Raw genomic sequence first — 144,179 nt, 5'->3', positions numbered from 1 at the left:
TTGTGGAAACATTTAAGGCCTGCCTAATTCCATCAAAAGTGGGAATGTGAATGGAAGAATGTCTGAATCAGAACATAGGTGTTGCTCTTCCTTGCCCTGGATTCAGACCTGTGTGAATCTACACATACAATTGTCTATCCTGTGCTGGCCAGCCAACCATGCTGTGCTGCTGTCCTCTTGTATGTGAGGCATTTTTGGGTGCCAGAAGGGCTGGGGACAGAAACTGAAGGAAGAAAAGGCATAGCTGAACGGAGTAAAAAGTGGGAAGCAATGCTGATTGATTGCAGACACACCTATGGTAGAGAAGAGATCTATATGTAGGGCTGCCAAGAGCCACAATGGATCTTCAGACAAAAATTCTCACTTGCCACCTAGGGATGATGGTGAGAAGAGGAAAGGAGGCACGGTGACAAACTCAAACCACAACAGTAACTGGGTTTAAAACAGGCCACAACTTTATGGATTACAGCAGAAAAAGGAGCATTGGCAATGCATATGGATCGGATCTCCAGAACACATTGGCTGACCCACCTGCTAGCCAATGACCCTCACCCCCCCAGACCCCAGCTGAGGGGGGAAACCAAGGAGTGACATTAAGGGGGAGATCACATAGGTGTACACCCCTTTGAGATTCCCCTGCCACCTGGGAATGAGCATGCCCTGGCAGCCCTTAAGCTGGCCATGCACCTCCATAACTCACTCCCAAGATTCCTTATGGGAATCCCCTTACCAGGGAGACTGGGCCCGCAAGTCCCATCTCCCCCAAAAGGGGGATGTGATCCAATGCAACAAACCGCAAAAGTATGACAAAGTTGTGACAGACTATACTGAGAAGACAAGAAAAAATGAGGGAGAGTTGGGTCGGCTTCGCTTCCGAGAGCCAAAGTGAAGAGCAGAAAGGCCGGCATCTAGTTAAATACCTAGCTGCCGGACCTGAGTGAAAACTGCTCTACTCATGTCTGGAGCCAGGCCCAGCCTCCTCCCAGAGCCGCACCTGATTGGGTGGCCAGGGATTTGAAATTATTGGTCCTCTAGGCGACCCCAGCAGCTCTGATAGGGCAGCTGGGAAAACAATTCTGAAAAGGCACAGCTATCCCGGGGAAGACCGTACAGGCCCTCCAACATGGCAGCCACCATGCTCCGTCCCTCTCCCCCTCCCAGTGTGGCAACCTGGGCCCCAGGTAAGTCTGATGCCCCTCAATTCCTCCCCTCTTTCAGACTGGCCAGCCCCAACCCAAACATGCTAAGAAAACTTGCCCAGCTCCATAGGTCCATGTGACTTTAAAAGGAATACATTTTTAAATTACTACAAAATTTCCTGCCCTTTCATTTAGATTGCCTAAAACATCTGTGAAATAAAACAATGAGGCTGAGTTCTGCCAAAGACACTAAACGAACATCCAGAAGCCTGATGGTTTAACTTGGTGCTTGCCACATTCAGACTGTGACAATAACGGCAGTGATAGTTACAGGCGCCAGTGGCTGGGACAGATGGGAACAGGGTAGATGCTCTCATTTTAAGTGCAACAACTCAATTCCTGCTGTTCGGAAGCCAGGGGGTTCCCGGTTCTGGCAGATGGAAGACTCAAGGAGGTCCCCTGTTTTGTGGTAGGAAAGTATTGGGAAGGGTGGCTTTTAAAGTAGGAAAGTTCACAGATCAGAACACCACTGGTCTAGATAGGACAGTGTAATTGCAAACACCTCAAATCTCTGTATTCATGATGGATTTGACTGTTAGTCATTGGCTGATTCCGCACACGTTGGATAATGCACTTTCAATGCACTTCATCAATCGTCTCGAGGTGGATTTTTTGTTCCGCGCACAACAAAATCCGTTCCAAATGATCTATAAAGAGGATTGGAAGTGCGTTATCCAACATGTGCGGAATCACTCATTGTCACATATGGAGACCAGGTGGGGAAAAGATGTGATTAACACGCTGGGAATTGGAAAAGACATTTGGTGATTTGGATGGGTTTGTGGTAACACACATTCTTTAAATGCAGGAGCTCCCATGTTCAAACCTTCAGCAACTACACTTTAACACAGGCGCTGGGAAATACCTATATTTGCTTTTAGAAATATGAGGAATAGCAAAGCATGCATTCTGCTATTGAGCCATAGGCCCTCCCCCCAATACAGACAGGGGCTGCAAATTGTAGACACATTGCAAGTATGATGGTAGTTGCAAAACACAATACAACGTATAACACCTTGCAAAACACAATACAACGTATAACATGATCCAGGCATACTTAAGTACTTCTTAAGTAGTACTGGTCTAAATGGAACCATTAAGCCCATGTTTAATTACTTTCCATTCAAACCAATAGACAAGTGCTTATCAGTGGTGGGATGTGATAAAATTGAATTGTGCAGGGGGCACTTTCTATAAAGGAAACTAGGTAGTCATTTTAATAGTGTGTGTAAATTTTAGACATGAAATGCAGTTAAGACAACGTATTATACAGTTTTTATTTCACATTTCTCCAGTTACATGTTCCAGTTTAATGCACGGTGTATGTGTATGTATATATGTGCGCGCGTGCACACACACACACACACAGAGTATACTGGCCTTTATTGCTTTGAGTCCCCATGAGACAGATGATAAATGAAATAATTCAATGTGTTTTTCCTAGAGTTGGTCACTAGTCCCATTGATTTCAATGGGATTTAAGTATACATAGCCATCAGTGTTGTGATGAGATAATGATGGAGGTCAGATTACATTAACAAAAGGACTATGTTTCACTCTGTAAATAATCTGAATAATAATAATAATAGTAATAACATTTGATTTATATACCGCCCTTCAGGATAACTTAATACCCACTCCGAGCAGTTTACAAAGTATATTATTATTATCCCCACAACAACAATCACCCTGTGAGGTGGGTGGGGCTGAGAGAGCTCTGGAAGAGCTGTGAGTGACCCAAGGTCACCTGGCTGGCTTCAAGTGGAGGAGTGAGGAATCAAACCTGGCTTTCCAGATGACAGTCCTGCCACTCTTAAGCACTACACCAAATTGGCTCTCGAAATGATATTGGCAGCAGGTATATTTTTAAAATTTTATTTACTTCATTTATACCCTGCCTTCTCAGTAGGGACCCAAAACATTCTCCTCAGTTTTATCCTCACAACCCTGCAAGGTAGGTTAGATTGAGGTTGTATGGCTAGCCCAAGGTCATCCAGCAAGTTTCCATGGCATAGCGAGGATTTAAATTTTGGTATCCCAGATCCTAGTTTCACACTGCAATCACGATACCACACTGGCTCTCATTCATATTTCCTTTGCCTTTGACACACTGATCCAATACGAATCAAATTGTATAGGTAAAAGTCGCAGTTTTTTGTCATATCATAATATGATTTATAAGATAAGGATATTACAGAGCTGTTACGCTTCCATGTTGCCAGGTATTAAAAGGAAAATCTAGTTTTTCAAAGCCTCTTCTATTTCAAGAATTAATGTAGCACATTAGATGGACAGGAACACAAACAGGGAAAGAGCAGTTTTTGTAGGTGCAATCACAAAATGTATAATTTATTTAATTATGTTTCTATTTTACCCATCTCTGTCATTTCAAGCAGCTTAATAATGATAAATCAAATGACCAAAGAACAATAGCAAATAACAATGTTCCAAAATATGTCTGGTACATATTCTTCCAATCTGTCTGGTACATATTCCTCCATAACCCCCTTCATGGTTCTTCCATCTTCCATTTTATCCTCAGAAGAACCCTGTCTAGCTGAAGGCCATCCAGTGAAATTCACAACAGAATAAAGGTCTGAACTCAGGCCTTCCCTGTCCTAATTCAACACAATCACCATTATTAGGAATTGTTGTGTATTCTGGATATACTAATGAAAAAGAAGAGTTGCACCCTAACAGCAAAAGGCAACTTTAATATATTATAATTAAAATGCATCCAACACATTACCAAGATATCTTCTAGTAACACACAAGACATCATTTTCTTAATGGGCTTACTTCTAAGTAAATATGCACAAGTGACATGTATGTAACTGATAAGAAATTAAAATGGTTTACTTAATGCTTTTAAGTAAATGAAAAACCCTCACTCCCTAGTCAGTAACAAAAATCTGCAGGTTGCATTTGGGAAGCAAGAGTGTCAACTTTTTACCAGCCACTGCTTCTGGACTAGGGATCCCATTCTACTGGTAGGGGTGGGGGATCCCCCTCTCCCAGCTGCTGCCCCCCCCACTTACCTGGGCAGTGGGGGGTAGGGAAGTTGTGGGAAATGGGCCTGGGAGGCAAGGAACTTCTGGGCAAGCACTAAGCGGGTGTTCTCCCAGCAGGGTCAAAAACATCACTTCCTCAAGTGATATCATTGCACCCAATGGTGGGCATGTGCCCACACTTCACAGTGGCAAATTTTACCCCCCACCCCATGAGCTATATTGGTCCCATGTGAAGTACAGGAGCAGGTCCGCTACTGACATGACATCACTTCCTGGAAGTGATGTCACGTCGGCGCTGGGAGTGTGTGAAAGGTTTGTGTGTGCAGGGGATTTAGCCTCCAGGCAAGTGCTAGGTCCCGATGCGCATGAACTGCAATACAAACAAAAAAAAGCCACAAACAGCCCAATCTGCTGTTCGCAAACAAGCTGTTCGTGAAGTCCCATTCTAAATGAACAGGTGGTCATTGCAAGCCTCGTTTGTTGCTGTTTGTTGCTGTTTGTCAAGCCAGACAGTCTGGCACCTGCAATCAATTCCCTTGGCAACTTAGGCAGGGATTGTCTGAACTCTGTCTGAACTCCTGCTGTTGCCCTGGAAAGCCCAATCTAAGCCCAATTTAGCTTGATAGGCAGGCCTTCCTTTCAAGTGTGGAGCTCCAAATTTGTTACAACAAGGGAGCAAAGACCAGGGGGGAGAGGGGCTCCCAGCTCTGGCTTTGCAGACAGTGGAGGAGAGAAAGCTACTGTTGGCATTTTGATAGAGAGAGTGCATTGGAGCTTGAATTTTCTTTGTGTGTGGTGGGATAGGGATCTACCCCTTCAAGTTCCAGGGCTGCTGCCAGGCTCTGGGCCAAGCTATTATTTATTACTGGTACCTTTCCTCCTGCCTGCTCAGGTTAGCTTTCTGGGAGTGGTGCGGTAGGGATGTTGACTTGGATGATGGCTGGAGGAGAGCCTGCTGGCCCTCACGAAGAGCCAACCACGAACATGTTCATGAACAGGTCATGCTTGTAAGTGTTCATGAGTCCCTGTTCATGGATGGCAACGAACATCATGTTCCTTTTTTTCTGTTCATGCTCATCTCTAATCTGGCTGGACCTTTAAGAGTGACCATCTGTAGGAACTAGCACTTGATGAAGCTGTTGCAAAACACTTCAGCAAATGATTTCTCCAAATCAACCTGCTGTTAGAAATGCAAGAGCGGGCCATTGTTTGTTTGCTTGTTTGTTTTATTGACCAGAATTTTTTTTACCTTCACAAACTTTGTGGTCCAAATCTTGGTTGCTAGGAGATAGCCAGTGAGGTGTGATGGGCAGTGTGTTGGACTAAAATTCAGAAAACTTGGGTTCAAATCCTTCGGTCTGCCATGAAGCTCACTGGGTGACCTTGGGCCAACCTACCTCTCAGGGTTATTGTGAGGATAAAATATTTAAATATTTATATTGTATTTATTGTGCTTTAACTGAAATTTTAATGTGTATAAATGTAATCTGCCCTGAGTCTGCCAATGTGGGGAGGGCGGAATAGAAATCAACAGGTCTTTTTTTCAGCGGGACTGTGGTGAAACAGAGTTTCGGCACCTCTTGAAAATGGACACATGTCCGGTGGCCCTGCCCCCTGATGTCCAGACAGAGGGGAGTTTAGATTGCCCTCTGTGCTGCTGGAGCGGTGCAGAGGGCAATCTAAACTCTCCTCTGTCTGGACATCAGGGGGCGGGGCCACCGGCTATGTGACCATTTTCGCTGAGGGCAATTTAAACTTTAAAAAACTTCATCCTTGACCCAGCTGACCCAAAGTGATGTCATTGTACGGACCTGAGTTCCACCACCTCTTTTCCCAGAAAAAAAAGCCCTGGAAAGTGAAACAAACAAACAAACAAACAAACAAACAAACAAGCCCATTCAGGCTCTCTCAGAGATTCAGGAACTCCTGGGCTCCTTCCTATTTTTGAATGCCCTCACTATAATAAAAATAAAAAATGATGTGAATAAAAAGTTGTGAATCTCATCAAATGTTTTTTTTAAAAAACCACCTTACCAAGTGGCTAAATTTGATGCCTCTCTTGAGTTTCAGACCTAAGCCAAATGGTGTGTTTCGTTTTCCCACAATTTACATTAGAACAAATGCCCAAACAGTTCCAAGGTCACAAATTCATATACTTAACTGTAGTTAAATGCTTAACAAACCCATCTGTTTGAAGACAAATGTTTCCTTATGGCCAACGCACAAGGAAGTTGATGTTACATGAAAAGTTTCTTTTTTAAAAATCCCTTTTCCTGTTGCATTGCTGCTTTAGAATGAAGGGGTGAGATACAGTTGAAAAGTTAACCCTTATTGAAAGGTGAAGGGCCGTTTGCCTCCTTACAGTAACTGATTCTGTAACTTATCTACACCTCGGCACATATAAGCACTATACTGACTGTATTAAAAATTTAAAATGCATTTTTTATTTTTTCCAGCTGCTTTTGCTTTGGAATTCCTTGTTTCATTTATTGTGTGAGAACAACCCACTTTCAGTTATTGTAAATATAACAGCTGCCATAAATAGGGATTATTTTGTCCTCTATTAATTATTTCCCCAATTAATATTCTAATGCCATTGAATTTTAAAAAAACAAAAGAACAGCTGTAATGGATGTAAATATATAATTAATACAAAAATATGCACCCATTGTTTATTTCCTTCTTGGACTGATTTATTATTTGCTTCCTTAAATACCCGGGCACCAAGTTTTCCTCGAAGGAAGATGGTAGTAATAATGTCTTACAATACAAAATACTTGGGCTTTAAAATTGTAGTAAAAATCATTGCAATAAAGTCTTTGTTACTTCAAGTTGCAAGTATTTGCAGTTTCCTTAAGGAATTCCAGGGTTTGCTCCAAGCCGTTTTGTCACTGGAGAAAACTGAAATGCCCCCTGCAAGAGAAAATGCAATATTTAATAAACTGACCGTTTGGTACTTTATAATGATGCCTTACACCTGTCGTCTGAGGCATCCATCTTAACAAGGCCAACTCTAAACATTTTTTTCAGGGACACAGTCAATATGTTCATAGATTCAGAGGAGTTAGCCACGTTAGTCTATAGTAGCAGATAGAGATGAGCATGAACTGGAAAAAACCCGAACCATGTGGTTCGTGGTTCATCAAATTTCACGAACCACGAGCCACGAACTTTCATGAACCTGCTCCTGGTTCGCGAACCGGTTAATTAGGTTCATGAAAATGCCACATCCAGGTCAGAAAATCATCACCTCTGGGTCAGCAAAAGGTCACTTCCGGGTCAGCAGAAGGTCTGCAGGAAGTCCATCCCCTGTTGCCTAGGAAACTGATTGATTGGCACCAGGCTGTCTGCAGTCACGAACCAAAAAGCGAACCAAACGAACCCGCCTAAAGTTTGTGGCAGTTCATCAGAAATGGGATCTGACTAACAACGGTTCCCAACCACGAAACGGCCTGGTTCATGCTTAATTTTGGTTCATATTTCAGTTCATGCCCATCTCTAGTAGCAAAACAGTAACGAGTCCAGTAGCACCTTTAAGACTAACCAACTTTATTGTAGCATAAGCTTTCGAGAGCCACAGCTCTCTCCGTCAGATCTGATGAAGAAAGCTGTGGCTCTCGAAAGCTTATGCTACAATAAAGTTGGTTAGTCTTCAAGGTGCTACCGGACACTACTATTTTAGTCAATATGTTGATACTGTGTTGATCTGGCTGCAATATCAGTACTTGGGGTGAACAGGAGCAGTCATAGTGCACTCGTGAAGGGAAGAAACTTTGTTTTATCCAAAGAGACAGGTGCAGATTAATGTTATTATCACTAGCTATATTTTACCTGTGATCCTACACATACGTTAGGCAGACATTCACAGTGGGAAACCCATTTGCTTATATTGGCTTCATTCTTTCTTACCTCCTCCACGCACATTTATGTTTTCTTGCAACTCAGTATGCCTGGGTTTGACAGGAGAGCTGCTTTTGATAGCATTATCTAAGATATAGTAAGAGAAATGTACTGAAGAAGGTTTTTCCTGGCACGGAGATTGCTGATGAGGAAGTGTCATCCATCTAAGTTCTGTGATTTGCTTTAGACCGAATGGAAAACCACAGGGACGAAGGGAGCTTGAACGCTCATACCCTGGAAAATCCTGTTGGTCTTTAAGGTGCTACTGGACTCAAATCTTGCTCTTCAATTTGCCAAAATGTGAGTGAACCTCAGAGATGCTTTGCCTTTCCCCCTCCCCCCGCACAACAGTCCTACAGCAAATCATAGTTTATTGCTATGTTCAAAACACAAACTGCAGTTTGCATTCTCTCCAAACCAGGATTCCAAAATGTGGTTCGTAATTTTCGTTTGCAGGGGAAAAACAGCCATAGTTGTTCACATATATATGCTGTGATATGAAAGTGGAAGGCTTAGTTAGATCACCACATGTGAGATGAGGGAGAGAACACATCAGTTTGAGGATACAGATTCCCCCCGCCCCCCGCTGATTCACGTAGCAGCAAACCATAGTTTGCCATTCTAACTGAAGCAGCATTGCCTCTGTGTCTGATATTCTAAAAAGAGCATGAGAACAACAAAGACAGTAGAAAGTGGTGCCTTACTGGAAGGGTGACTTCCATCTTTAGCATGTAACTGTTGCTTCAATGATTTGGATAGACAGAATATCTAGATGGCTGCTAAACACTTTCTGTTTCAGTGAAAAAGCACATCCTTTGACTCTTCTCTAGACTAGACTTGTTAAAGTCAATGGCAACTATATTTTTTAATGAAAGGGAATGATTTTTCCCCATTTTAAGAATGTACCAAGGGAAACAAAATTAATGGTTAATAAAACTGTCTGGAATGATGGGAGCATCGCCCCTCCCCCATAGCTTACAATTCTTGGAAGGAAAAGGGTTAAGAACCAGCAATTTACACAGAGTAAAGAGTCCAGTAGCACCTTTAAGACTAACCAACTTCATTGTAGCATAAGCTTTCGAGAACCACAGCTCTCTTCGTCACATACATCTGACAAAGAGAGCTGTGGTTCTCGAAAGCTTATGCTTTATTAAAGTTGGTTACCTACCTTGCAGGGTTATTGTGGTGATGATAAAACAGAGGTGGAGAAAGTGATACTGTAAGTCTCTTGGGTTTACAGGTAAGAAAGGGGAGGCTTAACTACCTAAAGAAATAAATAGATATTAATTCAATATATTCCTTCCTTAAGTCTCACCCAATAGGCAAGCACCACATTCTAGAACGTAGTTGGCATTGCAGTGAGAGTCCAGACCTTGCATTTTCCTAAGCATATCAGCTTTGAAGAAGAGGTTTCATTTCTCAAACTGATACAATGGTTGTGCAGAGTTACACACATGCACTATAGTATCCATTTTAGGGATTATTTTTTCCTCTGCTGCTGAGAATCATCCCCTCAACTGTGCCCAGCAGGCATTAGCCAACTATTACTTTATAATCATCTTAATACTTGAAAAGGCAGCTTTGATTGTCTCATATTATTCGTGCTAATGCTCAAATCCTATTAGCATGCATTTTGGTAAATGCGAGAAGGGAAAGGATTATGACATATTCTTATAAAATATTCAGATAAAGACGATGAAGACAGTTCTTAGAAACTGCAGTCACACGCATGCGGCTCACGACGAAGATGCCAAGCATCTATCACCAAACTTTGGACCCAGAGTCATAAAAGTGGTGTGTAACTGCCCCATATTTCCTCTTCCTGCTGTATCATGGCAGCAAGGTTAATGATCCTGATAAAAAATGCCCTCTCTTCTGTTTTAAGAGAGTCTTTTTTATTAATTTACTTGTCACAGAAAATTGCTCTCCAAATAATTTTTGCAAATATTGCCAGCGTTTTGTGTTGTTCCCTGTTGAAAGGTTGGTCAGTGCTGAAATGGACAAATAGAAATAGCATAGAAGTACTGAAACTTTATTTTTGTCTGTGGTACCACTGACCTTTTGCAATCAGAATTCTGAAGAGGTTTTTTTTGAGAATTTTAGTTAGATCTGCATTCTCAACCACTTGAAGTTTGTTTCCCAATTGATTAGAAATATCATAATACTTATATGATACTTTTTGCTGTCCTAACAACTGCCCTTTAGGTAGATTAATATCATAATCCCTGTCTCGAAAATAGATGTCTGAGATGGATTGGCTTGCCAAAGTCAACCTAGCGAGTTCTTGGAAGAGGATAAATTGGAACCAGAGTCCTTAGTTCCAAGTAAAGATGAGTTGTTAATCTCACAATATGTTGACACTTTAATGCAAGGTGAGAACTCATCTTATCTTCCCAGCGTGCCAAAATACAGAATCTATCTCCTAAACGCTCTGTCTAAAGTGGGTAAAATGTATCTGAAATGATCTGAAAATGGATTGCATCATAAAAGTCTTCTGGTTTAGTTTTTATAAGTCAAAGTCCACTTCATCACAGGCAAGCTGCGCTGTGCTCTGGCTCACAAGTAGAGATGGGCACGGACAGCAATAGGAACTAAAAAAAGCCACGAATAGCCCAATCTGCTGTTTGCGAACAAGCTGTTCGGGAGGCCCCATTCTAAATGAACAGGTGGTCGTTTCAAGCCTCGTTTGTTGCTGTTCGTCAAGCCAGACAGTCTGGCACCTGCAATCAATTTCCTTGGCAACTTAGGCAGGGATTGTCTGAACTCTGTCTGAACTCCTGCTGTTGCCCTGGAAAGCCCAATCTAAGCCCAATTTAGTTTGATAGGTCTTCCTTCCCAAGTGTGGACTGGAGCTCCAAATTTGTTACAAGAAGAAAAGACCAGGGGGGGAGGGGGCTCCCAGCGCTGGCTTTCAGGGAGAGACAGCTGCTGTTAGAGAGACAGGGAGAGTGCATTGGAGCTTGAATTTTCTTTGCGTGTGGTGGAATAGGGATCTACCTCTTCAGGTTCCAGGGCTACTGCCAGGCTCTGGGCCAAGCTATTATTTATTATTGGTACATTTCCTGCTACCTGCTCAGGTTGGGTTTCTGGGAGTGGTGTGTTAGGGATCTTGATGGCTGGAGGAGAGCCTGCTGGCCCCCACGAACAATGAACATGTTCGTGAACAGGATCATGTTCATCAATGTTTGTTGTTTGTTGTTCGTTGTTCGTAGATGACAACGCACACCATGTTTATTTTTTTCTGTTCATGCCCATGTCTACTCACAAGTACCCTATGCCACAAGAGACATGCTCCACTTTAAAATGTTAAAAGATTTCTTATTGCTTTCGTTGCAGTTACATATTCACACAGATACCCCTCTGGAATTCAGAAGTTACATTTTCTGTTTTAGTCAACATGTGAGTACCAAAGGGAATCTTACTTTGTGAGTTGCCTCATGTAAATCAAAGGAATTGTTGCACGTTTGTTAGAACTTGGCTTTACAGAGAATGAGGTTATAGGTGGATGTGAGAAATATCCTAACAGTTTGGTAGTAGAGGTTTCAACAGTCACACACTTACTTATCAACATATTTTCTGTATGAGTTTTTGAATGCAGAAAACAGGCCTTGTGGATATCATACCTCTGGGCCAGCAGTACTGTGTGTAAGTTCTTCAGAGACAAACTTCACTAGAACCACAATAGAAACTCGCTACTAGTATTTAATTTCCAAAAGATTGCAGAGCGGCCTTTAAACTAACTGGGATGGAGGGAATGACAAGCTGGGAAGCATCTAGTTCAGAATGAGTTCTTCCTAAGGGACGATGGCAGGGCTTTTTTTCTGGGAAAAGAGGTTGTGGAACTCAGTGGTTTGCCCACACATGGGCAACTCTTGGTGGGAGGTGGTGCCCCCCGTACCATATGTGCGCGCGCAAAGGGCACACATGCTCCCAGGACGAATGATGTCACTTTGGGTCAGCTGGAACAAGGGGGGAGTTTTTTAAAGTTTAAATCGCCCTCGGCAAAAATGGTCACATGGCTGGTGGCCCCGCCCCCTGATCTCCAGACAGAGGGGAGTTTAGACTGCGCCAAGCAGCGTGGAGGGCAATCTAAACTCTCCTTTGTCTGGAGATCAGGGGGCGGGGCCACCCGCCATGTGACCATTTTCAAGAGGTTCTGGAACTCCGTTCCACCATGTTCCAGCTGATAAAAAGCCTTGGACGATGGTATAAATGTTGCAGCTTCTATGGAGAACTGACTTCTAAAAAGCTTTTGCCAAAGCCCATTTCCAAATGCTTGTAAGTAAACTTAGCTCACTTGACATAAGTGGTTGGCTCTGTTAAATTTAAGATTAGGAAATAGAGGACAGGAATAAATGTACAGTTCTCGTAATGGCAAAGGGATTCCCACTGTACTAGCAACTGTTTTCAAGGCCAGTCTAGGGATTTTTGGTGCCCTAAGTGTCAAATAACTTCCCTGCCACCTCTCATGCTATGGGGAAGTCACTCCTTGCCCCCCACACAGCGAGGAGAGGAGAGAAAATGCTACCCACCTTCTCCCCACATTGCCCGGGTAGGAAGGAGGAAGACAGCCCACCTTTGAACCCTAACAGAAGGAAGGGAAGGAACAGACTCCCAACAGGTGCCCAGAGGAGCCAGAGTGACTCCTGGGGCGGACCCAGATACCATAGAGAGGTGGTATCATGACCCCCTCTGAATAGCCCAGTGCCTCTGATTCAGAGTGTCCAGTGGAAGAGCTCAAGGACAAGGAGAACCAGAGGGACCAAGGAGGGCTTGACATTGCAGAAGCACCTGTTGGCCATGTTCCAACAATGCCAGAGGCCATACTGCTGGACCCTGCAAAAGAGACCCTATAGTCCCTCAGGACATCCTCCAGGACCCAGCCACATAGTCCCTCAGGACCTCCTCCAACGCTATAAGAATGATGTCAGCAGGCGGTCCGTTCCAAGGTAGCATAAAGGAGCTGAAATGTCAGACTGGCAGCCTACAGTACCAGCCTGGATCCAGAACAGGGCTGAGAGCCATGTGTCTTTGCAGCTGTGGTGCTCCAACGCCTTGCCTCCAGCTCCAGTTTATGCTCCCAAGTCTTCCTAGCCAGCCCTGCGGCCCTACTCCGGGGGCAACTTGACCAAGCCTGCCTTCAGATCACAGGACAGGTAGGGCAGTAACAGGGCTTGTTGGTGTTTCTTCTTCTCTGGCACCTTAGGCAATCACCTACATATGCCTAGTCATTCAGCTGGCCCGGACTGTTTTTCATAAATTTCGGTGTGAACAGTAAATTGGGCCAGTCTGCAGATGACACCCAATAATTCAAGATGATGAAAACCCAGGCGGACCTCTTCAAACTGGGTAATGGAATGGTAGATATTCAAGAGTTATTGGGCAAAAAACTGCCTGTGGGCTATCTGAGGGCAGCTGGTTGGCTTTGGGAAACAGGAGGGAGGAACTTTGACAGATCAGGCTGGGCTCTGCTTAGGAAGCCTCTGTAAATCTATTATCTCTCATGCTGTATTTTGTCTTCTTCTAGTTCAGAGATACTCAGTGGTTGGGAAACTCTTCTGCTCGCCATTCCCCAGGGCACCTACCCCATGTTCAAGGGAAGTGGGTGTTTCTTTAGAAAACGGAATAGTTTCATCATTACTATACAATATACATCATTACTATACAATAGTAATGAAAAATAATTACTATTATTTTTAAGACAAAATACACGTTGGCTATGATGATTATATTAAGGTTGTAGGGGCTCTATATATGAGGCCCAGTCAACATATGCAACTCAACGATGTGGTAGAACGGGACATACGAATGTGGAGAGGTATTCTGTTAATTTAACAGTGCTGTATGATTGTTTCTGTGTGTTTGGGGCAATGTGCAGGGTGGTGTGTGCAGGTCATGTGGCTCTTTTGATTGATGGGAGTTGTGAATGTGGCTCTCTGCAATCTGCAGAGTGATTACAGCTGCTCAAACAATCTTTCACACCCATTACAAAAATCTTCGAGCCAACTGACGTGTCATATTTTGCTCCTCCTCGTTGACTGTGATGCCAAAAGGTTTAAGCACCCTGAGCTCTGTGCTGGGTTATGGCCAATATCTGTTTTCAAACATGAAAAATGCAGGTATAGTACACAGGTGTGTGCCAAATGCGCTCAACACACACATTTTCTGTGGATCGTGGTAAGGTAAGCAAAGAGGAGGAACTTCCCCGTTTATCTGTGAGCTTGGCATCTCTAGCGTGGAGCTGAAAATAACTTGACTGGGCTTGTTAAGAGGGTTCCTTAAAAAGTACTGAAACGTCAACCCTCTTTTGCAAATGAAAGAGAACTGGCAGCATTCGTTTTCTTGTAATGGATATCCCCTCCATGCGAATGTGTTGTGCCACAAATAGACTGTTGCTGTCTTTGAGATGTTCCTTCCCGAGTGCAACCCATTTTAACTTGCTAGATATATTTGGTCCAGCCAAGTAAACAACTCCTTCACTCCCCCACCTCCCCCCACCCAAGCTCTTGCTTCTCTGTATATAGTGGGGATGATATCGTATCAATCAGAGGAATTCTACATAGGGTGGACTTGATTATTCATAGCATCACCTACTTAACTAAGTTTAATCATGTCAGTGTAGGCAGCGGGCAGAATACAAAGCTTCGAATCAAACTTGTTTTAGGTATTTTCCCCATCGCAATTCCATTTCTTTCAGATTGCAGAACACCCCGCCATTGTTGTCAGTTTAATAACAGTGCACTCCATTGCTATAAATGTTTACTGGAGGCAACTTCTTTCAGAAGTCAGCAATCGTTTGAACATAAACCGCCCCAGTTAATATTATGAAATGCCTGACTTAATACTAAGCAAAATAAGTTTATACCGGCAGTCTGATGTGCTATCACATTGTGAGTGTGAATGGATTTATTTAGCCCAGTGGGCTGTATCATGATGAAACCGCAGGCAGTAAACCAACATTAATCTTAAAAAGATACACAATCTGATGTCCCGAATTCCCAAGGGGCATCCTGCAGGTCAAATGGAGCAGGTTCGTTTTCTGTTGCCCGCCCCTTGAAATGTGTCTAATCCTACCTTCAATACTGTGACGCCCTTTGAAATTTTTACAGTTGTTTCATTTCTATGATGTCTTCCAGCTCATGTTGATGTGATGTTCCGTGCATGCTTACAGATGTGTGACACATCCATCCCCAAGAAAATGTGCACATTTTATTAAACAGTTTTAATTTCCTTTTAAAAAGCCAATAGATCTTTTGCACGGACAGAACACTCTCGATCCAGACTGAATTTCATATTAGGCGAAATGTGGTATGTTAGGCTGTGCAGACGTAACCCTAGGTTGGCCTTTAGTATGAGATTGAATGAGAACACATGGCTGAACCTTGCCTCTACACCCTGCTGTATTCACGTTCCCTTTCGGCCTTTTTCTTTCCATGTTGCATATAAAAAACACTATTTTCACCACATCTGGTCTCAGCGGCTGTTACAAGTTCAAAGTCAGCATCTCTGTGGCAGAAGCATGGGCATTTGGTTAAAATGAGATGAGAGAGAAAGAGGCTTTTAAAAAGAGTGGCCGCTTCCACATTATCCATTTTTTTCAGGTTTTCCCTGTCCCAAAGCTGCAACTTCCCGATCTGCTTTGAGACTTCATCTTTCACATGTATTGTCCTCATGCGCGTTTTGCTGGTGTTTGTCATGGGAAAAAAGGTCCCCAAACAGAAAATGTGTTCTTTATCTGCGCCGCATCACAAATGACATTGGCATATTCCCACCCAACTTTTTTTTTTTTGAGCACATGCGGGATTGCGCTATCCCATTGTCCTGTCGTTCAGCTTCTGTAGAAACTGCGCATACGTAGTACTCTGTTCTCTACTGTTGATTTACCACGCCAAGTTTTAAATGCAGAAGTGCTCGATAAATATGCGGAAAGTAGAGTAGCGTGATTGCACAATTTCATATTTAAGATAAAATCAGAAATGGCATTCCATTCTCAATCTTGTTCCTAGAATGATAGTCTGATTGCTGAGTGATCCAAGGTAGCAAACACTGCAGTATGATTCCCTTTGTATATGTAGATATCATAATAGCACCAGGACCATTTAAAAAAGTTTAGAAGGGAGGGGGCTATATTGTTGTAAGATTACATGGAGGTTCCCATTATCCACCATGGTTAGTAGCTATTAGTGGACCTCTCCATTCCCTCTTAAATCCAGCTATGCTTATGGCCACTACTAAGATCGTGGGCAGCAGTGACTCCCACAATTTAATTTCTTGTTATGTATTTGCTGCTGTAGCACAGTGGTTAAGTGGTTCGGCTGTGAATCAGCAGTCTACTGGTTTGAATCCCACTACTTCCATGACCTCAGCAGGTGGCCTTGGGTAAGCCACTCCTCTCAGCCCCAGCTCCCCAGCTGTATTGTGGGGATAATAATAATACTAACTTGTTCATCGCTCTGGGCGAGGCACTAATCTGTCTAGATGAGCAGTATATAAATGCTATTATTATTATTATTATTATTATTATTACCATTTGTCTGTCCTGAACCTACATTACCCATCAACCTTATTGGGTGTCCCTAGGTTCTAGTATTATAGAAGTAGCAAAAGCTCTATCTACTTTTTCCATCCCATGCATAATTTTATAAACTTTTATCATGTCCTTCCCCCCGCCCAGCTGTTTTTTTTTCTAAACTGAAAAGTCCGAAGTCTTTAGCCTTTCTTTGTAGGAAATGTGCTCCAATCCATTAATCATTTTGATCGCCATCTTCTGAATTTTTTCCAGCTCTGCAATATCCTTTTTGAGATAATGGTAACCAGAAGTGTACATATTATTCCAAATTAGGTTGCACCATAGCTCTATACAAGGGCATTACGACGTTGACTGTTTAATACGAGGTAGAAGTGTGCTTCTCTTGATATTGATGGCTGTTGGGGTGCCTAACTCTGTAAGGGACTGAGGTCACCCATTTTTTTTTTTATTTACAAGATTTATATCCCACCTTTCAATCCAACCAAGATGGTCCCCAAGGCAGCTCCAGTAGGCTAAATGGATTTCACACTCACTCATGCATACACACTTCTGTTGTACTATTGTTCCATGATTTTCTTGTGCCTTGGCTTCTGTTCTGGCTATCTCTTGACAAGAAAGGAAGATTTACAGCAGGCAACAACAAAAACGCGAACATGTTTGCCCAAAGAAGGGGGCATATTTGAGCTATTTTTAAAATATTGCCTTTCCTTGAGATGTACAAGAACCATTAATTCTGACATTCATTATGCCACACAGGCAAAAATGTCCAGTAATTTGGAATCCCAAAAGGTGGGAGAAATCTGATAGGGGAGAATTTAATAGGCATCCTTATTTTAAGCAACACAACTAGATGTTTAAGGAAATACTGGTCCCGCCCCTCCTCTCTAACACACATATGCACACACTCTTGAATGAGGACTTGGCGATTGCTTGGCCTTTTTCTCTGAGTTCTGTTGTCTTCAATATCCTCCGATCTCAGAAAGCAAAATGCCCAGATAAAGAGGCAATTGACACGATACACTTTCTCTAGGATGAGAGGCAAGTATTTCAGTGCGCCATTTTGGCAAATGCCTCCCAGAAACACAAGAATCACGTATGCATAACTTTACCGATGGGCAGCCATTTTTAGTCTGTTGCAGCAATTTAAAACAGGAATACAGAGGCACCTTGAAGAGGAACAACATGAATTTCACCACCAGCTTTGATGAACTGGAGCTCACTTCATCAGACGCTTGTTTTACTTTGAGGCACCAGTTCATTGATTGTCGACGCCTGTTTTTTATGGCCACCAGGTGGCGGCCTGATGACCCAAAATGTTCCACCATAAGTGGCTGTATGGCACAGCTCACATTAGAATGCTTTATGTGTTTGTGTGTATGGTGCCCTTTGGCTTGGTAGAGCACCGATGTGAAAGAGGGTGTACAGGAGATTAATGTTTCATGTAAATGTAAGCATTTAACTTTAAAAAAAAAACACAACCACAACAATTCAAGGGGCAATGGGGAAATGAAGCCTGCGGTTAATTGTTCAAATCCAGTAAAATCAGCCGGATTGCCTTGTACACATTGAAGGCCTATGCATTTCTTGGTCTCTTTCAAAGAGCCCCAATGTTTTTTAAACAGTAGAACTTGCAAAAGTGTTTTTTTTTTTAAAGGAAGCTTAGTTTCAGTGTGGATTATGTGCAAATTCAAGATTAGCTCACAAAGACGTAAAATGTTCCGAAAATATAAAATGTTCTGAAAATATCAAATTATAATGCTCAGTCTTTCGATTGTATGTGTTACGCCATTTTCAACTTGCCTTCAATGGCTATCGATGCCTGGGGGGGGGGGAGAGAATTGCATAACTCCATGACATCAAGACATAGGCAAGTAGCCTTAGATATTACAGGAGACAAAGGGGACTTAAATATGGATTGCCACTTGCCGTGATCGCTGCACATTTAATTTAATATATATTTCCAGCCTTAGTGACCTAGTTTGCTTGATCTAGGATTTTGTTTTTGTGATGATGTGAGATATTGAGCTGAATGCAAAACTGACCTGATTAATTTCAAGTGTCCGTTTCTTCACACACATAACATTTCTTGCCGTCCACCTTGTTCATACTTACTTGACATACTTATTGCAAGTTAAAATGGATTGAAGACTACAAAAGAATACAATGCTCATATGCGTAGGCTCTGGTATATCTTAGGGCTGATCTTGAGTCAGATTAAGGAGAGAAGGAAGGGAGTTTATTCAGGAACTACAACTTTGACAGAAAGGAGAGAAACGGAATAGATACTAACTACCTCAGTAAAAAGAGAGGAGGGACTTCCGGGAAGAAGCAGGAAGCAGCCTAAGAATATCAATCTGGAGACATGCAAGAAGGACAGAAGAATAGAAGAAAGAAGGATTCCACTCTGCCATCTCTCTGTCAGACCCGCTTCCCCTTGCAAGTATTCTCTGTCTTCTACCTTCTCTGTACACAAGACATTGCATTTCCAACAATGTTCAGCTAATTGATCCTCTTTTTGACTTTGCCACTGATCAATTGAAAGATCTTGGGCACGTCACCTGTGAACCAGCATTCTTAGCTACCATTTGCCTGCATTGCCTGTTTAGGATATGTTGTTAAGTTTGGAGTAGAGATGGGCACGAACAGGGAAAAGAATGAAATGATGTTCGTTGTTCGTTGCCATCCATGAACAGGGACTCACGAACAACCACGAACATGGCCCTGTTCACGAACATGTTCGTGGTTGGCTGTTCATGGGGGCCAGCAGGCTCTCCTCCATCCATCATCCAAGTTTGGTCAAGATCCCTACTGCACCACTTCCAGAATCCTGACCTGAGCAGGCACCAGGAAAGGTACCAATAATAAAATAACAGCTTGGCCCCAGAGCCTGGCAGCAGTCCTGGGACTTGAAGGGGTAGATCCCTATCCCACCACACACAAAAGGAAATTCAAGTTCCAATGCACTCTCTCTATCAAAATGCCCACAGCAACTGTCTCTCCCTCTCCACTGTCTGGAAAGTCAGAGCTGGGAGCCCCTCTCCCCCCTGGTCTTTGCTCCCTTGTTGTAACAAATTTGGAGCTCCACACTTGAAAGGAAGACCTGCCTCTCAAGCTAAATTGGGCTTAGATTGGGGTTTCCAGGGCAACAGCAGGAGTTCAGACAGAGTTCAGACAATCTCTACCTACGATGCCAAGGGAATTGATTGCAGGTGCCAGACAGTCTGGCTTGATGAACAGCAAGACGAACAGCAATGAACGAGGCTTGCAACGACCACCTGTTCGTTTAGAATGGGGCCTCACAAACAGCTTGTTCGTGAACAGCAGATTGGGCTGTTTGTGGCTTTTTTTTATTCATATTGCTGTTCGTGCCCATCTCTAGTTTGAAGTCAGCCATTATTTTTTCCTGTATGAAGATCTGCAGGCACATTAACAATTCCAGGTTCTGTTAGGTCCTGCATCTGTTAATGAAGACTTTACTGTAAAATTCTTTACATTGGGGTTTCCTTCTTCAACCCAAGATGCTGGCATTTCCACTTGAAGCCCTGCCTAGCCTGGGACCCATAAAACTTGAAGGACTGCCTCTCTATATGCAAAACCAGCAAGTCAATGTTATTCAGCCCCTTATTCAATGTTATTCAGTCCCTTATTGTGCTCGTGTCACTGCAGATGGTACTTTCTCCTGTTGGCTCTTGAAAGCATTTTCCATCAACACTCCAATCTTGTGAAATGGGTTTGCAGAAGCCATCCCCAAAATCCTGTTTTTCTCAGCATTTTAGAAGGCTGTGCTTGTTGGGCTTTTTGTCGGGGCCTTCTACTTGTAGCCAAGTATACAACTTTTTATTGTCCACTGTTTTTGTATTTATTTATTGGAAATCTGTTAAAATGTTGAACATTTTTTAAGTTGGGTTGCTGTGTAATCCTGTTCTACTTTTTCCCTGCTCTTTTGTTAAGAAAGAAAAAGCCAAAGAGGTGCAACAAAAATTATTTTTATATGAAAAGTCGTTTGTTGTCAAAAACATGTAAGACAAATCCCTAGAGCATTTCAACAGTCTCCCTTGGGGGAATTTTTTGCGATCAGACACAAATGAATTTTCCTTCTATTTGTACAACATTCTCTGTGTTGGAAGGAGAAGCTGAATGCGTGTGATCTCAAAAATTCCCCTGCGGAAAATTGTTGAAATGCATTGGAGATTTATTTTACATGTTTTCGATGAGAAAAGAATTTTTATATTAAAAACTTTTGGCTTTGCCTTTGTCTTCTCTGGTGTTTCGTGTGGCCCAGTTTTGCTTGTTTGGTTGTTCTGCCGCAAGCCCCTGAGCTTGATCAATGAGTGGGATAGAAATCTTTCAATCAATCAATGATGTACCCCACCTCCCATGAGGCTGGGGGCTGGCAGAGCTTTGCTCGATGGAAATTGGCATATCCCAGGTGAGAAAATTGGCATATCCCAGGAAATTGGCATATCCCAGGTCACCACAGCAATGGATTCAATGGAGAGGCATGGATTTCAGGGTATGCAGCTTGAAATCCAGGAGGAGTGGCAGCCTCTTGCATGAGTCTGAAACCCTGGGTTTGCCTTTGAAACTGCAGCATCTCACGCTGGCTCCAGTGAGGTTGGCAGGACTCCCACTGGAGCTGGTTGAAACTCTGCCATTGCAAAAGCGATCACAGTGCTTTGGGCTCACCTGAGAGAAATTGGTGCCATTCAGCGAAGTCTGAAGCTCTACAATTGCCATAGTAACTGCAGCACCTCAGTCATACTTGGGAGGCACCCATGTCTATCAGGTTGAAGTGCCCTTCTCCCCCAGCATGCGATGGGGAGCCTAGGAGCAAATTCCTGTTCAAAATAAAGTACATCTAAAGTACAAGAAGAGTACATCTATTTAAGATATTTATTTTGAACAGGAACGAGGGTACCTCACAGTTTCTCTGGTCTGTTCGTCATCTCTGTTGTGACCTCGTTAGCACCACCGTTGAAACAAGGATTTTTCCATATTGGCCATTCTTGAGCCGTTTGATTGTATTGTCCTTGAACTTCACTTGACTTTATTGTATTCTATGTATATATACAATTACATTGGCTGCTGTTAATATATGCACTGTGCCACTTTATATCAGTAAAAAAATTCATAAGAGTTTTGACAGTTTTTTGTTTTGGTCCCTTAGTTGTGGTTTTCCACTCTAGTTTACACCAGGAGACCGGCAAGCCTAATGTGGAGAGAGAGAGAGAAGCTCAAATAAAAAGCAAAAGGGTATATGTGTTTTAAAAATACGACTGTATGAGGTTGGACCTGATGACGTCACAGGGCAGCTTATTTGTTCACCCGTTTTATTTATTTATTTATCTGTTTATTTTGACTTATATCCTGCCCTCCCCACGAATGGGCTCAGGGCGGCTCACTTCGTAATAAAACACAATACATTAATAGTCAACTTTAAAAACAGATTTAAAAACGTATATTAAAATACTCCGGCGCCATTATATATAGGCTACTTTGGATACTAATAAAAGACCTGCATAGGTCATAGCTGTGGGTAAAATGCGTAGCTGAGGGCAGTCATAGAAGAGGTAGCGATCTTAGATAGGATAAGGGGGGACACCCGCTGGTCCTCAACCAAAGGCCTGGTGGAACATCTCCATTTTACAGGCCCTGCGGAACTGTAATAGGTCCCGCAGGGCCCGGATCTCCAGCGGGAGAGCGTTCCACCAGGCTGGGGCCAGGGCAGAAAAAGCCCTGGCCCTGGTGGAGGCCAGCCAGATGTCCCTCGGGCCGGGGACCACCAGGAGTTGTTTATCTGCAGAGCATAGATTATAATGTGATCTGTGGTTATAATGGTAACATAGCTGCAATATGTGAGATAAATATCTGTAATTTTGTAATTCCTCACCATGTTTACACGTTACAAATCACTGGAGATATTCTGGAATTCCATGGTGGTGTACCATGAACTGCAAATTTTTGCTGTCTTCATATTAATCAGCACAGTGAAGTACAAAAATAAATCCCAGTGTGTACTTGTAGTCTTACTTCTTATCCTTCTTCTCAGTTTAAAAAGATAACGCCTTCTTTTAGAGACGAATGCTCATAATATATGCTCATGATGCTTACAACAGCATTTTCTCCTATAAATCTCCAGCAACTAGCATCACACGTGCTACTTGTTTTATTTTTTCCAAAAAAACCTTTAAAGTGTAGCATAATAAGTTGATTGCCGAAGTCAAAGTTCCTGGGCAGTGTTTAAGAAATAAAGAGGCATACACAAAAGGATTATATGTTCTGTTCTGCAAATAGCTATAAACATTGCAAGGAATTATATATTGCAAGTGGAGGACCCGCAGTGACTTTTGGGAAGCATCTCATTTTCCCTTCCCCCACAGCCCCCAGTTCCTCGCCTTTCTCTTCTTCCCTTTCTCCTTCCTGTCTCTCAGCTGACCAACCTTTTATCTGAAGATCTAATGTAGTAACTTCTTGTCTTTGAAGAATTTTGAAAGCATTGGTTTTAAGACAAAGGCCATAGACAGTACAATTGCCACATGGAAAATTACCGTTTGGAATTTCACTCACCCGTCAGGATATTATCTAAAGTATGTTCCTTCGGTGTACTCCTGTCCAATAAATCCTAAATATTTTTTCCTCTCTTAAAACTAAATTAAGGGTTGGATTTGCATCTGGGAATGTCAGTCAAAAGGTACCAATGTCATCAAAAGGTACCAATGTTTTTCTATTACATTTCTCACACCAGTGAGAAATATAATAATAAAAATTGGCACCTTTTGACAAACATTCCCAGATATGAGTCCAACCTTTTATCTGCCCCCATCTTCAGCTATATTTATTATATATTTACTTCATGTATACCCAGGGCTTTTTTTTCTGGGAAAAGAGGTGGTGGAACTCAGTGATGGAACTCAGGACTGCACAATGATATCACTTCGGGTCCGCTGGAATGAGGGCGGAGTTTTTTAAAGTTTAAATCACCCTTGGCGAAAATGGTCACATAGTCAGTGGCCCCACCCCCTGCTCTCCAGACAGAGGGGAGTTTAGATTGCTCTCCGCGCCGCGGAGGGCAATCTAAACTCCCTGTCTGGAGATCAGGGGGCGGGTCCACTGGCCATGTGAGCATTTTCAAGAGGTGCCGGAACTCCGTTCCACCGCGTTCCTGCTGAAAAAAAGCCCTGTGTATACCCTGACTTTCTGTACAATATGGACCCAAAGCAGCTCCTCTCTTCCATTTTATCTTCACCGCAACCCTGTGAGGTAGGTAAAGGAGGCTACGTAATTGGCTCACGGTCACCCAGCAAACTATCGTTGCAGAATGGGGATTTGAACTTGGGTCTCTCACCACACCAGACTGGCTTTCTTTGGGTGGCTGCTATTGAACAATAGCAAGCAGCCACACCTGGGTGAGTCATGTATGTCACCTGGTATCAAGCCACCCTGGTGGTTGCTGCTGGGCCTGCGCTTGATGAAATCTTTTTCAAAGGGCAAAACAGCCCTGGAAAGGGCCCTGTCCCCTCTCCTTACATGTTACTGACAGAAACCAAAGCTGGAAAATTGGTGATTCTGTTGTGGTTGACTAACAATGGCCACTAAGGGCATCTGTTTCTTACATCTCCAAGTACGGCTTCTATCATTTTGGAGAGTTTTAACTCCCTATTTTCTTTTAAGTCAGGTTTTTCTGCAAACCTGGGGTTTTTCTCAGGTTTATAAAAAGATCTGTCTTGTCTATCCATGGCTCCAATCTCTGGATGTAAGTATTCACAGATCTGGCCATGCTGACAATTAGATATATTGAGGAAGAGGAGGAGGAAGAAGGACCTAATAATTGGTGAAATGAACAGTGACTGGTAGATCCAGGCAAATAATATTTATGCTTTTTCTGTTTTTGTGTGTGTTGTGTGTGTCACTTCCAACTTACAATGCCTTTACGAATTAAGGACTTCCAAAACATCCTATCAACAACCTTACTCGCTTCAGCAGCCCATGTGCTGATATTGCTAATATTCTATTCTATACCATAAACTGAACTTGATTTTATTTTACAGAGATGTACAATATTAAGACTAAATGAGAGCATAGAGAATGTTATAATTTCATCTATTCGTTCGTGCTTTAGTAGGGGTGCCACCTTTTCTTTAGTGGCCCTGATCTGGGTCTTTAACAGCAGCCAGCCAATTATTTCAAAAGTGAGCAAGTGATGGGGAAAGCTTCTAAGTTCATTAATATATTTAGATATTTATACCCTGCTTTTCTCCCCAAGGGGGATCCAAAGGAGCTTTTCAACATCTATCTCTCTGTCTCCCCTTTATCCTCGCAACAAACCTGTGACTGTCCCAAGGTGACCAAATGAGCCTCTAGGGCAGAGTGAAGATCTGAATACAGATCTCCCAGATCTTAGTCTGACATAATAACTGCTACAATGTGCAGGCTGAATTTCAAATTTTAGGTCTAGCTGCTGCATTTCTGAGTGCTGGGTTTAGGGTTGCAGCCGACAGGAGGGCTCAGGGTGGGGACAAGGGTGTATGTGTGCGACATCAGCAATGTTGCCATGTCACTTCCAGTTACAACCTAGAAGTGAAGAAGGGTAGTTCTAGGAACTGCTGGAAATCCTATGATAAAACCATCGAGTTTCCAGCAAATCTTAGAGCTATCCTTTGTCACTTCCAGGTTGTACCTTGGTTTTTTTTTGTTCATTCATGGTTCATGGTTGTACCTGGAAGTGACTAGAGATGGGCATGAACCAAAATACGAACCAAAATTCAGCACAAACCAGGCTGGTTCGTGGTTCATGGACCAGCGGTTGGTTAGAGCCCATTTCTGAACCACCACGAACTTTAGGCTGGTTTGTTTGGTTCATTTTTTGGTTTGTCACTGCAGACAGCCTGGCGCCGATCAATCAGTTTCCTAGGCAACAGGGGATGGACTTCCTGCAGACCTTCTGCTGACCCAGGAGTGGCCTTCTGCTTGGCCCAGAAGTGGTGATTTACTGGCCTGGAAGTCACATTTTCACAAAACAAAACAAACCAATTCGTAAACCTGGGCAGGTTCATGAAAGTTCATGGTTCATGAAATGTGACAAACCACGAACCACACGGTTCTTTTTTTTCCGGTTCGTGCCCATCTCTAGAAGTGACATAGCAATGTCACTTTTTAAATTTTATTTCCCCCATTGCTGCTCTAAGCAATGGCAGACAATGAGACTTGCTGGTTAGAAGCTTCATGCTATAGTGGGAATGCTGGCAAGCCTAGCTAAGTTTCTGTGGGATGGACAAGAACAGGGCTTTCTAAATCAAGATGGGTAGCCATGTTAGTCTGCCTGTAGCAGTAGAAAAGAGCAAGAGTCCAGTAGCACCTATAAGACTAACATTTGTGGTAGGGTAGGAGCTTTTGTGAAGACGTTGGTGTCTGAAGAAGTGAGCTCAGCTCATGAAAGCTCATACCCTACCACAAATCTGAGCTTTCGTTGGTATCTGAAGAAGAGAGCTTGGCTCACAAAAGCTCCTACCCTACCACTAGGGATGTGCGTTTCGGCATTCAGAATGCCGAAAGAATGCCGAAACAAAAGTGTTTCGGCTTCTTTCGGGGAATGCCGAAACGTTTCGGGGAATGCCGAAACGTTTCGGGTAGCCGAAAGAAAAAAACCGAAACGTTTCGGGATTCTTTCGGCTTTCTTTCGGCTTTTCAATGGGAAAATGCCTCCGTCTTCCCGGACGTCTGGGGGAGGCATTTTCCCACAGAATAAGCCCAAAATTGGTGGGGACCTTCCTCTAACCCTTCTCTAACAACCACCCAAGTTTCAGACAGATTGGACTTTGGGGGGCCATGTTATGGCCCCCCAAAGCAGGTCCCCCCATCCTCCCATAAGAAAGCGAAGGAGCAGCATATTGTTAGCATGCTGCTGCTCATCTTTCTTCATTATTTCCTATGGGGAAAAAATGAAGAGGCAGGCTTCCTTTGCCAGGGGTGGCATTTTGCATGCAAAATGCCCCCCAGCCCTCAGGGGCCCTTCTCCCACCCCTCCTCCCACCCCCCACCAAGGCTCAGCCTGCTCCCACTTGGGGGGGGGCATTTCATGGCCTCCCCAAGTAGGTGCTCTAATCTCTACCACTGACAGCTGGGGGAGGCTTGTGTTGCCAGGGGTGGCATTTTGCATGCAAAATGCCCCCCAGCCCTCTGGGGCCCTTCTCCCACCCTTCCTCCCACCCCCCACCAAGGCTCAGCCTGCTCCCACTTGGGGGGGCATTTCATGGCCTCCCCAAGTAGGTCTTCTCAGCCCCTAAAGTCCACCCCTTACAGCCCCACACAAACCCAATTCCCCCCTAGCTGCCACACACAGACCCAAATCCCCACATTAGCCCCTCACAGACCCAAATCCACCCCCACCTGCCCCACACCCATAACCCCAGGAACAGGCTGGCAAAGGCCAGCCCTCTCCCTTTGTTCCCTATGCTGGGAACTTCTAAACTCTCTTTCCCTGGGCAATTCTGCACAGCCCAGGGGTGCCACAATGGTGGGCACACTTCTGAGTGCCAGCTGGTCCCTGTGAAAGAGCACCTGAACCACAGACACCCTCCCTCAAATTCCCCCACCACCTACAGAGATGGCTGGCCAGCCAGCCCCATTGTTCCCTATGATGGGAACCAACTGCACAACAAAGAATAAAACAAGAACAACACAAAATAAAGTTTTAAATTTTTAAAGCTGTTATTTCTTGAACAGCTTTAGGTTACACAGTAGGAGGGCACAACAGGACATGATAGCAATGTACTACAAAAAATAATACAACCCACTTCACCGTTTTTGACAGCAATTGTGTTTGTGTGATTCTCTGATGTGAAGTGAGTTGTGTTATTTTTGTGTAGTACACTGCTTTCCTTCTCTGTGGTGCCTTCCTACTGTGTAACCTAAAGCAGTTACAGAAATAAAGTGCTTTTGACAGCAATTTTTTGGGGTGATTCTTTAATGTGAAGTGAGTTGTGTTATTTTTGTGTAAGATACTGCTTCCATGCCCTTTGGTGTTCCCCCCCTGCTGTGTAGCCTAAAGCTGTTCAAGAAATAAAGTGTTTTTGACAGGAATTGTGCTTTTGTGATTCTCTGATGTTAAGTGAGTTGTGTTATTTTTGTGTAAGATAGTGCTGCCATGCCCTTTGGTGTTCCCCCGTGCTGTGTAACCTAAAGCTGTTCAAGAAATAAAGTGTTTTTGACAGGAATCGTGTTTTGTGATTCTCTGATGTTAAGTGAGTTTTGTTTTAATTTTTCTGTGTGGGGGACTGCTGGTGTAATGTGTCATAATGCTTTGCCTACTTGTACTTTGGAAGGGAGAAAATAATTTTTTTAAAACTTTATTTTGTGTTGTTCTTGTTTTATTCTTTGTTGTGCAGTTGGTTCCCATCATAGGGAACAATGGGGCTGGCTGGCCAGCCATCTCTGTAGGTGGTGGGGGAATTTGAGGGAGGGTGTCTGTGGTTCAGGTGCTCTTTCACAGGGACCAGCTGGCACTCAGAAGTGTGCCCACCATTGTGGCACCCCTGGGCTGTGCAGAATTGCCCAGGGAAAGAGAGTTTAGAAGTTCCCAGCATAGGGAACAAAGGGAGAGGGCTGGCCTTTGCCAGCCTGTTCCTGGGGTTATGGGTGTGGGGCAGGTGGGGGTGGATTTGGGTCTGTGAGGGGCTAATGTGGGGATTTGGGTCTGTGTGTGGCAGCTGGGGGGGAATTGGGTTTGTGTGGGGCTGTAAGGGGTGGACTTTAGGGGCTGAGAGGACCTACTTGGGGAGGCCATGAAATGGCCCCCCCAAGTGGGAGCAGTCTGAGCCTTGGTGGGGGGTGGGAGGAAGGGTGGGAGAAGGGCCCCAGAGGGCTGGGGGGCATTTTGCATGCAAAATGCCACCCCTGGCAAGACAAGCCTCCCCCAGCTGTCAGTGGTAGAGATGAGAGCAGAGCACCTACTTGGGGAGGCCATGAAATGCCCCCCCAAGTGGGAGCAGGCTGAGCCTTGGTGGGGGGTGGGAGGAGGGGTGGGAGAAGGGCGCCAGAGGGTTGGGGGGCATTTTGCATGCAAAATGCCACCCCTGGCAACACAAGCCTCCCCCAGCTGTCAGTGGTAGAGATTAGAGCACCTACTTGGGGAGGCCATGAAATGGCCCCCCCAAGTGGGAGCAGGCTGAGCCTTGGTGGGGGGTGGGAGGAGGGGTGGGAAAAGGGCCCCTGAGGGTAAGGGGGCATTTTGCATGCAAAATGCCACCCCTGGCAAAGGAAGCCTGCCTCTTCATTTTTCCCCATAGGAAATAATGAAGAAAGATGAGCAGCAGCATGCTAACAATATGCTGCTCCTTCGCTTTCTTATGGGGAGGATGGGGGGACCTGCTTTGGGGGGCCATAACATGGCCCCCCAAAGTCCAATCTGTCTGAAACTTGGGTGGTTGTTAGAGAAGGGTTAGAGGAAGGTCCCCACCAATTTTGGGCTTATTCGGTGGGAAAATGCCTCCTCCAGGCGTCCTGGAAGACGGAGGCATTTTCCCATAGAAAAAAGCCGAAAGAATGCCGAAATAATGCCGAAAGAATCCCGAAAGTCGAAAGCCGAAAGAGATTCTTGTTTCGGCTTTCGGCTTTAACAATAGAGAATCTTCTTTCGGCTTTCTACTTTCGGCTATAGCCGAAAATTTTTGGCTTGCACACCCCTACCTACCACTAATTTTGTTAATCTTATAGGTGCTACTGGACTCTTGCTCTTTTCTAGGGCTTTTTAAAAAACCTTGAGTCCCTTTCAGAGAAAAGGAGGCAAGACATTTCATAAACAAAAGAAATATAAATGCACCAACCTAGTTACAAATGTCATATTGCATATGTTTAAAAACTTACATAGTAAGTAGTTCTGACAAAATCAGCAAGCATTTTGTAACTAGACAGTGATAACATTATAATTCCAAATTACTGAGAAAGGGCCAATATTTGTACAGTAAATTACCGAGTCCCTGAAAAGCTGTACCTCTCAGAGAAGACAACACTGAACCAGATGATGTAAGATAGATTACTTAGAACTCGGTGAACTCTGTTGCCATGAATTCCTATCTTAAAGCTGTACTCTTGCAGCATTTTTAATATGTCCTGAAATACACCCCAGGCTGTGCTCTGATGCTGCAATAGCTAGAGATGAAATCATGACAGCCCTGTATCAGAAGATGGGTTAACATTTCAAGTTGTCTGCTCATACATCTGGCTAGGGAATACAGTGAGCTCTGAAACACCACTAAAATCTATGCAAAACGATCAGTTGCAAGCAGAAGAAGAAGTAGGACACCCCTCAAAAATGTAAGGATTATGCAAGAAAATAGACAGTGGCAAGGCAAGAAGTTTACCCAGGTTAGAGTTGCTGAATTACATTGCTGGACAGGCCAATTCTTCACCTAGCCTGCAGCTGTCTGCCTGTCACACGTCTCTTAGAGTCAAGCTACAAGTGACGCCTGACACAGGTTGGAAACTTGTCAGCTTCCCTCAAGTTTTGATGGGAAATGTAGGTGTCCTGGTCTTACAGCTTGGCTCTCCATTTAATTGAAGTTTACAACCCCCTCCCGCCCCCACACACACCCAGCAGAGGGGAAGAGGGGGTCCCAGCAAGAGCCCGATGCCTGAACTCCCATCCCAACCACATGTTCTCCCTCCCATAGACTGCCGCTCTGTAAACTTCAATTAAATGGAGAGCCAAGCTGCTAGACCAGAACGCCTACATTTCCCACCAAAACTCGAGGGAAGCTAACAAAGTGTCCAACCTGTGTCAGGCATCACTTGTAGTTTGGCTCTTAGTCTTCTACTGTTATTCTTAGTGGTCTCTATCCCAGAGTGTTGTTTTTTTCCTTATGTTGTGAGGTGGATGAGAGATAAGTGGGTAGTAGAAGGTTGGTGAGCCTGGGAAAGTGTGGTTGTGAAATGGTTTATGGGCTCCAAACATTCTTGTTCCTCAAGCCAGGGATTCATGAACTTATTTAGGCAGAACAAACATCACCAAAAGCTAGGTTGAAGATGTTAAATGAAAGGCAACCAAGATTCATTGACCAGCTAGACTCATCCATATATTAAGGATTGACATTCCAGAACTGTGGAAGAGAAGCAGGCAGGGAAGAACAAATAAGCCCATTTCATCTGAAAGGAGATGCAAAATAGTAGGAGGAAATGGCTTTACATATCAGTTTTTAATATAACACCAGCTTTTACGGCATTGCCTCCGAATCCTTTCTCAGGCTTGCAAAATGCATTTAAAAACTATTTTACTCTGAATGAGCAGTGATTGGTTTTTCATTATTACAACAAATGTAGCAATTAAATCACCAATCAACACAAAGTGCAAGCAAATCAGGCGATTGGAATCACTTTGGCAAATACAGGTGCATTTTAAAATTTTGGGGAAATAATATTATTATTTCATGATTGGGACTTACCCCAAAGTATTTTATTTGAAACTGCAAAACAATGCAATCAATCTACTCCCAACCAAAAAAACACACAAAATGCACCCAACTTTTTTTTTAAAATGAGTTTGGAAATATTTTGGGATGTAGAGGTGCCTAAATTAACTGTGCTGAAATGCAGAAAGAAGTTACTTTGAAAATGTGTGTTTTTTAAAATTAAATTAAATTATCTATATTCAATACTCGGACACAGACAATTTAAATTGATCCAAAACACATTTACCTGAAACAATATTGCTGTATCTAAAACATAGGCTTAAATAGGACGAAGCCAGTTTCAACTTAAATCCAGTGGCAAAGCAACTTCAACATTCCTATCAAATAAAACATTCTTCAATGATGCAATTGATGATCAGGTGTTTTTCAAATAATGTTAACTAGTAGGCACAATTTTAAAAGAGATGAGTAATATTAAGATATCTGTAGAAAATGAGTGCAAGTTAGGGCTAACCTGGAGTGATTCCGCACACGTTGGATAATGCACTTCCAATCCTCTTTATAGATCATTTGGAACGGATTTTTTTGTGTGCGGAACAAAAAATCCACCTCAAACGACTGATAAAGTGCATTGAAAGTGCATTATCCAAGGTGCGCAGAATCAGCCCTAGATGTGATATTATTCTCATGTCCATCACAGGGATGCTGCTACCATTTTAAAGTGTTTTTAAAATGCTGTGAGGGCTCATGGGAGGGGGCGGCTGTTTCAGCACTTACCAGAGCAGGTGGAGGGGGGGGGAACAAGACTTCTTCAGCCTCCCATGCTGTAGCCCAATCATGACCGGGCCTTTGCAGCATTTTAAAATCCCTTTAAAATGGCAGCAGCATGCCTGTGGCAGACGTGAGGACACCTCCACGTCTAGCACGGCCCTTAGAGCGAAGTCCAACCGAAGTGAAAGAATTTCTTGTTCGTTTTGTGATCTGAGGATCAGGTCAAGTACTTAGTTCAAACTTGTGCGTTGAAAACTGTCAAAATGAGCAGCAGCCATTTCAATGGATTTCTAGATCTGGGATTCCATTGAGATTCTGCGTAAAGTCACAAGAGCTTTTTCATAGGGTAGCTCCGCTGCATTAGCTTGCTTAGTTGTTTGGGCTGACTCTTCCAACATTTCGGAATGAGCGATGAAAGCATCCGCGCTAAATGATCGGATTCTGACTCCTGAAGATGACGTTCCAGGTTCTCCGTCTTTCACTTTTTCAAAAGTTGTGTATTCTTGCTCCTTCTTGTCTAGGTGCTTGGCACTGCAATAGGGTGCATAAACCTCAGTGGTTTCTTCAAACTGGAGGCAATTGACTTTGTAGTATTTCTTCTTCATCTGCAAGACATCATTGAATCTGTGCCCCCAAAGGATTTCTCGAGGTACATAGGAACTCCTCGACTGATGTGAGGTTCCCGTTGAATCTCCAGTGTAGACAAACGTAACCAGAATCTCAAAGTTGTCTTTAGCCAGAGTTTTTCTATCCAGATCATACAATGGACTGTCCTGGTTAATTTCATGTACGATTGTCACTGGAGTAGCAACGATGATCTGGTCATTGAACAGTTTCAAGTCCTTGTATTCCATTGTCATCCTCCCTACTCTGTCTTCCACATATCGCAAGAGCTGGGCTCTCACTGTGCCTTCTACCATATGATTCGGTCTGAAATCACCGACACGCCACATCAAGCAGAGTTTGCCATCTCTTAAACCTATCGTGGCATAGTAGCTGAAGCGGATTGTCTGAGCTCGCTTTCGGGCCGTGGCCATTTTTGCCAAGGCGGCTCCAATGATGAAAGTGTCAATGATACAGCTTAAGACGGACTGTAGGACAACTGTCAAAATTGCTGCAGAGCATTCTTCGGTGACGCAACGGGATCCATAGCCGATGGTTGTTTGGGTTTCTAGGGAAAATAAGAAAGCCCCAGTAAAACTGTGGACATTATCAACACAAGGGGTTATTTCATCATCAGATGATAAGTCTCCATGCTGGAGAGCAATCAGCCAAAATACTAAGCCAAAGAACAACCAGGAAAGGATGTAAGACAAAGAGAAGATCACAAACATATGGCGCCATTTGATGTCCACTAAGGTGGTGAAAATATCAGTCACATAGCTCTCCCACTCCCCAAAGATGTGTTTGAAGTACACATTGCAGGTTCCATCTTTCTGGAGAAATCGTTTTTGCATTCTTTTTATTTCTGCTGAAGAGGTCTCTTGGTAACTCTGTGAATGTCTGAGCTTATTTCCTTCCATGTTTATAAGCCTGTAGTTATCACTGGCTTCAGCCATGCTTCCTGAATTGGCAATGTGGAATTAGTTTAGAAGACACCACGTTTGCTCTCTCTTCATTTATAACCTGTTGAAAACATGAAAAGGCATAAGGTTGATTTTTGGATTGTATAGAAGGCTAACTTAAGCAGAAGGAAGACACAAATATCATTTATTACAAACTCCACTTTTCCTCCAAAGAGCTTAGGTGACATACATGATTCCCTTTGTTCTCCCTCTCAGGTAAGCCTGACCCAAGGTGACCCAAAGAGCTTCAGAGAAGAATGGCAAATTGAACTTTGATCTCCCCAATTCTACTCCAACACTCTGCCTACAGGTTCTCTAACACTTTATATTGTCGAAGGCTTTCACAGCCGGAGAACGATGGTTGTTGTGGATTTTCCGGGCTGTATAGCCGTGGTCTTGGCATTGTAGTTCCTGACATTTCGCCAGCAGCTGTGGCTGGCATCTTCAGAGGTGTGACACTGAGAGATCTCTGTCTTTTGGTGCTACACCTCTGAAGATGCCAGTCACAGCTGCTGGCGAAACATCAGGAACTACAATGCCAAGGCCATGGCTATACAACCCAGAAAATCCACAACAACCATCTCTAACACTTTATTCTCTTGTATTTATTCTGTAAGTTATTTTGGCTGTTAGTTAGCCCAATTGAATAACATTGTACTTATGTCTGAGTAGACCTGCTTGGGATTGGCCCTTTGGTGAGCTTCAATTGGAAACTGGTTTTATGTGTTTTATTCGTAATTTCCCTGCCCATCCCAGTTTTATTTTGAAAATATTTGTTGCACTGTCTCTAAACAGACATAGGGCAATAATTCAGTGATTCTATGCACAATTCTACAAAGATTCTATTCAGCCTTTGAATTCCCCATTAAAAATCTCTGGCATGAGGGACTAGAAACCCCCAAAATCTGTCAAATTCTCTGCTGGGAATGGATCTTGCTTTCCTTTCAACTTTTGTCAAAGTTCAAAGTACAAAGTACAAAGTAGACCGTGCAAGATGGGTATGTGAGCCGCACTTTCTCCATGAGGAAATTAATCATTTAAACCATGCACTTCAAGCAAATGACTACTCCAGAAATGAAATCAGAAGAGCAATTAAACCCAGGATAAATCAAACAACTAAGGAAAAATAGTCTCCTACAGGAAAAGTGTTTTTGCCATATATCAAAGGAATCACGGATCAGATGGGAAAGTTTATGAAAAAGCACAACCTACAAACTGCATTCCAACCCACCAGAAAAATACAACAGATGCTACGATCAGCAAAAGACAGTAGAGACCCCCTCACCTCTGCAGGAATATACCGCATACCCTGCAGCTGTGGACAAGTTTACATCGGGACCCCACAGCGCAGCATCCAGACAAGAATAAAAGAACATGAAAGACACTGCAGACTTGGACAACCTGAAAAATCAGCAGTGGCTGAACATAACCTAACTCAAACAGGACACAGTATCTTATTCCAGGACAGCAAAATACTGGACAACACATCCAACTACTTTGTCAGATTGCACAGGGAAGCCATTGAAATTCACAAGCATAAGCAAAACTTCAACAGGAAAGAAGAGACTTTAAGAATGAATAGAGCATGGTTTCCAGTTCTGAAAAACACCAGGCTAACAAAAGACTCTACAACCCACAATAGCCCTGCAGAGAAGATTAGCATATCAAGCACCCATCCATATGCAAAAGAACCTCCTCAGGATACAGTGAAGCATTAGCACTCTATTAGCATTCCACACCCTGGGAAACCCTTACAGGATGACACAACCCAACCCACCTTTCTGAGTAGATACAAATCACCTGCAAACATCTCCTCCACAGTTTGACACTGAGAGATCCCTGTCTTTCGGTGCTACACCTCTAAAGATGCCAGTCACAGCTGCTGGCGAAACGTCAGGAACTACAATGCCAAGACCACGGCAATACAGCCCGGAAAATCCACAACAACCATACATTTGGTCCCTCACTATCTTCTTTCTGCCTCCCAGGAACTAATTACCTTTTCTCTTTTCTGGCCTTCTCCACACCTGTCATTACTTTGATACTTAATAACATAATAACATTCGATTTATATACCACCCTTCAAGACAACAATGCCCACTCAGAGCGGTTTACAAAGTATGCCATTATTATCCCCACAACAAAACACCCTGTGAGGTGGGTGACGTTGCGAGAGCTCCAAAGAGTGACTAGCCCAAGGTCACCCAACTGGATTCAAGTGGAGGAGTGGGGAATCAAACTGGTTCTCCAGATTAGAGTCCCACCACTCTTAACCACTACACCAAACTAGCTCTCTTTGCTGGCCCCTCTTAGGACAAGCAAGCTTTCACCAGGATTTCCCCTTGTAAACAGACAATCTGCCCCAGGGGGCTACCTTCTCCCATATGAATGTACCCAGGCTGTTAGGTCTTCAGAGAGGCCCTTCTCTCTCTCTCTCTCTCTCTCTCTCTGTGTGTGTGTGTGTGTGTGTGTATGTGTGTGTGGTGAAGGGATTAGACAGAAATGGTCCTCTCTGTTGCAGGACAATGTTTATAGACTATGGCCCCTTCCCGGCGTACAGAGGTGCTGCTAAAGCCAGGGGCCATTAATTGCCACCCTGGAAGGAGGGAGACAGCACCCCCCTTCCATTCAAGGGTTGGCTGGGAGGGTGGAGACAAGGGATTTAGGAGGCTGCTCCACCCTGCCCAGCCACATTTTCAGAAAGTCTTTCAGCCCACCCTCCTCACCCTGTATTGGTGCAGGATTAGCCGGTTGCCTTATCATTAAATAATAATAATAATAATATTTGATTTATATACTGCCCTTCAGGACAACTTAACACCCACTCAGAACAGTTTATAAAGTATGTTATCATTATCCCCACAACAAAACACCCTGTGAGGTGGGTGAGGCTGAGAGAGCTCCAGAGAGCCATGACTAGCCCAAGGTCACCCAGCTGGCTTCAAGTGGAGGAGTGGGGGATCAAACCTGGCTCTCCAGCTTAAAGTCCTGCACTCTTAACCACTACACCAAACTGGCTTTCCTGACTTGTAAATCTGGCCTCATTATCTTTTCCCCAGGACCTGGATCCCAATAGTGGGGGAAAAATCCTGCAACATTTAATGTTGTAATGATTATAATGATGAAACAGTGGGAGTGAAAAATTGTTTGGAGATAACATCACATGATCAAATCACAGACTGAGAATAACAGCAAGTCACAAATCCATGAATGGAACAACAATTTTGTAATTGTAAACTGTCTGTTTTTTAATCTTTCCCTGACATGTAGGATCCAATCTGCTCAGCCAATGAACACTTGTATATTCAACCATGATCAAACATTTATATACATTTCACAATTTATTTATCAAAATGTTCATATCCCATCTTTCCGTGTGGTTCAAGGTGATAATAGTTGAAAAAACTTCATTTAAAACCGAAATAACAATCATACAAGAAGAATATGAATTTTAACTGTATTTTAATTGTATTTTAATATGTTGTTATCCACCCTGAGCCCGCTTGCGGGAAGGGTGGAATACAAATTTGAAATAAATAAATAAAAATTCTCACTTATGTGCTATGTCAGGCTGCGTAGAGGCTAAGAATCACACCAGACACTTGCTTGGGTTAGAAATGGCCACAACGTTAGGCTTGCAATTAGGTTTGTTCACCTCCAGGGGGTGGCTGGATATCTCCCGGAATTACAACTGATCTCCAGGCAACAGAGACCAGTTCTGGAGAAAATGGCTGCTTTAAGAAGGGTGAACTCTATGGAATTATACCTCACCGAGGTCCCTCCCCTCTTCAGGCTCTGCCCCCCAAATCTCTAGGAAATTTTCAACCTGGACCTGGCAACCCTAGTCACAATGTTAGCTGGAAAGTTGAGTTTTAAAAGAGATTGGAAGGCTTTGTCAATTTTGCCTCTCTACAGAGCCAGGGAGATGGCTGCTCAGAGGGTTTGTTAATTTCCTCGTTGCCTCCCGAAGGCTCTGTCAGTTTCACCTCCCCTTGTAGGAGGCAAAGAGGAAATTAGCAAACCCTCTGAGGAGCTATCTTTGCTGGCTCTATAGAGTGGGGTCAAAGCCTTTTGATCTCTTTTAAAACTCAGCTTTCCAGCTAACATTGCGACTACCTCCATGTGCATGTCCTGGAGTAATTCTTGTAGCTTAGCTCTTAGACCGGAGTTGACCTGCTTAGGACCGTTACCTTACATTTCAAGAGCTGATGAACCATAGCAGTTGCATTTGATTTCTTCTCAAAGTGTAGAATCTGTAAAGGATCATCCCTATGGCGTGTAGTACATAACATTTGGGCAATGCTTAAAGACCAAGATTCCCCAGCCACTCAAAGAATAATGTCAACCCTGCAAAGACACTTTTCCAAAACACTTAAAAGCCCAACATACTTTCCTTTTCCTTTTCGGTACAAGAATGAATGTGACATATGGTGCCGTATCCTCAGAATGTGGCCTTCGTTAAAAAACACAACATTCACGCTTCCAAAAATACTTCTTGGGACACAGCTTTTGGAAATACTCGTACTCCACAATGGGAGGTGTGAAAAGGAAGTTTGCTGCAACCCAAGGCCAGCGATCACCCATTAAAAACATACTTGGGTTATAATTGTTTTTTTTTTTCCCTTGTTGACTGGATCAAACAAGAGTTCATGCAAGAACTACAAATAAAAGTCATGTGGGTGTGAGCGACTCCAAAAAGGAAGGAAAGCCTTACAAGGGAGGAGGCTCCAAGGCAGGGCAGGCAATATAATGGAAAGGAGACCTTAGAACAAATATTTATTATGGAGGTGGTTGGTGGAAATGAAGAGACCTAAGCTGTGATCAGGAGCTTTCCTCTCCACAAAATCCTAAAGCCTTGGGCTGCAGAATGGACTAGCAATGTCTAATGGTTGCCGTATAGAATAAGGATACACAACATCAGCCTCACTGACTGGCAAGTGATATGATTCTTCTAGATTGTTCAGGCCTAGTATATCAATACAGACTTTCTGGACAACTGAACAAGACCTTCTGTCTGCTGCTCTTCAAGCCCCAGCTTCTCGTTCCAGCAACTGACTTCAGGGCTACTGAGCAGGAGAACATGACCCTCTGTCTTTAAATTCACTAAGACTTTCCATGAACAGCCTGCCTGAGACATATATAAACAGAGGCAGTTTGTCAAACTTCAGAAATGCCCCTTTCATTGCAAAAGCAAGAACCATGTATATACTGTGAGCAATTTCCAATGTTCCTCGAGACATGTGCCATCTGTTTTCTTCCTGGAAGTGACATCATGCCATCATTTATGGCCACCCCCCATGACACTGCCTCCTGGTTAGACATGGGCATGAATTGAAGAAAAAACGAACCATGCGGTATGTGGTTTGTCAAATTTCATGAACCACAAACTTTCACAAGCCTGACCCCTGGTTTGCGAACTGGTTCATTTGGTTCATGAAAACGTCACATCCAGGTCAGCAAATTGTCACTTCCAGGCCAGCAGAAGGTCACTTTTGAGTTAGCAGAAGGTCTGCAGGAAGTCCATACCCTGTTGCCTAGGAAACTGATTGATCGGCACTAGGCTGTCTGCAGTGATGAACCAAAAAATGAACCAAACGAACCAGCCTAAAGTTCGTGGCGGTTCGTCAGAAATGGGCTCTGATGAACCACTGGTTTGTGAACCACAAACCGGCCTGGTTCGTCACGAATTTTGGTTCATATTTTGGTTCATGCCCATCTCTACTCCTGGTCTCCCACTGGTTGCTCACATCCCTACTCACCTTCCATCTATACCCAATGCTTTTCTCCTAAAAACCGAAGTGCCAGTACTCATTATGTTCTCCCCTTTCAGCAAAGGTCCCAAATGCCCAAGAAATGCCAGTAGTCCATAAAGAGGTGCCAGTACTCTGTATTGCTGTGTACCCCCTGAAAAAAAAGTCTTGTCTATACCTATTTATCTGTTACAATCCTGCTGCTGGATTGGGAATTTGTTCGAATCTGAATGTATGAAGCGCAAGGAAAGGGGTAAAACACAGGGAGTAAGGCCGTAACCACTAGTAACAACTCCCCCACAGGATAATTCCAAACAGTCAAACAATATTTAGTGCAAACAGCACTCCACTTATTAATACTAATACACAATATTTAATTCAGTCAAACAAGTAAGTCAAACGAGTAATGAAAGTCATTAATTTAACAGTCCATATAGGTACAGTGAATTAACCCACAATGGTTCATCAGTCCATACAACAAGTCTCAATCCAGAAACACTTGATAAATCTCTTCCCTGGAAGTGGAGATGATGCCAGTTCTAAAATCACGTAGGAATTATCCAGTGAGAGTATTTCTTCAATGGAAGTATGAATTCAGAATCTAGACAGAAAATGCACAACCAAACCATAGTGTTGTTATGAAAACTGAAAGGCATTGGCCATGACAGTAGCATCATTAAAAGTCCCTTGACACAGCCCAATTGTGATGCCATTTCACAGACATCATGGAAACTAGCAGGATTGAATGTTAACCAAATGATACTTGCTTCAAGAGTCCAGTCATATCATATGAAGAAAACAACATGAAAGCCTGTGTTTCAAAATAATTCCTTTCTGGGAATCTGCTTAAATCAAAAAGAAAACAACCTGAGACTTTGCTTTAAAATTGGGGGCTTTCCCTTTATAATATTCCAAAGCATGCTGTGAATTCCACTCAAGCTTTGGTTTGGTAGTCATGTCAGAGTTTCCCATTAACCGTCATCAAGGGCTTGGAAAAAGCTTCAGTTTTTTAATCTCCAAGAAGTTGTGTAACTTTGGGAGGCTTTCTGTTTTAAAAAAAATGTGGAACATTTTGAGCTGTTTGGGAATTGGTTTGTCCACCAGTTACTTTATTGTTGTTTCTTATGAAGGAAAAAAAAGAAGGCAAACGTTCGTTTCAACAGACAGAACCTTAATATGAATCCTTTCTTCTCATTGGCTGTCAGTGCAATTTTGACTGTATTGGATGAAGGACTCTGTGGTGCCAAAGGATCACATGAGGTACACTGGTGACGAAAGTGGATTAAGAGAGGTTTTTCTCCCTTTCTCATCATGCTAGAACTTGGGTTTGATTAACAGGAGATTCAGAACAGACAAAAGAAAATTCTTCACTTTGTGGAATTGACTTTCAAAGGACGTAGTGATCATGGGCACTAGGTTTTGTTTGGCTTTAAAAGGGGATTAGAAAAAATTAAGGATAATATGTCCATCAACAGCCACAAGAATTACCAAACATTCACAGCCAGGAACCCTCTGAAAGCTAGTGCTTGGTGCGGGGGGTGGGGTGGGAGAGGCAGCAACAGGGAAAGATGACCCTCCATGCCATGCCTGTAAAGCTTCTAGAAACATCTGGTTAGTCACTGTGTGTAACTGAACGCAGGATTCAGAGTGGAACTACAAGTGACAAAAGGCACAGGTTGGACCCTTGTCAGCTTCCCTCAAGTTTTGATGGGAAATGTAGGCATCCTGGTCTTGCAGCTTGGCTCTCCGACTGCTGTCCAGTGGACTTTTCAACGGTCACTTGTCCAACATTCCGCCAAGCTGCCTACATTTCCCGCCAAAACTTGAGGGAAGCTGACAAGTGTCCAACCTGTGTCAGGCGTCACTTGTAGTTCCGCTCTCAATTGATCATAGGTCTGATCCAGCATGGCTTTTCTTGTGATTCAGGGAGGCACGTGTGTGGTGCGATTCATCTTCTGTTAGAAGGGAAAATTTGTGTATAGCTGAGTTGGTTACATCCCACTGAGGTCAATGAAACTTTAGGGCCTGTGCTGTTAAATTCCTTTGATTTAAATGAAACTTCTTTCTGCAGATAAGTGGCCTTAGATTTCCAAACTTTTGTATTTAGCTCATTTTAGGGTTACCAACTCTGGGCTGGAAAAAACCTAGAGATTTTGGAGGTGGAGACTGGAGAGAGCAGGGTTTAGGGAAGGAATAGGGTTATCAGGTCCCCTTACCTTCTGGGCAGGAGGCAGGAGACCTGGCATTTACCTTGGCTGATGTCTTTGCGTGCACGCATGTGCCCAGGCTGCGTGATGATGTCACTTCCAGGAAGTGATGTCATCATTCAGGGCCCCGTGCCACCCCTGAGAGCACTCCCATGCTCCACAGTGGGCCAAATTGGGCCAGTTTGGGGCCCAAATTAGCCTGCTGTGAAACACAGGAGTCTTCAGGGCCCTCCTGGCAGTGTTCTTGCACTCTGTAGTGGGCCAATTTTGGCCCCAAACAGACCTAATTCAACCTGCTGCAGAGCACGAGAGCGCTGTCAGGAATGCCTTGGACAGCTCCTGAGCTTCATAGCGGGCCAATTTCAGCCCCAAGCGGGTCTGATTCAGCCCGTTTAGGCCCCAAATCAACCCACTGTGGAGCACGGGAGCGTGCTGTGACACTCAGGAGCGCTCCCTAGGTGGCATGTTCCCCTGCCTTCCCCCCCTCACCGAGTAAGCGGGGCCAGGGGTGGAGGGGATCCCCTGCCCCCAGCAGGGAAAGAACCTCTCTGGGGTACATTGCCATAGCGTCCACCCTCCAAAGCAGCCATTTTCTCCAGAGGAACTGATCTCTTTTGTCTGGAGATCCCCACCTGGAGGTTGGCAATCTGAGCTCATTTGCATTGCTCACTTTCCTTGGCTTTAGTAGATACCCCCAAATAGTTTTCTATTAATATAATAATTTTAGAACATAGGCTTCTCTCCCGTCCTTTAGGAAAGATCCTAAAATGTTTTGTTTGGGAAGGAATTTAGGTAGACCAGTTTTGGGGCAGATGGTGGTAAATATGCTGTCGTGTAATCTCATCTTTCATTTTATTCTTTTGCTTACCACGTTCAGTCTTAGTAAATAGTTTTAGGGTATTCCTTAAGCCACGCTGAGCTTATGAAGACATGAAATATCCATATTGGAGGGTGAAAGTAGCTTGAAATGTTAGTAAGATAAAATCCGAATTACAGAGCTAGAAAAACTCCTGTTGCAGTGCACCTTTCTACACTGGTTCCTGATTAGAGGGAAAAGAGGGATAGAAATAAAAATTAATTAAAAATAAGCACTGACACAATACTCTTACTCGTATGATTTATAAGCAGGATGGAAAACAGTTTTACATCAAATGGTCTTAGTGATAGAAAAACTGAATATGGATATTTGTAGTAAGGATCTGTATATCTGTTATTGTTTGTGCATTAAGTACCGATATAAATCTGAATTTGTTGATTTATGTGTTTTTAAACCTGCCTTTGGACCTTTATTTGCAGCTTCTCCTTACATTAACTCAAACTTTTACTTCCGGTGGGCCCTGACCACAACCAACACTCCCTATATTTCCACTCACACAGAGCTTCAGGAGTAGGGGTGTGCAACTCCAAAATATTCGGGTTTCCTGCTTCGGGTTTACCCAGAGCAGGAAAAAAATTCAGGCAAACCCGAAACTTCAGGAGCTTCAGGAGTTCTCTACTTTTCCCAAGCCACGAGTACGCCTTCCCTTTGGGGTTTGAATCCCACCTGCGGCGTTTTGCCTCTGTTTGTGTATGCTGCGGCTTCCCAAAAGCTTTTCACTGTCCCCAATGGCTTTCAACTTAGATCTCTTCTGTTTAACTGGTATGATAGGGAGACTTTGTTATATAGTATGACAGAACGGTCAGCACACACAGGTGGCTGGAAGTTAAAAACGGGATCTTTTTCGTTTAGTGGTAGAATTTATTTATAAGCAGTTTTGATAAGCATATGTATTTTCCACACAGATCTTTCCTAACAGAACAGACGCTCTTCTCATCCTCACAGGTATATGCTGACCCAGACATGCCCACACAGTTCGCCTCCAGGGTACAGCTACCATGCAGTCACAGCAGGTTTCACTCCCCCATCCAGCCCCCACCCCCTTCTTACTTCAGAGGCCTGCATTTAAACCCACAGTAACCAATATTCAATATTGGATAGGAGAAGGCGATGGGAGACGATAACTGGAGTTATCGTGGGAAATTGCGCCAGGAAGGCGTGTCTTTCTGGAAGTTTTGTGCGATTGGATAAGTAGTGTGAAAACGGCCAAGGTATATTCACAGATCCAGATTCAGAATATCTTGGTGGTTTCAAAAATAGTTATATAACCTTAAAGGGCTGTTTTCACACTGTTTACCGATTGCGAGAAAATCCCGGAACGATGCGCCTTCCTGGCTCGATTTCTTTACTTTACTTTACTTTACTTGGTATTTAGTCCGCCCTCCCCGCAAGCGGGCTCAGGACAGGGTACAACATTCATAAAATACATAATTATATAAATACAATTAAAATCATATCATAAAATCATAATCAGATGGCCTATTGCACATTCCTGCCCTCAAATACAAAGAGGGAGACACCCGGACGGACGGGGTGTCATTGGATAGGAGAAGGAGACGGGAGACGATAACTGGAGTTATCGTGGGAAATCGCGCCAGGAAGGCGTGTCTTTCTGGAAGTTTTGTGCGATTGGATAAGTAGTGTGAAAACGGCCAAGGTATATTCACAGATCCAGTCACAAAGACTTATTTTTCACACAGATCTTTCCTAACAGAACAGACGCTCCTCTCATCCTCACAGGTATATGCTGACCCAGACATTCCCACACAATTTGCCTCCAGGGTACAGCTACCATGCAGTCACAGCAGGTTTCACTCCCCCATCCAGCCCCCACCCCCTTCTTACTTCAGAGGCCTGCATTTAAACCCACAGTAACCAATATTCAAAACTCTCACTTTAATGTCACATTCAAAACCTTACAAATGGTATTAGTGATGGAAAGACTGAATGAATATGGATATTTGCGGTAAGGATTTGTATATCTGTTGTTTTTCTTTGTGCATTATTAAGTACTGATATAAATTTGAATTTGTTGGTTTGTGTTTGCCTATTTATATGCATTAATGTAAAATCTAATATATGCATTTTAAAACATTAATAAAAAATAAGTTTCACTACTAGCCGGCACAATAACAAATGTTCAAAATGCCAAATAAACCCTAAGAAAGACATAGATTTAGAAAAACACAGTACAGATTGATTACCTAGAAAAAACATCCTTGACATATGCTTATCCTATGTGCTACATGTTCACAACTTCCCTTGTGTACTTGTTGCTTTGCATAAACTCTCTTATCAACAAGGTTTGTCTTCATGCTTAATCTTAATTTTCCTTCCTGGAAGTACACTGTTTCCGTGTGCTATGTTGATTGACCATCTTGCTCTATAAAGGTTACTGCATTCCAGTTATTTACATTCTTGTTATAGACACAGCTGCTCATATGTAACACAGCTGGTACCCTGGTTGTGCATGAACAACAAAATCACTTGAACCATCCACCATTTTGTCTTCCACAGTCTGACTGTGAGTAGGAAATATCCCACCATTTATAACATTCTCACCCTTAAAAACATGATAGCTTTGACCATGGGACAACCCACAATTGTTTGCTTGTAATGTAATGTTTTCAAGGAGCTTACACAAAAGTACATGCACCATGGCTGGAGCCCACATACATCTGGCTCACCATGTAATCCCCTTCCCCAAATTCTAGTATTCTGAAGAGAGACCACTTCTCTGTAGCTTACCACTCCACGTAGCAAAATGTGATGCCTTCCTACAGCCTGAGGAAACTGCCTCCAAGTTAAATGACTCTTCCTTCAACAAATGTTGTTCCCCAACAACATTTGTGCTGCTGGGAGGTTGACGGGGCCTGGCAACCATACTCATATCACAGGGCCTCACAGAAGATGATAGTAAGGGAGTCAATTTTGGCTCCAAATGACAGAATCAGCCTCGCATGGAGCACAGGATTACTCATGTGGCCGGCGCAATGATATAACGTCAGAGAGTGGCATCGTTTCGCAGGCGCCAGAGTGCACACATGCTCTGTACATGTGTGAAGGATCACCATGCTGCTGGCATGTGGTAAGTGCCAGGCCGCTCCCTCTCCTGCCGGGAGGGTATAGGGACCTTGCAACCATATCAATGAGGCCTATAACCAAGCCACGGGTTGCGCTTTTAATTGTCTAAAAGTTAATACACAAGCTCTGTAACCAATTAAGATAGATTCAGGAGTAACTACAGCATTTACCAAGTGAAAAACATGGATAAACACTGTAGCAATGAAACAATAGAGAAAATGAATATATATATACACACACACACACACACACACACACACACACAGTGTACATAGATAGTCTATAGCATTTGCGTGAGAGCAGCACTGCATATAATACCATGCGATCTCACCATAAATGTATAGAGTGGAATGAACCTGTGCCATTTTAGTCACAAACTTCTTGATGGTTTTGATCAAATAATTTGCCTCTTTTGCTGTCACAGCCCATCGAAATGACCCCAAGCTCTTTTCCCTGGATGACTTTGACCCCACGATCTTTTCCCTGGATAATCATAGCCATTGAGAACCAGCCTACAATACACAACGTGTTTCAATATGGCTTAGGAGCATAATGCACAGTTGTGTTACCAGCACTGGCACATAGTCAATGCAGCTCCCTAGGTTACCTGGCTGTACTTCCTATAGGTAAAATTGCTTTTAGGACTGCATATAATCGCATGCATAAGATAACATCAGTGACCACAGTGAAAATGAGTCTGTCATAGGCAGGAATAGACAGAAACTATTACATCATGTTTGCTCCAATGGACAGTACAAGGTCAGTTCCTGGCACTGGAGCGAGCATCTAAATATTTTGATGGAAGAGGCAGGAGACCTGATTATATCTGCTACAGGAGCAAACAGCCAATGCCCATGAAGGGTTGAATCAAATCAAAGTATTCATAGCCATAGATCTTTCCAGCCTTCCTCTTCCTGCAGCAACCTCATCCCACCATGGGAAAGTTGATTCCTGGGTTCGTGGGACTTACATGGATTAATAGCCATTGTAAATCAGTAGGTTCCAGTTTGGAGAGGGACAGAGATGAAACTGACCTTGGCACATCAAGGGAGCTGGACTGATGGAAGAAGGAGGAGAAGGCGATTTCATCGCCTTCCTCTCTTCAGCAGCTACTATTCCACACAAGTCAAGCAAACCCAGGGAATTAACTCTTACAGTTAGAAAGGACTCTGGGAAAAGCTTAGAAAGGGTTAGGAAGGGGATGTGTGAAATATCAACATATCAACAGTTTGGTGTAGTGGGTAAGAGGGGCAGGACTCTAATCTGGAGAGCCAGGTTTAATTCCCCACTCCTCAGCTTGAAGCCAGCTGGGTGACCTTGGGCTAGTCACAGCTCTCTCAGAGCTCTCTCAACCCCACCCAATTTACCAATTATTTTCAGAATAAGACAATACTGCTCTTAAACTACTCTATAATGTGTGTGTGTTTTTATTGGTCATGATTCATGATTGTAGTTGTAATATGCTACTTACAATGAACAGAGAAGAACAAGTAGTGTTCTTCTCTTCTCACAGGGTGTTTTGTTGTGTAATAACATACTTTGTAAACTGTTCTGAGTGGGCATTAATTTGTCCTGAAGGGTGGTACATAAATTGAATGTTGTTGTTGTTGCTATTTGTTTCCGTGCATCACTGGATTCAGCTCATAGATACATAAAACTAAAATGGTTCCTGTGCCATTTACTTTTCAAAGGAATCTGGGTGGCTACCTAATCATACTTTCTTTGCTTTTGTAGTGTTTCCATAATTTAAAAAGATGAAGAAACAAGCCCAAATGCAATGCTAGATTTTTTTAAAAAGCTCTATAGGATATATTTGCCAAAATAAATGTAAATTCAAGATATTAGAATGTATATAAGTGTACGTTCTGGTAATAGTAGAGGGTTTACTCCTTGGTTTTTTATACCATGCAGAATTTCCACTCTTGTTTTCCTTTTTAAATACAGGAATCTCACATGAACATACACAAACACATGGAATTGGCTTATATTGAATCAGACCTTCAGGCCATCAAGGTTAGCGCTCTCTACTCAGACTTACAGAAGCTTTCTAGAGTCTCAAATAGACATGGGCACAAACAGAAAAAAACCCCCAGAACATGGTGTTTGTTGTTTGTTGCCATCCACAAACAACGAACAACGAACATTGATGAACATGACCTGTTCATGAACATGTTCGTTATTCGTGGGGCCAGCAGGCTCTCCTCCAGCGATCAAGATCCCTACCGCACCACTCCCAGAAGCCTGACCTGAGCAGGCACCAGGAAAGGTACCAATAATAAATAATATTTATTATTTAAATTATATATATATATATATAAATAAATAAATAAATAAATAAATAATTGCAGGTGCCAGACTGTCTGGCTTGACGAACAATAATAAATAAAAGCTTGGCCCCAGAGCCTGGCAGCAGCCCTGGAACTTGAAGGGGTAGATCCCTACCGCACCACTCCCAGAAACCCTACCTGAGCAGGCAGCAGGAAAGGTACCAGAAATAAATAATAGCTTGGCCCAGAGCCTGGCAGCAGCCCTGGAACTCGAAGAGGATCCCTATCCCACCACACACAAAGAAAATTCAAGCTCCAATGCACTCTTCCTGTCTCTCTCTCAAAATGCCAACAGTAACTCTCTCTCTCCCCCACTGTCTGCAAAACCAGAGCTGGGAGCTCTCCTCCCCCCTGCTCTTTGCTTCCTTGTAACAAATTTGGAGCTCCACACTTGAAAGGAAGACCTGCCTCTCAAGCTAAATTGGGCTTAGATTGGGGTTTCCAGGGCAACAGCAGGTGACTAGACAGAGTTCAGGCAGTCCTTGCCTAAAATGCCAAGGGAATTGATTGCAGGTGCCAGACTGGCTTGAAGAACAGCAATGCACAGCAATGAACGGGGCTTGCAATTACCACCTGTTTGTTTAGAATGGGGCCTCATGAACAGCTCGTTCGTGAACTGCTGATTGGGCTCTTCGTGGCTTTTTTTAGTTCGTATTGCTGTTCGTGCCCATCTCTAGTCTCAAACAGAGATGTTTCTCATCGCCTAACATCTGATCCTTTTAACTGGAGATGCCGGGGACGGAATGTGGGACCTTTTGCATGCAAAGTAAATGCACTGATTCATGACCTCTTCCCACATCTCAGTGTGTTTCAAATACACATGTCCATCCAGCTGCAGCTGATACCATGTAAGGCTGTTTTAAATGAGCGCATTGGCTCATCTGTATTGTCTGTCTATTCTTACAACTGGAATATTTATGAAGACATGCCCTTAAAAACTATTTTGCCAATATCTTCATGTTCTTGATGAATGTATTGAAATTTGTATTTGCCTTTGGATTTCACATTGTATTGCATACGTTTCATTGGATTATTGTGAGGCTCGGTCGTTTTAATTGAACAGGCACTAGCACTTTATATTTCCAAAAATATTGTTTGGCACTTTAGAACTGAATTGTTCTTTGCATGGATTGTATTTTGAATGATATATGAAATGATTTATTGCCTGCTCTTTAGTTTTACTGTTTGCTCTTAAACTTTGTTGTTTTGTATGTTTCATGTTGATCAAAAAGAAGTAACTGTTAATATATCAACACTGTTGTAATAGACTTCCAAGTTTCTTTAGATACATCTTAGGAAGCCAATCACAGCATAGTTTTCTTTCTCTTTCTCCCATAATGAGGCCTCTGTTTTAAATATAAAAGTGACAATAACAACAGAAGTTGGAAGATGGGGGGGGGGTGGAAATAGCAATGTCAGTACAATAGTACAATGTCTGGTGTACTGCAGCAGCAAGAAGGAAGAAGAGCCTACCATGCAGGGGGCAGCAAGGATCACTTAGTTAGGACAGTGAGAGCAGCATCTCTCTTGATTCCTGGGGGTCATTCCCTTGTCTTGTCTCCTGTTGGGCTAAACAGGGCAATATCCTGCTTCTTCTCTCTCCTGCCACACTTCTTATCCCTCTCTGCAAGATGTAGTCAGATAGCAAGGAATCTCTCTCTCCTCTTTACTATCAAGTATGTAACTTCCTCAAATAAAACTTTTTGCCTCTTTAATCAGCACAGCGTAACTTCACTGCATTATTTGCACTCAGCCATCAGGGGGCTGGGAATAGAAAATTTGGTGCCTCCTGAATTTTAAACGTTGCCTTTTCCCATTCTGCTTTAAGAAGAAATCAAAGTAAAGTACAATATTATAAGCTTGGAAATAAAAATATGCTTGGAACGAGCTGGAATGGGGAGGAATACTACGTGGATCTCAAGTAAGATGATGCTTTAATATGTCAATATAAAAGTGTTTGTTAAACATTTGAAAAGCAGACATAAATAGCAGGAGACTGTTATGTGGACTTGAATGTCATGCAACTGTGTTGTCATTCGCACTGGAACAGCTCACAGTGACATTTAATTCATATAACTGGAAACAGATCTTATAATTTAAAAAAAAAAAAGAAAAGGAGGAGGTTCTTGGACACAGAGTTGACAAAAGAACAGAGAAAGGCCATAGAAGTCTACTGGATCTCATTCCTCAAATCCAGATGAGACCCCTGTTCTCTCCTGATGTGACCTCCTACATTAGAAGGGACATGAAAATATAGTTTCTATCTTCTGTCGGTCACAGACTCCTTTCCAAAAGCAAGCTAAGAGCCAAATCACACGTTAAGAAATACCTAGGTTCAGCACGTGTTCTCTTACCTCAAGGTTTGCCGGGATCTGTAGGCGTCCTGGAAGCTTAAAGATCTGTAGGCGTCCAGGAAGCTTAAAGTCCTGGAAGCTTAAAGGATCTGTAGGCGTCCTGGAAGCTTAAAGCTTAAAATACAGGCGCTCTGTAAATGCTAAACTTTAAGCTTCCAGGACGCCTACAGATCCCGGCAAACCTTGAGGTAAGAGAACAAGTTTAGCATTTACAGAGCAGCAGGAAGGGGAAGGGAAATACAGGCGCCTGTATTTCCCTCCCTGCTGCTCTGTAAATGCTAAACTTTAAGCTTCCAGGAGGCCTACAGATCCCGGCAAACCTTGAGGTAAGAGAACAAGTTTAGCATTTACAGAGCAGCAGAAAGGGGAAGGGAAATACAGGCGCTTGTATTTCCCTCCCTGCTGCTCTGTAAATGCTAAACTTTAAGCTTCCAGGACGCCTACAGATCCCGGCAAACCTTGAGGTAAGAGAACAAGTTTAGCATTTACAGAGCAGCAGGAAGGGGAAGGGAAATAAAGGCGCCTGTATTTCCCTCCCTGCTGCTCTGTAAATGCTAAACTTTAAGCTTCCAGGACGCCTACAGATCCCGGCAAACCTTGAGGTAAGAGAACAAGTTTAGCATTTACAGAGCAGCAGGAAGGGGAAGGGAAATACAGGCGCCTGTATTTCCCTCCCTGCTGCTCTGTAAATGCTAAACTTTAAGCTTCCTGGACGCCTACAGATCCCGGCAAACCTTGAGGTAAGAGAACAAGTTTAGCATTTACAGAGCAGCAGAAAGGGGAAGGGAAATAAAGGTGCCTGTATTTCCCTCCCTGCTGCTCTGTAAATGCTAAACTTTAAGCTTCCAGGACGCCTACAGATCCCGGCAAACCTTGAGGTAAGAGAACAAGTTTAGCATTTACAGAGCAGCAAAAAGGGGAAGGGAAATAAAGGCGCCTGTATTTCCCTCCCTGCTGCTCTGTAAATGCTAAACTTTAAGCTTCCAGGACGCCTACAGATCCCGGCAAACCTTGAGGTAAGAGAACAAGTTTAGCATTTACAGAGCAGCAGAAAGGGGAAGGGAAATAAAGGCGCCTGTATTTCCCTCCCTGCTGCTCTGTAAATGCTAAACTTTACGCTTCCAGGACGCCTACAGATCCCGGCAAACCTTGAGGTAAGAGAACACATGCTGAACCTAGGTATTTCTTAACGTGTGTTTTGGCTCTAAGCTGCTGCTCCTCTACCCCCATCCCAAGTTTGCAGAACCTTAATACTAAGAACAACAACAAAGTTTACTAGCCAGAGGCCATCACATTCTTGAAATCAATTCAAAATTACATGATTGCACATCAGCGAGACACACACCATTTTAAAATAAATATTTAAAAGGTACATGTTTCAAGAAATACCACCTTTAGAAATTTACTTATAAAATTGATCAGTCCTAAAAGCGTAATTATTTGGCAACAATATAAACTTAAAATGTCCAGGCAATCATTAAAATTGTAGCTTACTATAATTTACACAATATAAATACCTAAAATTCAATTTACCTTATATTATCAAATTATAACAATACTTACTTAGGATGAACCTAAATACTATTTTTATTGGACCACCAAATCAAAGCATATGCTGAAAATCAGTCTATAGAAGATCATCAAACAATAAAAACAATACGCTGAAGTATTTCATATACAAATGGAAGGGAGTCCTACTAGGCAGAAAGGTTAGGCTCAAAGCTTTTTTGAGCATCAGAGTACTATTGAATCCAGCCTGCCGTCCCCCTCCCCCCACTTTGTAAAAGAAATACTTACAAACCAGTAACACAACAGCACAGAGATTTAAAAAAAAACCGCAAAAGAGACAGCAAAGAGAGGATAGAAAATAAAAACAAAACAAACAGGACAACCTACTATCTAAAAGAGGCAGAGATGGTGCCAGGCAGTTTTTTAATGTGAAAATTCAGAATAAAAAGGAAGCACATTTGGGATATATGTAATCATCACCATCTCACAAGGAATGGTTCTCCAGTGGTGGGAGTGGCCGGTGGAAGTAAAACCCATGCACATATATAAATACCATGTTCTATTCCCTGGTCTCTTGTGCTAAAAGATCTCAGGTGTCTAGGCAAGATAGATTGGAAAGTTATTACAGCCAGTCAGAGTAGACAGTATGGGGCTAGATAAACTTCCTGTAATAATGTATGGCACTTCTCTCTATCTTTGTCTTGATAAATCCACTCTCATATCTGAGGCCGCTATCATGGTTTTTACCCAGAAATCATACTTTTACCCCGGAATCCCTTATAGAATTACTACCCCCAAAATGTCTGGCAGAAATGCCCAACGTATTATTGTTTCTAAGATTTTAGAAACATCTTATGAGAATGACTTTAGTTGATTGTCCAGCACATGACGTTCAGATACTTTTTAAAATATTAGGTACAGTGCTGAATTCCAAGTAGACCCAGAACATACTCCCTTCGGGCAGGCTTCGAGCCTCTTCTGGAATTATGAGAGAGGTGAGCTCTTCTCAGTCATGATAGTCACCCTCTCACATTTGAAGTCCTCTAAAAAACAAGGAGAAGCAATGGTTGGTCATCTGGAATGTGAGATAACGTAGATAAGAGGTGACCTTCACTGAGCCACGCTGAGCCATATCTTACTCATTCTTGGAGGGTTCGGTAGTAGATGAGGTGAAAGCCTCTATCTAAGAACTTGGAGATCTGCCGACTGTCACAGCAGTGACCTTGACAGAACAATGGTCATGTGTTCTCGAGTGCTCTAAGGCTTCTTGCTCTCCTAGTTGACCACATATCAAAATATCTCCATGCATTCCTGAAGCTAAGTGTAGGATCCATTCTGGGGTTTTGTTGGATCACAATGGAGTTGGGCCCTCCCCCAAAGAAAACCTTTCAGAGAAGTCTTTACTGATGAATTTGAACTTTCCTATAATGGATATAGTGAGGAAGATGGAGTAATAAAAGGAGGATTATTCACTCATTAAGTCACTTGCTGCGTACTGAATAACACTTTGTGGATCTTCAGCAGACAGAGAAACTCCCAAGCAATAGTTACGCTTGGAGATTGCTCTTAACTTTCAAAAGCTCTATCATTCCTTGCATGATGTTTCGAATGAAGAGGTTTCTTTCCTCTTTTCAATTTTTTCCAATCAGCGTGTTTATGGAAGAAAGAGAAAAACCATTATTCATGAGGGCAGCATTTAAAGCACACATAGGAAAGCCATCTATGAGCCAAGCTACAAGTGACTTTTTTCATGTGGAGAACGCTTGATTGTTTTCACAAGTTTTCCTGGGAACTGAAGTCCGAATGTTTTCCCCCTCTCTGTTAGAATCGCTGCCTGAAGAGCCAGAGAAAGCCAGCAGCAGGGGCAGCTTTTGCAAATCGTTCCTCCAGTCACAAGCCTGCTGCTCTGGAGAAAGTTGCCGTATCAGTGAAGCTCCCTGGGAGCAGGATGCCCAGGGAGAAAGTAGCAGCTGCCCACCCCCAAATGATCGTTGAGAGCCCTCTTGTCCAGCAGGCTTGTGACTGGAGGAACGATTTGCAAAAGGGAAGGACACTCAGAGCGGGACCACAAGTGACGCCTGACACAGGTTGGACACTTGCCAGCTTCCCTCAAGTTTTGATGGGAAATGTAGGCAGCTTGGCGGAATGTTGGACAAGTGACAGTTGAAAAGTCCATTGGACAGCAGTCAGAGAGTCAAGCTGCAAGACCAGGACGCCTACATTTCCCATCAAAACTTGAGGGAAGCTGACTAGTGTCCAACCTGTGTCAGGCGTCACTTGTGGTCCCGCTCTCAGACTTCAGTTCCCAGGAAAACTTGCGAAAACAATCAAATGTTCTCCATGTGAAAGAAGTCACTTGTATCTTGGCTCTATATCTGCTACCAAATCTGTGCCAGATTCTGATTTACAAGCTACAGCTAATGCAAGAGATGATATATCCTCAGTGAAGCCTGCAATGAGCGAGAGCCTTAAGGAGCCATACAAGGAACTGCACTCATCTAATTTACTCTATTATACCAATCAAATTAATGGTCTAAAGGAATGCACAGAAAACCTGATAGAGCTTGCATCTCCCCTACAGAGGTTGACAAATAACGCTGGAAAAACCTTGGACAATTTACTCCACAAAAACACTTTTGCTATACCCTACTTGGAAGGGGATCATAAAGAGGCTAAAGCTGACCAAAGCCGGAACTCCCCACAAACGGACTTGATTGACATGTCAGGAGGGAAAGGTGTTAACGTCTAGAGCGTCCCTCAGGTCAGTCAAATCCTCAGGGAAAAATTTTTCTTCCACAACTAATACACATGAAGGCTTGAATCTGGATAACTCCCTAGAGGATGACTTGATAGTCAGTCAATCTTTATCAGTGGCTTGATAAATTCCTATACAACTCTACCAAAAAAGGATCAAGTTGTGATTGTGGAAAGATTCAAGACATTGAGGACTAATCTTCTCTGGTTAGGGGAAGATACTAGGAATCAAAATAACAACTCGCTGGAAAATAATGAGAGGCTGCAATCTTCTTCTGTTCTTAATACTTGAGAGTATGTATGTCCAGATCCTATGATAGATATTGATGAAGCCATGCCGGGGAACTGCAGCTATGATAATCCGTCGAAGAAGAAGGAAGTGCCAAGAAATGGATGTGTGAATAGTGATCCTACAGACCAACTGGATTTGATCTTCTTTGATTGACTAGATAATTCATCTCACCAAGGTGGATATTTTAATTCACAGACTATCTCTTTAGAGTCTTGGGATGTTATGGGATAGACTATTATGCTGAGGGATGATGAAACAGTAAATTTCATAAGGAAGTTTGATATAATTTTGCTTCAAGAGACTTGGCGGGTTGATCCCATTCTGTTTAATGGATATGATCTTTGGGCACTGCCTTCTAAAAGGAGGAGAACAAAAGGGGGTCTGGGTATCCTAATCTCAACTGCTATCAATGTAATGGATATGCACAGGGATTTTTTTCTGGGAAAAGAGGTGGTGGAACTCAGTAGTGGAACTTTGGGTCAGATGGAAAAAGGGGGGAGGTTAAAGTTTAAATCACCCTCAGAGAAAATGGTCACATGGCCGATGGCCCTGCCCCCCTGATCTCCAGACAGACGGAAGTTTAGATTGCCCTCTGCGCCACTGGAGCGGCACAGAGGGCAATCTAAACTCCTTTCTGTCCGGAGATCAGGGGGCAAGGCCACCAGCCATGTGACCATTTTCAAGAGGTGCCGGAACTCCATTCCACCGTGTTCCCCCTGAAAAAAGCCCTGGATATGCATATTTAAGGAGTTCATATCTTTCCAGATTTCTTCTTCCAAGGGACCTTATGGGAGAAGCCACAATTAGCTTTTGGGACACACAAAACTTTATTCACCTCCAGCTCTTGCCGGCAGAGAATATGAGTTTGTTACAGCTGTAAATAATACATGACATAATCAAATAGCACATTCAACAATAGGTAAACGATGATAGCATTGAGTCAAACCATTCTCTGTCAACTCACTCCAAGTTTTCTTTTAATGGACATAATGTTTTTCCTGCCACTTCTACCAGCAGTATTTAATTATCAGCCATACATGTTTATAAAGGCTGAGATACAATTGTCTCAAAACATGATTACATAATTTAAAACCCTGATTTCATAGAATCATAGTATCATAGAGTTGGAAGGGGCCATACAGACCATCTAGTCCAACCCCCTGCCCAGTGCAGGATCAGCCTAAAGCATCTCTGACAAACATTCATCCAGCCTCTTCTTGAAAACTGTCAGTGAAGGGGAGCTCACCACCTCCCTAGGCAGCTGATTCCACTTTTGAACTGCTCTGACCGTGATAAAGTTTTTTCTAATATCCAGCTGGTACCTTTGTGCATGTAATTTAAGCCCATTGTTTTGGGTCCTACCCTCTGCTGCCCACTGGAGCAGCTCCTTGCCCTCCTCCAAATGACAGCCTTAGAGCAATCATGTCCCCCCCTCAATCTCTTCTTCTCCAAACTAAACATTCCCAAGGCCCTCAGCCTTTCCTCGTATTTGTTGTATTACAGCTTGATTTGCAACAAATTAGAAAATGTGTTTGTACACACACATATACAGTTGCTTGGAACAGAAAATAGACCTTGTTGACCCACTGCCGATAAAATTATTGATACTTAATAAAGCATTGAGAGCTGAAATAAATGATATATTTCTTATGTTGGGGGGGGGGAGAGTCTCCAAAAATTTCAATCTGTGTCCCTGATTGGAGTATTCAGATGCCCGACATAAGTTCGCCAACCTCCATCTGGGGTCTGGAGTTTTCCCAGAACTCCAGACTACATATATCAATTCCAGTGGAAAAAATGGCAACTTCAGAGGGTGGACTCTATAGTATCACATCCCCTCTGAGTTCCTCTCCTCCCTGTTTTTCCCATCATGGAAATTAAGTCAAGGCACTTAACATTCTCAGGCAGGCTCCAGTGTCTTCACTTCATTATTCTTCATTATTCATCTTCATTATTCATCTATTACATTTATTCCTACCTTTCTTCCATCATGGAACTTCAGGCAGTATATGTAGGATCCCCAGGGGTTCCCCCATCCAGGCAAAGACAAGACCCTTGAAGTTTCGCACAAATCATAAAAATTAAATACCTTAATATTAAGATATGATTTGATGCACACACGAACACAAACACACACAGTTTTACTGCATTTTCACCCTAGAAACCTTCTCATTAAATATATACAACTCACAGAGCTTCATCTTTTTAAAAAAAATCCAGTTGATTATTTGCATTGTATTGCTGAGAGAAATTTCACAGCATTTCTCAATACCTTAGCTACAAGCTACAAGTGACGAATGACACTTGAACGGCAAGTGGATTGAGCGGAGAGCAAGTGGAGGGCAAGTGAACAGGGAGGAATACACTTGCCGTTCAAGTGTCATTCATCACTTGTCGTTTGGCCCTAAAACTGGAATTCACATGGACATTGTTTTCTTAGGGCCAAGCTACAAGTGATGAATGACACTTGCCTGGCAAGTGAACAGACTCACATGTATTCCTCCCTGTTCACTTGCCATTCACTTGCGCTCCACTTGTAATTCATCACTTGTAGCTTGGCCCTTAGTTCTATTGCTAAAATGTCAATAGTGACCACAGTTGCTAGAATTTCCAAAAGTTTCTGCAATTAGTGCTTTTCAAAGCTGGCATCTGAATTCTCCCCGCCCTCAGCCCTCTCTGCCATTTCTCTGGTGTCCTCTTTCAATATTGTGCATGTGGACCCTGCTTCATGGGTGAAGCGGTGAGCTACGTGCATCAGTCATCCAGAGAGGGAAAAATTCAATTCAATTTAAAATAGTAGTTTGTCAAATAATAACTGACATTGCTAATGAATATCTGTGATGTTAGTACTTATTTAATAAAATAATAAGAATAGCACAAATTAACCTGGAAGAAAAGCATGAATGAGAGCTGCAGATTGCTATTCATAGCAATAAGTGCAACCAATTGTAAAAAAATTAGCCAGTATTGACATGGCCAATCCCTGTAAGCTAAAATCTTCACCAGGCTAAAGCGATGTAATTTTACAGGACAGAGGGCAAAGAGAAGGTGACCCTGGGTGTTTGGGGCAAGAGACTGAAATGAAAACTGCAAGTCCAGAGGCACGCTAAGGTCAAACTCCAGAGAAGATCAGATGGGTGAGAACAGGTGGAAGAAAAGATCAGGGAAGCAAAGACGGGCAGGGCCAGAAAAGGGCTGAAAATAGATGAGATCAAGAAAGCCAAGGCAGTATCTCTAAGCTGCATACCCTTAAGGGGTTCGCCGAATGGCATGCAAGTTACAGGAAAGGAAAGGAAATATAGAGATCAGAAGGAAGAGGAGCTGGTTGACATCTGGTGGGGGAAAGCATGGTGTATGAACTAGAGTGTTGAAAGAGGGTCTGGGTGACCTTGAGCCAACCACACACACACAGCTGAACCTACCTCACAGGGCTGCTGTGAAAATAAAATGGAGAAGGGAGAATGCTATAAGACACTTTGGGGCTCCATTGGGAAGACAAGTAGGGTATAAATCTAAATATATAAAGACAAGTGTCTTGACTGACTCATCAACACCCAGCCCAAACCCCTGGACATAGAAACGTAAAATTTGGGGAGAACATTCTTTTCATGATGCAAACACTCACTAAGAAGGGTTTTAAGAACTTCACCACTAAGAGGGTAAAAAGGGGTAAAATGTGTTTCCCCAAAAGGATAGAGCTTCCTTGTGTGACTGGCAGGATGTTACCTGCTTGTGCCCCCGCCCACTGCCAGCTTGGCCACTCTTCCCTGACTGGGCCAGCCTTTCAAGGTCATTTGCATATGTGGGCTGATTGGGGTTCACAACATTCCACACCTCATCCCCCCCCCCCCAAGACAGTTGGAACACAGAGTTCATTTGCATATGCGGCCTGATTGGGCCTCACCCCCCACATTCTAAACAGTATACAGTTGCTATTGGGAGTCATTGACTGTGTCCAGCGGTCAAATGCACCTCCCAGTCTTCCCCTCGAAGTTCACTAGGGTTGCCAACTCAAAAACACGCACACACAAACCAAAAAATGTTGCATACCAATAAGTATTATAACTGGATTTAAAGTAGTTAAATACCGTAGCGAAGCATTGGTATCAAGCTAGTAAATAAATAAAGCAAGCAAGCAAGCTACTTGTACACTGAAGACTGACAAAGCACAGCAGAGGCACAGTAGTTCCAGGTACTGAATTTAAGCTCAGCTGTCAGAAGAAGGTCCAAGAATCTCACCTGACTACAGCTGCTGGTATTAATACGCAGCCTCCTTCCCAACAGTCCTTGTCCCATCAACCCTATCTCATGAGCTCCACGACAACTATTTTTCCCACCCAGCTCCTCTTATGCCCATACCTTTAATGCCGTTCTCACGCCTCTGTAGTCCAGGTTTCTCTCTCCCTCTTGCACCATGAGCCCCAACAATCACTCTCATGCTTTGTGACCCTCCATATCATGTTCATCCTAATGCTACTTTATCCTCTGGGGGGGCTTGTGGATAGAGAAAGGAGAGAAAGGGGAAACAGTTGCAACTCTGTCTCAAAATCTCCGAGCTGCTAAGGAGAGCCACATGGTCCCTCAGCCACAGTTCAGCTTCTCTGCAGTGCAGGTCAGCATTGATAATATCTGTAAAACATCTTATCATGCATAAACTGAACTGGTCTTTGTGCCCCAGACATTTGTCCTATCAAACAGTGATTCTGCACACGTTGGATAATGCACTTCCAATCCTCTTTGTAGATCATTTGGAACGGATTTTTTTGTGTTCGGAACAAAAAATCCACCTCAAACGACTGATAAAGTGCATTGAAAGTGCATTATCCAATGTGTGTGGAATCAGCCATATTGCAGTATATCTGCTTGGGAAATGTAGCCAGAATGCTCCAGTGCTATGAGTCTGAAAAAAATGGCATAAGAAAATTAAAATGACAACCTTAATTTTGTTCTCGTCAGCTTTCATTTAGCTCACTCTACAAGAGGGGGGGGGACCAATATGGGTGGCTTGCCCATTCTCAGCTGTTAAAAATATACAGTCACTCGTTACAGTACACGTTACTTCTTTACGAGTTCTCCACGGAGCCAACACGTGCTCTGCGCCAACACACATCAGCTCGGGGATTGGCTTCTATTAAAAAAAACACCAGAATGCAAATACGCTCAGAAAGTTGCCACCGGGGGAGGGAAATCTCCTGCCTTTCTCTCAAGCTTTTTTCCTTGTGCAAAAACAGTGCAGGGAAGGAGAGTTTTCCCCTTTCTGCTGCCGCATGTGCACACAACAACTCCACATGGAGCAGCAAAAATGAGGAAATGTCTCCACAACGCATTGTTTTTGCGCAGGAAAAAATGCTTGGGAGAAAGGCAGGAACTTTCCCTCCCATGGTGGCAGCTCTCTGAGCCCATTTGCATTCTGGGTTTTTTTAATAGAAGCCAGTCCTCAAGGCGATCTGTGTCTCTGCAGCGCATGGGTTGGCTCCGTGAAGAACTCGTAAAAAACGTAACGTGTAGAGTGGCTGACAGATGGGGATGTAACTGTTAATTACTACCCAGCAGTAAAGCCCACCTTTTAAAATCTAGGTTTTTCCTTTAGCTCTGTGGGGTCCCCAATCCACCACTCACCAGTCTGTAGCCCAAGAAGACAGCTGCACCAACAACGCAAGGCTGCTTGCTAGCTAGAACCAGAGCAATTACTGAGGTGGAACAAAACTGTGTCGGTCTCACTTTTCTTATTTATTTCCACACCCCATCCCAGAAAGCGACAACTAGCCTTTGTATCTTGAGGTCTTGATTCTACAGGGTGCTAAGCAACCTTGGCTCCCACAGCTCATTGGACATTTAGGACAAACCAGCTCTTCACAATGGCCCTGGCAGCCACTCAGAGTTTTGCTTCCGCATTAAGTGTTAAATGCTTCCCAAAAGTAAAACAAGAGAAAGTTGCATGTGAAAAGGTCAGCTGAATCACTGTGGGTATTTTGTGAAATCCTCCTTACTTTTTTTTTTAATGGGATTTTCTCCTTAAATTTGATTCTGATGTTCTGGTTAGTTTTTTCTGTTTTTAGCTTTTGCTGGTATTTTAGGTTTGGTTTGCGGGCAGCGGGGGAGGGTGAGCTCTATGTGTCTTTTTTTCTTTTAAATGTGGATTGAGTTTTTAACAATGTGCATCACTGAAAGTGTTGTTTTGAGAAAGGACGAAGCCTGGGGAAAATAAATAAATAACATGTGGTGTTCTGAAAAATATGCAGCCTTTTGGGAGGCAGACGATAAAAATAAGCATGCATATGTGTGCGTAAGCCTCTATTTGAACACTGAAATCTTCCAATAGAAAACAAACAAATAAGAAAAGAGTCTTGGTAGTAGTTTAAGGAGCAACTAAGTAATTATAGGGTTAGAGCCCACTTTCTCTGATGAATAAAGCTAATTCTCAGTTTGCAGCTATATATACATTCAAAGAGAACAGTGGAATTGTGGAGTCCAAAGGCCATGAATTGCAACCGGTATAATCTGTGAGGTTTCTGTACAAAATTCTGTGTATACAAGATAAGCACAAATTCACAACAGATGTAACTGGTGATTACTAGGGTTGGTCCAGGTTGGGAAATTCTTGGAGATTTGGGAGGTGGGGCCTGGAGAGGGTGGGGTTTGGGGAGGGGAGGGGCCCCAGAACGGTATAATGCCTTAGAGTCCACTCTCCAAAGCAGCCATTTTCTCCAGGGGAACCGATCTCTGTCACCTGTTGTAATTCCAGGAGATCTCCAGCCACCACCTGGAGGCTGTCAACCCTAGTGATTACACAGTGAAGCAGGGCTGTATTAACCCATGGCCGGGCCCCTAGGCTTTCAGGTATTTCAGGCCCCCTCCAGCAGTTCAATTTTCATCCCACTACTAGTATGGTAGGTACTAGACCACATTATGTAGCCCTGTATCCATTTTGAGGGTCTCCTGAAGAATTCGATTCTCAATTTTTAAAATATTTTTATTGTGAGAATGGAACTCTTCAGGAAAGCACATTTTGGGGGTATAATTGTTCAGTACTATAATATTTTGTAGTGAATAATATTTATATGTACACATATTGCTATGGCTTATTTTGAGGGGGAACACACAGGAACACAGTTCCAGTAGTTGTCCAAAGAGGTCACATGTCAGGTGGCCCTGCCCACCTGATTTTTGGCCATTTGGGGCCCATTTTGGTGTGGATTTGGCCCAAAATGTCCAGGATCAGGCCTAAAACAGCCAGGATTGGTCCCAAAATGGCCAGGATCGGGCCTCTGACTGGTGGTGGATCACTCTCCTGCTCAGCAGTGGCCCAATTCTGACAATTTTGGGACCCTTTTCAGCCATTTTCAGTCCCTTTTTGCCATTTTGGGCCCAATTTCTGCCCTGAATGGCCAGGATTGGGTCCAAAACAGCCAGGATAGGTGAGGTCAGGGGGTGTAGCATATGCAAATCAGTTATGCCGATGATGCACTTCCAGTGATGTCAAGGGGCATGGCATATGCTGATGAGTTATGCTAATGAGTTATGCTAATGAGTTCCTCCAGCGCTTTTTTTACAAAATGGCCCCTGCCTTTAACCATTTGAGCCCTAGGGCACAGGTAACAGTGCCTCAACAAAAAAAAAATGACTGGCCCTAGTCCTTGCGGGGCCCATAAGCTTCAGCCTAGTCAGCCTTATGAATAATACAGCCCTGCAGCGAAGAGAAATGCTCCCCACAGAAAGTGTGTTTCTACCGTTTCAAAGTAGAAGTTTCCTAGTGCTTCTTCTTAACACCATAATCAAAGAGATGAACACGCAAAATGTCCTTGTACTGATTTAGACTTTTGGTCTGTCGAGGTCAGTATTGTCTACATTGATTGGCAGCAACTGTCCAGAGCAGCTGTCTAGAACCTGAAGGTTTTTACTCGATTTGAGCTCTCCTATGGGCAAGGGAAATAGTCAACTACTGAGCTACTGTTAAGGTTGCCAGGCCTCCCACTGGCCAAAGTAAGAGCCAAACTACAAGTGACATCTGACACAGGATGAACACTTGTCAGCTTCCCTCAAGTTTTGATGGTAAATGTAGGCATCCTGGTCTTGCAGCTGTGATGGAGAGCCAAGCTGTAACACCAGGATGACTACATTTCCCATCAAAACTTGAGGGAAGCTGACAAGTGTCCAACCTGTATCAGGCGTCACTTAGAACTCTATTGTCTCTCTTACTTTTAGCACTTGACAAATATTGCTAGGGTGGGTGCACAAGGGGGAAATGCAACTTCTTGGCTGCTCCTCTTCCCTTGTGTAGCTTCCAGCTGGGTCATCTCATTCACATCATTTGCTGGAACATCTCAGCATGAATGTATCCAACCTATCCCATCTGTATTCTTAGAACTTACAGCCTCTCATCCAACCCATTCTGTTCTCCTGACATCTCTTCCTGGATGTCTTGTTGCTGCTCCCTGCACTCAGATCTGTCACAATGGACACAGTGTTCCTCTTGGGTGGTTTTTGTACTGTGCAAGCAAAATGCATATTATTCTAAGACATGAAATTTGGCTTAGAGTGTAACTTCTAAAAAGTTTTCACAATGAGCAAAACCTCAGGCAACCTGTCTGGATGATTAAACCCCTTGTCCTTATCTGACTCTTTAGACATCTGTCAACTTAATATTTCTGAACACGTTTTCATGAATATATTTCTGCTCAAAGCAGTCAACATTTATTTGCAGCACAATGTCTATAGAAAATCTTACAGAATTCAACAGGCAATGAAATGTTCCAATTCTCTAATACTTTCCCCCCAAATAAGTGTGCACAGCTCAACAAAGAATTGTATATACACTCCTGGACACATGTCTATTTTACCATTTGGATGGATGCTCCCATATCAAGATACCATCATTCTGAGGAAACACAGCAGCATGATTCTTTGATCACTATAAATCACTAACTTCCTACTCTGACTCACAAGATCCATCGTGAATAAGAGAATATGCAACTCACCCAAGGATACCCAGCGAACTTCCAAGATGGGCATGAACTGAAATACAAACCAAAGTTCATCACGAAATGGGCCGTTTCTTGGTTTGCAAACCAGCGGTTCATTGGAGCTCATTTCCAATGAACTGCGAAAAAATGCTATGATTTTTAGAGTAGTTTGCATAGTTCATTTTTTGGTTCATCACTGCAGACAGCCTGGCCTGATGAATCTGTTCCCTAGGAAATGGGGGGGATGGGCTTTCTGCAGACCTTCTACAGCCCTGGAAGTGATGAACTGATAAACCAAATGAGCCGGTTTGTGAACTGGGCAAGTTCATGGCAGTTCATGGTTTGTGAAATGCGACGAACCACGAACCACAGTGAGCAACCATTTTCCCTCTCCGTGCCTGCCTCTAGTGGGGATTCAAACCTGGAATCTCCCAGACCCCAATCTGATACTCTAGCCACTACACAATACTGTCTCTCAGGAAGAATTTCTTGTTTGCTTGATTTCGTTTTGTAGTTTTCTGTATCTCTATGCGCCCTTTTGTAACTTCAGCTCTTACATCTTTTTTTAATGGTACACTTTATAGGTACTCTAGCAAGAGGGTAGGAAGGTTTGGATGACATTGTCTGCCTCTGAGCATCTGCAAAATGAAATTCTGAAATTTTGTAGAAAACCTCCTCCTACCCTTCCTCTCTTTGAATTTCTCTTTTGATGAAAATTGAATCAATTGAAACCAAACTCCAAATTCCTTTTAAAAAGGAAAAGAAATGGATTGTTGGATTTCAGGGAGAAACTGGGTAAAGAGGAGTTAAGAGAATTCCTCTTAACAAGGCTACTTTAGAGTTGCTTAGGAAAACTGAGATGATTATAACTTGTAACGATTTAACAATAGAAATAAAAAGTCATAAAATATGGAATGGTAGACAGGCCTGCCAAGAGCCACCAGGGGCCCTACATAAAGATTCTCCCTGGACTCACTAATGTACCACTCACAGCCAGCCCAAACATCACACAAAAGTAAATTGCATGGCATGCCCAATTTCTTGGCCCTCCAGAATTTTGTCCCCTAGTTCCACCCCCCTACACACACACGCACACACACACACACACACACACACACACACACACACGGTACCCGAGGGACCCTCTCTCCCTGTATGTTCCCCAGAGAGCGCTTCGTTCAGTGGGTAAGAACTTACTGGTGATCCCTAGCCCTAGGGAGGCTTGTTTGGCCTCGACCAGGGCCACGGCCTTTTCGGTCTTGGTCCCAACCTGGTGGAACTCTCTGTCTGAGGACACTCGGGACCACCAGGATCTTGTATCATTTCAGTGGGCCTGCAAGACGGAGATGTTCCACCAGGCTTACGGTTGAGGCCAGCGTCAGGACCATCATCGAGCCTCCCACTGGTCTCCGGTATTCGAGTACAGCTCGTCTGTCTGTCTACTTCCTCTTTGTACGCTGGGGCCAACTGTGTAGCCAACTACATCAGGTTTTTGTATATATATAATTTTAATTGCTGAATTTTATTGTAGAATCTGCTATGTAATTGTATTTTATGACTGTTTTACCCCGTCCTGAGCCCACTTGTGGGGAGGGGGAGTTAAGCACAGAATAAACTAAACTAAACTAAACATGCCTTTTGTGGCAACCTGGATGAAAAATTTAACTTTGCACTCAATAATTGGGCTGATGCTGGTAGACAAAGCAGGAATTCACCTAAGGATCATAGCAGATCATAATCTGATAGAGGCAGTATGTCTAACAAGCAATAAGAGAGAAAGAAGATGGAGATTGGATGATAATTTACTTTTAAATGAGGATGTACTGCAAAAATGCAGGGAAGAATTGACTATTTTACGACAAATGATGCCAACCCTATGACAATTTGGGAAGCAAGTCAAGCCTATCTAAGAGGAATATTGATGGCAATAGCGTCCAAAAAGAAGAAAATTAAGTTTGAAACAAGATAATTTAACCCCAAAATTGAAAAAATTGGAACGAGACCATAGAAGAACAAAGGATAGAGAAAAATGGGAAGAAATTAAGCAACTAAAGAACAAATTGGACTTATTGGAGACAGAAGAAATTCGGAAAAAACTGAAGTATTTTAAGCATAGATATTTTGAAGCTGCAAATGAGCCTGGAAGATATTTGGCACATTGTCTGAGGAAAGAGTCAAGGAAGAGAAGGATACCAAGAATTAGGGAAGGCAACCAAGTAATTTATCGGGATCAGGAAATGAAAGAGCAAATTAGAGGTTTCTTTTCCAATCTCTACAAAGAAGAATCAATAAATGAAGAGGAGATGGAGAAATATCTACAAGAGACACCAATTAAAGAATTTACCACTGAGCACAGAATTATCTTAAACCAAGCAATAACGATACAAGAGATAAATTCTGCAATCAAAACTTTGAAGACTGCAAAAGCTTGAAGTCTAGATGGATTTACGGCTGCTTATTATAAATCTTTTGAGGATATACTGGCCATACCTCTGCAAAAAGTGATGAATGAGATACAAAGTAAGAAGATTTTACCACCAACATGGCAAGAAGCAAATATAACATTGATACATAAGGAGGGGAATGATCCATTAATACCGCAATCATATAGGACTATTTCTTTATTGAATGTGGAAGAATTGCAGCTGTTAAAATGAATATATTACCCAAATTGAATTTCCTATTTTAAATTATCCCAATTTACATTGAACAAAAGACTTTCAATAGATGGCAGAAAGTAATAAATGACTTTATATGGAAAGGAAAGAAACCAAGGTTAAGACAACGTATCGCAAGACGACAAAAACAGAGGAGGATTGGCTGTGCTGAACATCAAATTGTATCCTCAAGCAGTGGCGTTATGAATCCAAGCAGCAGACATATTAAAAATTGGAAACAGTGGATGCTAAAGAAGGTATCTATAATTATTTATGGATAAAGAAATCATGCAAGTCTATTCATAAACAAGATGCGACCGATATTGTAAGGGATAGACTGCTTAAAACATGGTTCCAATGCAGAAGTAGATTGAGTTGCCACTGATGTTGCCAATTAATGCCTACTATGGGCCAAGCTACAAGTGATGAATGACACTTGAACAGCAAGTGGATTGAGTGGAGGGCAAGGGAACAGGGAGGAATACACTTGCCGTTCAAGTGTCATTCATCACTTGTAGTTTGGTCCTATGATGCAGCAGTCAGAAACAGAATTGATCAACCCAGCTATGAATCAATGATAGACAAAGAAGGAAACATAAAAACCTGGTAAGAAATCCAGGCACAAGGCCAGGTTTTTATGTTTCCTTCTTTGTCTATCATTGATTCATAGCTGGGTTGATCAATTCCCTTACAATATCGGCAGCAGGCTGAGAGCAAAAACACAATACGAATTATTAATATCTGGAGAGTTGTTGCATCTTTTGGGGAAGATTTATAAAATACTACTTCAATATCATACAGAAATGGAGCAAGTCAAAACTTGTCTGATAAAATGGATGCAAAATTTTGGGGAAACTATTTCGATGGACTTATGGGAAAACTTACGGACTAAGGACATAAAATTTACAGGCTGCCAGTTATTGAGAGAAAATCGGTATAAAATGTTCTTTAGATGGTACACTACTCCAAAAGATACCACGAGGATTAGGAAGGGTTACAGTGGACATTGTTGGAAATGTCCGAATATGGATGCAACATTTTACCGTATGTGGTGGACTTGTAAGGAATCACGAAAATACTGGATAAAAATACAGGAAGAGATGCAAAAGATCCTCAGATTTGAATTAAATCCGAAAAGTATGCTCTTAAATATTTTACCAGCTAATGTGAGAAAAGAACAAGGAGATCTCTTCTGTTATATGGTGATGGCAACGAGAGTATTATTTGCAGGAAAATGGAAAGCCGATGCTTGTCCTGATCTCCCAGAGTGGAGAGATAAGATTCACGAATATGCCTCAATGGCCAATTTAACTACCTACTTACGAAATAGACTGATAAGTGAGTTCTGGAAAAAATTGAAGGCTTTCTTTGATTACTTAGGCTAAGCTAATTGATATAGAAGCTTGGAGGGAAGGAGATAGAAGGAGAAATGTTATGTATCTAGGCTTAGGGAAGTCAAATATGTAAGGTTTTGTTTATCAGGTCAAAGAAACTTAAATGTATTGCTGTTTTACTCCTAAAACTATTATAACTGTACTGTGTATGCACTTATTGTTTGTATAAGATTGTATAACTTTCCATTTAGAATCTGCATAACTTTTATACTGTGCACTTACTTTACTATATTTTCTTTTCTTTAAATAAAATTCTTTTAAAAAAATTATTGGACCGATGCTGAAAACAGGAGTTTTCCTAAACCCTTATTACTTAGGCAAACGTGCCCATGTTGACATCACCATCCACTTATGCATTTTCCCACCCTTGGCCAAAGTAATTAGCTGTAAGAAACAACATTAAATAAACATGCCTGAAAATATAGAGAAAAGAATGAGAAGAACTCAAAACAGAGCTGTTCTTTTTAGCAGCAGCCCTGGGCTGAGCTTATACCTCCAAGTACCATTAGGGAGAAGGAAAAAAATAGTCTTTCAGGTGGTAAATCTGGTACGAGTAGCTAGACATTATTGTTTCATCTGAGCTAAAACTGATGCGAGACTTGATTTGTAAATTTCCTAAACAACATGTAATAATTGCTCATTTGTGATACAAAAATAAGGCTTTGCTTTAACGTTCCATCTCTTACAGTGCAATCTTAATCATGACTTTCTAAGTCCATTGTAATCAATGAGCTTAGAAGGATGTACCTCTGTTTAATATTGTACTGTTGATCACCTATGAGAAAGTAAATCCTTTTACATAAATTCAATCATTAGAGCCTGTGGTATACATTATATTAGGATCTCAGATGCCATCATAAACTTCTTCCCATCAAAATATATGCAGCTGACAATTTGTTCACAATCTTGAGTTGTTTTAATTTTTCATTCACAAACTGTCAAGCCCAGTCTGTTCTTCCTTCCTATCTGATTTGTTGTATTGATGTAACATTTTCCATAGTGAGTGAAGTCAGCAATGTTAAAGTGTCCAGTAGCACCTTTAAGACCAACCAACTTTATTGTAGCATAAGCTTTCAAGAGCCACAGCTCTCTTCGTCAGATGCACGGAGATCTGTGGTTCTCAAAAGCTTATGCTACAATAAAGCTGGTTGGTCTTAAAGGTGCTACTGGACTCTTTACGATTTTGCTACTACAGACTAACACCTCTGGATCTATGTAAGCAATGTTGTGTCTGCCCTCAGTGTTCTTTGGAGCTACAGGTGATATGTTAGCTCTTTAATGAGCAAGATTTATTAAATACTTGACAGAGGTGTCTCATAACAACTTCAATTTTCACTTCAAATAACATTTTTCTGCAGAGGGTGTGTTATATGAGTAGAGGTCATTTAATCAGAATGTAATTTTGATTCTTTATAGTGTACGACATACGCTATAAAATTAAACATGTTTTAACATGGCTGCTGTCGTAGCATTCTATACATTTACACAGCAAAGTTTGTTTTTGCTTTTTAAATCTGTTCTTCTTTTGAAGTACCAGTACCAGTATGAAGTACCAGTATGATGTAAATATTGGGCTAAACTGTGCTAAATTGTGCTAAAAACCCCACAAACCCTAAACCCAATATAAAAGCCAAGGAGGGAAGGAAGGAAGGAAGGAATTGTTCTCAAAATATTATAAGACATATTTATATTGTAAAGAGTCCAGTAGCACCTTTAAGACTAACCAACTTCATTGTAGCATAAGCTTTCAAGAACCACAGTTCTCTTCGTCAGATAAACTGTATTTCTCGAAAGCTTATGCTACATTTAGTTAGTCTTAAAGGTGCTACTGGACTCTACTATTTTGCGACTACAGACTAACACGGCTAACTCCTCTGGATCTGTATTTATATTGGAATCCGTTAACGTTGAAATGTTAATTTACATTTTGATAATAACATTGGCACATTGGTTCTTTGCAGGAGTGTGAGGAAACCCCCTTCACACAAGTTTATGGTTTGCTTTAGGTTATATCGAAAACATTTCCTGTTGGGAATGAATTTTCAGTAGCCCTCTCCATCACCGCCCCCTTTGAAACGCCTAGAACTAACCTAACACTGGGAATTGTGCTATCTATGAGGCAATTGAACTGAGCAAAGCCCTGAGGAGCTCCTCTCAGCCTTGATATAAGGCAGTCTTTGAAGAAGCCAAATCCAGAGAAACTCTTTGGCCTGACCGAATGGAGTTGAGCCAGTCATCAACCTGTCCACTTTATTCCACGAATCAAGAGAAACTAGACTTTTGTATCTTGCTGTAGATAGACAGATAATCTTGTGAGACAATCCTAATGATTGTATAAAGCTAAAAAGTCATCATTTCTGGATGGTATTTGTCCTCTTATTGGATTGCAGTGAGGGAAATTGCTAAGCAAGGATTGCATTGGGAGGTGAATACAACAGTGTTTTCTTGAGGACAGTCTAATCACATCAAGCAGCAAAAAGAGAGGGACTCAAAAGAACTGCGCAAGAACCATAAATTTACAAGATTAGTTTAAGACAAATGACAAGAATACACTTGATTACTTTGACCAGGGCTTTTTTTCTGGGAAAAGAGGTGGTGGAACTCAGTTGGTTGCCAGCACAGGGGGAAACTCCTGGTGGGAGGTGGTACCACATGCACACGTGCAAAGTGCACACATGCTCCCAGGACTGCCCAATGACATCACTTTGGGTCAGCTGGAACAAGGGGGGAGTTTTTAAAAGTTTAAATCACCCTCGGCGAAAATGGTCACATGGCCGGTGGCCCCGTCCCCTGATCTCCAGACAGAGGGGAGTTTATATTGCCCTCTGCACTGCTCCAGCGGCGCAGAGGGCAATCTAAACTCCCCTCTGTCTGAAGATCAGGGGGCGGGGCCACCGGCCATGTGACAATTTTCAAGAGGTGCCAGAACTCCATTCCACCGTGTTCCACCTGAAAAAAAGCCCTGACTTTGACTATATCATTGAGCTTTACATAGTGGGAATAATATCATGGGTAAGCAGCTAACTATCTGGAAACTGTTTTCTAAACAGAAACCTTTGTTGAAACTATCAGAGTGGCACAATTCCCTCAGGATTAGATATACATTTTGGCTGTCGCCAAGGTTGGGGCATTGTGGGTAGAATTCTGGACTTTGGTTGGAAAGGCCAGGCCTCAAATCCCAGCTCAGTTCCTCGGATTTTTCCCTATGCCCCATCCTAGCCTACCTCACAAGGTCTTCTTGTTAGCAGTTAGTGTTGGACTAGGATCTAGGAGACCTGGATTCGAATCTCCACTCTGTCATGAAGGCTCATTGAGTGACACTGGGCCAGCCATTCGCTCAACCTAACCTGCCTCACCAAGATTGTTATCAATCCAGAACAGGAATAATATCATGTACACAACTGTTCCTTGGAGGAAAGACAGGATTATAATTTAATAAATAACACTTCTAATTGTTTTATAAAAGTAATCATATCATGGGTGTGTGTGTCAGTTTTGTTGGTACAAATAGGAGGTTAATATTTCTATACGTCTATTAAGTCAGTTGCTCCACGCTAATTAATTTTGGTTTACAGTAATTAAAAATAACATTGTTATGTCATTCAGAGACACATTTCATTCCTCAAAGGTAAACGTTTACTAACGAGTGAGTAGAATAGATCTTATCATGAATGTTAACTGAGCTATCCAAATAAAACTTTAAAAGTAACAACCTGCACAAGAAAAAATCAGCCTAAACTGGCCTTGACGTGGTTTTATTGCTGTTAAACAACTTGTGAAGACTGTTTGGGGAAACAACTTATTTTTATCTACCTTCCAGATACAACTGACCTTTGAGAAGTTAATGTATTACAGTCTTAACGTTTTGCAGTCTATACAGCTTGTTAAAGTTTACAAATCTTGTGATAGAACAACCTCCACAGGTAATTTATGCCAAAGGAACCACTCTGAGAATGAACTCTCCAATATTCTAGTTATAATTTAATTTTATTTTCATTTAATTGATTTCATTTTTATTCCGCCCTCCCCACTTTCGCAGGCTCAGGGCGGATAACAAAATTACAAAATTACAAAATTATAGAGGAGAACCTCTTCAGCTTCAAATTCCTGAAACTGTATTTCTTTTGGATAACATTCCTGATGCTCTTGGACATTGTCCCATTGAGATTCCGACCTTCCCAAGCACCATGGCTGGACTTAATCACATGTAAAACAGGAAGTCTGTTTTTTTATATAGCAAGCAGGCAGGTGAAAGTAAACTGTGCTCTCACTCTTTACTTTGGTTCTTCAAGTCCACTCTGCAAGTGAGAACCTCCATGAAACAGAAATGCCTTCTGCTACCTAGACTGAAGGACAAGTAGGAACAGGGTTGCCAGCCTCCAGGTGGTGGCTGGAGATCTGGAATTACAACTGATCTCCAGGTGACAGAGATCAGTTCCCCTGGAGAAAACGGCTGCTTTGGAGGGCGGGATCTATGGCATTATACTGTTCTGAGGCCCCTCCCCTCTCCAAACCCCACCCTCTCCAGGCTCCAACCCTAAAATCTCCAGGAATTTCCAAACCTGTACCTGGCAACCCTAATTAGGAATGAAGATGTATCCTGTGAGTATCCCTTGTGTTAAGGATACCAGTGACAGACCCTTTCTTCCATCTGCGGGAATCCATACAGCCTCATAATTTGGTCCTGAATTGAAGTGCTACTGCATTTTGCCCCAGCACTCCCAAATATGATCCAGTGCAATAAAGACAGACACCAGTTAAAGATCAACTAGTTTCTTGATTATCCTTCAACTTTAAACTGCTGATCTCTGTCAAGCACTTATACCATAAGCTGGCTCTTTTGAGGGTGGGCTGCACTAGGCATCCTTCTTGGGTGCCCACCTGGCAAGTCCACCCTGGCTCCAAACCTGGCTGGTGGATTTTGCCTGCCTTGTTTATCATAGCCTGCACAGTCTCCTGTACCGATAGGTGCCCAGCTTCATCCACCTCCCCTGACAGACCGCAAGGCCTCTACCAGGTTCAGGGGATGCCGCTCAGCACCTGGGGCACTCCTTCGCAGCACCACCCAACTGCCCAGCATGTGATAGCCTAGTCTGGACCTACCACCCATCACCGCAATGCCTCAGGGTGTTTGCTGATTCCTCCTACCTATCCTGAGCAACCCACCCTATTCCTCCCAAACTAGTCATGGCCTAACCAGCTTTTAACCAGGCCTATTTAGACTCCTAGCACCACATACATCATGGAGCAGGTGAAAACAGGCCTCTTCTCTTTCCAATCTGAGGAACCTCCCCCCCCCCAAATTCCTGCTCCACCCCAAGTGGCAACCAGCTCGTCCCATGATGTATCCAGGGTGGGAAGGTGGGTTGATCTCCTCATCAAATGGAAGTTGAGGGATAAGGCAGCCAGCAACATCCCCTGCTGCCCCATCTGGATTGGCTGAGCCACTCACCTCAGCTCCCACCCATCGAGCCTTGCACCATTTTCAAATGATGTGGGCTGGGCCAGACTAGTCCATGGCTAAATGCCATGAACCTAATTCCCGTCAACATTCCAACCCCTCTCTGAAAGGTGATTGGATGCCGGGGCAGCCTTCCTAGAGGCTCAGAGATAAAGAGCTGAATGGTTCTTCTAGCTTTTAGGGGCATGACAACCTCCTGTCTTTTTCAGTACTATTCCCAAGAATCTCTCCCAGTTATACAATATGGGATATAAAAAGTTTAAAGGTAGTTCCCCCTCCCCCATTTAAACTAATGGGAACAAGTACATAGCAGATTATGATATGAAAGAAACTGATTAAGGTAGTAATGCCAAACTCAAATCTGAATAAAAAATCTTATTATTTCCAGTTTGATGTAGTGGCTAAGAGCCCAGGACTCTAATCTGGAGAGCTGGGTTTGATTCCCCACTCCTCCACTTGAAGCCAGCTGGGTGACCTTGGGCTAGTCACAGCATTCTGGAGCTCTCTCAGCCCCACCCACCTCACAGGGTGTTTGTTGTGGGGATAATAATAACATACTTTGTCAACCGCTCTGAGTGGGCATTAAGTTGTCCTGAAGGGCGGTATATAAATCAAATGTTATTATTATATTATTATTATTATTATTTTCTTACCCCTACCATTCTAAAATGTCCTGAACGTGTTCCAGTCCAACCACTCCTTAGTCTCTGTGCTGTCATCTTGCTTTTTTGTCCTTCCCAGAGCAGATTATGCAGCTACAGATACTAGCTCATCCCAACTCTTATCCTTCTTATATATTCTAAATGATACTCCATAGATACCGAATGTCTCATTCTTGGTATTTATGGGTAGAGACTCACCAAACATTGCTGCAGACATTAGAGATGGGCGTGAACAGGAAAAAAATCGAACCATGCGGTTCGTGGTTCATCGCATTTCATGAACCACGAACTTTCATGAACCTGCCCTGGTTTGCGAACCGGTTCATTTGGTTTGTGAAAACGTTACATCCATGTCAGAAAATCGTCACTTTCGAGTCAGCAGAAGGTCACTTCTAGGTCAGCAGAAGGTCTGCAGGAAATCCATCCCCTGTTGCCTAGGAAACTGATTGATCGACGTCAGGCTGTCTGCAGTGACGAACCAAAAAATGAACCAGCCTAAAGTTCATGGCAGTTTGTTAGAAATGGGCTCTGACAAACCACCAGTTCACGGACCACGAACCAGCCTGGTTCATCACGAACTTTTGTTCGTATTTTGGTTTGTGCCCATTTCCAGCAGGCATTAATGTGGGACAGAGCTTTTTCCATCATTGCTACCAACATTGCAGCCCTCTCTCCCTTGGGTGGGATGTCTTGTTCTATCCTGTTCAAGAAGGCACCAGGCAAGGAGAGCTCTGCATTGCACTTCCTCTTAATATTGTTAATGCTAATTGCAGCTGCTATTTTACAGAGTTTTTGTTGCTTTATTGGGCTTTGGGGTTATTGTTACCTTTGTTGCTGTTTTATGATATTGTATGGTTGTGGGTTGAGATCCTGAACTAATTTAGTTAGCCACATAATTGATTTACCTATCGAAAAGGAGAAATACAAGTATTGGAACTGATTTCCTAAGATTGCCAATAGTGGGAAAAAATTGCCACCTGAATCAAACTGAAGACATGACTTCCTCATATGATCCACTTTCTGTACTCTTGAAAGAAAGTGGTACCTCTAGAAAAACAAAATAAGTAAGCTAGGATTTAAATCATTCCAGACAGGATGAAATGCTTGATGCTGACTTTTGATTAAAATGTTTAGGCCGTATGTAGATATTAGAATTGTAGTTTGCCATTTGCATTAAGAGCACAGCTAGCAGAAAAGATAACTATACTAGCCAGTTGTCAGAGCACGTGATGTTCTTTAGACATGGAATTTCTCAAGTGTATCAAGTGGTCTATTCCCATGGAAGGATTAAGCATAGGATACAACAAGTGCTTGCGGCACTTGAGTTTCCTTGCTACAGAGGACAACTGTTGTGTTTATTGCAGTCAATGCAGGAAGCAGAGATAACAGAAAACAGTTTGGAAGGTAGCCAGCAATATTATAAGAAATGAAAAACAAGCTGGGGGGAGTGACGTCACAAAGCATCCTGAGGAAAGAAGCAGAGAGGAATCTTCACTACCGGCAAATGCGAAATGGATGAAGTTATCTTACGACTCATTGTTAGCACAAACATTCCTTAGGAAGAGTGACATTCTCTGTCCTTAATCACAAACTGACCTGAAGGGTAGAAAGAGCAGTGTCAACAATTGAAATCAAACACCACCATGACGCTTGCCGGTACTTATGTACCAGTGACAGCCACTAAGTCTTAGCATGTTTTTCAAATCAGACATTCGGATCTCTTTGTTCTTACCTACAAAACTCCGATCCGAGGACATTCTTCCCTCCACACACCCTTAGCTGTTTATGAAGTCTTCTCTAACTTCCAAGTCCACTTCCTTCTCAGGAAGAAAGAAACAGGTTGGGCTATTGCCCAGCTCAATTGTGTGTGTGTTTTTTTAATTGTAAAGCAAAGAGCACAATTTGTCTAAGATGTGCTGAAGCTTTAATGAACAGGACCCTTCCGTTAACAAAGAAGGAAAATGCTTGTCGCAGAGGCCTATAGATTGTAGGGGAAACCTAGTTTTTAAGTCAAGTAAAAGACATCTTCGTTTTCTCACTACTTACCACTTTTTTCCCCAAATTTTGTTTATTGTTGTCAAAATCTCAACAATACAAATAACTTTTTTACAAAAATAAGTAACTATAAGCAAATATTACATTCAGTATAAGTTTTCCAAATCATTATACATTTATATTTTCAAAAATAACATATATTTACATAAAGCAATTATTAAATCCTACTGTGTTGAGTATCTATCCTATTATGTGTTGTGATACTTGAGCTTGTGAAAGTGGGTGTGTATATCTAGTAGTGGGGATTTCGATAATAGTCATGTTCTAAAGCGATATAGAGATATTGTATATTTCCAATTTACCACAGATCTAGATCTTTAAGTCTTTGAGGAATTTCTTGTTGTTTCATTAACTACTTACCACTTTTTCATTCCTCCCCCCCAGGGCAGTGAATATGTTGATTTTATCATCACAAAAACCTTGTGAAGTAGGTCAGGCTGAGAGAATGACTAGCCCTGGGTTGCTCAGGGAGATGCAGGCTGATTGGGAATAAGACCCTGGGTCTCCCCAATCCAGCTCTTTAACCACTATTCCACCTTGACTCACAAAAAAGACTTGTTGCAAGATCCAAAGCTGTCTCTGACAATTAGATTAATAGTTTGAACCTAAAATGACATAGAGCCAAGTTACAAGTGACTTTTTTCATGTGGAGAACACTTGACGGTTCTTGCAAGTTTTCCTGGGAAGTGAAGTCCGAGTGTCCTTCCCCTCTCTGTTAGAATTGCTGCCTGAAGAGCCAAAGAAAGCCTGCGGTGGCAGCAGCTTTTGCAAATTGTTCCTCCAGTCACAATCCTGCTGGACATGAGGACTCCCAACAATCGTTTTGGGGCAGGCAGCTGCTACTTTCTTCCTGGGCGTCCTGCTCCCGGGGAGCTGCTCTGGAGAAAGCCGCCGCATCGGTGAAGCTCCAGCCGCAGCGACAGCGGAAGAATCTGCTGCTGCTCTAAAATGCCCTCATTCCAGTTTTTCTCCAGGACCTCAGGAGCAGGGGAAGGGCATGTTAGAGCAGGACACCCAGGGGGAAAGTAGCAGCTGCCCGCCCCCAAATGCCCCCAAACGATCGTTGAGAGCCCTCTTGTCCAGCAGGATTGTGACTGGAGGAACGATTTGCAAAAGCTGCTGCTGCCACCAGCGTTCTCTGGCTCTTCAGGCAGCGATTCTAACAGAGAGGGGAAGGACACTCGGACTTCACTTCCCAGGTAAACTTGCGAGAACAATCAAGTGTCCTCCATGTGAAAAAAGTCACTTGTAGCTTGGCTCATAGATCTGCTTACAGACCCTATTACTTGACTTGTAATCACTTCTGAGATAATGGCATGACAGGGAGGGCACAGAAATCTACCCCACCAATACAGGAGCCAATCAAAGCTGGGCTCTGAACCAGCCAATAGGATCTAGTGAGAAAGAGTTAAGATCTGATGGTGGGTGATTTACAGTGCAGTTCTAAGGGTTTTAATTTAACAGGAGCGTGAATTAAATATTGGTGGCGATAATAGATCCCCTGTCTGTGTAATGGGGAGTGCTGTATTTTATATGTTATAAAGCTGTCTGAGAGAAGGATTTCCCTTATGTATGCATGTACTGTTTGAAATCCCACAATTCCTAATTATTTGTCTCACTTGTGTTTTTTTTCTTTCTGAATAAACATTGTTCAGGCTCAGTTTTAAAGGGAAACCAGCTTGTGCCTGTCACTTTATTCCCATTCAGTTGTCAATCCAGGTTTATCAACCCAGACTACATTCCATGGTTCCTTTGGTAGGGTTGCCAGATTATTTCAACACAAATACTGGCTGCTTCCTCACACGTTGGATAATGCACTTTCAATGCTCTTTAGTGATCATTTGGAACTGGGTTTTCATGTGTGAAACACAAAAGCCACTTCTAAAGGATAACTACAGTGCATTGGAAGTGCATTATTCAACGTGTGTGGAAACGACCACTTGAATACATGTTTCTCTTATGCACACATAGCACGAGCGTGCTCCAGTGGCCCCAGTGATATCAGCTGCAGGCTCTCGGTGGGATCAAAGTCAGCCCAAAACATAGCATTTTTGCACTTGGCTTCACAGAGCACAACCCTGAGCCTGCATATTCACAATTAAAGCCCTTGGAGTTCAGTGCATCTTACAACCTAGTTTAGCATTGCAGCCACTGTCTATATCAGTTATGCTACAATAAGAAATAAACATGCCTCAAATCATGTACACAGTGCCTCCCCTTCTCCTTCTCCTTCTCCCCAATTCTTCTTCTTCTTCTTCTTCATCATCATCATCTAATAACATTCACTTTATATATCACCCTTCAGAACAACTTAAACACCCACTTAGAGCAGTTTACAAAGTATGTCATTATTATCCCCACAATAATCACCCTGTGACGTGAGTGCAGCTGAGAGAGCTCTAAGAGAGCTGTGACTTACCCAAGGTCACCCAGCTAGCTTCAAGTGAAGGACTGGGAAATCAAACCCAGCCTTCCAGATTAGAGTCCTGCTGCTCTTAACCACTATAACTATCATACATACTCTTCTCCCTTCCTCATCTAACTTTTCTCCATCAGCTTCATTCAGTCTGATGTCATGAAGCAGACAACACCTCTCTGTTTAAACACTTACCTTCCCAGACTTTCTGGGGCTCCATTTTTCACTTTTCTCTGCTGAATGATTTATTGCTTGGAGGTAAGGGACAGCTCTTGGGCTCTCCCAGTCTCCTCTGTTCCACTTCCTCCACATCTCTCAAGCCCACGAATAATATGGGGACGCAGGCAATTCAAGCAGCACTTCCATCTTGGAAGAGGGCAACTGAGTTTAAATGCTCTTTTTAGTCAAGGGAGCCTGAAACTGCCTTCAGGAAAGGTGTGAAAGTTTTAAATGTTTATCCATTCTCCAATATTGAGATTTGGCCGGGATGGGGAAACCTGCCTGCATTGGAATAAGGTGGATAGTGAGATTTGAAGGATATCAACATGTGTCCCAGTCCTACCACGGTCAATTTTCCAGCTCAGGCAATCAACTTGAAAAGGAGGACGATCACAAGAGGGAAGGGGATTGCACAGGAAATTTGAGCAAGTGCGCTACTGCCTTGAGATGGAAAATGTGATGCTGGTTGAGGTGTGTCAGGTGTGTGGGCGCCCCCTTGCGGCGGGGGTGGCGGCGGGTCGGCGCGGGACGCCCCCGGCGGGTCCGTGCTGGGTCCCTGTCAGTGGGTGGGGAGAAGTTTCCCCGGGTGAGGGCCGGCTTGGTCCCTGGGCGAGTCCCCCTCAAGGCCTCAGATGGGCGGCCACCGTCTGGTCTGGCGTTGCCAGCCAGCAATTAGCTCCACCCGACCAGTCAACCTTCCGACAGCAGGATGAACTGGCCCAGTCACATGCGACTCTCTCCTCCTCGGCCTCGGGGCTCACCTCCCTAAATACCTCTGCCCCTTATGGCCAACCCCACCCTTCCCTTCCAGTGCCCGCCCCCAGTGCCATTCCCACCACCTGGGCCAGGCGTGGCCACATCCTGCTGCCCCCTCCGCCCTGGCCCCATTGGTTGCCTTGTCCCTGCTCCCTCCCTTCCTTCCCTCTGTCCCGCCCCCTGTCTCTTCCTCCCCCTCTAGCTGGCCTTGCTGGATGGCTGCCCGGGCTGTCCCTCTGCTGGCTGCTCCCGCCCCCTCCCTTGGCCTGCTGGGGGATGCGGTTCCCCTTCGAGCTCTGCGCCGGCGCGGGCGTCCCGCCGCGGCCCGGCTTCCTGGGCGGCCGCGCTCTGCCTTGCCCGTGGCTGCGGCGTCCTGCCGGCGCGGGCCCTGGTTGCCGGGGTTGCGGTTGCGGCCGAGGGGACGGCCTTCCCCCTCCGCGGCCGCTTGCTGCTCGGCGCCGGGCTCCTGGCCTCGGCGGGCCGGCGGCCGCGGCCGTCAGCTCCGCCGGGGGGTCGAAGGGGCCTCCTCGTCTGGGCGGCGCTCCCGTGGCCGCGCCGGTGTTCCTCCCGGCGTGTCTCCCGGCCGTCTCCAGGGGCCGCAGGTAGGTCTCTTCGCCGGCGGGGGCGAGGGAGGGGGTGGGGGTCGCGGAGTCCGAGGGCGTGGCACCGCCGCCCCTCGGACAAGGTGACTGGACAGTCAACTGGCTGCTGGGTGGAAGTGGAAGAAGGGAGGCAGAGACCGAGTTCTGCTCTCCTTAGCAAGAGCCCGCAGTTTTGTGCCCTCCAGCAGGAGATTAGCTGCTGGGGTAGAAACTCAGGGGGGAGAAGCGAGGAGGCAGAGAGGGAGAGCCTGAGCGTTACTATCCTCGGTGACAGCCCATGCTTGCCCTCCCCTCCTATCAGACACTGAGACATCCACCCAGCCATAGGGCATATTAGCATCCATAGCAATCTGCTAGCACCACAGGCTGCCTGTCAAAATTTTTGCATGCCCCAGCATAGCAGCAGCTGGTGCCACTGCTCATCTTATTTTCCACCACCACTCCTCTTCCCTACCATGCAAAAATACCGGACATTTAAATGTCTGGTATTTTTTTTGAAGTTTTCCCAGACAGTCCAAGAAAATACCGGCCCAGATAAAAACCAGAAACCTGGCAACCCTACCCTCTGAAGGCCCATGAAAAGTGGACAAATTATTGTTTTCACATGATGTTTGGGGTGGGGTGGTAAAGTGTATACACAAGGATTATATGGTTAATAAAGAGTTAATGTTTGGAAGAGAGCTCATCTGCCTCCTGGTGGATGAAGAATCAGGAGCTGATGTTACAAGGTGGTTGCTGGAATGGTTGTAGTTAGGACTTCTAGGCTCAAGTTATATATCGCATAAATAAACGTTGAGTTCCTTTATAAGAGGCTGAGGGCCTAATGGAATGTCTAAGTACCCATTATGACAACGTTCAGAAACTACCAGTCTAAGATACACCCCTTTTCTTTTTTCATGGAAAGGTGACCTGAAAACATCCCACAGAACTGGTGAGTGAGAAAGGGGAGCGAGTGAAAGAAACATTGTCTCACAGAAAAGTGTGTATCAATAATTTAGGTGTTTGACACAGGCTCTAGAAGTTGCAAAACACATTACTGCCACCAAAACGAGGTCTCATTTTTGTGGGTCATTTAACTATTCTGAGATTATTTGGAATTTGGCTTGGAGTATTGATTACACCCTCAAAACTGTGTGTCCAGTTCTTCCCCACAAAATTGTCTTAACTTTCATTAACAATTGTCACAGTTTGAGAAACACATTGCTCTCATAACCAGACACTATACATCACAGGCAGTTACTATGGCAATGCTAATTTTATATAGAATTAAAATACTTGATCCTCTTGCATCACCTGTAGAGCTGCATTCCACAGATCTCGCAAAGGGTTCTGAGTCCATTTAGGATTCTTGCTTTGACAAACACATCAGCTTCTCTCTTCTTCTGGGCCCATATAAGTAAAAGGATAGACAGCCCAAAAGAACATTTATTCATTAGATGTCTGGGGGAAAATAAATGAATGCCTAGACTCTTTGCACATAATGCAAAAAGAATGATGTATCATCATGTATTCACATAAGTAAGTGGAAAACAAACAGGAATTTGTTTTCATACACATCACAATAGTGAAACAAATTATCATGGAATAAAAGGATGGTCGATAATGGAACTGGACTGAAGAACTAGATCAGTTCATGGAGCAGCCTGCAAATGCATTTGAATTTCATTCAGAATGAAAACTGGAGAATGAGGGGTTGTAGACTATTGCACTACAGGAATGCAAGGGATTTCCCCAGCTATTGCATTGAGAATGGATCAGGTTACTCTAGCTGATTTTAATGCAATAATAATGTAGCCTTTGGGTAACCACCAACAGAGGATTTATCAGGAAAGCCTGTGCCCCTGACTTCTCCAATTGCTTTCTGGTTGAAGAGGGAAACTTTGGTGGTTCCATAGGGATCTCACTCACTCACTCACTCACTCACTCACTCACTCACTCACTCACTCACTCACTCACTCACTCACTCACTCACTCACTCACTCACTCACTCACTCACTTTCTGCCTTTCTCACTGAGACTCAAGGAGGATTACACACTGAACTCTGTGCTATGGGAAGCACATTTGTGCCTCCAAGTTTTCCATTTCCCAGCTTCTTTTGTCTGACCATCATCTGGCAGTGGCTCATAAAGGGTTGTTTCCTGACTGCATAAAAGCAACTGGGCCATCCAGGGGAAGAGGAATGGATAAGAGAAGTCTGCTGGTGAAATACACAGCTAACTATTACTTCCAGAGGGGTGTGCAGATCCAATAAAATCGAATGATTATGTGTGTGTTTCTGCTCCACTTGAAGCAACAACATCTGAAGTTTGTGAGTCTCTGCTCATGCTTTGGTTTCTGGTGCATTCCTCACCCCATGCCCCAACTGCTGACAAGCTTTGGGTAGCTGATGGAATTGTAGGAACTGAAATATGCTTGAGTGGAAAGATGTGAAGGGTCATTGTGTTATAGTACAAAACTTCCCAAGGCACTGGTTGCAGAAGTTTGTTGACAGAATTATCAGGGTGTCTTACGTGTTGATGCAGTAAAATTGTTGAGATTAGGTTGTTATCCCCCCCTCCCCTAATTTAGAAGACTATCATTCCTCTCTTGCAGGGTTTATTAAAGGGCTAGTTCACACATTGTAAGTCTTTGTGGTTACCACAGGGACTTTCTATCTGATGTGTGTGCCTGGAGTCCCCTCCTGGAAGCTAAATTCCCAAGCATACATGGACCCAGTTCAGATCTGGACCATGGTGTTCAGGAAGAGTGGGATTAACCCTTCCTCATGCATCATTTTTCTGATATGAAATGACTCCTTCTGAGTAGAGATGGGCACGAACAGGAAAATAACGAACACGACGTTCGTTGTTCGATGCCATCTACAAACAGGGATTCACGAACATCAACGGACATGACATGTTCACAAACATGTTCATAGTTGGAGGTTCATGGGAGCCAGAACAAAAAAATAACAAAAAATAATAATTACTAAAAATATAAATCTGTGTTCAGGAATGGTGAAATTAGTCCACAATTTTTCCTAACACCTCTTTAGCACTATATAGTGAGAGAACATCTGATAAGTCTTCATTATGCATCTGATGTAGCTGACTGTAATTTCAAACAATCAGCATCCAGTAGGTCACATAGAGTGAATTATGAGCCATCTCCTATGAACAACATTTTGATTGTTGTTGAAATTTGATCCTACATTTCAAAAATACCTTTTCCCAATGCAATTCTAAATAGTTAGTCTCTTTTACATTCATTGAAGTAGCTGCATTTTGTAAGGGATAAATTCATTTAGCACTGCACTGTAATATAGCCTGAAGAGAGACGTTCAGAAAACTGATATTCACACCACAGAAAGTTAAGTGTTCCTATAACCTGAGGGGAGAAAACTCAGTTTCAAAAACTCCCTTCCTTCCTGGGTTAGTCTTTTCAGGATATAGAGACAGCATATTTGTAAATGACAGCTAACAAACACGGTTAAAGAACAGCCCAAAGCAAACTTTCGTTAAAAAAGAATAAGTATTTACCATCGACACTGATAACCCTGGATTCAAATAACATTTAAGCAACAGCTGTTGTATCTACCAAAATAAGATACATGAAATAAGAAACAGAATGTTACCTGGAACTGCGCATATAGGAATTTGCAACCTTGCTTGCTAGTATGACAGACACAGGCAGATTTTTTTTTACCCTTGTATTTTGTTATTAGCTACAAACTCCTCCTCTTTTCAAGAGTAAAACAAACATCACATGTCTGGAAACACTCAAATTATTCGTGTAAAATTTTTATCCTTCCAAGCATCAAGAGTTGACGAGAACCAATGTAGACAGCAGGCTGGCCTTAGGCATAGTTTCAAAATCTCCTCAGCAACTCAGATTTGAGGAAGTCAGTCTTGTTTTTCCTTCTGTACAATGGAAATAACAAAACTATCTCCCGCTGAGTTATGTTAAAGTCTGTGGTAAACAAACAAACAAACAAACAAAAAGGACAGAGGCCTGTGATACCTCAAACATCAACACAGTCATTATAGTGTGAACTTTTAGCAACTTCGTCTAACTTTGTTAGGTGCAGCTGAATAATATAAGAATTATCCTTCACTCTGCCTCTACGCAACTCATCAGGAAATTATATGTTGAAAATTATATCAGAAATACAGGTTAACTGACTATACATTAACTGTGTAAGCAATAGGGTTCCCAACCTCCAGATGGTAGCTGGAATTCTCCTAGAATGACAACTGATCTCCAGGCAACAGAGATCAGTTCTCTTGGAGAAAATGGTTCCCTTGGAAGGTGGAGTCTATGGAACTATATCCCGCTTCCCAAACTGCCCTCCCCAGGCCCCACCCCAAAAATCTCCAAGAATTTCCCAACTTGGAGCTGACAACCCTAGTAATTGCCTAAAAATTTAATCCTAGCCAGGGCTGCAGAATCACTTGTGGGCCAGTTCGTGGCCTGCAGGGGGTGGAGGGGTGCAGGAAAAGTCCACCACCATTGTGCAAGGCCGGTAGAGTTGCCAGCTCCAAGTTGGGAAATTCCTGGAGATCTAGGGGGTGAAACCTGGAGAAACCTGGAGAAAGAGTGGCTTGGGGAGGGAAAGGACCTTGGCAAGGCATAATTCCACCTCCCAAAGGAGCCATTTTCTCCAGGTGAACTGATTGCTGTGGTCTGGAGACCGGTTGGAATTCCAGGGGATCTCCAGCTACTACCTGGAGTCTGGTAACCCTAAAGGCCGGGCAGCTCACCTCTGGGTAGCAGCAGCTTCCTTCTGATCTGCTAGGAGAAGGCAAAGCCACAGAGCCAGCTGGACCGCAGCACTGGGCTCTTGAACTGGCTTTTCCATCCATCCCAAACTCAGTGTGGGTTTTGTGTTGGTTCTGGGATTGTAAAAAGAGGCCGATCTACTGTGAAACTAATGAAGCTTAAGCTTCAGGGCCCCTAACCCCAGAGGGCCCCTGAAGCAACTTTTTTTTTAATTAGTGAATTTTTCAACAAAAATTAATGGAGTTTTTTAAAGTGTTTGTTATTAAAATAAGGCTATTTTAGTGATAGAATCATAAGCCAATGGGTTGAAGTACTTAATATTGACCTTCGAATGGAGCACGCTCAGTGTTGTCGCTTCCCCTAAAGTGGGCTGGTGGTTCCCAGCAGCCTAGCAGTTCAGCCTGGCCCAAGAAGAAGCAACAGCACCATAAGGGTGGGGAAAGGCCTGCACAGATCTTGCTGTTTCAAGGCCTGCTTTGGATTATTGCAGGTAAACGTTGGTAACATGTGCAATTATTAGAAACGAGCAACAGAGTCAGTTGTAAAAATAAATACAACAGGCTCTAACAGCGAGCCCAAGGCCCCACTGCCACCATGAAAGCAGCAGGAAGGCAGTGGGGGGGGGGCTCCTCCATGCTGTGGTTCCCTGCTGGCTCTGCAGGCAGGCATCTAAGGGGCCGTGGAGGTGGCAGGGAAGTGCAACACAGCCCCACAGCTGCTGCAAAGGCAGCAGGAAGGCCACCTGCTGGCCTCTCCTGCAGTGTGACTTCCTGCCTCCTCCACAGGCAGGACTCTGAGGGGCCACAGAGCCTGCGGGGAGGCTGCAAAGGAGGGCTCCCCCGCTAGTATTGCCAACTTCCTAGTGCTGGCTGGAGATCTCCCAGAATTACAACTGATCTTCAGGCAACAGAGATCAGTTCCCCTGGAGAAAATAGCTGCTATGAGTGGTGAATTCTATGGCATTATACCCCACTGAGGCCCCTCCTTTCCCCAAGCCCCACCCTCTCTAGGCTCCACCTCCAAAAGCTCTAGGCATTTCCCAACCTAGACCTGGCAACCCTATCCTCTGCACTTCCCCTCCCTGCTGCCCCCCAGGCAGGCCTCTGAGGGGCTACGGAACCGACAGGGAGGCCATGCAGGAGGGCTCTGCCATGCTTCACCCCCACCATCTCTGCAGCCCCTCAGAGGTCTGCTGCCACTGACTCACTTTTTATCCTGGCGCAGGGCTCTCAATGCACCTTTGGCAGGATAAAAAGTGAGTCGTTGGGAACACAGCTCGGCTTTTATGTTTAAGGATTGTATGATGCATCCTGCATGTATACAACATTTCCCTAATTTTCATCCCCCATAACTCGGAAACTATAAGGCATAGCCAAGGAAATTTTTATTCACATTTGATGTGTGAGATAACCCATTACTGCAATTTTAATCAAAATCTGAGATGTAGTGGTTAAACTTTTTAAAAATTTGTGGTGATCTACCATGGAACAACCCCATAGAAGAAGATAACAGTGGTTACCCAGACCTCACTGCTGATGGGAAGGGGCTCACTGTACGTCCCATTTTCAAGGGCTCCAGTCCACCAACCCGTTCTCTGCCATTGGGGCCTTGAGGTCCTTACAAGGGCAGAAAGGCCCTTTGAACCTTGTTGGATATTGCCCTATTGTTGCTGGCTGCGAAGGATCCCCCATAACAATTCAAGCTTCAGGGCTCCCAAAATGTAGATCCGCCCTGGTTGTAAATATCTACTTTATTCTTGCAGCTATTCTACTTCCATCACAACTTTGGGGAGGAGGGTTTTGGCATTGGGCACAGATCCTTTGGGGAGGAAACAGCCGGGAGCAGCAGCTGTCACAGCATGCTCACTCCCAGAGGATCCACACAGAGATGTGCGCCCATGTAGAATCCCACAACTTGCCATTTCTCAGTTTTCCCCTTCAGCAGGCAGGCTGAACAGGTGAGGGGTCATCGGCCAGCAGTCAGGTCAGTCGATGTTTGGATCTGTGCCCTATGCAGCACCAATCCTCCATAAGCAGTATCCAATAAAGTTGTGGCCTTCTAAATTCAAACAAGTCATCTGTGTCTTCTGTTGCTTTGCTCTTGCCCTTGACGCTGGGTCCGCAATATTCTTTGGCCAGAGTGCATAGGATTAGCAATGAAACGACTCTTGCACAATCATAGTTCATTAGAGTTTAGACATATGTCAAGTAGCGACCATGGGTACTTGTTATTTGACCCTGACAAGAGTGCATGGAGGGGAAATGGAAGGGGGGGTATCCATCCATGACTTGCTGTGTTTATTCTATTGCATTTTTTTTCCAACAGAGACACTCTGATGGCAACTGATATAAAAGATTTTTTATGTCCTTGAAGGTCAAGGTCTCTTATGTAATTCATTGTGTATCAAGATTGCTGGCCCTATATAGCACCTGTTCCTTAAATCCTTGGGAATGGAAATAGGAATTTCAGAACAAATAATGAATTGAAGCATTGCTTGGTATGTCTCTTGTTTTACTCAGATTATAAAACTATGGAAATCAGCAGAAGTATTTTGATTCCACAGATTCAGGCCGTGACATGGAGAGTCTGGAAGATACTTGCACTCAGCATAATCCTTCATGAATGTATCTTTTCCATCATATAAAGAAACATTTGTTTGCACCATTGGAACTGAAATACAATCCTAAAGTTTGCAAGTGAGGGTAAGCACTCAAACTTTCCCCATATAACTTTAATAACTCTCTATTAAATTCAATGACTTTCATTTTTTATCTTAATTTTCCTCCAAGGAGTTGAGGGTAGTATACATATTTTCTCCCTCCCTGGCTTGTCCTCATACAACTCTGTGATGTAGGGGAGGCTGAGAAACAGTTACTTTCCCAAACATACCCAATGGCCCTAATGGCTGAACGGGGGTTAATATCCAGGTCAACCCAAGCCTAGACTGATACTCTAGCCCAGGGGTTTACCAACAGTGGCATTTGAGTACATTTTGCTTGGCATTCCTGACCATGGCCGTTTCCACATGGCTTACCTGAACCCAGAACGCTGCGCAACATGCTGAAAAAAAGTGGAAGATTGTGTTTTCTCGTGCGAGTTTTGAGAAAACGTGCATGAGAAAACGCGATCTTCCGTGTTTTTTTCAGCATGTTGCGCAGTGTTCTGGGTTCAGGTAAGCCATGCAGAAATGGCCTAGATCTCCATCCAAACAACCGAGGCAGTGACAGCAGTGCTGGGGCCAATAGCGCAAGAGACGCAAACAGACATGACTTAAGCCCTTCGTGACCTTCCAGATCTGCACAGACACTTGCCAAGTCCAAGGCAAATGCATGAGTTACTGGAACCACTGGTGGGGCTTGACATGCTCTAAAAGTGTCTGAGCAAGTATCTCAGACACTCCATCCATATCTCTTCCTCCCATTGAGTTTGCCAGCACACTAACATTTTCACAGATAGATTTTGAGCTTTTTTTCAGCATTTAGACCAGTAACAACAACAACGTTTATATACTGCTCTTCTACAGATTAGTGCCTCAACCAGAGCAGTGAACAAGTTAGTGTTATTATGTAAAAAAATCTACACAATGGGGCCAGGGACAGACAAGGTGATTTTTCTACAAGAATGAGAAAAGCCCCCAGGTTTGTAGAAAAATATGAAATGGGGGGGGAATACATTGGGGCTAGGAAAAACCAAAAATCATAGAAGAAATATTTGCTTCTTTAACAAAAGTTAAAGATCACACTTGGATCACACAAAACTATGTTATGAGATCTTGGTGGCCATTTTGAGTTGCTAGGAAACCTGCAACCAGATAGTTCCACATTGTTTAATATGTTATATTAATTTGTTTATGCTTTCTTTCAGCATTTTTTTCAGGCTTTGTTTTAGATTTCTGATTGTTTTCAAATTTCTGCTATCGTTACCCTTTTGTATTATTTGTTGAATGTCCCAGTCATAAATTTTATTAAATTTTATTAAACTGTGTAATCCACTTTGAGTCTCAGTGAGAAAGGCAGACTATAAATAACATACATTTAAAAAATAAATAAATAGGACTCTAAGCCTCAGTGTCAGCATGGAAGAGGAAACAGAGAGACAGGGGGAAGAGAAGAAAAAGGGAAATTGGAGGGACAGAAAAGGTGAGGGAGGGAAGGAGGCAGAGGTTGTCGGAGGAAGTAGTAGAAAAAGGTAGGTAAGAAAGAGAAGGAAGAATGGGGCAGTTAGCATTTCTGGAAGAAGTAAAGAAGAAAAGAGGGACGAGAGAAAGTGGAATTGAGAAGCAAACTACACGAGACAAATGGCACGTGAATGGCACACGAATGGACTTACACGTGTCGCCGCATGTTTCTTTTGCACACTTACCCCCGCTGCCAGACTGTGCCAGACCCCATGTCCGCGCGTGCACAGGTTTCCTCCGCGCTATGCCAGGAGTCGCGAATTGCATCCCATCATGTCCTGCCAGTTCGCGCATGCTTGAACCGTACTCCCCAACCACGCACTTGCTGCAGCAGCCACACATCGAACAGGGGGGTCTGTGGACGCGTGCCCAGTCAAGGACGCGTGACCACACCAGGAGTGCAAGACACGTGAAGGTGGGTTTTTTGACACTCGCTCAGTCGCATGCCAATCGTATCGTGTAGTTTGCCTCTGAGATCCCCCCCAAGTCCTGTTAATATAAGATGTTGTCATCTTATACTAATATAATATAAGATGTTAATATAAGATGTTGTCATCTAATATTAACAGTGAAATCCTAAGCAGAGTTATTTCAGTCTAAACCCATAGAAATCATTGGGCTTGGACTGGAGTAAGTCTGCTTAGGATTTCACTGTAAATCACATTCTTTACAACAGCATACTGACACTCATGGTCTTCTAAAATAAGTTTCTCAAATAACCAAATCTCAATCAAACTTGGATGATGTTGCCTATGTATAAGTCAGACGATTGGTTTCTCTCATTCTCAGATTGGCAGTAGCTCTCTAGGCTCTCAAAAAGAAAAATATTGGCCCCCAGACTCACCTGAGTGGCCACGTTGTGGCCTGAAGGGGAGGGGAGGTGAGGAGGCAGGGCAGCAACCACTGGTGTTTTCCTGGTGGCCTAGGTCCAGGCCCTGTGCCCAGGAAATTCAAATCTTGGGGTGGCCAATCATGGCCAGCCAGGAAGGCGGGGCTGGGAGCCAGACCTGGGATGCACAGTCTTCCCTCAGGTCCAGCACCACCGCATATATCGGGCCACCAGCTTCGCCCCTCCTCACTGCTGGTCTTTTTAGCAACCCACCCAACCCTTCCTGTATTTTGTGTCTGGTTGAGTTTTGCATGCGGGGCTGAGAACTTGTTATGTATTGGTTTATCTTTGTTGCACCTTTATTATGGTGGTTTAGAATTGGGATCAGATCCGTTTAGGGGAAGACAGAGGCCTATGTACCCAGTCTCTCCAGTAAGGGGATTCCCATAAAGAATCTTGGGAGTGAGTATGGTGTTCCACACCTATCGGGGGGTGCCAGGGCATACTCACTCCCAGATGTCAGGGGATCCACACAGGGGTATGTGCCCATGTGGCATTCCATTGGCTGCTGCCCCTCAGTTCCCCCCTCCTTCAGCAATGAGCTGAAGGGGTGTGGCATTTCATCGGTGGCAGGTGGGACAGCCGATGCTCAGTATCTGATCCCTATGCACCATATGCGCCATAAGCTGTGTTTTCAATAAAGTTATGGCCTCTTTTAACTCCAAGCAATGCTTTCTGTGGTTTCTGTCACCTTGCCTCCTGCCCCCTCCCCACCCCTCCCCACCGGGCTGCAAAGGTTTTCCTCAACACTTGCAACCTGAGATTGATTTAACAAGAGATGCCAAGGACCATCTGCATGCAAAGAATATGTTCTACCATTGAGCTAGGGTCGCACTGAAGAGGTTCTCTGAACTTAAAAAAAAAAATCTCACATAGCTTTTTTGAAAAAGTCATATTCAAAGACATGAAAGTAAGGACTGCAACAATATTCACAGTACCTAGCTAATTATGAGAGAACTAGAAACTATGCCCATTGTGTGAAACAATACAACAGGCTCTAGCAAACTGTTATAATATTTTCTTTATATTTCATGAAACATAACAGTCAACGTTGAAAGATTTCTTTATAAACAATGTTTTTTGATGTTCATGTATATTGAGGCCCTCAGCATTGCAGCCAGGCTTCTTTAGGTAGGGGAGAATAAGAGCCTTGACTGACCCTTCCCAGGCTACTGCAGACAGGTGTTCAGTTGCACCCTCGCTTCTGCCTTCTCCTCAGCAACTCTCATTTATTGTGGATCATTCAGCTCAGTACAGACCTTCAAATGCTTATAAAAGGACTGAGGGCCAAGCTACACATGACGGATGACACTTGAACGGCAAGTAGATTGAGTGGAGGGCAAGTGAACAGGGAGAAATACACTTGCCATTCAAGTGTCATTCGTCATGTGTAGCTTGGCCCTCAGTCACAAATAATTAATTTTCCCAACTTGCCACTTGGGTTGATTTCATCCCCAAAGTGAAACAGAGCTCTTCCATCATCCCTTCACTCACAGAATAACTGTCTCCTCTCACAGTTACAAATACCAACCGTTTCCCTTGGAACACTCTCAAAAAGCTTTCAGTTAATTCCATTCCATAGGTTTCTAGGTGCCACTGCATATGTGTGGGGATAAAAGTGAGTCGTGAGGAACACCGTTTGGCTTTTATGTCTTAGGATGTTGCATAAGCTGCTAATAAGAGCACTTTCCAGGCTTATAAGAATTCCTTTGAATATGTTCCCAGCCACCCCTCTTTAACTTTTCAAAAAAAAATGTTGATAAAAGCCTTAGTGTTTTGACAAACCTTTTTTTCTGGGAACACCTTTCCTCTGGGAATGACAATCTGAAGTGTTTGTTATTCCCAGAGGAATGTATTTGTTCATCTTAGTTCACATATCTGCCCACCGCTTACATCTTTCCTTATTCTTCCATCCTCCTTGTGAAACAAGAATATGTTGTTTACTGTTCATAAACTTCACTATAAACCTGCCCAATAGAACAAGTTGTACATATAATATCCTGTAAAAACTGGATTCTCAAGGGATGCAACAAAGATATATTCAATGCCTGCAATTGAACTAGATCCAGAAAATTCTGAAGCCAACTAATAAGAGTCAAGTGAGTAGCTATTGGGGGAGGGAAGAAAGAAAGGGTGAGAAAAAGGGGGGGGTGGATATCCACCTCTTCAGAATAAGATTTGAGGATGAGGCAGACATGGGTGGGCCGTTGAAGCTTATTTTCCCAAAGTGTCCAAAACCTTCTTCATGTTAACAGTGACTCACTTTTTCTCCCATCTGACATGTTCCTCAACCAAACTATCCCACTCTTGTCCAGCCTCTCCAACCATGAAAGTTTCAGGGAGGGGGCTTTGAAAGTGTTTTAGGGGGAGGGTATTTACACTCAGCTACACATTAAAAGCAAAATAGCTTCATGTCTAATTAAAATAAAAACCTGACAGCATATTCAGGAAACAAGAGCAGCCCAAACGTACCATAAAAGTAACAGAGGGGGGAGATATTAATGAATTAAGGCCTTTTTTTTTGGTTTATGCTTTCCTTTTTAATATGTTTGGTAAAGACTGTGCACATGCACACCCACCCAAATCTCTCATTAACTTCACTTGAGCAGGTATCAAAAGGCTGTTTTTTGAAAAGACCCCAGGTGTCCAATATGAACCCATTCTACAGTGTTTGCCTTGCACTGGAAATCTTTGAAGTGCCGGATAGAACAATTCTCTTCACCATCACCCTGAACAGGCGGCCCCTGACATTTCCAAGCCAGTTTTTCAGTTGATTGCTGCTGTTTTATTCTTCACTGAAGCAAAAGTTTAATGCAAACAATATGCTGGCTAGAGTGGAAATAATTTTAATTTAATTGAGCCCTTAGGTATTAAACTAACTGGATCTTTGGGGAAGGATGTGAAGTACTGCTGTTGAATTCTCGTTGTTTATCAGATCTGGGGAGGGGAAGGATAGCAAGTATCATTTCCTGTCTCATGTTTCTGAACAAGGACGGAAGGAAAGCTGAGTTTGAATATTGGTGGGAAAGGTGGGATTAACTAAGATCACTTTCTGTATTTTTAAGTGAGATGCCACAAATGGCCTGTGGCTTCTAACCAGTTGTGTTGGTTGAGGAGCAAGAGAGCACAGCTCCTTCCTGGTTAACCAACAGAAGGCCCATTGTCCTTCCTCCTCTGGTTGCATCAGGGGTGACAGGGAGTGGAGTTCTCATCACCTGAGAAGCAATTGCAGGGAGAGGTTGGGCAGAGTATGCATGCCCTTTTGGCAAGTTGTCTCAAACCCTGGTCATTTTCACATGTCATACCAGCCACAAACCGGAGTCATGACGGGAAATCATGCCAGGAAGATGCCATCATTCCAGGAGTTTTGAGCAATTTTGCATGGCTGGTAAGACGTGTGAAAATGACCCCTGTTGGGGATGTGCATCCTACCTGGACAACTCTGGTTTAAAAAATAATGTAGATGTTCCAAATCTGACAAAAGCCTTCGACAATATACTGACAAGAGTTCTTTCCAACATTCAGGAGCTTTCAGAAGGTTTCCAATCTGAGAGTTATTCTGGTACCTCGCAGACTGCTTTCCATTTCCCAGTTAACCCAAAATGGGGATGGGGCAAGAAGGGAGAGAACAAGGTGAACTCAGCCAGTATTTGCATGACAAGGATGTTCTCCTAAAGATGACTTCCTGCTGAACAGAATCATCCCAATTAGCTCTTTCTTTCCCCAGCTGCTCTAATACTGATTTGGGGAAGGCTTTCTAATCCTGTGTATCTATGAGTCCTTCACCTGAGTTGGGTTCATGCTAGGCAGAATGGTGAAATATTTCACTTGTACCTGCTGTCAGGCAGGGCAGATAGGGGGAAACGGAGAGGGGAACGAATAGCGCTCCTCTCCTCCTTTGGAATAAATAGGATGTATCAGTCAGCTTGTATGCCCTGCATTTTTACTTGTACAGACTGTCGGGCAAGCAAGAGAAAGGACATGGGGGAACAAAGACAATCAATAAGACTCCCTCATTAGAGAGAGGCTCTGCAGACCAACTTGGGATAGAGGTGGTGGCTACACCTTTATCTCCCAACAGTAAACACACACCAAACTAGAAAAGAAGGGAGATCAATTCACCTTGTTCTGAGTGAGAGAACTGCTGATTTGGCTATTTAACACTTAATGTAAAAGCACTAAGCAGCCTCACCATTTCCCTGATACAATTGCCCTCCCGGATGCTATCATTCCTGGTAGGTATATAAAGGGCAACCCCGCATGGTAAACAGAGTATGAGAAAAAACCCACAACGGAATAGTCTAAGGACCAACAATTCCTCAACAAGCACTGTACAGCAAGCTAAGCCACAGTGAAATGCTCAATAAATTGCTCAAAATTGCTCTCTTAATATTAAAGTGCTGGGTGCTTCATATTTCAATCATAAACAACAAGAATGCACAAGGCCAGTAACATACCCCCCCCAATTGCTCAACCCCCCCCAACCCCACTTTGGGGGGTTTACGTTACTGGCCTTGTGCATTCTTGTTGTTTATGATTGAAATATAAAGCACCCAGCACTTTAATATTAAGAGAGCAATTTTGAGCAATTTATTGAGCATTTCACTGTGGCTTAGCTTGCTGTACAGTGCTTGTTGAGGAATTGTTGGTCCTTAGATTATTCCGTTGTGGGTTTTTTCATCATTCCTGGTAGGGCAGAAGTTGTAAATAAAATGGAGGTGGGGTTTATTTTTAAACAAAACTGGGGCTCAGTCAGGGGAACTAGATCTGGCCGTACCCCATATCTTACTGTGAGACTTAAAACATTTTTCTATCTGGCCAGGCTACAATGTGGGAAATTAGCAGCCTGGGAGGAAAATTCTGAAAGAAACGGAAAGGAACAGTGTAGTCTCTCTCTCTCTCTCTCTCTCTCTCTCTCTCTCTCTCTCTCTTACACACACACACACACACACACACACTCTTCTAGAGGGTAACTACATGTGATATTTTCTATATGTATAGTTACAGGTACCATCACCTTCAATGATCAGCCTGATTGCCACAGTCATTGGGGGTGGGGGTGAGTAGCAGGATTTGGGGAAGGGGATTCTCAAGTACCTTTTGTAAGTTGTCATAACTCTGAGATCCCCAAATGATGGAGAATGCCCAGCCACAATTTTAATTTAATTTAATTTATTAGATTTATATTCCGCCCTCCCCACACCAGCAGGCTCAGGGCAGATTACAATTTATATGCATTTAAAGTACATCTAACAATTACACAGTTTAAAATTATAAATACATAAACATCCTAATGTTTAAAATACATATATATATACATACACGTATACTCATTAGCATAATAAAATGCACTATACGCATACACAAGGCACCTCCCTTTCACCTTCACCAGAGCATTTACAGTGGAGCTCAACAAATGGAGGATGTCACTAGTGGGGAGAGCACAGACCATGCTCAACTGGATGGGGGGACTCCGCCTAGCATCAGCCATATGCCTGGCGGAACAGCTCTATCTTACAGGCCTGGCGAAAAGATAATAAATCCTGCCGGGCCCAGGTCTCATTAGACAGAGCATTCCACCAGGCTGGGGCCAGGACCGAAAAGGCCCTGGCCCTGGTCAATGCCAGGCGGGCCTCCCTGGGGCCAGGGACCTTCAGCATATGTTTGCAACCAACACAATTGACCCTCTCCCCTTTCTAGGCACTTACAGGGCACCTTAACAAAAACTTGCAGCTCACGTAATTCTGTTGCCGCAGCATCCTTTTTTCTTTGAAAAATGGTTTTTCTGTCATATTTTATATCTGTACCATTCTATTATCAATTAATCAGTATGTGTGTTTGCAGCCTGGGTATAGTGAAGAACAAAAGATGACATTTGCTATTCAAAATCTAGTTCGCTCAAGACTCATGTCGACCTGATGTAAAAGAGATTTTAAAGCTAAATGTAGTTGTTGACATTCCCTTTGCCCGACCAATTTACCAGTCTACTGACTACAACAAAAATTAACACCTAGTAGGCCAACAACAGCATAATCACATCAATAAACAAATGTTATCAGTTAATTTCTGTGGTCAAAGTCTGCTTCTGACAAGCCATAAAAGGACAGAGATTGTACTATCAATGTCAGGTGAGCCTGTGTCAACAAATCAAATACCCAAAAGAGATGAAAGGAGTAGATGGGGCATTCTGCACGTTCATTGAGATGGAACTGTTTTCCATTTAGTTTCATAAAAGGCTATTTTTGTTCGATAGCTTTAGAAAGAGAGTAGAATGGTATTAATATGTTTGAGCACTATTGAGGCCTATTGTATATGTTGAATGCACTAGAAAACCAGAGCCAGTCACGCTGTTCGTATTTCTGGGTTTTACGTGCTATTTTTAGTTGTGTCAATTAAAAGTTTACTTAAGGGTTTATAATATGATAACTTTAGCCATATTTTCCATCCACGGGACCTCATTTTTCTAATGCAAACTTTCAGCAGCCATCCAGCCATCAAAACCAAAGGGTCTTAAAAAATAATGAATGGTCTGAAGTTTGTCTGCAGTCCATATTAATGTACCCTGCAGTGCTAGTTATAATAATTGTACACAGCTTACAATCACAATTAGGTTCAAGTGGTGGCATGGCTCAGAGGACACCCAGAATCAGCCATGAAATTTACAGGACAAGTTTGAGCCGGTCAGTATCACACTCCAAGCTATCTTGTGAAGATAAATTTGGGGGGAGGCATCTTTGGAGCTTGACTGGGATAAAAAGCAAATAAACAAGATTAGAATTACACATTTAAATGCTTCTCATGTCACAAGAGACTAAGGCCGTCGTCACACAGGCTTTTATTTAGCGCTAAAATGGCGCTATTTCCCGGCAAACACCCACCTTATTACAACACTGTAGCGATTTTCTCTCTTCTGCTTTGTGCTTGATAGTCGCGCTATTTTGTGCCTCGGTGTGAATGCCTCACATCGATGTATTTCGCCTCGCAACGTCCTATGCCCTCCCTTTAATCCCAGAATCCATTTCTTCCTGCGACTCCCCTTTTAAAAATTTTATTATGTCCTTATAACGCCGTAACGACATAACACAATGCAAACTTTCTGCTGAAGTAAAAATGACTCAATCGCCATGGCAGAGTCGTCAGCGATGGGGATCACGCCAGACAGGGAGTTTTCTGCGGGCAAAGGGCTATTTATATAATTTCAACGTTGGAAAAACAAAAGGGTCGTAATGTTTTGCTCTAACGGAATGTTTATATGCTGTTATTCCGTTATAGCAGAATTAAACACCAGAATAATAAAAAAGGGGGGGGAGCTGCTTCTGCGCAGTTAAAGAGAACAGAACAGAGTGCTTCGGTGTGGACAGCTGGTGGCGCGAAGAGCCGTTAGGTGACCCAAAGAAACGGTACTGTGCCGATAACAGGTAGGACGCTATATGCTGTAAATTTAATGGAAGAGATGCCCATGTGACGACGGCCAGAGAGAGAAACCCAAACCTCACCTATGGGAAGTTGGAATGTACAGGGACTTTTACTTATTCAAACGTGATTCTCTCACCTATTTCTCAAAGTGGTCAGGCCCAGGAAGCCTTGTACTACATGATTTTTCTGAACGTATCGATCATCTTTTAGACTCCATGCCATAGTTGTCAAAGTTTTTAATGTATATTTAGCTGCCCCTGCAACACAGTAGCTTTTGTTTTTGGAATAACTGACTATATATCACTAGACTGTTTTTAAAAAATCCAAAATCCAAGGACATGGGAGAAAACTGCTATGCTGTGGGCAAATCTGTGGCCATAAATTGCTTCAACAGATGTAAACATGTAAGAGAACAGGCATATTCTTCTGGAGTTATAACACAGGCCAAGTTTACTTCATAAACAAATAGCCGAATGCTTAGTTATTCCTGTGCTTAATCAAGTTTTTTTTTTAAAGCCCTGACTATTGTTTTTAAGTAGGCGCTATCCTTTCAGCACCACAATAGGCTGCTCTGAATAAAGACAAAACGAACATAGGCACATATATTATAAAGCTGATTTCTTTACACATTAGAAAAATGAGGCCGTACAAATGTAAACACATAGCAAATCCAGAAAAACAATTTACAATGCACGTATCTGTATACACTATTAAACATGCTGCTCATATTTAATGAAGGGCTGCTCATTAAATTTGCTGATGATACCAAATTGGGAGCGGTAGCAAACACCCAAGAAGATAGAATTAAAATTCAACAAGACCTGAATACTCTGGAGAAGTGGGCAGCTGTGAATAGGATGCAATTCAACAAAGACAAGTGGGCCACAAAAATGGGAAGCACAAATACTGGATGGGGGATACACTTCTGGGCAGTAGTATATGTGAAAGGGATCTTGGGGTAAGAGTGGACTGTTAACTGAATATGAGCAGTCAGTGTGATGCAGTGGCAAAAAAAGCTAATTCAATCCTGGGTTATATCAAAGGGGCCATAGCATCGAAATCGCAGGAGGTCATAGCCCCTCTCTATACTGCCTTGGTCAGGCCACACCTGAGTATTGTGTGCAGTTCTGGAGGCCTCACTTCAAAAAGGATGTAGACAAAATCGAGAAGGTGCAGAGGAGAGTGACAAGAATGATCAGGGGTCTGGAGACTGAGCCCTACGAGGAAAGGCTGAGGGGCTTGGGAATGTTTAGTTTGGAGAAGAGGAGGTTGAGGGGGGACATGATTGCTCTCTTTAAATATTTGAAAGGCTGTCATTTGGAGGAGGGCAAGGAGCTGTTCCAGTTGGCAGCAGAGGGTAGGACGCAAAGCAATGGGCTAAAACTACATGCACAAAGGTACCGGCTGGATATTAGAAAAAACTTTTTCACGGTCAGAGTAGTTCAAAAGTGGAATCAGCTGCCTAGGGAGGTGGTGAGCTCCCCTTCACTGGCAGTTTTCAAGAAGAGGCTGGATGAATATTTGTCAGAGATGCTTTAGGCTGATCCTGCACTGGGCAGGGGGTTGGACTAGATGGTCTGTATGGCCCCTTCCAACTCTATGATTCTATGATTCTATGCACTAAAAGAGCTTTCTGCAAATAAGAAGTGTTTTGCTTTGTCTATTCTGCCTATGTTGCAGGTTATAGGATTGGGATTGAATATTGTAGGGCTAGTGTGACAAATCAGTTACCTTGATGAGAAATCACACTTGAATGCAGTGGCCACAGTCCCAGCAAGGACTTCAGCACATTCAAGCCTGTTGGTTTACGCACCCTAAATTCTGCATTGCCTGTAGCCTGCCTATGCAACACATGCTATTGGCACTTCCGCACTGTTATATCCTCTCTGCATCTGGATGGATAGTCTACAACACTTATGCTAGAAAATGGAGTCAGATTGAGGGCCAAGCTACACATGACGAATGACACTTGAACAGCAAGTGTATTTCTCCCTGTTCACTTGCCCTCCACTAAATCCACTTGCCGTTCAAGTGTCATTCGTCATGTGTAGCTTGGCCCTGAGAGAGAAACTACACTATACACGTGGGCATGTATCAGGACCTGTAAGGTTACCTGGGAAATGTAGTCTACAAAGATCATCCACTTGAAGAATCACTGGTTTGAAAGCATCAAGGGGAAGTTCCCTTTTTATTCTTTTTGCAGAGAGCCCTGGGCAAGTGAAATTTACCAATTTCACCTCCTAGCTAGGGGTGAAATTGACCGACCACCTCTTAGCTAGGAGGTGAAATTGATGAAGGTTGGTCACTTTCACTTGCAAGGCTCTCTGCATTGCCTGTAGCCCACCTATGCAACACATGTTATTGGCACTTCTGCACTGTCATATCCTCTCCACAGCTGGATAGATAGTCTACAACACTTAAGCCAGAAAATTGAGTCAGATTGAGAGAGAAACTACACTATACACGTGGGCATGTATCAGGACCTGTAAGGTTCCCTGGGAAATGTAGTTTACAAAGATCATCCATTCGAGGAATCACTGGTTTGAAAGCATCAAGGGGAAGTTCCCTTTTTATTCTTTTTGCAGAGAGCCCTAGGCAAGTGAAATTTACCAATTTCACTTCCTAGTTAGGGGTGAAATTGACCGACCACCTCTTAGCTAGGAGGTGAAATTAACCAAGTTTGGTCACTTTCACTTGCAAGGCTCTCTGCATCATGAATCTCATCGAGCAGTTGTTCTTTGTAAGACTGTCCCTCCCCAACACATGAAGAACACATTAGGCATCTCATATAGTTTGACTCTGAGGGTAGTATTGGTGATGAAACTTCAGGGAATAGGACAGGCCCATTTGTCTAGCAGGAGTCTCGCCTCAGACAGCCTGAATCCTCCACTCCCATGCAAGCCTATGCAACCTCTCTGGTCATCTTCAGAGGCTTCAGATGCTGCAGCCATCTGTGGCTAGATGAGTGGCAATCCAAGAAAGGGCCTTGTCACTCATGGTGCCAAAACTTGTGAACTCCCTCCCCAAGGAGATTCATCTGTGTGTCTCTATGGTTGTCTTCCCCCAGCAAGTGAAAACTTCTTTTGTTTTGTTTTGTTTGGTGTTCCTTCAGTAACTCTTATTAGTCCTTTATCCTGGTCATATGTTTATATGGGTTCATGCATTTATATGTTTTCTTTAATTATTTGAAATATTTTTTATATATGTTTATATTTTAAATGCTGTTTTTAATGTTTTAACATTTGACATGCTTTAATGTTTGTCACCTGAGTCAGGTTGAGTCAGGTTGTTTTGAATAAATGAATATAAATGGATCAATATTTAGTTGGGGAAAATTCCATCGAACTCAAACTATATAGCGCATTTTTATTTTGGCTATCCTCACAGGGCAATGTGCATAGTTCTTCCCAGGGCTTTTTTCCCTTGGAAAAGAGGTGGTGGAACTCAGTGGTGGAACTCAGGACCACACAATAGCATCACTTTGGGTCAACTGGAACAAGGGGGGAGTTTTTTAAAGTTTAAATCGCCCTCAGCGAAAATGGAGCAGTGCTGAGGGCAATCTAAACTCCCCTCTGTCTGGAGATCAGGGGGTGGGGCCACTGGTCATGTGACCATTTTCAAGAGGTGCCGGAACTCCGTTCCACCACGTTCCCACTAAAAAAAGCCCTGGTTCTCCCTTCTACATTTTATTCTTACAACAGCCCTGTAAGATAGATAAAGCTGAGACAGAGAGAGAGAGAGAGATGCTGGCCCTAGGTCATGCAGTTGAATGGTGATTTGAACCTAGTTTTCCCAGATCCCAGTCCAATACTATAAACGGTACCAAAAACCACAATACTCTAAGCCACCCTGGCTATTTCTTAATGAAGCTACATCATGTCAAGCTGTATTTATTTATGTAGGAATTTCTCTGCTGCCTCTTCAGAGACCTGCTTAGACAACTGACAATTAAAACAATGCAACAATATGAAAACAATCTATTAAAATGTGTCTTTTTCTTTTCTTGGTATGATGGATGGAGCTGCAAAGCTATGCAACTCTAAATTATTTCATGATAGAAAAAATATTATTTATTAGAGCTCTTTATCTCATGCCTTCCTTCTGGTTATAATAGCTATCAATGAAGCGATCAGAGAAAAGGAGCCAGGCAGACCACCGGGTAGATCACTACACTAGTTTGGTGTATTGGTTAAGAGCAGCAGGACTTTAATCTGGAGAGCCGGGTTTGATTCCCCATTCCTGTACTTGAAGCCAGCTGGGTGACCTTGGGTCAGTCACAGCTCTTCCAGAACTCTCTCAGCCCCACCCACCTCACAGGGTGATTGTTGTGGGGATAATAATAACATACTTTGTAAAATGCTCTGAGTGGGTGTTAAGTTATCCTGAATGGAGGTATATAAATTAAATGTTATTGTTACTATTATTATTGTGTCTGGATCCTGTTCCAATTGAAGACCCCCTAACTCCAACTTCATCTGCCACTGTTATCATATTATAAACCCTTAAGTAAACTTTTAATTGACACAACTAAAAATAGCATGTAAAGCCCAGAAATACTAATCCCTTCATTGTGTTTGGATCCAGTTTAGCTAAAAATCCCTTCTTGAATATTCTGTGATAACAAATAATCACTTCTGTAATTTTCCTTGTAAAAATATAAAATTTAAAAAGAAGCCTTTCCATGCAGAACTTTTTTTTGTGATTTTTTTCCTTTTAAAAAATTCCTATGAGCATCTTCAGAAGCCAACTTGGGCTGAAAAGCTTTGTACAAATCTAATAAATAAACATTTAGAATAGTTGGTGATCACTGAGCCAAGTCTGACCTCTTCCTTCGGGTACCATCTGCTCCTCATTTTAGACAAAAAGAATATGCGAAGATGAAGAGAGATCTGGCAGGTGTAATAGGGCCTGACACAAGCCAACCATCTATTCTGCATGGCCTTCTAATTAAACTAGTTTCTGACAACAGTGTCAGGTTCTGCCATAGGCGCCGCCCTGTGAGACACCAACATGCCTGACTTCAGCCTTAAAGGCCCTTCAGGGAATATGTGGGATCCCGCTCTGTGGAAGGAGGGAGTTATACCTCACTGTGTGTGGGTGCTGACGCTCCCACCCCACCGCACCCTGTGGGTGGATTCTCCTTATATCCTTTCCCCTATTCCCAGCTCCACCTGCCAGCCACGCCCCCCTCTGCACTCTAGCCACAGCCCTTGATGTCTCAGGCAGCCATACCTGGGTTTTCTCTGGTGGCTGCCCTGATCAGCCACAGCTGTGCTTTCCTGGCTGGCTGCCAAGCTTTTCCTGCTAAGTGCCTCAGGTCGCCGCACCTGGGATGGCTTTGCTTCCAGCTTTTCTTGGTCCTGGCTAATCCCCTCTAGCTTGACTGGAGGATGGGGCATGGTCCTGAGCTGTCTTTGCTGCTGCTTTTCCTCCCCTGCCGGTAAGGTTGCTGGCTGGCTTATTAGCTGGCTACCCCTGTTCCCTTTACCTTCTCTCTCAGGTCTATTTCCCTCCTGATGGTCCTCCTCACTCTCCCTGCCTGGCCCCCTGGTCTCTCACTGGAGGGTGGGGCTAGCTGGCTTCCACCTGCCCTTCCTGACCCTCTGGGACTTGGGAGCTGCTCCGCCCTCATGTGGTTGGGGTTCTTCAGATACAGCTAGAATGTAAGTCCTTATATCTTGGAGAGTCAAGTGATTTCAGATGCTGAATGACAATAGTAGGTAAAAGACAATAGCCGGTGGATGACAATAGCAGGCATGATTGGATTAGGTGGGACAGATGAACTCATGTTCTAGCTGTATCTGAAGAAGTGAGTGACTCACAAAAGCTCATACCCTACCACAAATTTTGTTACCTTATAGTTGCTTCTGGACGCTTGCTCCTTTCTACAACCCCAGAGATGTGTGTAAGCATGGCTCCAGGACAGAATGCTGCATTAAATTCCACCCAGCTCTCAGGAGCTGGATTTGAACTGTCAACAGGCCTGCACCATGTTGTGCTCTAGTGCCCCCCTTTTATTGTTGGTCCGCGCTGGCCCTCGGTGTCCATTGGGGTGTCTGGGTAGTTGTCCTCCAACTGTCTCCCATCCCCTCTTCCTGGTAAGTCTGGGGGCTGAAAAACAGTAACATATAGAATCTCTATGCCTGATTCTTCTCTTCATATATCAGTCACATTCCATAAACGTAAATGAGTTACTGACCTATATATCCAACCACTGCAACTAAGAAAATTCTAGTGACTACTTTAACGGATGGTCATTTTTGCTGATTCCAGTGAATGCTGTCTCCCAACCCCCCCCCCCAAAAACTCATAGCATAGTGGTTAAATGGTGGGGTGATTTTAACCAGCACTCTGCTGGTTAAAATCCTGTTACTGCCATGAGCTCAGTAGGTGGCCTTGGGTAAGTGGCTGCTCTCAGCCACAGTTCCCCAGCTGTATTGGGGGGGGGGGGTAATAATTACACTGACTTTGATCACTGCTCTGAGCGGGGCACTAATCTGTCTAGAAGTATGATATATAAGCACAGTTATTATCAGCTTTATTCTTGGAGATTCCTGGAGTGTAGATGACTGGGGAAGGCAATGGCAAACTACCCCGTGATGCGACGTCCCCCCGTGAGTCAGTAATGACTCGGTGCTTGCACAGGGGACTACCTTTACCTTTTTTCCTGGAGAACAATGAACACTTAGGAGTAACATAGTCAGGATCTGCAGCAAGAAGGAGAAATTCGTAAAAATTGCTTCTCCTTAAGAAAACGTAAGAAAACGTAACATGGATGGATTCAGATAATTATTTTTCAGCAGAATCTGTTCAAGGATAGACTTATTTCATGAAAGGTGTTTCTTATACTTTGGGAATTAAAGGCAACAGTTAAGAAGCAATTAAGAGAACTGGGGTGAGGTCTGCAAATTGGAAACATAGTCCAAATTATGTTTGCACATCTTAAACTGTGCCTGTCCGGCTGGATATTGTTGCCATTGTTGTACGTTATTCTGAAAACTAGATTATACAAAACAACTAAACCTTTCTAATCTGTGTTTAATTTTCCTATTTTTCATTGACTGTAGACTTGCAACATGCTCAGTGTGGAACATGTTTGCCAAGCTTCCATGAAAGTCATTGCGGTGAATATATGGTCTAATAATTGCATTTCGGGGGCGGTTGTGTTCGTGTAGGTTGCCTGGAGCTTGTAGCTTGTGCTTTTTGCCCGGGCCTTTTTTGGTGTGGCATATTTGCTTTCTCTTTGTGGCATATATCATTCTGAGTTGAATGAGTCAATCTGTTAGAGGGAAGGCCCTGGTTTTCAAGGGTCCCCCCCCCCGTAATGGAAACATGATTGTCAGAATCACTACGGTGAGATGGTCAGGTGAGTTTTCTTCTAGGCAGAGCTACAGGTAGGAGATAGCAGATTTCTGATAAAAGTGCATCTGTCTCTCTGACTTTGGAGCGTCCTGACTGTGCTGCCTTTTCACAATATTTCTCACTTCAAATATGAGTCCTTGGGACGTTCTTATGGATACTAGATTTGTTCAAAGCCACTCTGCGCTGTGGATTTTGAACCACTGTACCAAGGCCAAATACTTCAGAAATTCTTATGGCTATATGTCCCTTTTTCAAAAGACTAAAGGCGGTTTGTCACGAAAAGATTAAAAATCTAAAAGTAGCGTTGGTTTTGTTGCAAAACGGTTTGAATGCGGCAAGATTTGAATGCTGCAAGAATGTGGACAGTTTGGCGTGGTTGAAATGAGAGTTCAAAACACTGGAAGAATGCAGAAGTCCTACAGATATATTACGGGGTGACAATATTCCAGTAACTTAAGATGAGCCCTCCTGGATCATATCAGTGGTTCATCAAGCCCAGCATCCTGTTTCACAAAGCCAGTTGCCCAGGAGGGTCAACAAACAGGGCACAGAATCCCCCTGATCTTGCCTCCCAGTTCAGACGTTTGCTGCTACTGTGTTTGAAGATTCATTTAGTCACCATCTCTCCTTTTTGTCAAACCCAGGTATATCCACTGCTATCCTTAATAGGTACTTAGAGGCTGTATGGGCTTGATGAGGGTGGATTGACAGAAGTGCAATCCAGATAAGGAACAGGTCTTGTTGAGCCACAGAAGTGGTGTTCAACTGTGCTAGATAGGGATACACTACTAAGACCTTGCAAACCAAGGTCGTTTTTAGACCACAGAACCTTGCATCAGTTTTCATTTGTGTGCCAGCTGCATCTCTTCTTGGAGAGAGATGATCTGGCCAGTTATCCATGCTGTAGGAACGTCCAGGCGAGGTGTAATGTGTAGTGGTTAAGAGCGCCGGACTCTAATCTGGAGAACCAGGTTTTATTCCCCACTCCTCCGCTTGCCGCCAGCTGGGTGACCTTGGGTCAGTCACAGCACTCTCAGCCCCACCCACCTCCCGAGGTGTTTATTGTAGGGCTAATAATGACATACTTTGTAAACCAGTCTGAGTGGACGTTAAGTTGTCCTGAAAGGTGGTATATAAATCAAATGTTGTTGTTGTTGTTGTTGTTGTTATACACAGGGCTACCTTAAATGTTCAACAACTGATGCAAATGTGGCAGCTCGATTATTAACTGGTGCTGACCAGTATCATCGTGTCTTCCCATTATTAAAAGTCCTTCAGTGGCTCCCGTGATGATTCCACAATAAATTCAGAGCACTTTTAACATAGCATTGTTTTCGAGGGACCTGGACTCTGGCCCTAATCTTCCCTTAAGATCACTGCATTACCTTCAGCCAGCTGCTATCTCTCTGCCTACCTGAGAGGATTATTGTAAAGAAAAATATAGGGGGGAAGAAGCATGTATTCCACCATGAGTTCTGTCACGGGCTGGGCTAGCCCAAGCAGGGTGATTCAAGTCCAAACCTTAAGGCCAAAGTCAAAGGGGAGTTCCAAGAGCAAAAGCCAAATCAAACCAGTGGTCAGGGCACGAGATAAAGCCAGGAGTGAGTCCAGAGTCCAAAAGTGAGGTCAGGCACAGTCTGAGGTCAGTCACCGATAGCGTCAGGTCCAAAAGCAGGCACAGGCAAGGTTCACGAAACACGGAGTGGTTACAAGCAATAGACACGTTGCTTCCATGCCCGGCAGTTCCTCCAGACTGGCTCTTATAGCCAGGCGTGGTTTTCAGCCAACTGCTGGGGCTCCATCCTGCCACTACTCATCATCACTCTCCAGCAGCTGGCGTTGGCTTAAGAGGCGAGCACTGCGCCATCTCTCCTGCAGTTCCAGTCTCTGGCGCTGCCTGCGGCGTTCCTTGGGCGTGGGTAAACCTGGGGGGGGGGTGGAGGCTCTTGGCTGCACTGCACCTGTAGAAGTCCCTGGCTGAGCTTCCCCTGTGGTATTGGAGCTAGAAGGTGCTGGTGTCTCAGCTGCTGGCTGCAAGCTCTGATCAGCCAGCAGCTGTTGCTCCTGATTGCTGGCTTCTGCTGAATCAGGGCTAGGGCTGGCTACACAGGGTTCCTCTTCTCCTGAGGAGTCCTGGCTGGCTACACAAGGCTCCTCTCCTCCAGAGGAGACCTCACTCTCAGACTGGGCCATGACAAGTTCCTTGGAACAATGATGGGATAAAAAATACAATAAAGAAAAGTAAAGACAATAGATGAAGGACCACTGCTCTTGAATAAGCCTGCCCGTCATTTAAGAGTGCTTTCTATTTATTATTTATTTATTTCACATTTGTATTCTGCCCTCCCCGCGAGCAGGCTCAGGGCGGATAACAACATATTAAAAATACAGTTTTTAAAAAATCATATACATTAAAAACAACATGTTTAAAACAGGATGGTGGACAGCCTATGGCCACCCTCTTGCCTTTGCTATTAAAGCAGATGATTACTGGAGAGAGGTTCTTTTCTGCACTTACACTGCAATACTAAGCAGAGTTTCTCCAGTCTAGGACCATTGATTTCAGTGGGCTTAGACTGGATTAACTGTTAAGGATTGCACTGTTAGGGTACCAAGGGAACTCTCACCATAAGCATGTCTGCTTAGTGCTGTGCTGTTAACGTTTAGGAAACTGGTGAAGTCCATCCAGTCTTCTTGGGCTTTTAATGCTCAACAGTTGTTCTCCCCCCGCCAGCTTTTTGGAAAAGTGACCTGAGGAGGCCATGAAGGAAGGCCTATGTACATTGTTTTGCAGAATGTGTACAACAGCACAGTGCAGGAAGGCACTTTTTATATTGGAGACAGGGTTGTGAGTTTTTTTAACTGTTCTGTGTAGATTTGGGGAGAGGAGGTTTCTTTGTTGTCCCCCCCCCACCTCACTGCATTTTTATTGGGTATATTATACTGTTTCTGTTTCATTCTTCTCTAATTGGTTGATCTAATTGTATTGCTTAATGGTATGAGCCAGTTTTATTGTGTTGTTTATTCTGGGTATATGTAATTCAGTTTTTATTGCACTGCTTATTGTGTTAACATTTCTCTTCATTGCATTGTTTTTTATAATTCTGTAATTCACCTTGGTTCTCCATGAGAAAGGCAGACAACCAATGAAGTAAGTAAGTAAGTAATGACATTTAGGATCCCTTTCTCTAGTATTATTCTGTTCTGTATTATGTTTTTAATCCAGTTGTTGCCATTATTATGATGTATAGTTTTAGGCAGTTTTATTGTTGTTGTTTCATTTTTATCTTTTGTATTGTTACACATTTTTGTAAGCCAAAAAGTAGATGTACGTTAATTGCACTATAAAACAATTGGCTGGGATCCTGTCTAAATTTCCACAGCATCAACGGGGGCAATTTTCACTCATTCCTCTCTTCAGCAAAAGACTTCTAATTCCCACCAAGCTATTTATGTGGGCACCACTATCCCAGGAGCAACATTTTGAGAGCGGCTGCAGGGGTCATATTGTAGAAAAAGAGCTGCAGGAACTCATTAGCACAACTCATTAGCAAAACTCATTAGCATATGCCACACCCCTTGACATCACTGGAAATGTGTCATTAGCATAATTGATTTGATTGGGCCCAAAATGGCCAGGATTCGGCTGCTGCCAGACAGGGGAGTGTTCCCCCACCTGGCAGTGGCCTGATCAGGGCCATTTTGGCCCCAATCCAGGCCCAATGGGGCCCACAACGGCTCAAAATGGCCCTTTTGGGCACATTTTGGCCTGGATTGGGCCCCAAATGGCCCAGATTAGGTCAGTGCCAGGCCCAGCACTGACCCAATCCTGGCGGTTTTGGCCCTGATCCATGCCAAAACAGGCCCAAAATGGCCCAAAATGGACATTTGGGGCCCATTTGGGCCTGGATCAGGGACGAAACAGCCCAGACCAGGTCAGTGCTGGGCAGAGGAGGCTTCCCTCACTCAGCATGGACCCAATCCCAGCTATTCTGGCCCTGATCCCAGTGGAAATTGGCCCAAAATGGCCATTTTGGGCCCAGAACGGGGCCGAAACTGCTGGGACTGGGTCGGTGCCAGGCAGGGGAACTCTCCCCCACCTGGCACCAACCCGATCCTGGCTGTTTTGGCCCTGACCCTGTCAGAAATGGGCCCAGAATGGCCAAAAGTGGTCATTTTGGGCCCTTTGGGGCCCAGATCAGTGCATAAACAGCCCGGATTGCATCAGTGCTGGGCAGGGGAGGGTTCCCTGCCCAGCACTGACCTGATCTGGGCCATTTTGGGCCCCAATCTCAGCCATTTCAGCCCCAATCCAGGCTGAAAGAGGCCCAAATGGCCATTTGGGGCCCATTTGGGCCTGGATCAGGGCCAAAATGGCCAGAACCAGGTCGATGCTGGGCAAATGAGGCTTCCCCTGCCTGGCACTGACCAGATCCCAGCCATTTCGGCTCCGATCCTGGCCAAAATGGCCCCAAATGGCCAAAAGTCAGGTGGCTGGTGCCACCTGACATGTGACCTGTTGGGGGAACTGCCGGAATGGTGTTCCGGCATGTTCCCCCTCAAAATGATCCCTGGGCTGCTGTACGAGGGAGTGGGGATCATACTGACAGCGAATGCGGGATAGTAGTTAGAGTGTCAGACCTTAGGCCACCCGCACTCTCAGCCTAACCTACCTCATAGGATTGTTGTGAAAATGCAGGTGAGGAGAATGATGTAAAACCACTTTGAGTCCTCAATGGGGAGAAAGGTGGTGTATGAACAAATGAATGATTCCCTCCCCCACATACCATACCTGAGGGAATTCTAAGCAGAATCCAAATCACAGATCTCTGTATTTCATATCCTTAAATAAATGGTGGAATATGAAAAATTATTTTTCAGAATTAACTGTCTTACTCTACCCAAACAAAAAGTCCATTTACTTTAATATTCCTTTTCCATAAAGGAAAGCCTGTTGTGTTTTTATGAGATCAGTAGTCTTAAAATACTACCGCTATTTACAATAAAAGAAAATAAAAGCAGCTAAAATAACTATGATAGTTATTTCTGTCTTAAACAACTTAAATGGCACTAGAGGTGTTTTAAAATTAAAAAAATTAAAAAAATACATTTAACATTGAGGGGAAAGGCCAGGTGAAATCAGGGACTGAACGTTTCTGAGGTAACTCAATAGAGATAACTCTGAGGTAAATTCAGCGCATGCACAGACTTGAGTTCTTATGTTTCAGACTAATGAGAGTTTCTTAAGCTATTCACAGCTGAATCTTTATGTTGGGAGTAGGGGTGTGCAAGCCAAAAATTTTCGGCTATAGCCGAAAGTAGAAAGCCGAAAGAAGATTCTCTATCGTTAAAGCCGAAAGCCGAAACAAGAATCTCTTTCGGCTTTCGACTTTCGGGATTCTTTCGGCATTATTTCGGCATTCTTTCGGCTTTTTTCTATGGGAAAATGCCTCCGTCTTCCAGGACGCCTGGAGGAGGCATTTTCCCACCGAATAAGCCCAAAATTGGTGGGGACCTTCCTCTAACCCTGCTCTAACAACCACCCAAGTTTCAGACAGATTGGACTTTGGGGGGCCATGTTATGGCCCCCCAAAGCAGGTCCCCCCATCCTCCCATAAGAAAGCGAAGGAGCAGCATATTGTTAGCATGCTGCTGCTCATCTTTCTTCATTATTTCCTATGGGGAAAAAATGAAGAGGCAGGCTTCCTTTGCCAGGGGTGGCATTTTGCATGCAAAATGCCCCCTCACCCTCAGGGGCCCTTCTCCCACCCCTCCTCCCACCCCCCACCAAGGCTCAGCCTGCTCCCACTTGGGGGGGCCATTTCATGGCCTCCCCAAGTAGGTGCTCTAATCTCTACCACTGACAGCTGGGGGAGGCTTGTGTTGCCAGGGGTGGCATTTTGCATGCAAAATGCCCCCCAACCCTCTGGGGCCCTTCTCCCACCCCTCCTCCCACCCCCCACCAAGGCTCAGCCTGCTCCCACTTGGGGGGGGCATTTCATGGCCTCCCCAAGTAGGTGCTCTGCTCTCATCTCTACCACTGACAGCTGGGGGAGGCTTGTCTTGCCAGGGGTGGCATTTTGCATGCAAAATGCCCTCCAGCCCTCTGGGGCCCTTCTCCCACCCTTCCTCCCACCCCCCACCAAGGCTCAGACTGCTCCCACTTGGGGGGGGCATTTCATGGCCTCCCCAAGTAGGTCCTCTCAGCCCCTAAAGTCCACCCCTTACAGCCCCACACAAACCCAATTCCCCCCCCAGCTGCCACACACAGACCCAAATCCCCACATTAGCCCCTCACAGACCCAAATCCACCCCCACCTGCCCCACACCCATAACCCCAGGAACAGGCTGGCAAAGGCCAGCCCTCTCCCTTTGTTCCCTATGCTGGGAACATCTAAACTCTCTTTCCCTGGGCAATTCTGCACAGCCCAGGGGTGCCACAATGGTGGGCACACTTCTGAGTGCCAGCTGGTCCCTGTGAAAGAGCACCTGAACCACAGACACCCTCCCTCAAATTCCCCCACCACCTACAGAGATGGCTGGCCAGCCAGCCCCATTGTTCCCTATGATGGGAACCAACTGCACAACAAAGAATAAAACAAGAACAACACAAAATAAAGTTTTAAAAAAATTATTTTCTCCCTTCCAAAGTACAAGTAGGCAAAGCATTATGACACATTACACCAGCAGTCCCCCACACAGAAAAATTAAAACAAAACTCACTTAACATCAGAGAATCACAAAGCACAATTCCTGTCAAAAACACTTTATTTCTTGAACAGCTTTAGGTTACACAGCAGGGGGGAACACCAAAGGGCATGGCAGCACTATCTTACACAAAAATAACACAACTCACTTAACATCAGAGAATCACAAAAGCACAATTCCTGTCAAAAACACTTTATTTCTTGAACAGCTTTAGGCTACACAGCAGGGGGGGAACACCAAAGGGCATGGAAGCAGTATCTTACACAAAAATAACACAACTCACTTCACATTAAAGAATCACCCCAAAAAATTGCTGTCAAAAGCACTTTATTTCTGTAACTGCTTTAGGTTACACAGTAGGAAGGCACCACAGAGAAGGAAAGCAGTGTACTACACAAAAATAACACAACTCACTTCACATCAGAGAATCACACAAACACAATTGCTGTCAAAAACGGTGAAGTGGGTTGTATTATTTTTTGTAGTACATTGCTATCATGTCCTGTTGTGCCCTCCTACTGTGTAACCTAAAGCTGTTCAAGAAATAAAGTGTTTTTGCCAGGAATTGTGTTTTTGTGATTCTCTGATGTTAAGTGAGTTGTGTTATTTTTTTGTAAGATAGTGCTGCCATGCCCTTTGGTGTTCCCCCCTGCTGTGTAACCTAAAGCTGTTCAAGAAATAAAGTGTTTTTGACAGGAATTGTGCTTTGTGATTCTCTGATGTTAAGTGAGTTTTGTTTTAATTTTTCTGTGTGGGGGACTGCTGGTGTAATGTGTCATAATGCTTTGCCTACTTGTACTTTGGAAGGGAGAAAAAAAAATTTAAAACTTTATTTTGTGTTGTTCTTGTTTTATTCTTTGTTGTGCAGTTGGTTCCCATCATAGGGAACAATGGGGCTGGCTGGCCAGCCATCTCTGTAGGTGGTGGGGGAATTTGAGGGAGGGTGTCTGTGGTTCAGGTGCTCTTTCACAGGGACCAGCTGGCACTCAGAAGTGTGCCCACCATTGTGGCACCCCTGGGCTGTGCAGAATTGCCCAGGGAAAGAGAGTTTAGAAGTTCCCAGCATAGGGAACAAAGGGAGAGGGCTGGCCTTTGCCAGCCTGTTCCTGGGGTTATGGGTGTGGGGCAGGTGGGGGTGGATTTGGGTCTGTGAGGGGCTAATGTGGGGATTTGGGTCTGTGTGTGGCAGCTGGGGGGGAATTGGGTTTGTGTGGGGCTGTAAGGGGTGGACTTTAGGGGCTGAGAGGACCTACTTGGGGAGGCCATGAAATGCCCCCCTAAGTGGGAGCAGTCTGAGCCTTGGTGGGGGGTGGGAGGAAGGGTGGGAGAAGGGCCCCAGAGGGTTGGGGGGCATTTTGCATGCAAAATGCCACCCCTGGCAACACAAGCCTCCCCCAGCTGTCAGTGGTAGAGATTAGAGCACCTACTTGGGGAGGCCATGAAATGGCCCCCCCAAGTGGGAGCAGGCTGAGCCTTGGTGGGGGGTGGGAGGAGGGGTGGGAGAAGGGCCCCTGAGGGTGAGGGGGCATTTTGCATGCAAAATGCCACCCCTGGCAAAGGAAGCCTGCCTCTTCATTTTTTCCCCATAGGAAATAATGAAGAAAGATGAGCAGCAGCATGCTAACAATATGCTGCTCCTTCGCTTTCTTATGGGAGGATGGGGGGACCTGCTTTGGGGGGCCATAACATGGCCCCCCAAAGTCCAATCTGTCTGAAACTTGGGTGGTTGTTAGAGAAGGGTTAGAGGAAGGTCCCCACCAATTTTGGGCTTATTCGGTGGGAAAATGCCTCCCCCAGACGTCCGGGAAGACGGAGGCATTTTCCCATTGAAAAGCCGAAAGAAAGCCGAAAGAATCCCGAAACGTTTCGGCTTTTTTCTTTCGGCTACCCGAAACGTTTCGGCATTCCCCGAAACGTTTCGGCATTCCCCGAAAGAAGCCGAAACACTTTTGTTTCGGCATTCTTTCGGCATTCTGAATGCCGAAATGCACATCCCTAGTTGGGAGGCTTTTGTTCCTGTGTTTTCCCAATTACTCTAGTACACTTTCTCTGAGTATTCTCTTACTCTCTTTGGTTTTAAGCAGGCTGGTACCTTCTTTCCAGTACCCAAACTCCTCTTGAAACACCGGCACTTATCTTCACTTTTTAACTGTCCTTAAGGTCTCCTAGGCAGTTTTTAACCACACCAGACCAGGAATCTCTCGTCACTCTTCAGAGCTAACTCCCTGTTCAACTAGGTAGGGAAATTCTTTCACTAGAAGATCTATCCCCTTTCTTTGGCCCGAATGGGACTCTGCGTCTGCTTCCCAAACTTCCTTGCCAACTTTCCCCCAGTTCTTCTGTCTGTGTTAAACTGCTCTCAGTCACGGCTGAATCTCCAAACTCTCTGTACAAAACTCCTCTCAGCTAGGGCTGAAATCAGACTCCCCTCTCCCCAGCATCCAGTTCCAAAGTCTCTCTTTTTTCAGCTCATGCTACCCAGATTCCTTGGAGTAGCCTGTCATTCAAAACTCTCCATTTCTGTGAAGAATTAACCCTTGGCAGTCCTTCAGCTGTTTGTCCAGCACATCTAAAGTTTTAAAAAGTGATGCTCGTAAAAAAACCCCCATCAAATGCTGTAGCTGCAAAAGATTCATTCATTTTTGCATGTTATCCATTTTATTTCAAGACTTGTGGAAACTCTATCTCCAGAACCTCAGCTTTTAGGATTTTGAAGATGGAAGAGTTCAAACTCATCCACGCCTACAATAATTTATTATATTTTTCTGACAAGCTTTGACGGCATAACAAAATATATCTCAAAGGATGCCAGATACTGAATTATCATTATTGTGAAATTACTTTGATGGAAATGAGTAAGAACAATATGTTAAGAAATGGAAAAATATATGGGATATTTAATTCATTTTTTTAATTAAAAAAATCAGTTGTAAAAATGAGCGGCTAATACTTTTCAGTCAAGATACTCTGCTGCTACTATTCAGTGGTAAGCTATATTGTCCACTGAAGTTCTGTAGCCTCTTTTATGAGGTAGTGACCTCTGTCAAGAATGATTATTTTCTGATGAAAAAAGGTCATTTCTGAGATTGCTTGAAATCTTAATTCAACAAAGAAAAATAAGATTTAAACTCTTTCCTAACATCTACAGAGCATATGGTAGAAAGTGATTGTTGCCAGAGAATGAAGGGACATGGCAGAAGCTCATCGAAACCAATGTACAAAAATAGACTTCTGCATACGGATTGCCTTCCACATCAGGAATGGCCAACTGGTGGCTCACCCACATGGCAGATCTAGCGTCTGCTTGGACCTCAGCAGCCCTACCAGGCTTTGATCAAAATGCAATAAACACTTGGCTACAAACCAGTCAAAATGAAAGTGGAGAAGGGAGGAATGGCACGCTACTGAAAATTCTGAAATGTTGTTGCCTTAACGTTTCAAACACCACTTTCCAAATGTAACATTTATGTCAGTGTTGTTATTAAATCTGAACAAGGGCATTCAGTGTCTGTCCTTATACAGACTTGCTAGAAGTCGTTCTGCAAGCCATCTGTCATAAAACTACTACTGCTCATCAAATCATGAGCACTGTAATTATACCCCGTGAAATTAAGTGAACATAAAATCCAATTCCTTAGTCATTGGTCTGTCTTCCAGCCACTGTCAAGCCTAAAAGCTATTTTGAAGACTATTTTTCTTCAGGTTAGTTAGTTAGTTAGTTAGTTAGTTAGTTAGTTAGTTAGTTAGTTAGTTCGTTCGTTCGTTCGTTCGTTCGTTCGTTCGTTCGTTCGTTCCAGAGAATAATCCTTCTAAGATGTTGGCTAGGCTACTACGAAGAATACACAGAGGTATGCTTTTGTTTTCAAACTCTTGTTTTATTCACATGCAAGTTTACTCAGTTACTTAATGTATTGATCAATTAAAATTCTCGTGACTAATCAGCTAAGATTCATTTATCTGGGTATTTTAGGAATGGTGTTTTAGGATCCATAGAAAAGTATTGTTGAAGGATACCCCTTGAGAGTGCACTTGACAACAAACTTAAACACATGACATTTATTCAAAAAATTCCATTGTCCTGCACCTGAAAAATGGGTTTTCATCACCTGAAGCCACTCACAGTAAACATAGAATCCCCTCAACTCGAGCTTCAGATGGCATTTTTTCCACAGTTCCAACATAATGTGATTTCCAAATACCACTTTTACTTCTCATTGCTTGCCACCTAGCACTGATGGGCAGCAGGACGGGAGGGGAAGCAACCGTAGTGAAACAATAAACCACAGACACAGCAACTGGAGGAAAGGAAGGCCACAACTTTATTTTGATTACAGCAGTAGGGGCATTGGCACATATAGGGATCAGATTCCAGCATCGGCTGACCCGCCCATCAGGTGATGACCTCCAGCCCATACAGCCACAGCTGTGGAGTGGAAAACCCAGGGATGGCAGTTAGAGGGGTACACTTGGGTGAACACCCCTACATGTCCCCCTGCCACCTAGGAGCGAGCGTCTCGTGGCAGCCCTCCAAGCAGGTCCTGCCCCCTAGACATGCTCCCTAGGTTCCTTATGGGAGCCCCCTAAAATGGGAGGTAGAAGGGGCAGGCAGGCTCCATTTCTCCCCCCAGAGGGATCAGATCCCAATGCCACACCGCTCCACCAAGTGACGAAATGAAATAAAACAAAACCCGAATAAACAACCAAAATACAGGAAGAGGAGGGTGGGACTTCGCCAGCTGAGACACAACTGAGGTGAAGCAGGGGCCAGCTGACTTAAATACTAGCCCGCCAGACCTAAGGGAAGACTGGGCTCCCCAGGTCCAATCTGCACCATGCCCCCTCTCCCAGCCATCCCCAGCTGGTTCTGATTGGCCAGTGGATTTGAATCTGGTTGGGTGTGGGCCGATGCAGGGGAGCCTGGGAGCAACATGAAAGCCGCTGCGTCTTCCCGGCCCATCTGCCCGCCCCGCAGGTGGCAAACCAGCCACCTGGGTAAGTTGGGCGACCGATGCTTTCAGCCAAACAACATTTAAAATGTGTATGATTAACAATCCTAAACCCCATCTCCCATAGGCCTATGATAATTACTAAAAACCTAGGTTTATTTAGTGTGACTTGTAGATATGGCATGCCAGCATGGCCTGAGTAGAATCGTAGTACCAGTATAAAATCAGGCCATATTGGAGTGGCTCTTTAACAGCAACCTGAGGCTCTCCAGCCCCTGGCATGCCACCAATGCCAGTGCAGATGTATGCCACCCCAAACCCTTAAATATTTTTATAACTTCCATAAAGGCACATGCAAGGGGAATTGCCCTCACTTGCCATCCCACTCCAAGCACTGTTACATGCTGAAACACAATTTGCAATTATGATTTGCATATAAAGTGGTTTTATTTATCTATCTATTTATTTATTTGTAGACTGCCTTTCTCACTGATACTTCAGCCGGATTATGCAGTGTGAATCAATACAATCAACAGGATGGGGCTTGCAATAAACAATGCAATAATATTTGGTTTGCAGAAATCTAAACAACCAAAAAGGAGAGAGTCCCTTGCTAAAGCAATACAACCCGAAGAATCCAACTAGTTCTGAGACCCAAATAAATATGTAATATGCTTTTTTATTTTTAACAAAGTGCAAGTGCTGTATGTGCAAGAACTTATAACACTATATTACTACCGTTTCAAACATTGCAGATTCTCCTATATGTACCAATGCTATAAATATAGTGATAGAAATTCACAATCCATCTATACATTCAAGAAGTCTATTTGAATCCTAATGAAAGGTAAGTATCCATGTCCAAAATGCAGAATGATAACAGCTTGTTTTTCCTTCTCCTTTACAGGCAGAATGTTCCAGGAGGAAAGCAGTGGAGGCAAAATCTCCTGGGCAGTTGGCAACAGGTGTGCCAGCCTTGGCTATATCCTGTTTTGCGTAGCTTTTTCAAGCCAAATTATTTACTGCACGTTCCATCTCAACAAAATCCTAATAAGCATTTGAGTATCTTCCTATGGTCATCCATAGGAATGTGAATTTCTATCACTATCCATGGAGTGTGAATTTCTATCACCATATTTATAGCATTGGTACATATAGGAGAATCTGCAAAGTTTGAAACGGTAGTAATATAATGTTATAAGTTCTTGTACATACAGCACTTGCACTTTGTTAAAAAATTTAAAAAGCATATTACATATTTATTTGGGTCTCTTAGAACTAGTGGGTTCTTCGGGTTGTATTTGCAGAAATCTAAAACCAAGCACAAATCTAAAACAGAACTGCAACAAAGCATAAGCATTAACATGACATGTTAAAAGATGCAGAAATTACATAGTAGGGTCATACTTACAGCAACAGACAGTCTATGTAGGGTCCACACAGTCCCTATCCTTTTACCAAAGAATCTTTCTTAACCATTTTGTTACAGTACAGCCCTATTACCATAAGGTGAGGACCACAACAGAGAATCTGCATGTATGGGCCGTTGTTGATTTTGCCCATTTGCAGGGTGGTACCAGCAAAAGGCTATGCTCAAATGAGTGATGCTGTTGTAGTGGAGCATGGGGGAAAGGCAGTCTTGCAGATATGAGGGACCATGACTGTGAAGGGCTTTATATGTGATGGCCAATACCTTGTACTGATCCAGGTGGGCCACCAATGCAGTGACTATAGGATGGGATATGCATGCTCTACCTAGTTCCTGACAATTCCAGTATTCTGTACCATCTGATGTCTCCATGTTGACTTCAAGGGGAGACCTATGTAGAGAGAGCATCCCAGTAGCCTAGACTTTAGGTTACTATGCTGAGGGCCCAGGTAACCAGATAGGCTGTGTCAATGTAGAGGGCCATCTTCTGATCTAGACTGCCTTGACCTAGAATACCTAGCTCCAAACTCCATTGGTAGCTACTGAAACAAAGCTACACCATGAAAAGAGGTGACTAGGGATACTATTTAAGCAACTGTACATTGGGTCAAACAAAATCTTAATATTACTTATATGTTAGAATCGAAAAGTTTTTAACCATCCAGGATGAGTATTTGGTGTTGCAATGACATGTGAACGGAAAACTTCAGCTCAGCAAAACATACCAATAAAACCAAACAAACTCTATATTAAAAATCATGGGTAAAAGGACTGACAGTAAAACAGCAAGTGTCATAATGCCATTATATAAATGCATGGCACAGCTGGATATAAAATTCTGATCACCAAACTAGAAAAAACAATATAACAGGGAAGGGACTAAGTGATAGGATTAAGGTTTTCTGACTGAAAATTTAGACATCAAGCTGATTTTTTTCCCTGGTAGGAAAAACTTATCATTATTCCTGTTCCATTCCACTGTCAAAAAGCAGCTTGGGAAGCATAATTTTTCAGTGAGAAAATAGGGCTGAGGAGGAGATAAAGACTGCCTCATCATCTTGGGTAGGTTTTCCTCTTCAAATTGCAGCATCAGTGACTGCATACTTTAAAAAAAAAAAGAATCATAATGAGTCCTGATTAGAGATGGGCACAAACAGCAATATGAACACAAAAAAAGCCACGAACTGCCCATTCTGCTGTTCACAAACAAGCTGTTCGTGAGGCCCCATTCTAAATGAACAGGTAGTTGTTGCAAGCCTCGTTCATTGCTGTTCATTAACCCAGACAGTCTGGCACCTGCAATCAATTTCCTTGGCAAGTTAGGCAGGGACTGCCTGAACTCTGTCTGAACTCCTGCTGTTGCCCTGGAAACCTGTCTAAGCCCAATTTAGCTTGATAGGCAGGTCTTCCTTTCAAGTGTGGAGCTCTAAATTTTGTTTCAAGGGAGCAAAGACCAGGGGGGAGGGGGGCTCCCGGCTCTGGCTTAGTTTGCAGACAGTGGAGAGGGAGAGAATAGCTGTTGGCATTTTGATAGAGAGAGTGCATTGGAGCTTGAATTTGTGTGTGGTGGGATATGGATCTACTCCCTCAAGTCCCAGGGCTGCTACCAGGCTCTAGGTCAAGCTATTATTTATTATTGGTACCTTTCCTGCTGCCTGCTCAGGTCAGGTTTCTGGGAGTGGTGCAGTAGGGATCTACCCCTTCAAGTTCCTGGGCTGCTGCCAGGCTCTGGGCCAAGCTATTATTTATTACTGGTACCTTTCCTGGTGCCTGCTCAGGTCAGGTTTCTGGGAGTGGTGCAGCAGGGATCTTGACCAAACTTAGATGATGGCTGGAGGAGAGCCTGCTGGCCCCCACGAACAGCCAAGCACGAACATATTCGTGAACAGGGCCCTGTTCATGGTTGTTCATGAGTCCCTGTTCATGGATGGCAATGAACAATGAACATCATGTTTGTTTGTTTTCTGTTCGTGCCCATCTCTAGTCCTGATACAGATAGAAAATAAAGGGAGAACAAAGTATAAAGAGAGATAATATAGTACAGTGCACCGAAATCTAGGTTCAAATTGCCATGAAGTTCAGCAGGCATCCTGGGACCGCTCACGCACTGTGGCTCCACTTAATTCCACAGGTTTATTGTGAGGATAAAATGGAGGCGGGGGGCTTAGCCTCATCTGCTGCCTTGATCTCCTTGGAGAAGTAAGTGGGAGGGCTGGGGTCAGGGTTGGTGAAGCCCTGGCCATTTTCACACGGCTTACCGGCCACGGAACATTGCACTGAGCTCCCGAAATGACAACGGCTTCCTGGTGCGATTTCGCAAGAGAACTGCCATTCAAGCACAGAGCAGGGGGCAATACCCGCCCTCCACCTTCACCCAGCTGGAATCAGGAGCAAAGAGGGGGCAATGCTTGCCTCCTGCTTTCACCCAGCTGGGATCAGGAGCAAAGCAAGTGGCAATGCCCATCCCCCGTCTTCACCCAGCTGGGATCAGGAGCAGAGTAGCGATGTTCTGTGGCCGGTAAGCAGTGTGAAAACGGCCGGAGGTGGTAAAGTCTAACTTACAGCAATAAGAATGAAAGAAGGGAGATGATGAACAAGCAGTAAGAATGGATGGCCTTAAAGATATTGAGGCTGATTCCGCACACGTTGGATAATGCACTTTCAAGGCAATTTAGCTATCGTTTGGAAGTGGATTTTGTGTTTCGCACTTGAAAAATTCAGTTCCAAATGATCTCTAAAGAGGATTGGAAGTGCATTATCCAACGTGTGCGGAATCAGCCACTGTTGGGGAAATGATAAGAACCAGGCAGTCGAGACTAGCTGGAGGACATACCCTTTGGTTCGGAAGCTGTAATGCTAAAGAGAAAAGGGCTGGCCTGCCTTCTTAAGAGGCCAGGGACGAAATTGGCTCATCAAACAGAAAGAGAGAATCAAACAGGAACCCACCACACTAATGCAAAAGCAAGTGACTGAAACATAGTCATCATCAGCATCCATAATCATAATCATCTTGCATCAAATCCAGGGTAGTAAATGGAATTTAAGCTGTATTTAATTGACATTTAAAAGTTCGAGAGAGAAGAAGAAAACATCTTTCTAACAACTATTTTAATTTTGAAAAGCCTTTGAAGGAGAGCGCCCCTGCAGTTTTATTTGTGCATTGAATAACAGATTAATCCAAATCCTTCTTAACTTAAAATTGCAGTCCCAGTTATCACAGTATGCAAACTGTTATCGGCACACATCTTCTGGGTTGCTCATGCTCAGAGAAGGACAAATAAACTTCTGCCCTACTTTACCCAAACCTACACTCATTGTGCTGCGTTGAGTTTGAGCCACGCTTGACCTGCTTATCTGCTGTGAGGATGAGTTCGCCTTCAAAGCACTTTTCTTCCCCGTCAACAATTACCCAGGAGGGAGTGCATTACAAAGGAAAGTGACTAATTTTCAGAAGCCTTGAATGTGATAGGGCTGCAATGGCCTTTTCAAACTTTTTCAAACTTAACCAAGTTGTTGCAGCCCTTGCTTCGAATGAGATCAGGGGCAAAACATTTTTAAAAAGTGATTTGCATAGCAATTTCAGAAAGAAATGTCTATAATAAAGAGATTCTGGTGCTCAGACCTGTATGAAAACCATCCCTTCTGACATGAAAGCCCTGACATATGACCCAGTGGATTTCAATCTGTGTTCTGCCAAGCACCAGGGCTCCTTGAAAATTATCAGGATTCACCAGTTAGTCAGGAAATGGTAAAAAAAAATATGCTGAAATATAGTTGATCTATCATCTTCCAATCCTGATCTTCCATGCCAACATGCACTGCAGGAGTGAACTGGATATATACTCTCTGTTCATATAGGGCAATAATGATGCCCACCTAGTAACCCTGTCCAATGTTCCACATGGAATAATGTACACTCTAGAATGTCCTCCAGAATCTGCTACATAGTAGAGGAAGTCCACAGCAGGGCACACTGGTTACCTGTGGCAGACCAGACAATCTAGGAAAGATTTCCTGAAGGCAGAAAAACCACTGAACAGCCAAAGCCAAGAAGAGTGTAGTGGGTCCTGGCAGTTTTTATTCAGAGATGAAAGAACCAGCTTAGAGGTTGCCTTTATAAACCACCTCTAAGGCACTTCACGTATGCGCACACTGAATTTTGATTCTGATTCCTGGATAACACAGCGCAGTAGAATGAGCAGGGAATGAGGTGACGGATTGCGGAGGTGGTAAAACAGACAGTAGATTCCAGTTTTGAGTGTTCCTTTGCATCAAAAACCCACTGCAATGAAAAAACTAGCATGCTAGAGAGAAATAGAAAAGAGTCCAGTAGCACCTTTAAGACTAACCAACTTTACTGTAGCATAAGCTTTCGAGAATCACAGGTCTCTTCGTCAGATGAAGAGAACTGTGATTCTCGAAAGCTTATGCTACAGTAAAGTTGGTTAGTCTTAAAAGTGCTACTGGACTCTTTTCTATTTTGCTACTACAGACTAGACATGGGCACAAACGGGAAAAAAACCTGAACACCCTGTTTATTGTTTGGTGCCATCCATGAACAACGAACAACGAACATGGACAAACATGAACAGTTCGTGGACATGTTTGTTGTTTGTGGGGGCCAGTACCCACCTCAACCTCCCCATTTAGCCTCCCTCCCCTTAAACCCACTTACCTGGCCCTTTAAAGATCCCTTTAAACTATCAGCTGGCAGGGAGCAGGGGGGATTCCCCCCTGCCACCTGCCAGCTGATAGTTTAAAGGGTCCTTTCCTGCCACGTGCAAGGGGCAGGGCCCTTTAAACACCCCACAAACTGACCTTCCCAATGTCCAATCCCCACCAAATTTGCAGGGGGCGTAGTCCTCACTGTCCTCTGAAGACACCCCCCCCCAAGTTTCAGAGAGATTGCACCCTGGGAAAGGCATGATCCACGGGTCTCCCCATTGGCTGTCATTTTCTCTTCACGGTGGCAAATACAGGACTCTCTGCTGGAAGTACTTTGAAGGGTTAAAGCCAGAAGGAAAGCCAGAGGGAGTTCAGACAGAGTTCAGTCCCTCCTTGCCTCCGGTTGCCAAGGGGATTGATTGCAGCAGGTGCCAGACTGTCTGGCTTGACCAACAGCTGTTGAAGGCAACGAAGGAGGCTTTTAACGTCCACCTGTTCGTTTAGGACGGGGCCTCACAAACAGCTTGTTCAAGAACAGAAGATTAGGCTGTTTGTGGTTTTTTTCTGTTCGTAATGCTGTTTGTGCCCATGTCTACTACAGACTAACATGGCTCACTCCTCTGGAACTAGAGAGAATGCTTCTCTTTGCTTGTTGTACCTGTTTTCTGTTTGGAAGGATTTTTTTAAACATAGGAGAGCATTAAAAATATGACCCTCCACCCATAGTCTAAAGTGCAACAGACCATGGCCATTTTCACACATCTTTACCCTTGCGCAAAATCATGCAAAACTCACAGAACGGCAGCGTCTTCATGGCGTGATTTCGGATGTCATGATTCCGTTTCGTGGCACGATGTCGCACCATGAGGATGCCGTCATCCCATGAGTTTTGTGCAATTTTGCGCAAGGGTAAAGACATGTGAAAATGGCTCTTCTCACCTCCTCAGGTCACTGCTGCTTCCAGACTTACACCCATTGGATTTACCGAATGGAGAAAGGTATAACTATTTAGAATTGCGCTGTTATTCATATTTATGTATGAACCATCCTGAAACCAACCCCATACAGATATATTTTTTTAAAGGAGCTCAATGTTAAGAAGAAAATGTGTCACGTTTGCGTGCAAAATAATTACAAAGTCAAGGGACTGGTTAAAGCCTGAACATCTATTCCCTGCAATATTCCCTACCTTTCACTCTTCTGAAAAGAGCTGCTCAAATGACGATATGCCACTAGCTGAGATTAGGAACAGCCCAAGGTTTACCATGCCAGAAGTGCCCAGGGGCATAGGAAAACACTTACAGTGTAACTCTAAGCAGTGTTACTCCGGTCTAAGCCCATTGAAATTAATGAGCTTAGACTAGAATAACTCTTCTTAAGATTGCACTGTAAATGTTATCGTGTATGCTTTTCTTTCCAGGATCTATGGACACATTCAACCGACAAGCTTTCGGAGGCCAGGCCTGTAATATTTCATGGCCTCTAAATCTTTACCATCAGTAGAATATTCCTTCGTTCCTAGTATCTGGCTTGACCTCCCAGTATAAAACTACCCCCTCCAACCATTTTTCTTCAGGTTCCTCTATCCTAGGGGATAGACTGAGAGCCAAACTACAAGTGACGTCTTACACAGGTTGGACACTAGTCGGCTTCCCTCAAGTTTTGATGGGAAATGTAGGCGTCCTGGTCTTGCAACTGTAATGGAGAGCCAAGCTGTAAAACCAGGGCGCCTACATTTCCCATCACAACTTGAGGGAAGCCGACTAGTGTCCAACCTGTGTAAGACGTCACTTGTAGTTTGGCTCTCATTGCATATTTCTCCTGAGTCTTACCCTGTGGGTTCATTAAATGCCCAGCCTCCAATAACATACACATAATACAGATAAGCAAAAACATGCAGTATTAATACACTTCTCCAGAGAGAAATACCTACAGGAGTACACATATGGAAAAGGTTACACTGCCATTAGGACCCCTCTGGTATGAAGCCGTCTTTTAGTATCACATCAAATACGCTTAAGATTGCTTTCCTTTCATTAGATTAGATTTCCTGCCCATGTGGAATTCATAACCTAAAAGTTTTCAAATGAATTACTCCATGGATATTCTTTTTGTGTAGAGAAAACCCTTCTTTAGGATCAATCCTGTCCTTTAAAGAGGGCCCCCCCACCACAGCCGAGAATAATTTTTATAAACATGTTAGGATTTGAACAGCTTAATTTATCTAGTGACTTCCTTGCAAGAAGGAACCAGCCTCAGGAACTCAGGCTTTTAGAACTAGGTTGCATACAAGAAAGATCCAGCGAATAGCAAATAATCTCCGTTTAGGCACCTATTGATCAGATTGGCCCAGAAACCAAACTCAACCTACACCAGAGGTAAAGAAGAACAAACCAGATTCATCCTTAAGGCGTTTTGCACCAACCTGGTGTGCCACCCCTTTTTCTTTTAAGATATACCATATTTACTCAAAGAAAGATGACCCACAATGCAAGATGATCCCTTAAAAACGTTACACACACACACAAAATTGGGCATAACGTAACTTGTATGTGAATGCACAATTATCCCCTTCTTCTTTGATGGCATATCTGTTTTAAAAAAAAACCCTAGTTTTGCATTTGAGTAAATACTGTAATTTTTTTTCTGATATAATACTGATGTTGTTCTCTTGCTGAGAAATCAGACAAGAAAACATTGACACATTCAGTTTATAGCAATCATAATACTGAATATAAAGCAACTTACCGTTGTTTCCTTGCTACCCGAATGCTTACAATCATGAAACTGTAAAGAAAAAAACCACAAGGGTTGGGTTAAGAATAAGCCAAATCCAAAGCCACAAACTCCAAAGATCCCAGTTAAACATTTACCCCAATTTGTAGCTATAATCTAGCTCCAGGAATCCGCTTAGGTAGCTGCTGGCATCTTGAGAATCAGGTGACAGGCAGTTTGTTCTCTGCCATACCCGCCCCATTAAAAATGTGCTGAAAAACACACAAAAGTCACTGAAGCACATCCAGGCTAGAATTTCAGCAACACTGAGAAGGAGGAAGATTTCCTGGGTCGAAAATCCCATTCAGAACACAAATATTTGCAATCGAGGTTGGTTTGGTATTACCTATTGAAATGGTGTTACAGGACAAAGTTAATTCACGAGCTTTTTTTTTTTTTTTGGTGCCTATCTTTTGTTCCTTTCATAGTCCGAAGATTGGGTGGAAATTTCCAGAGTAACCAAGAGCGAGGGGTTAGGTTTCTACCAGGTGGGGGGAGGTTAACACATTAGATGGGGCTGTACGGTAATGAGTGGCAATGCCGATTAGATGTCTAGGTGGTTCCGAAGAGGAACACAAATGTCCCTCAGTTGCATGGACTAATCTTGACATTTACAAGTTTGAAAATGTTCTCTAAGGCTATACTCTGAATACAAAGTAGGTACAATTTAGCACCCCTTTGTACATACCATCGGAATAATTAGAGGCAAAGATATTGATCCCCCCCTCCACACACATAGTCTTTTGGTAATTGTTTTGGGAGGTGTGCAAAAACTCAATTCAAGAAGGGGTTTTTTAGAGCTGAGAAGCAAGGGGCATATTGTGTGCCTAAATCCATTTTTCCAGTGTGAAGTGTGGCAGGGAGTTACTCAACAGATACATGCCTAATAAGAATGTTGTCCAACCACAACCATGAACAGATTTTCCCACCAAATAGGAGCATCCCAACTGGTTCACAGCATTTTCACAATCCATATCAGTGGCTTACAGAGGAGTCTCTTAATCACTGCTGGCACCAGGGTTTCTGGCGCCCGCAGCCATCCCTGCGTGCATGCACACACAGTGTGCACGCACCTCCTGGACTGCATGATGACATCACCACATGATAATGTGATCATGCAAGAAAGCCGGGCCCATTGGCTGGCGGGTGGCTGGGGCGGTGTGCGGAGGCTGCCAGTGCTCTGCACGCCACCCAGGCCGCCTGCCGTGTCTGGCCCATGGCTGCTGCACCTGGCCGGGGTGTGTGTGGCGGCAGTGGTGGTGGCAGTGCAGGGCTGGCTGGCTGGCTGCAGCAGCTGTGGGCCAGCCATGCCAGCTCTGAGGCACATGCCTCCGCCCCCGGAGCCCCCTCTGGCGCCCCTCCAGTGCCCCATCTCCCGCAGCACCCACCTCACCACCTCAATGGTGGTGCCAGCCCTGCTCTTAATTCTCTATATGCCCAGGTCCTTCTTTTCATATGAGTCATTCTTGAACTGTCCCTGCTAGGCATAGGGGGAAATAATTTGCTTTTTCCACTGGCGGAGTTAGGACCAGAGCTGGAGGTAGGGGGGCGAAGAGGTAGAGGCAGAGATTCAAATATATAGACATAACTAAGTCTCTTTTTTTCTAGCTACAGCAGCATTTGGCAAACTGACTTGGGAGCATTGATCACTGGTGACTGACATCACCAGTGATCAATGCTAAGCTGCTTCCAAGACAGTTGGGGGACATCATGGACTCTAATCTGGAGAGCTGGGTTTGATTCCCCACTCCTCCACTTGAAGCCAGCTGGGTGACCTTGGGCTAGTCACAGCTCTCTGGAGCTCTCTCAGCCCTACCCACCTCACAGGGTGTTTTGTTGTGGGGATTATAATAGCATACTTTGTAAACCACTCTGAGGGGGCATTAAATTGTCCTGAAGGGTGATATATAAATCAAATGTTAAATCGAATATAAATCGAATATAATCGGGGTTCAATCTCTCTGAAACTTGGGGGCTCTTTAGAGGACAGTGAGGACTATGTCCCCTGCAAATTTGGTGGGTATTGGACATTGGGAAGGTCAGTTTGTAGCCCCTCAAAGTAGCTTCCAGCAGACTCCAGTTTTTACTACTGTGAGGAGAAAAATGACAGGAAGGGGGGACCCATGGATCATGTCTTTCCCAGGGTTCAGTCCCTCTGAAACTTGGGGGGACAGTGAGAACTTGGTCACCTGCAAATTTGGTGGGTATTGGACATTGGGCAAGTCTTGTTTAGTTTGGCTGTGATTGTGATGGTACCCGTTCTGGGCTCCCTCAGACCTCGAACCGGTTCAGAACTGGCTCAAGTTTGGCTAATTCATGGTTCGTGTTCCATGAAAATGAACGAACCATAAACCACGAACCCCATGGTTCATTTTCCCCCCCATTCCGTGCTCATGACATCTGCCTACCTTCAGGTATTTTGGTATGTGTGTGCTATGAACCCTCTGTGGTCTTTGGTGGTAAGCTCATGGCGGACAGTGGGGGCATAGGAAGGAGGGGAGAATTAGCAGAGAAGAAGAGGATGGGTGATGCCTTGAAAAGTGAACAACTAAAGGTAAGATGGTGGCAAAGGAGACGGACAGAGGAAGGGAAGCAAGTCCCCATTGCCAAAGCTGCTGGTGAAAGTCATGCCATGCAAGCCTTCTGAAAAGCCAAAGATTTTCTCAGAGCAGAATATTAAGTTCCTTCAGTGTAGATTGGGTCCCCGTGATGTATTTTTATTTTATTGATTGATTTTATTTTATTTCCTTTATAATCTGAGACTCAAAATGGATCACAAGATGCAATACAATTCGATCGCCTAAGACATCTAATAAGGCCTTTGGCTATTAGCAATAAAAATTTTGACCCAAGACTAGGGGTGTGCAAGCCAAAAATTTTCGGCTATAGCCGAAAGTAGAAAGCCGAAAGAAGATTCTCTATCGTTAAAGCCGAAAGCCGAAACAAGAATCTCTTTCGGCTTTCGGCTTTCGGGATTCTTTTGGCATTATTTCTGCATTCTTTCGGCTTTTTTCTATGGGAAAATGCCTCCGTCTTCCAGGACGCCTGGAGGAGGCATTTTCCCACCGAATAAGCCCAAAATTGGTGGGGACCTTCCTCTAACCCTTCTCTTACAACCACCCAAGTTTCAGACAGATTGAACTTTGGGGGGCCATGTTATGGCCCCCCAAAGCAGGTCCCCCCATCCTCCCATAAGAAAGCGAAGGAGCAGCATATTGTTAGCATGCTGCTGCTCATCTTTCTTCATTATTTCCTATGGGGAAAAAATGAAGAGGCAGGCTTCCTTTGCCAGGGGTGGCATTTTGCATGCAAAATGCCCCCCAGCCCTCAGGGGCCCTTCTCCCACCCCTCCTCCCACCCCCCACCAAGGGGGAACAATGGGGCTGGCTGGCCAGCCATCTCTGTAGGTGGTGGGGGAATTTGAGGGAGGGTGTCTGTGGTTCAGGTGCTCTTTCACAGGGACCAGCTGGCACTCAGAAGTGTGCCCACCATTGTGGCACCCCTGGGCTGTGCAGAATTGCCCAGGGAAAGAGAGTTTAGAAGTTCCCAGCATAGGGAACAAAGGGAGAGGGCTGGCCTTTGCCAGCCTGTTCCTGGGGTTATGGGTGTGGGGCAGGTGGGGGTGGATTTGGGTCTGTGAGGGGCTAATGTGGGGATTTGGGTCTGTGTGTGGCAGCTGGGGGGGAATTGGGTTTGTGTGGGGCTGTAAGGGGTGGACTTTAGGGGCTGAGAGGACCTACTTGGGGAGGCCATGAAATGCCCCCCCCAAGTGGGAGCAGGCTGAGCCTTGGTGGGGGGTGGGAGGAGGGGTGGGAGAAGGGCCCCAGAGGGTTGGCAACACAAGCCTCCCCCAGCTGTCAGTGGTAGAGATTAGAGCACCTACTTGGGGAGGCCATGAAATGGCCCCCCCAAGTGGGAGCAGGCTGAGCCTTGGTGGGGGGTGGGAGGAGGGGTGGGAGAAGGGCCCCTGAGGGTAAGAGGGCATTTTGCATGCAAAATGCCACCCCTGGCAAAGGAAGCCTGCTTCTTCATTTTTTCCCCATAGGAAATAATGAAGAAGATGAGTAGCAGCATGCTAACAATATGCTGCTCCTTCGCTTTCTTATGGGCGGATGGGGGGACCTGCTTTGGGGGGCCATAACATGGCCCCCCAAAGTCCAATCTGTCTGAAACTTGGGTGGTTGTTAGAGAAGGGTTAGAGGACGGTCCCCACCAATTTTGGGCTTATTTGGTGGGAAAATGCCTCCCCCAGACGTCCGGGAAGACGGAGGCATTTTCCCATTGAAAAGCCGAAAGAAAGCCGAAAGAATCCCGAAACGTTTCGGCTTTTTTCTTTCGGCTACCCGAAACGTTTCGGCATTCCCCGAAACGTTTCGGCATTTCCCGAAAGAAGCCAAAACACTATTGTTTCGGCATTCTTTCGGCATTCTGAATGCCGAAACGCACATCCCTACCCAAGACACCCATTAAACAATACAACAAGAGTAGGATTAAAAATTTTAAAAAGAGAAAGGTATCAGACATGATATATCGAACAATACAGAAAATGCAATTATAAAAACAGAAGACAATACATAAGAACAGGGTAAAGCCTGTAGTAAACACTGGAATGGAATACACTCCTGTTCCTTTGATAAAGAAGCATCCTCGAGTCCTGAACCATTCCATTATGCTACACTACTATTAAAAAATCTTTCTTGAGCAATTCTGTTTTTCACAATCTGCAGAATAGTAAAAGTATGGGAGCCTTCCTGGCCTCTTCAGGCAGGCCATCCCATATGGTGGGAGCCACATTACCTGAATTATGATGTCCCTTGGTCACTGCTGGTAGCCTGTGGTACTTGCATTTGGCTATGAGTCAGGGCTTTTTTTGGGTAGGAATGCGGTGGAACGGTGTTCCGGCACCTCTTAAAATGGTCACATGGCTGGTGGCCCCGCCCCCTGATCTCCAGAGAGAGGGGAGTTTAGATTGCCCTCGGAGGAAAACTCTCCTCTCTCTGGAGATCAGGGGGCGGGGCCACTGGCCATGTGACCATTTTCGCCGAGGGCAATTTAAACTTTAAAAAAACTCCCCCCTTGTTCCAGCTGACCCAAAGTGACGTCATTGGGTGGTCTTGAGTTCCACCGCTGAGTTCCTCCACCCCTTTTCCCAGAAAAAAAGCCCTGGCTCTGACTAACATTACCTGAGAAAGTAATCTGACAGAAAGGAATGGGCAAAGGTCTACACATCTTTGTTCCCCTCTCCACACCCATTCCCAATCAAGAATGAGAAGCATATAAATGATGTTTCTCTTGGCAGCAGGAATCTAATCCTACCTTGGTCAGCATAACAAAAAGTGCAGGAAGCTTAGGGAGGGAATTTTCCATTCCTGGAACTTTTGTTATTTTTTTTAAAGGGACACGTATTTCTTCTCTATCAGGTAATTTTCAAAACGAGACATTTCCATCCTGTCTACATATCTTGTTTTGTCTAGTACACTTCAGTGTTATTGAACACTCTTTTTGCAGGGGGAACAAAAAAAACCCTCAACCGAGCCTAAACCTTTGCCATTGTGCAGGTCGAAATTTGAGAACTTTCAGAACCCAGCAGGGAATACAGCTGAAACTCAAGTTCTTGCTTGTCCTTTAACAAAGACAAGGTGCGCTCGGGTTCCGCATAAACTTTAAAGCATTTTTTCCCCTATTGCCGCCACTACTTTTCGCCACTTAAATTTAGTGCTTTGGTTCAGCTTTCCAACAGATGGAGGGTTATTTTCCCCCCATTATACAGTTTGATTTATACATGTTTAGAACAGACAAGGTTCAAAATGAGTGGATGTCTGTTTAATATTTGGGGCTGTTAAGGAATGTGTTGGCCTTCACTGCCGGCCCTCATGGAATGTGTGGCTGTGTCTCATGTGGGCAGCCTGAGTCAATACTTTCAACATTAAAACAAGTCATAATTAAAATATGCATGATCTACAAAGGCTTTAATTACTGCGCAGTGCTGGGTGCCTCTCCCTGGCAACATCACGCCTGTAGGAAAGACGACACTGTACCACTACAAAGACAGTCCTAACGACAACTCACGCAAGATATAAAAAGAAAAGAAGGTCGTATTGGAAAAGGGAAAATTGGGGGGAAATATCTCACAGATGAACATACTGATTTTGCAAGCTGGAATTTCACAGCATATGTATAACACACACTTTGGAAATTAAACAGATATTTGTGCTATTGGCTGTGTCTAACATTTTACAATTTTCCTCAAAGAAGATGCTTTCCCCATCTCGTCCGACTCTGATTCCATACTATGCACTCATCTTTATACCTGTTTCAGAATCTGATTATCTTCATGAAGTAAATGAATATAGAGCTGCTTTATATAAAGCCAGACCATGAATTTGTCAGAGGTTCTCGAGGGTCTCAAGGTAGAGGTTTTTTTTCATATTGCTCCCCCCCCACCAAGTTGTAATAAAGAGGCAGACGCAAGGCTTGGGTACTAAACGGCCACTTTTTATTGGCAACAACATTAACTGTAGCGAGAAACCAAAGCTGGCAAGGGCCTAACTAGCAGTAAAGGTCAATTCCGGGGTCACCCCTGGACCTCCACTTTGACCTGTCTGGGCCTTTGACCCTTTGGCCTGGGTGTGAGCCATCCATGCACATGGCTGGGACTCGGCCAGCCAGATGGATGGTTTCCTCTTTTAAGCTCTAACCACCCCAAGCCGTGGAGCCTGAGGGAAGGACTTGTACAAAGGATCCCACCAGGCAATATGCCCTCTCAACTGGCAGCTGTGCAGCATGCCAGCTGATCCTGAGTAGACATGGCCGCGAACAGCATCACGAATGGAAAAAACCCACGAACAGCCCCGTCATCTGTTCGCAAACAAGCCGTTTGTGAGGCTCCATTCTAAATGAACAAGTGGTCGTTGCAAGCCTCATTCGTTGCCTTCGTCAGCCGTTCATCAAGCCAGACAGTCTGGGGCCTTTCAATCAATTCCCCTGGCAACAGCAGGGACTGAACTCTGTCTGAACTCCTTCTGGTTTTCCTTCTGGCTTTAACCCTTCAAAGTACTTCCGGCAGAGAGTCCCACTTTTGCCACTGTGAAGAGAAAATGACATCAAAGGGAAGGACCCATGGATCATGGCTTTCCTGGGGTGCAAGCTCTCTGAAACTTGGGGAGTCTTTGGAGGACAGTGAGGACTATGTCCCCTGCAAATTTGGCGGGTATTGTACATTGGGAAGGTCAGCTTGTGGGGTGTTTAAAGGGCCCTTCCCCTTGCACGTAGCAGGAAAGGGCCCTTTAAATGACCAGCTGGTAGGCGGCAGGTGGGAATTCCCCCTGCCACCTGCCAGCTGATAGTTTAAAGGGATCTTTAAGGGGCCATGAACAACGATGAACATGTTTGTGAAAAGGGTCATGTTCGTTACTGTTCATTGTTTGTTTTTCGTGGACGGCAACGAACAACGAACAGCTTGTTTAGGGTTTTTTCCCATTTGTGCCCATGTCTAATCCTGAGAGACCCCAATATCTCCACCAAAGGAAATGTGCCAAGAGTGCTCACTGGCCTGCTCACTTTCCCCAACTCTGTCCTGCCAGTGACCACCTATTTTCAGCTCCACCTTAGCCAATTGTCACAACCCATGCACACAGTGCAAGGTAGGTGAAAAACACCTTTCCCAAACAGCCAGTTAGGGAAGGGAGAAAAAATTCCTACCTGACCCCAACAAGCAGTGACTGGTTAAATCTGCAGTGCCACAGGGTGGGCAGGTGGGCTGAGCACGAGGCAGCAACTGGTGGGCCAGGAGGAGGAGCTGCCTTATAAAGCTTCAAGTTCCACCTCCAGCCAAGTATCCAGATGGCTGGGAGACCACTGATGCTTTCCCCTTCTGGGGCAGGAAAGGCAGCTCTTGTCCATGACAGCCTTTGACTGCCGGCCGTGAGGGCCGAATTGCCCACGACCTGACCCATTTAACTGGAGATGTTAGGGTTTGAATGTGGAACGTTATATATGCAGAGTAGATGCTTTACCACCGAGCCACAGCTCCACCCTTAATACTGAACTAGATAATTAATCTATATAAACATCAATGACCCCCCTTAAGTCTTAGATAAACTAAAGTCTTTTTCAGCCCTGGTTTCTGAGATCCATTTAGCTGGTGGTACAAGGATGGAACTTGAGAACTTCTGCATGTGATGTGTGTAGTCTACCACTAATCTGTGGCATATACTTGACCATATTAAGGAAAAGCTGTACAGAATTCAAGAGCTGAAGGTTAGTGGCATAAGTAGACAAAACATTTGTGGAATTTTAAGAAATTTAAAAATAATTTTGATTAGATCATCATCTTTCATTCCTCCCTCTTTCCATTAAATGTTGTCCCAAGCAAAATGATGTTGTCTCAAACTATTTCAAAAAGTAGATCTAAAGGCAGGTTTCATATAAATATCCTAAGACATAGATGGATCTGAGACCAAGACATCCCATAATTTACACATAGGAATGATGCACACAGTCTGTGATTTAACAGTTCCAGGAGCCACTGCAGGGATCTTTATAACGGGATGCCAAATTGTTGTTTTGCTAATAATGGTCCCTCAGGCAACTGCTTTCCTATACTCACACTAGAACAGAAGTTGATTTTTTAAAATCTATCTGCTTTCAAAAATAAGCAGCTAGACACACTGAACAAACAGGTGTCATATCAGGTAAACAGGCACAACTGAAAGTTAAATACACTGTATTCTCAAGGCAACTTCGCAAGAATTCACACCCTAGGAGTGCAGAAAGAACTGCAAAGGAAATAAGAAACAAGAAGAGGAAGTAGAACTGCCCTCTTATTGTGTACCGAAGCACTAGAAAGTCTCTAAGCCCCATACCTTCAAACAGATTCTAGGCCATCATTAATTTCACTGCTCTCAAAAATCGAGTTAGCTCACAGCACTCTATTTACCAAATTTATATAATATCTTGCCTTGGGTGAATTTATTCCTCAGGTAAATGACTGAGAATAGAGCGTGGTACGGCAACTCAGTTCTCTTCTATTTAAAGAAAAATTAGTAAAATCACCCTTTTCAGAATAATCCAAGTAAGGCATCTAAATAAAGGTGAAATGAGAGTAGATAAATAAGATGAAATTATGTTGTTTGGTCATCTTGTCTATATAAAGACAAGTATCCTGACTGACTCATCAATGCCCAGCCCAAACCCCTGGACCTAGAAACATGAAATCTAGGGAGAACATTCTTTTCATGATGTAAACACCCACTAAGAAGGGATTTTAAGAAATTCGCCCCCTAAGGGGGTAAAAAGGGGTAAAATGTGTTTTCCCAAAGGGATACTTCCCTATGTGGCCCACTGCCAGCTCAGCCATTCTTCCCTGATTGGGCCACCCTTTCAAGGTCATTTGCATATGAGGTCTGATTGGTGCTCACAAAATTCCACACCTCATCCCCTCCCAGAGTCAGTTGGAACACAGAGGTCATTTGCATTTGCAGCTGATTAGTCGTCGCCCCCCCCACATTCTAAACAGTATGCAGTTGCTATTGGGAGTCATTGAATGTGTCCTGAGGTAAAATACACCTCCCAGTCTTCCCTGCAAAGTTCACTAGGGTTGCCAACTAAAAAAACCCCCCACAAACCAAAAAATGTTACATGCCCGTAAGGACTGTAACTGGATTTAAAGCTGTTAAATACCGTAGTGAAGCACAAGTATCAAGCTAGTAGTTTATAAGCACAGATGACACACCAAGAAAGTGAAACTCCTGAAAGGAATTGTGATTCGGGAAGAGCACACAATGAAGGCTTAAATACAACAGCTGCTCCAAATACTAGGCTTTTGCTCTGTTTTAAGATATTTATACACTGCCTATTTGCATTTTGTACACAAGGAAGCTATTTACAAAAGGAAAAAAAAACTTATATAAAAATGTAATGAAATGTTTTTTTAAAAAATCTGACTAATCAGATAATAAAACCAGTGTTAAATTACTAAAACCACAATAGCAGAATTATATACTACTACTAAAATGAGCAAGAAGCTTTAAGACCCCATAAAAAAAGACCATATAAAGCAAGGCTAGCCCAAGCAAGTCAGTCCTGTGACAAAAATTGTAGCTCCAGTATGATGTTTTGTCAATGTCCGTTTATGAGGCTGACTCCGTTCTCATACCAAAGGGTAGCATTGGGAATGTGGTTGAAATAATTCCATGCAGACTTTGGCATACAAAGGTGTTATGTGATTGCTTCATCATAAACCCAGCTTGCAAAGAAACCAGATTTACCACATCACCATGCAGACCGTTTTCAGTAGCTTTGCAGTGGCATTATAATTATGGGTTGGGTTGTGAGCCAATGACAAAAAAAAGCACAAAAACATATAGTGAAAGGAGGAAAACTGACTGCTCACGCAGATCTTCCTTATGTCCCAAAAGCTGCTTCACATGGAACTTGTAAAGCTATCTTCAGAAGCATACTTGTTCAGCACATCAAAATTAAATTGAGCTGTTTTATTATATTCAAGGCTTCTAGGTATCTTCAATACTCCATCTTTGAGACAAGGTAGCAAACGCAATTTTTGAAATGGGCCTAACTATTTTTGCATTCATCCATACTTCCCCCAGGTTGTCTGTAATAGATTGCATTGTCAGGTCAGTTTGACACAGCAACCATTTATCCCTATGGTCCAATTCAAATGCACATTTTGGCATAGCAACGAGGGCCTTTCAACCTGTCTGGGCTTGTGTGGAAGTGCTGGTAGTATAAACCAGCTGGACAACTGGTTTATACAACCAACTGGGGTCTGGACAACAAGTTGCTACCATCTGTTGCAATTGCAATCAACCCTTTTGCAAGCCGTTGTGACAGTCAAATTCATGTCTGGTGCATTCTTTTGCTTTGTGGAGACACTGATTCATACACCTGACATCTTGTAATGATTTTAGCAAATTGATAGGTTTTTAGGGATCTGCAGGCCTCCCAAGCAATGTCTAGGGTGGCAATGAGTGGCTAAGGGCCAAGCTACACATGACGAATGACACTTGAACGGCAAGTGGATTGAGGGCCAAGCTACACATGACAAATGACACTTGAATGGCAAGTGTATTTCTCCCTGTTCACTTGCCCTCCACTCAATCCACTTGCCGTTCAAGTGTCTTTCGTCATGTGTAGCTTGGCCCTGAGTGGAGGGCAAGTGAACAGGGAGAAATACACTTGCCGTTCAAGTGTCATTCGTCATGTGTAGCTTGGCCCTTAGATTAAAACTACACAATACTTTTTTTTAACAAGCTGGGCCTGGGTTCCCTGGACCAATCTGCTTTCACCTCACTCACATAGCAGCTGCAGGGACACTTGCCGTTCAAGTGTCTTTCGTCATGTGTAGCTTGGCCCTGAGTGGAGGGCAAGTGAACAGGGAGAAATACACTTGCCGTTCAAGTGTCATTCATCATGTGTAGCTTGGCCCTTAGATTAAAACTACACAATACTTTTTTTTAACAAGCTGGGCCTGGGTTCCCTGGACCAATCTGCTTTCACCTCACTCACATAGCAGCTGCAGGGAACGTTGTTTTTAAAGCTCACAGGTGCTGATACGACTCAGGAAAGTGGCATGGGGGGAGGGGGGAGACTCCCCATTCCTTTTCCCTCAGCCAAAACGGTCCCTGTGGGAAGTTATTATTTGTATAAATTAGGAGCTGCATGGGTTTGGCATATTCCACATGCAGCTCCAAATTTATGCAAATAGCTTCCCACTGAGGCTGTTTCTGTTCAGGAAAAAGATACGGGGAGAGACAGGCACTCCCTCCCCCCCCCCAAACAGTCTCCTGAGTAAAATAATCTCTTGCAGGCTTTAAAAGAAATTTTCTGTGCGTCTGAGGCGAAAGCGGTGAACTCGGAACCAACTCTTTAAAAAACTGTATCACAAGGTTTAGCGCTAAGATCAACCCAACACAACTGATGACCCGTCAAGATGAACCCAATTTATTGACGCTGTATGGTGGTCTGTGGGACATTTGACGAAGCCAGCAGCTGATGTCCTAAGCAGGTGGCATAAACAGTAGGCAGTCTTGGGGCAAATCCACACGCCCTTGGAGCGTCCCGGCGTTACGCTAAATGTTCGCTAAACACCCGGAAATATAGCGTCTTTCTAGCGCTATACTTCCGGGTGTTTAGCGAACATTTAGCGCAACGCCGGGATGTGCCAAGGGCGTGTGGATTTGCCCTTGTTCAGTTTGGTGGCTTACAAGTTGGCTAAGCCTGATTTTAATGATATTGCTGCAACTTGCTTTTTCTAACTCTTTATGTTTACAGTGGAAGAGAAAGTGGCAACAAGATATTTTGTGCCAAGTTGGAAGCACTAGTGGTGCCTAAATCATTTTGCCTACATCATTACTGGGCATATTTCACAGACTCACATTAGCACTTGCTTAAAAGTCATTCCACAAGCTTCATTTTACAAGGGAACTGGTTGTGCATGAAATAATAACGTATCATCGAGCTACAGAAAATAACCTGTTCATGACTCCAATAAAAGTCTTTGCTTGATAATGTTAAGTCCACATCTCCAGCTCAAAAAATAAATGGCAGTGGTCCAGCATCCATTATGTTAAAAGAATACAAATATACTCTAGTGCAGGCATTCCTTTATAAAGGAAAATTACGGTGGTAATTAGAAGAGAATTTAACTTTATGGTCCAAAATACATCCGAATAGAAAAATGCTTACTTTAGCAATGATTGTGTTTGCTAAACATTGTAAGCAATGTTTAGCAAACACAATCATTGCTATCCCATTGGTTTGGAGAAAAGCAGGATATAAATATGTTAAATAATTAAATTGTCAACAAAACAATCTTTTAAAACAAAGAAAACAACTCCATAGCTAGAACCAGTTTTTCACTGGCACAATCTACTCAGATATACCTCAATTAACTTTGTCCTGTTCTTCTATCTTCGACAGGCCAGGCAGCTTGCCCCCTATCTTTCATCCCATGACTTGACTACAGTGGTCCAGGCAATAGTCACCTCTAGGTTAAACTGCTGTAATGCACTCTGCACAGGGCTTCCCTTGAACCTGATCCGGCGGTTACAGTTGGTGCAGAATCCAGTGGCACATGTTATCACGGGCTTGCTGATGCATGAGCATATAACACCAGCACTGTGTCAGCTGCACTGGCTACCAGTGGTGTACCGAATCAGGTTCAAGGTTTTAGTATTAACCTATAAAGCCCTATGGCATATCTGCGGGACTGCCTCTCCCCATATGAACCCCAGAGGACTCTCTGTTCTAGTGAGAAACATCTGTTAAAGATCCCTGGCCCCAGGGAGGCCCGCCTGGCATTGACCAGGGCCAGGGCCTTTTCAATCCTGGCCCCAGCCTGGTGGAACATTCTGTCTGAAGAGACTAAGGCCCAGCAAGATTTGTTATCCTTTCACAGGGCCTGCAAGACGGAGCTGTTCCACCAGGCGTATGGGCAGTGCTAGGTGGAGCCCCCCTGGCTGGTTGATGAGGGATTGGGCCCTCCTCACCACCAATACCCCCATTTTTAAAAACTCTTTAATGCAGAGGTGCTCTGAAGTTGTTTTAAATTTGATCAGTGGAATTCTGTGCCGCTATGTTGATATTTATAATTGTATTTTAACTGAGTAAATTGGATGTTTTTAGAATTGTTAACTATAATAACTGTTTTATATATTTTAACCGTTATGCATTTTGTAATCCGCCCTGAGCCTGCTGGAAATGTGGGGAGGGTGGAATAAAAATCGAAAATAAATAAAATAAAATAAATAAAATAAAATAAGAAGTTGTTTTATTTCAGGGCATGTTAATAACAGAACTTGGATATTAAACTATATTTTCCATTGAGTGGTTTGGTTTTTTGTTGCTCTGCAGTCCCCCCACTTCACCCCCAAATCAGAACTTTAAACTAGGGTTTGAATTTACCTCAAAGAGGGAAATACTTATAGTCTGCTTTCTCAAGACTCAAGGCGGACTACACAGTGTGAGTCAATACAATCAAGGACATTTCAATAATCAATGTAATAAGGCATATCAATGGAAATTTGCAGATTTAAAACCAGCAGAAATCCCACACAGAGTTGAAGAAATGCTGAAAGAGAGCAGAGCTCTTTTGACCTGAAAAATACACCTTTTGATTGTGGGCCTTCCTCCTTTGATTCTAGGGTTGCCAACTCTGGGTTGGGAAATTCCTGGAGATTTGGGGTAGAACCTGGTGTTGGAGGAGGAGAGGAAGCTTAGCAAAGATATGATGCCATAGAGTCCACCCTCCAAAGCTGCCATTTTCTCCAGGGCGATTGATCTCTGTAGCCTGGAGATCAGTTGTAATGCGAGGAGAACTCCAGCCTCCACCTGGAGGCTGGCAACCCTGTATGACTCAAACCCATAACTCTTTAAATCAAACTTCACATAATCTATTCATTACTCATCCTTGCAATCTTGGTAGTAATGAAAAAATATATAAATAAGCCACCCCAAACTGTTAAAAAACACATATTCACTAGTAGCACTAGGGCTACCAGGTCCCCCCTGTCCTCTCGGTGAGAAGTGGGGGACCTGGCACCTACCTTTTTGTGGTTGGCCCAGTTTCCACATAATTGGGGATCTTCTTAAGGGATCTTGGGGGTGATGCATGGCAAGGACATGCCAGCTTGGGGGCTGTCAGGGCTTGCTCATTCCCAGGTGGCAGGGGACCCACACACAGAAGTGTGTGCCCATGTGACATCCCACTTACCGTCACTCTGCATTCCTTCTCCCTCAGCAGGCAGGTTGAGGGGGCAAGGGGGTCTTTTGCTGGCACGCAGGTCAGCCAATGCTTGGATCTGCACCCTATGTGTTGCCAAGGCTCCATAAGCTGTAAGCCAATCAAGTTGTGGCCTTTTTAATTCCAACAAGTTGTCTTATGTCTTCTGTCACTTTGCTCTCACCCTTCACCCCCGTGACGCTGAGCCCACAAGCTGCCAGATATCATCTGCTACACAACAACAATTACAGTTTATTCTTTGATGCAATAAATTGATATGCCTTTTACAGACTTTTTAAAACCTATGACAACATTCGTGGCACAAAACATCATAAGCTCTTAGCAAATACGGGGAATGGCCTTGTATTTTGGAAGTGTAGCATTTAATTGCAATGTATTGTCCATAAACCACTAGATCAGACTCTCAGATGCTCTCTGAAGCTCTGTCAGCCCCACCCACCTCACAGGGTAATTGTTGTGGGGATGATAATAACATACTTTGTAAACTGCTCTGAGTGGGCGTTAAGTTGTCCTGAAGGGCGATATATAAATTGAATGGTATTATGTTTTATATTATGAAACACCCTCTGAACATTTAATAAGTTCTTTTTATAAGTGAGTCTAGCTTTCTTTAGATTGGCAAGTCTGTTTAGTAGCCTGAAAAGCCTTCATGGATTAGCTGATGTACCACTGGACAGGCATTTAGGTGTTATGCATGTTGAACATATAAATGTAAGCCTGCCATCTATGACCCAAACAGGAATGAATACGAGTGGAAAGCATCTGAAGAATTTCAGGCAAGGTTTCTCATTGTTCCCTTTGTTATTTATGATGTCTTTTAACAATGAAGACAGTGTTCCCGGCAGGTCATGTTAGCTGTCCATTCCACCCTGGAAACTCAAGTAGCAAATGATCACCTTGGTCTGACTTTAGCAGACATCTTTACAGCCTAATCTTAAGATCTGTTCTTCTAGCAAACGAACGTTTTTGGTGGGTGCAGTGAGTTGCATGTATTGCAACAGTATTGTGTGTTAACAAAGTCTGCCAGGATGAATCAATGCCGCTATCCAAAATGTGTATGGGGAGGTGTGGGGAGGGGGGAGCCAGAGTGGGATAGTGGTTAATGGGTGGGACTAGGACCAGAGATATCCAGGTCTGAATACAAATCCATACTTCCCATGATGATCCCATGTAACCTTAGACCACTTTGGGCCAAACTACAAGTGACGAATGACACTTGAACGGCAAGTGTATTCCTCCCTGTTCACTTGCCCACCACTTGCTCTCCACTCGATCCACTTGCCGTTCAAGTGTCATTCATCATTTGTAGCTTGGCCCTCACTCTCTCTCAGCTTGACGACCCTGACAAAGTGGTTGTGAGGATAAAATGCCGAAGGGCTTCATGTAGCTCCTTGGAGGAAATGTAGGAAAAATATTTGAAAATACATAAAATAAAATATAAAAGGTTGCTTGTTTCTTTTTGGGCTCAATTTGAGGTAATGATTTTGAGTCCTAAACTGTGTAGAAGCAAGGTACTTTAAGGATGGCAGCTTTCCTACCCAAGTTTTATAATCCTCATCACACGTCCTGCTTCACATTATATTGTTTTTGTACGTGACGTGGGTGGCCAAGAGGGATACTGTCTTTTCAGATGCGGAGGAGTTAGTCGTGTTAGTCAGTAGTAGCAAAATAGAAAAGAGTCCAGTAGCACCTTTAAGACTAACCAACTTTACTGTAGCATAAGCTTTTGAGAACCACAGTTCTCTGCATCTGATGAAGAGAACTGTGGTTCTCGAAAGCTTATACTACAGTAAAGTTGGTTAGTCTTAAAGGTGCTTCTGGATTCTTTTCTATTTTTCAGATGCGGTATCTCATCAGTGCTAAATCTGTCTGGGTTGTTTGTTTTTTTTTGGTGTCAGGCCCAAATGATTTCAACTATATTTTAGTTTTGCTTTTATTCTTCTGTGTGTGTTTGGAGTTTGTTTGTATTTCTGATACTTTGGGGGAATTTTTCATTGTTCTGCTTTTTATACTGAGTTTTAGGGAAAGTTGGTATTTTTAGTTCAATTCTAAACAGAGTTACGCTCTTCTAAGTCCATTGGCTTAGTGAACATAAAAAGGTGTAACATTGCTTAAGATTCTACTGGGTTATGCTATTTAATTAGTTTTATTATCAATATTATTCTCAACATAGCCCCATCTGTGGATACTGATATCCAGTGACTAGAGCCATGAACAGACAAAACATATTTTAAAAAATCTATTTTTAAAAAAATTAGGGATTACTGCCCTGCATGATAATATAAGTGCCTGTAGCTTTAAGAAATAGATGTCGTCAATAGCCATTGCTCAGCAACCACAACAGTATTGACAGCCTTCCAGGCTTGGCTTCTGGTAGTAAAAAGCATGTAGATGGAGCAGAACACTTTAGGGGGCTGTTTGAGCCTTTGAGGGAAGAATTATTGGGACCAGGCCACGCAGCAGCCACCAAGCAACTCACTACAATTCAATTTTTAGGACTTATTCAGACCTAGCCACTTTCTACTGTTAAAAAGTAGCCACCTCATGAAAGCCAGTATAGTGGTTAGAGTTTCAGAATAGGATCTAGAGGAGTCAAGTTTGAATCACCACTCTGATGTGGAAGCTTATTGGATGACTTTGGGCCAGAGGAGAATGATGAAAGCTGCTTTGGGTCCCCATTTTGAAGACAGGTGGGATATGAATGAAGTAAATAATAAATATAGCTGAAGATGGAGAGGCAGATAAAAGGTATATTGGATCATGAGTGGGAAAGAAGGAAGGAAGCGGAGAAAGGTAAGGAGACAGGAAATAGTGTGGGGAAGGAATATAGGGAGAAATGAGGTACTCCTGCCAGTCCTGGCAGGTTCATATTGAGCCAGTACCACACAACTAGAAAAGAGCTTTTCTAGCAAGAAACTGCCAGAGGGGTGGAAGGAGGGAATGGTGAGGAGAGGGGAGAAAATAAAGGTAGGTTGGCTAGTGGGTGGGAAGAAGAGAAGAAAGTAGAAAAAGATAAGAGGATTTGAGGGCTGCCAGGAGGAGAGAAAGGGGAAGTACTGTGGGAAAAGGGTCGAAGAGGAGATGAAGTGACCCCAATAAGTCTTTGCAGGTCCCCCTCTGACATCCAGGTACTTTCTCGGCATGGACCAGGAAAAAAACCATGAACCATCGGCCCATGGTCCATTGTGTTTCATGGACCACGGACGACGAACTTTTCACGGACCCACTCCAGTTTGCGGACTGGGGCCCTGTGACCACCCCCTTCACACTTAGAGATGCCAAACTCGCAGTGAGTCCTTATCAGGTTCTCCTCCAGCCACCCTCCAAGTTTGGCCAAGATTGCATTTCGGAGGACCGAGTTACAGATCCCCAAAGCAGGAAACTTCCGTTTGCTGTCAGATTCTTCCTCACAATAGGAACAAACGGGATGGAAGGGGGCACTTTCTTTGAGGTGCTCTAAAATGCCCTCCCTAAAGTCCAACATTGACAAAATTTGCAGGGGAGCTACACCTAACTGTCCCCAAATGACCCCCCCCCCCAAGTTTCAGGGAGATTTGACCCTGGGAAAGGCAGGATCTATGTGTTTATCCAGTTCCTGTCAGATTCTTCCTTACAATAGGAACACATGGGGTAGAGAGAGGAAGATAGATCAGGTTGCTGTCTTCCTCCTGCATCTTCCTCTGGCAAGCTGGCCAGTTAGCAAGCACACTCCACTAGGGCTGCCTCAATGTGCACCTTTTCTGGAGGGGACCTTGCAGCTCTGTGTTAAAAAACTACAGAGTCAGCCAACATTGGTTTAACTCCAGAAACTCAGAGCCCTAGCCCACCACCTCACAAGCAAATAAGAATAGAAAGGGAAAAAATGAAACAGAAGAGTGAGCCCTCAGCCAAGGAAACCCAATAACTTATAATAAGCTTGCTCCCAGAGCATTGCTGCAGCACAAGCCCCAAGCCTCCCTCTCGCTCTGCGCAATGCAAAAAAACTCTCACAACAAGCAGTTCCTTGCTCGGTAACTGTGGGCTGGAAAGTGACAATGCAGCTCTACATAGAGAACAATGGGAGCTCTCTGGTTGGTAGCCACAGCTGTCTATCAAAGATTTCAGGACTAAGATTGGTGTGTTCCAAAGGCAGCAGAAGGTCTGCAGGTGGCTCCTATGTAGCCTAGGGAATTGATTGCTCGGAGCCAGGATGTCTACGTTCACAGAGCAATGGAACAACGGACCTGCCCAAAAGTTGTGGCTCCATGAAAAACGCACCTCCTATGGGACACCTGTTGACAAATGCAGAACAGGGCAAGTTCGTGTCAAATTTAGGTCCATTTTCTGGTCCATGCCCTCCTCTACTCCCTGCCCTTTCCTGTTACACCTTCTACTAGTAGTGACTAAGTTGATTTTTATTATGACCTGATTTGAAAGTGGTCAGTGAGGCAATAACAGCGCTTGGTTACATGCTGCTCCTACAGTGGATGTGCAATTGGAATCTGAGGTAATTTCTGCTACTTTCCCTCCTCCCAGAGTGATTTACACCAAGACCTTTGTTCCACAACAAAAGGAATTAATTTTATTTTCTTTTAT

At 43.7% G+C, this 144,179-nt stretch overlaps 1 protein-coding gene across 2 annotated transcripts; it reads right to left on the bottom strand.

Moving 5' to 3' along the window:
• Positions 1-30,810: 30,810 nt before the first annotated feature.
• KCNJ16 (potassium inwardly rectifying channel subfamily J member 16) lies at positions 30,811-125,009 on the bottom strand. Of its 2 annotated transcripts, XM_054978749.1 has the most exons (3): positions 124,942-125,009; positions 124,817-124,855; positions 30,811-33,439 (listed from the first exon to the last, which is right to left on the bottom strand). In XM_054978749.1, the coding sequence occupies exon 3, from the start codon at positions 33,370-33,372 to the stop codon at positions 32,104-32,106; it is 1,269 nt and encodes a 422-aa protein (XP_054834724.1). In that variant the 5' UTR covers positions 33,373-33,439; positions 124,817-124,855; positions 124,942-125,009; the 3' UTR covers positions 30,811-32,103. The 2 variants fall into 2 exon arrangements, with proteins under 2 accessions (XP_054834724.1, XP_054834725.1); XM_054978750.1 differs by lacking the exons at positions 124,817-124,855; positions 124,942-125,009 and adding an exon at positions 60,152-60,214.
• Positions 125,010-144,179: the final 19,170 nt, after the last annotated feature.

Source organism: Eublepharis macularius, chromosome 4, assembly GCF_028583425.1.
Source record: "Eublepharis macularius isolate TG4126 chromosome 4, MPM_Emac_v1.0, whole genome shotgun sequence".
Classification (NCBI taxonomy): domain Eukaryota; kingdom Metazoa; phylum Chordata; class Lepidosauria; order Squamata; family Eublepharidae; genus Eublepharis; species Eublepharis macularius.
The sequence above is the reverse complement of the archived record's forward strand: the minus strand, read 5'-3'. Positions and strand labels throughout refer to the sequence as shown.

Excerpts from the sequence above, each read along its gene's own strand:
- KCNJ16 (XM_054978749.1), bottom strand. The coding sequence starts at position 33,372 with ATGGCTGAAGCCAGTGATAACTACAGGCTTATAAACATGGAAGGAAAT.